Below are 142,224 nucleotides of genomic sequence, written 5' to 3' on the forward strand. Positions count from 1 at the left end.
AACTTCATAGCTTTGGAGGTATGATGTGTAGAACACTGACATAGTTTACAGTTGAAATCCATTGATTATGTTAAGGTAAACAACTGCAGGGCTGCTGTGTTCACAGGCGCTCGCAGTCAATAACAACAGGAGGAAGAATGTACCATCTGCGGTTGCATGAAGCTCTGGGAGAAAGCAAAAGCTAGAGCAAATGCCACAGCTGGAAGTCACTTATTCAAGTTTCTTCATATCACTATGGCAAAATTCTAAAACACTTTTTCTGGAAATTAAAAAGAACTTGGTGTAAAGATGCTGATATTTGTGATCAGAGACAGGCAGTCAAATTCTTTCACCAAGCAGCCGCCTTCTCGTCTCTCTCCCCAATAACCCTTCCTTTCTCGCTTCTTCCCCAGGCCTACAATGATGGTCTTGTTTGGTGTCAGCAAAGCTGATAATGTGTATAGCCCTGAACAGGTAAAGGTTCTGTGCTGTCACTTCTAGCACTGCCAGCCACAGTACTATATGTTGGCATTTCAACAGTGGTGGAAGACTTAAAGTGCTCTGGAAACAGAACATCAAAAGCGTATGTCTACTTAAAACTGCTTTTTACTCTAGTCTAGCAGGGAGAGATGGGCGATAAAAAAAAAAGAGACATTAATTTTGTGATTAATATGCTGGTCTGGAGACATGGAGTCCAAAGTCCCTGCTTTGCCACATGCTTCCTTTGTGAATTTAATTTCGATTTCTCTGTCTCTGTTTCCTCACTTGTCTGCTGGGGATAATGGCACTTCTCCTCCTGATGCCAAGTACATTAGCAGTTGAATGTTTAGCTTCGTGATGGGTTTGTAAGCAGAAATAAGTAGGCAGATTACCATATTTTTTAAAAACTGCATAGGAAGAAAATGGTCATGGCTTTTCACTATACTGGACTGGAAGGAGTGACCTTTTTTTTCTTTTTGAGTTTGCGGTGTGTGTTTGTGAATCCTACTAAATGATTTGCCTAAGTATTCTGGACTGAATTTTACAAGTTAATTAGAATGCCAGCATGCTCTAATACTATGTAATGGAGAATTAATAACAATCAAGAATTGTTATTTCTGTTGTACAGCAAGACACAACAAAAATTTAAACCAGACCCCAAAGCCAAGGCACAAACTTGCTGCAAAGCGCACGGAGCCTAGGGAGGCAATCTGTGAAACTGAATTCCTGGCTTTTCTGGGTACTGCACTTCGAAAAGCTGCTAGTACTTAGCGTTTGGCATTCGTACACATTTGGGGGAGGCTCTCCCGTTCCCTACAAATGCCTTTGCTACTTTGAGATTATATTGCTAGCTAGGGTCTAGGGATGTCATCTTTAAAAGCACTGGAAAACTGCACATGGTGCAAGTCACTTGCTGTTAAATCTATTAATGTGCTCTCTAAAGGAAGGACCGTAACGGCTGCGCTCACTGGCAGGCCCTGCTTGTTAATTATTTCCAGAGTTTACTGGTTTGGAGTTTGCTGCCCTGGTAGACGCATGTCTGCCCAGCCACCTCCCCCCATTTCAGGCTGTGCTGGCCAGAGGTGCTGCTCTTTGGCTGGGCTCAGCAGCCAGAGGCAACCAGGGGGATGGGCAATGCAAGAGACCCCAAAATCCTTGCAGACGAACTGAGGTTAATTAAAGACATTCATGAAGCTGCCTACAAGTAATGGCAGACTGCCCAAAGTTGATAAGAAAAAAACCCAAAAGGGTACTATTACCTTCAACTGGTGCAGAATTTCATTTTTTAACAGAATCACAGACTGGTTGAGGTTGGCAGGCACCTCTGGAGGTAATTTTGTCGAGCCCCCTGCTCAAGCAGGGCCTCCTTGAGCCAGTTGCCCAGGACCATGTCCAGATGGCTTTTGAATACCTCCAAGGCTGGAAACTCCAGAACCTCCCTGGGCAACCTGTGCCAGTGCTGGGTCACGCTCACAGTAAAACAGTATTTCCTGATGTTCAGAGGGAACCTCCTGTGTTTCAGTTTGTGCCCACTGCCTCTGGTCCTGTCACGGGGCACCACTGAAAAGAGCCTGGCTCTGTCCTCTTGTAACCTCCCTTTTCAGGTATTTATATTAATTGATAAGATTCCTCTGAGCCTTCTCTTCTCCAGGCTGAACAGTCCCAGTTCTCTCAGCCTGTCTCATAGGAGATATGCTCCAGTTTCTCAGTCATCTTAGTGGCCATTCGTTGGACTCTCTCCAGTATGGCCATGTGTCTCATACTGGGAAACCCAGACCTGGACCCAGCCCTCCAGGTGTGGCCTCACCAGTGCTGAGTAGAAGGGAAGGATCACTTCCCCCTCTTCTGGCGTACCATCCTTTCACTTTTCCAGCCATAGACTTTATTCCCTTCTTTGTACAGAAATGTATTCCCCGTGATGCTAAGATTTTGCTATGTTTGGATTCCCCAGCTTGGCAAGCAAAACGAAACTGTGCAAGGAGCAAACAAACACAAAGTCAACAGCCTGATGTCTCTGTGTTATTACAGCTGCAGTTCTGTTCAGAATCATGCTTGGGGCATATCGATCAAATATCTTTTGTGGATTATACTCCTGAAAGTTTACACTCTTTTCTTGGTCCTAATGGATACTGAAGTAGATGTACTCCATGTAAAGGTAGTTTGAATTACTTTCTGATGTGTGCTCACTTGTACCTTCCTGCGCTGATTTTCACTGGCTTAACATATTCCCTGAATGTATTGTCTTCTTGGAGCCAAACAGAGACCTCAAATATTTGCCTTTTTCATTTCACCACGCCACTTCCTGTTCTGGTGTTAAGAATGGCCATGGGTGGTGATACAGATTGCTTAATAATCCTGCATTTTCTATAGTGCTCTTTTCATTCATCCATAAGTCTCTGAAACTTGCACGGTTTGGAATGAGATCGCTTCTCTCCAAGTAAAGCAGGGCCTCTGCCTTCAGGTTTGGCAGCTCTGATGTTGAAAGTTATTTAATTGTATTTACTTTCTAAAGAAGGTACCTGAACCTGAACGAGGTGCTGGCCTTTTCCCACTCGATTCCTTATCAGTACTGTTAAATTTTTCAATGTGTTGATTAAAAATGGAATCTTGCTCCAGTAAATACTCACCTAAAAGTATTTGGAGAAGAGAAGGCTCCTGGGAGACCTTCTAACAGCCTTCCAGTACCTGAAGGGGCCTACAGGAAAGCGGGAGAGGGACTTTTTACAAGGACAAGTAGTGATAGGACGAGGGGGAATGGTTTTAAACTGAAAGAGGGTAGATTTAGATTAGATATTAGGAAGAAATTCTTGACTGTGAGGGTGGTGAGACACTGGAACAGGTTGCCCAGAGAAGTTGTGGATGTCCCCTCCCCAGAAGTGTTTAAGACCAGGTTGGATGAGGCTTTGAGCAACCTGGTCTAGTGGAAAGGTGTCCCTGCCTGTGGTAGGGGTGTTGGAACTAGATGATCTTTAAGGTCCCTTCCAACCCAAACCATTCTGTGATTCTATGATTTAAGGTAAGGCGATAGCTCTCTTGCTAGAAATAACACCGTGTTACGCAACCACATGTAAGAAATAGTAAAAATACTTGTGATTGTTTCGACAGCAATTTTCTGTTCTGGAAAAAAAAGCAGCAACAGCCGCCCTCCAGCACCTCCTTCACGTAACTCCGCAGGGCCTTTCTGACCGTGCCCGCCGCGCCAGCCGTGTGCGCGTCCGGAAGGGCCGACAAAAGGTGCGAATAACCCGATGTCACGGACTCGCGCGGATTTAACCTCCCCCGGGGCCGCTGGTAGGTAACCGGGGTGGGCAGCGGGACCCGGGTGCCCAGCGTGTGCCGGGGACCTCCCTGCTTTTACCGCGCGGGGGTGGCGGGGCCGCGGAAGGAGCCGAGCAGCGCCCAGGCACAGCCCGGGGGGACCCGGTGAGGCGCGGCGGGGGGCGGGGGGGGACACGGGGCTGCCCGCGCTGACCGGGGCGGGGCGGGGCCTGCGGCGCGCGGCGCCGGGCCCGGCGGAGGCAGCGGCGGCTCGGGCGGAGCGCGCCCCCCGGCGGCGGCGGCGAGCGGGTGCGGGCGGTGCGGCCGCCCAGCGCCATTAGCGGCGCCCGGCGTGGCTCCTCCCGGCGGCGGCGGCGGGCAGTCCGCGGGAGCGGCGGGCAGCGGGACGGCGGCCGCCGGCGGGATGCTGGGGGTGGCGGCGGCAGCGGCAGGGGTGACCTGTAACAGGTAGGAGAGGCGCGGGGGCTGCCCGCCCCGTCCCGCCTCCCGCGGCGGGCGGCTGCCGAGGGCGGCGCTTTGTCTCGGCGCGGCGCGGCCGGGCCGGTGTCACCGGCTGCTGCCCGCTTGGTTGAACCCCCCCCTCCCTGCGGTGCTCCCCGCAGGCGCTCCCCGCTGCTCCGCCGTGCGGCAGGCGGGCGGCGGCGGGGCCGCGCCGTGCGGGGCGGAGCGCGGTGGCGGCGCCCTCGGGCTCCGGCGGGTGGGAAACGCGCGGGGATGGTCCCTTGGGGAGACTGGGGAAGGGGCTGGGGTCCCGGCGAGGCGGCCGGGGGATCGCAGCCGCAAAGGTGTGCCTTCTCCTCGCCCCGTGAAGTTTCCGCTTCACGGGGGGAACTTTCCCGTTCCCTCCGGCAGCACCGTGGCCGTGCAGAGCCTTGGCCGGCAGCAGCGGGCACGGCAGAAATCCCTTCTCCCTTGTGCCATCCCTTCGGGGCTGCGTCCACGCAAGGAGCAGCGCGGTGGCCTGTGTGTCCTTGGGGCTGCAAACTGGAAGTGACACCCGAAACTCCAGTGCAGCGCGTTCTGAAGGGAGCGTGAGCGCGGTGTGAAGCCCTTTGCGTTAAAAGGCGTTCTTTCCCGAGGGAGGTTAGCGTTCTAACAGAGTGGTACTAAATAACCTCGGGTATTTACCTGGTGAGATTCGTGTAGTTTTATGCAAATCCCACAATTACTGAGTAGTCATATCTTAGGGAAAGGCTAATGGGGATGGGTTACGGAAAGCAAAGGCTGTTCTACTAACCGTCCGGCATTACAAAGCCTCACCCGTTGTAGTAGTTTCTTGGGAAGAAATTTCCCAAATTAAAGTACTTAGCAAGTGCTGCACTAATGTTTTGTAGCTGGCTGGGGCTGCGGGCTCAGGACAGCTGCTGGCACGCACAGACTTTAGCCTGGCTAAAGACCGCCTTATCTTCCCCGCACCCGATTTCTACGCGCACTCCTGCAGCTCTGCACCACGCCTTTGGAGAAAAGCTGTGGCAGTGGCAAAGTCAAGCCAAGTTGGGGCTACCACGGTGGCACCCTGTGCCGGCGTGTGGCGGGGTGGGCTGCTGAGCCAGCTCCGCTCCTGGGGTCAGTGCCCCGATGCCCCCGGGGCAAGGGCGGGGAGGCGGCAGGATCTCACCAGCCTTGACCAGCTTTAGCTCTAGCTGCTGTGCAGCCATGTGCTGAGAAAAAGGTGACAACGTGATTCAGGTGTCCGTGTGCATTAAGGTAACTGTTTTTTCTTCAGTTTTTCCAAAAGCCACTTGCCTTCTTAGCAGGTGATGGGTGCTTCCCAGCCAGGTTTCTTTCTGCATTCCCGAAAGCTGCCGAGTTGTCAGTATTCGTGCTGCGAGCATCAGTCTCTTTGCGACTGCAAGGATCTGCGTGTTGTTTGGTGCTGCGCAGGTGCTTCGTCCCTGGTGCGCAGCCTGCCTCTCCGGGTAAATAGACCAATTACATATTTGGCATCTGTTCTGCTGAAGTTGTCAGGGAGCGGGCCAGCTGCCCTGCTGGTACACGCTTCCCAGGATATGAACTGGGCTACACCCCTGGCACAGCAAGAAATTTTGGGACAAAATCAGGCTTAGAGCCTACGCTTGCAGAAACTTGCTGAGATGAAGTAGGCAGAGCGCTCTGGTGGGAGCCCACGTCGCTCAGAGCTGTCTTGGGGGAAGCTTCTTCAGTGCCAAACGCACCTGGTGCATCCCACAGCGGGCAAGCGGGTGGCCGGCACATCCAGGGAAGCGTCAGCGGTGGCAGAGCACCCATCCTGGGGTACGGCCAGCGGCTCGGGCATCCTTCCCCGGCAGCGGGGACGAGCCCTGCTGCCTCCCAGCTGAGCAAATCCTCCCACAGCTGAGTCAACCTGACATCCCGCTGCTGCTGGCAGGCTCTGAATATGAACTGCTTGCCCAGCAACAACTTGATGTGGGGCCCCTTGCCTAAATTGGCCAGTCACCTCTGTGCCTATCTTCTCCCCATTTTTGGGGGTGGATTGTTGTATCGAGGACAGGGGGCTGTGCTGTGGTGAAGGAGGTGAAGCTGCTGTGCAGTTGATCCTCACAGAAGCGTGGCTGGAGGGAGCGGAGGGAGCTGGCGGCCGGGATGGGGAGCGCTGCTCGCCTGGCAGGGTCGCACGGCGGGGACACGCTGCGGGGTCAGCTCCTTCGGGGGAGCCGGTTGCAGGACTTGTGGCCGAGGAGTTTTTCTTTAGATGATTCCAGTCCATTGAGGTCAAAATAAATCGAAGGGGCAAGGTTTGTGTGAGATACATTTCCATTTGGTGAAATGCGAGGGGAGGAGAATAAAAATTGGTGCATTTTATTGTTTTGATTCTTTGGGGGAAAAAACACTGAAAATGCAAATGTTTCATTCAAAACCACTTTTTAACAAAATACGAGGCGGTCTCAAAAGCATCTGCAGGCTGAAACTCCTAAGGGATTTAGGATCTTGATTTTTTACTCTGATTTAGAAAGTTTAATCTGAGTTTTGGGGAAGAAGAGAAAAAAGGAAAGAATGACTTGAGGTCTCTCTTCAGATTTGGTACACAGAAGAGCAGCAGACATCTGGTCAGCACGTACGCCCATGGGGTTTGTTTTTGTCCTAGGAAATACTCTTCTTTTTAACTTTTTTTTTCCCCCCTTCCACTTTATGGAGGCTTTTTGAACTCTTCTGTGGCTTTTGTTTTGCAATGAAAGGAACGTGCAGGCTGGTGCTGTAACCTGAACTCCCCTTACCCAGGGCACAGCCACCTCACTCTGCAGCACTGCCCCGATCTCTGCCCCGCTGGGAGATCAGTCTCTGCCCCAGAGGAGAGGGGTTTGGGCAAGGAGGGATGTGCAGTGTGCCCTGTGGCTGGGTCGGTGCTGGGCAGTGGTCTGTCATGCAGGATCACTGGGTGTGCTGCTTGGGGCTGATAGCTAGTCGTCGCAACGCCCGCTTGCTTTGTAAATGTCCTCCGAGTTTTGTGGGCAGCTTTTCCAGCTTATTGTGCTGAACTCATCTTGATGTGTTATCGTTGGAATAAGTTTCTTGTGCAGTTCAGAGAAAAACATTAGCTTGCAGTTCAGAACCATTATCTTCAGCTTTTGTAGTTTCTTAGGGCAGACTAAGTTTTCTCTTTGTAGCAATAAATACAGGCTAGGATGCAGTAAAATACTGAACAAGGCAAGCTCCTCTTTCTTCAAAGCATAACTAAATTTGAAAAACTAGCATAGACTCACTGGATTTACAGCTCTTGGTCCACTGTAGACTGTGAAGCTCAAAACTGGGCACTTAGTGTTACTGGCTTTGATAGGGGACTCCATAAATAAGAAGGTAAATGTGATGCTGCAGTTAAATCTCAGTTGTAACCCGCAGGTCTTTTTCTTAGAACTGGCTCCATACAGTTGCTGCAGGGGAACCATTAATGGCCCACAGTATACGGAGGATGGTTTGCATAGTTAACAAATTATTTTTCAAGTCACAATAAAATATTTATTATTGAAGCACTTAAGGCAGGCTTTTCGGCTCCTGCAATTGTGGCTTTGTGCTAAGTGTGTTACATTAGACATCCTAATTCATCTGTGTTTTGTTCTCCTCCAAAGACAGGTTTAAAGGTTTTTTACTCTGTAGCATAATGCAGTCTCTTATTACTTTTCAGTACAGGGAGGCTTTAACTATTCAGCTGTGCTAAAAGCAGCGTGATAGTTTGTGGGGAAGTTACTTATGTCAGGTCTTTCTATGATGGCAGGTGCTGATGCCAAGGAAAATCAAACTGTCAGTCGCGTTTTGATAGCCAAAGCCTTCCCTTGTATAAGCTGTCCATAGCATGAATCAAGCAGTCACCTATGTGGTCTGCTGTCCTTGTTGTTTTAGCGATGTGTTACAGCACACGTCACCCTTACAGCTTGTGCAGAAGGGCTAGTGTTGAGGCAGAAGGGGTGGAAGAAGGATGGGAAGGTCCTAATTCAGTTTGACAATTAGAGAAAATGTAGCAGGGGACTGTGCCCTGGGGTTAATACTTTTCTTCAAATTAGGACACTCCTTTGCAATTACTTCAAGCATTTCCCTTCCTCAGATGTCTAAATCTTTATGAAAATGGGTTTGTGTGTTTTTTTAAACAGATATAAGAAAAAAAAAAGTCAAGATACTGTAATTTCCTTGGTTGGTTTTGTGTACCTCGATGACCCTTTATGCGAAACAGTTTGATAAATTTGTATCAGTGCCTGGAGACAATCAGTGAGGTCCAGGGGGCAGAAGCTGATGGTGTGCCCAGAGAAGAACTATTTATCCTCAAAGTGGACCTCTTGTCTGCAGTCTGAAACCACGTTCCTGTGCAAAAATGTCATGGTCTGGAGTATCCTAGGATGTGTGAAAAATAGTGTTACAACAAGGCCAGCACTCAGGATGAGGTGTTATGCTCTGTATTTTTCATGTTAATTGCTTTTCCTTATATTTTGAATCACAAGTCCTTGAATTCCAGCTCTGATCGTCCTTTTTTTCATCATTTTTTGACTCATTAAAAAAACCCACCGGCCACTTCTACAAAATTTGATAAGGAGGTGAATCCTAAGTCACCTGGTGCATTTAGGGTTGTTTCAATCACTGCTTGCATTAAATAGTTTGAAGAACTGAGAGCACACTGGTGGATGGTCTTTTGATTGAGTGAAACCTAAACTGGTGGGAACAGTAGAGTTAAAACCTTGGGGTTTATTGCTCACATCATGGATGGGGAGTTGGTGTGGATAATCTCAGAAACTAAGGCAACATAATGATTTTATGAATGCTTCCTGGATGGCCTAAGCAGTATCGGGAAGGTGCCGTGCTCAGAGTTATAAGGGTTTTCTGTATTAATATATTGCTTTAGTGTAGTTGGGGACACTGGGAAAGACCACAGCAAAGCAATGCAGTAACACCAGCAAATATTTGGGAGGCAACAACATGGCAGAGTGGCTCCCGTCCAGACCCCACGCTTATGTGCAACAGCTGCGGGATTGATGTGGGGAGAGAAAACCGCACCGAGAAATAGTTTCAAACCTGCTCTGGAGGGGGGAAAAGGGGCATTGATGCTTTGCAAGGACTCTTTGCAGGGGCTTGGCCATCCCCGCTGGGGCTGGGTGACTGGGGGCAAGGGACCGGCTGTCAGCAGCATCCCCGAGTTCTCCCTCGATGTCTCCTGCCAGGTTCCACCTCCGATTTGGGAATGAAAAATACAGCTTGGCAGGCGGGGCGGCACGGGCTGCCAGCCAGCGCTGTCCGGGGAAGGCGGCCCCTGCAGATTCAGGGCTGAATCAGCACAGCAGCCTCTGCTTGCAAAACCCTCTGGTTTTGGTGAATCCTCCGTCGTGAGGAAACACTTGCAAATAGGCACGTATTTTGGTGTGTAGCTTTGCAGATGAACACTGTGCACTTCCAAACTGCACTGGTAGCAGGCCAGACTTGTGTTTTGTGGCAGAGAGACCAACATTTGTGCTGGATTAAGTAATTTATTTTTTGCCAGGCTCTGCTGGTAAGTGGGCTGAGATTCACCCAGCAGCGATCATCTCCCAGACCCAGCTCTGGCCGGTGTGACGAAGAAGGACAGACCGTCTCCAGGCCATGCCAAGGCAGCTGCTCTTCCTGCAGGCAGCAGCTACAGAGACATTTTAATTAAGCGTGCTGTTGCACTGCAGCTGGCTGGGGTGACCTGCACACTCCCGGCTCCCAACATCTCTTGTGCCAGCGCCGGGGAACTGAGCCAGCTGAAAACCCATAGCAACAGAGAGGTTGATAGATATACAGATGTAAAATCATGTTTGTCTCAATCTGAATTGATCCCTTGATCTTGTGAGTGGTGGGGAAGGGATGTGGGAAAGGTGGAAATACCCATTTCGGCAGAAGCATGGATTTGTGCCTGGGTTGTGTAGCCGTGGCCTTGGAGAGCGGTATTAAAGGTGGGCTCCTGTGAGGAGGTGTTTGGGTCTAAAGGAGGAGGGAACAGTGTTTGCTGGTGGTCTGGATTGGGGCTGAGGACTGTCTGCGGCCGTCCTGGGTGCGGTGTTGGGAAGGGGCACATCCATGCTCTATTGCACTGGAAGAGGGATCACAGAATCACAGAATCAGCCAGGTTGGAAGAGACCTCTGTGATCATCGAGTCCAGCTGTTGCCCTGACACCACCCTGTCAACTAGACCATGGCACTAAGTGCCATGTCCAGTCTTTTTTTAAACACATGCAGAGATGGTGACTCCACCACCTCCCTGGGTAGCCCATTCCAGTGTCTAATAACCCTTTCTGAAAAGAAATTCTTCCTAATGTCCAACCTGAACCTCCCCTGGCAAAGCTTGAGGCTATGTCCACTTGTCCTATCGCTAGTTGCCCAGGAGAAGAGGCTGACTCCCACTTCACTACAACCTCCCTTCAGGTAGTTGTAGATTGCAATAAGGTCACCTCTGAGCCTCCTCTTCTCCAGGCTAAACAACCCCAGCTCCCTCCCTTGATCGCCTGCCTGCAGGTTGTTCAAGGAGGATTGCCTGGGTAATTTTGCTTGCTGCTGTTGAAAGCACGCTTGAGTGTGTTCTTTCTGCAGCTTGTTGCCTCCTCCTGCAGCCCTGCCTGAAGGGAAACCACCCCAGCTGCGGTTTTGTCATGGTTGTCACAGAACTAGTTTTCAGGAATTCACCTTCAGAGGATTTGGAGGAAGGAGACCCCATGTGCCATCCCTGTGACACATAGGTTATGGCTGGAAAGGGCATGGAGAACAGCAACACATCAATGCCTGTTTAAATCTACCTAACATTTGTTGGCATGACATGATCTCATGATCTGAAGGTGCCCAGGGGCTTGCTTCACCCATTGCTTTAAGGTCCCAGAGGAACTGGATGCTGTTTATACCCGCTTATACTGTCAAGGAGAAAGATGGAGCAAGAGTTGTACCCATGAGGTCTTGCGGGCGAAGTCCCACTGTATAGAGACACGACTGCGGGCCAGCCCCTGCGCACATGGCTGCTTGCTTGTTTTCCTCAAGCGCTGTACCAGGAGACAAGGCAGCTGCTGTGGAAAGCGGGGTTTGATGGGAGCTGTCGGTGAGCTTCACCGGGGCTGAAAGGGGAAGGGCAGGAACCTGTCAAGTGCTGCATTTCTGTAGTTCTTTAAACATCCCACAAAACACATTTTTTTTTCCTTTTGTAAGTACAGGCAGTTGCAAGAGAGAGGCAATATTCTGACTATATGAGAAGGGAATCGAAGTGGATCATTTTAAAGCTGCTGCTGTTAAGAAAAAGCTGACTTCCAAAATCTTTGTTCCTTCATTCACATTTTTTCCTTTTTGTTAGCCAGCCTCAGGAAATGAGAACATTCTTTTGGCTTTCCATGCCTGAGTCACATCTTCTATATATATCTCTCTCTATATATATGTATATAAAAATATGTTAAAACATCTGGAGATTGTTTGCTTCAGAGAGGTGCTTGTTTTGTATCAGAACTGATACAAAATACTGAACTTCAAATGTTTGTGCACAGTTAGATGTTTCCAGAGTTTCCCATACGTCTCTGGTTACAAGGATATATACACTGCTGTCAGAAAAGCCTAGGGAAATGTGCTGATAACCTAGGGAATATACAAACAAGGAAAAGTAAAGCCTTTAAAGAAAGTGAGAATTTGCTATTTCTTTCAAAAATGAAACTATCAAAGCGGTTGTTTAATGTGAGTTGCATCCAAATATGTAGCTCTTTAATGTTTACCAAGTATGGTTTTTTTTAAAAAAAAAGGTGTGAGGGGGAAAATCAGAAAATCCCAGTAGCTCTTCTCTTGTTTTTTTTTTTTTTTTTAAAAAAAAGGAAAAGGAAGTAATTAAAAGCTCATTATACTCATCTCTGCCATTCAGCGAGCTGACACTCAGTGGGCTCTGGCAGCACTCTGGGTGCGCAGCGAGGTCTCCCTGCCCCTCTCTGTCCTCCCACTGGGGTCACACGGGGATCGTGAGAGTTCGTTTTAACAGGAAAAAGAAAATCCATTTAGTTTAACCAAAGGCCAAATATTTAATTTCAGCGGGGGAGGTGGTGGGATTTAGGAGAACGAATAAGATTTCCACCCTTGGTTGTTTAACGTAGCTGCACCGAAAATGATGGGAGATGGGGAGCGGCGGCAGTGCCCCATGCAGGGAGGGATGGTGGGATGGCAGCGGGGCACAAGGGGAAGGTTCCCCCAAGGGGCTCCATCCACCTCCGGGTGTTCACAGCGGCTTCTGCTCCCGCAGCTCCCACTGAAATGCCCTCGAGTTTGTGGCTCTGATAAGAAACCTCTCACTGATCAAATATTTTGATTGCATCCTGGCCTTCCTGTTAGTTTCTTTGATCTTTTCTCGTCAGTGGATTATAGTGGACTTTTGAAAGTCTTGCTTGTTGAAATAGTTGTATAAATATAGTCCTCAGGGTAGGTGTTGTTTAGAAAAGTACTTATCTGCCGGAAAAAAATCTACCTCCTTCTGCCCCTTCAGTGTGCTCGTTTGCCGTCATGTGTCAAAGAAGTGTGATTTCTATAATTATATCAAAGAATAGCAGCTTATTGTTAATTGTTTGAAATAATCTAAAGGCCGGTGGGGCTTGTTCTTTTGGCTGATTTCCTGCTCATTCAAACACTGAAGAACTGTTTCAGGTTCACATTTAAAAAAAAAAAAAAAAGAAACCTGTAGAGCCAGGACAGTCTCTGGGGGAAACCGATGGGCTCTCCGCCCTGGGATGAATCCCTCCCTGTTGAAATCTCCTGCAGTTACAATTTCTCTGTTTTCAAAGAGAAAAGGCTCCCCTTCTCCTGGGGCATCCTGCTCATGTGACATCCCCTGTGAAATGGCATTGCTCAACTCTCCTTGATGCCACGCTGGGAGCTGGATGTCTTCAGGCAGTGGCACGAAGCTGTCCAGTCGCCAGGCTGAGTTTAGCTTTGGAGTGTGGCTGGGGCAATGAGGGGGTGAGTTGTGCCATGGCTTTGCAGTCAGATGAAGCAAGGGAGGAGGGATAAGATGTTGCTGGTGGCTACGTACAGTGTAAGCCCAAAGGTCAGAGTATCCAGTCTTTGCCTAAGACTGAAAGCCGCATTTTCCTTATTGTTGCATGCAGGATGGGAACAATGTCCCTGACTTCTCCAGTGGGACGCGGAGAGGGTCTGAGGGTTTTCAGCGGTGGGGCGTGTTCAATGGTCCCAGCACTGTTCCCAAGAGAAGGCAGGATGCTCCTCAGTGTTGGCTCACATCTGAGGCAAACCTCACCCAGCAGACGCTGCTCTTCAGACCCAGCCTGCATGAAATCTACTGCGGGACCAGGGCTTCATTTTGAAAAGTACAGAGAAGATGAAGTGCTATTTTAAGCGTCACATATTAACGACGCTGCTTCATTTTGATGCAGGTGAAGCTCTTTGTGCTTGTGATTGCTTAGCTGATAGAAAGGGGGAAATAATTTGGATTTCTTGTGTCGAATTGAATCTGAGTCACAAATGTGAAAATCAATATTTTTATTATTACCATGCAGAGATGGGTGAACAGTACAGTTAAGAGAATCCTTGATGTTGCCCTTGGGAAAATTACTGGAACATGGTAAAGTGGCAGAGGATCCAGGAACAGTAATATTGCGTTATTGCTCAGGTTTCATGAGAAAGCTTTCTGCTCGCCTTGGGCTATTTATTAATTTATTAATAGCTTTTTGAACCTGTATTTAAGAGAAACAGTCAAGGGGTTTAATGCTGTTGCATGATATTGATGTCTTTTCAGAGCAGTTTCAGCATGGACAGATTCTCCACGTAGGCAGAATTACGAAATGAGCATTTTGTGTCATTTGTGGTAAAATTGGTTTAGTCGTTTTTACCTGATGGATTTTGATAACATGCGGCTGAGTAGCTGTGTAGTGGTTTGACTGACATATGGATTTTCTGTTAAGTCCATAAACGCACAGTTTAAAATGTGCAGCAGTGTTACTTCTATGCACGTACAAAAATAAGCGCCAGAGTCCACAGAAGGCAAGTGATGGAGAAGATGATGGGTTGTATATCACTGCATGCCCAGCAGAGCCGCCACGGCCGTGACAGCCATTACTTGGACGAGTTGGGTGGTGGCAACATGGCATTGGGAGGTCGTCTCGGGGGAGAAGAGCTCCATCCTGCTGGAGGAGGATCCATGCCACTGAAAGCTATCTTGTGGCGTCCCACCCATGTAGGCATGAAGGATGTTCTACGTATGTAGTAGATAGTACCATCTATGTTGATGGTACTAGTGTTAAGCGGAGGATTTTTCTCTCCTGTGTTGAGTAATGCTCCTTTGGTTTGCATTAGAGATGTTTACCAGTTCTCCCTGCCACAGTGGCGGGTGAATGTAATGAAAAACTGCTGAGTCCAGATTTTCTAACACATCATTAATCCCTTTTCATGAAAGTGTGTGCAGAATGTGCAGGGCCTTAGTTCCAGAAAAAAGGTTTTCCATCAAACTTGGAAAAACTAAGTTATCCACTCTGTGTTCGTGGTTTGAATAACAATGTTCTTGTAGCTGGTCTTGGGGATGCAGAAGAGAGGCAGGGTCTAGTTCATCACACTAAAAATGCATTGTTCTGCATTCTGTAGAAATGTCCAAAGTTCATCTAAAGTTTATGTTGATATAAAGTTCAAAAAGCCCCAAAAAGTGTCTGTGCCATCAATACCTGGTATTTCAGATTGTAGTGTGAATTTTCATTAGTGCTTGAGTGGAAATGTTGCAAGGATGTTAACAGAACTGCATTTACTGAAAACTTTGTTTCATTTGCTTTTTTTCCTTATGATATTAACAGAAATCAGGGAGGACAAGGAGCTCCTAATATTTGTCTCAAATATTCTTATCTTAAAGCGAACATCAAAAATTTACAGAAAGGACATACTTGTTTTTCGTAAATTCGTAAACAGCGAAATGTATCTAAGTAAAAATAATTGGATTAATTTATTTAGTCTGAAGACAATATAGTCCTGATCACCGAGAGCACTTGAGTTAAATTCCTGAGCTCACTCACGTCAAGTTACAAACTTAAATTTTCATTTCCTTGGAGCCAAGAGCTTAAGCGCATGGAGCTGGCACGTCACGCGTCCCCAGTAACAGGGCCTGGGTTTCCCCTCGTTGTCTGTGGCTCACGCAGGTATTAAACTGCATCTGTGCTACTGTATTCTCTTTATAAAGCTTTCTTAAGAGATACCTATGTCACAGCACATAAAGCATTTAAACCAACCAAACAGGTAAAGAGTGGCAGGAGAAAATGGAGATTTTTTTTTTTTAAGTGATTCTGCCATAAATTATCCCATAACTCAGTTCTTTGTGTAGAAGCAGGTGTTGCAATAGGATGTTGTCTCCAAAATATTACTAGCAATTGCCTGGTCAGGTATATAAACAAACACAGGATGCTTCTACTGAAGGCTTCCTTCCGAAGCAAGAAATGCATCAACAAGAATTGCTAACACTTTAAAACCTCAGTGGGTGATGGTACGGCTTCAAAAGCAGTGTGGCAAGGGGGTGCTTCGCTTCTGCCTGTTGCCTTCACAAACTGTCATTGCTGGCATTTTTCTCCCTGGATGCTGCAAAGTTGCAGCTGCCCCTCGGCAGGATGATACAGTGTTTATGGCCAGACTGGATGAGGCTTTGAGCAACCTGGTCTAGTGGAAATGTGTCCCTGCCCATGGCAGGGGGGGTGGAACTAGATGATCTTTAAGGTCCCTTCCAACCCAAACCATTCCATGATTCTATTCTATGCTGCCCGTACCCGAAGAGAAGTTGGTGGGGTGGCATGGAGCAGCTGGGGCAGGCGTGCAAAACGGCTGCTTGGTGAGCGATAAAAGTTAGAGCCAGGATCTCCAGACCCTCCTGCCAGGCCTATCCCGATGGGCTTCACACACTGAAATACAAAATTTGCTCCGTATATGTAACAAAGGAGTTGGGAGAAACAGTGGCAGCGTCTGGGGACGTTCAAACCCAGGGCAGGGGTCAGCAGCTCGCGCGGTGGCGTGGGTGTGGGTACCCTCCTGGCAACCTCACCAGTTGGTGATGCCACCTCTCCTGTCTGTTTCAACACCAGAAGAATTTTTTTTTTTTATATACCTTATCATCTTACATTACCTTATTGTGGCATGCTAGGATGTTTAATTTTCTAACAGCTCTGGTGTATCCTGTTGCTTTGCTTCTGTAAATAAGCATTTTCTGTGCTAACAAATGTGTGCTTTTACAGAGGGCATCTTCAATGCTTCATCAACCTGAAACACAGCAGTGGCTTTCTCTTCCTCTTCAGCACACAGGCACGAGGCCACGCCATGAACCGATCGCACTAATAAGTTGTGTACAGGGGAGAGAAGAGAGGAAACTGCAGCTGGAGTCAGGAATTGTTTGCTTATTCACGAGTTATGAAGAGCCAAACTGAGGTCATTTCTAGCTAGCTGGCCAACATGCTACTGCTTGCTTCTCTTGAGCTCTCCTCTGCACAGAGCCGCTGTCTGCATCACCCCTCTGGCTGTATCTTTTGGGAGGTGAGGCCAGCAACCCAGGGAGGATGAAGATTAAATTGCCCCACATTTTTTTCCAGGAATACAGGAGTGTTTTCTAAGAATACAGAAGTGCCTTCTGAGGGAAAGAAATGTGTCCACCTCTCAAAATTGGAGGAGTGTGATTCAAAAAGGGCTTTTCTGCATTTCCATGTCAAGAGGGAAATAAGATGGACCACCAGCTGCATTTAGCATTTTTTTAAATAGAGCAGTTTTCGCAGAGGTATTTTAAAATGTGGGGGTTACTTCCTTTTTTGCTGCTTGACAGTGATATGAAAATATCTGAGAAACAGGTTTTAAGAATATTGCCCCCACACTCCTTTTTATTTCATTTTTATTCTTAACTCTAAAAATGTCAGGTTTGTCTTCCCTGACTCCTATATCTGGAAGATTTGGGGCATGCTTGTTGGGAACGGATATCAATTTGTCCTGGTACAAAACCATCTGTGAACAAACCCGAAGGTTTTCCTGTGACATCCCACGTGCTGTTGCTGTTGTCATGTTAATAAGCTTTTCAGTCAAATGAGAGTTTTGTAGCTTACACAGGAACTGAATTTCTAATGGAGAAAATAAACTCCTCAAAAAGAAAAAGAAGTTTTGATTAAAAAATGGTTGTCCTGATTTATCTCTTTGCCAGCTTCTATAATAAATGTTGAAATGATTAGCTGTCAGAAATACAGGTGACTTTCCCTTACTCAGAACCAAGTTCCTTTCAAATCTGCAGGAGGTGTATCATTAACTTCAATAAAAACACGTTACTGGAGCTCTGTGACAATTCCACAAGACTGCATGCGTATAAATAGAGAATTCTGCACCAGTTTAAGGTAATATTTGATTATCTTCTGCATGTCATTAGGAACACAGAAATACCTCAAGCCGTATCTTTGATCACTCGTTGTTTAATGTTTCCGATAACATGCGCAAATGCTAGAGGTTAGCGTGATTAACTGATTCAGTGCTGATGGATTACAGCAAGTCTTTCCCAATTCTCCTTGAAGCCAATTGAAATTCCATTGTTCTGTTTAATGGGGCTTGGTTTAGACTGAAGGGTCTGTAAGTGGAACATCAATGGCCAAATAAGACAAAATACCTGCTAATACTTGGGAAAATTCTGTCATTTTTGAAAGCTTCCTTCTGTGTCTCAGATATAGAGATGAAACTATTGCTGTTTTGAGTTAGTTTTGTCCGGATGGTACAGTAAGGTTGGTCTTGTAACAGTTACAGCTCAGGAGGATATTTTCCTAATCTATTGTTTCTCATATTTAAAGAAGAGCAGCTGCTTGTTAGATAAATGGGTACAGCATGCCTGCCCAGTGTCACATCCCTGTGCCACAGGTAAATGCCTTCAGTTGAAGATATCATACGTTGGATTTTACACCTGGTAAAGGTTGTTATGTATAATCCATGTCTTGCTTATAACTAGTAACTAAGGCTGTTTCAGCTTTTTTTTTCCATACAAAATATCTGAATTTAATTAAAAAGTGATTGTTGTACTATGTGACCCTATAGTTTTATTTACAGCATTTCTCAACAGATCTTGGCAACGCCCTTTTGTTGCCATAATTGGGTTCGCATAGTTTGGCAAACCATCATGCAAATGTAAATGTGAGAAAGAAAACGAAAGTCCGGACCTGCAGGCTACTACGAAAAGCGAGTCAGCGCAGGTCTGCTTGCTCAGGAGGTCGGCACCCAAATGACAGTTTGGTTTCAGTCTTACGCAACGGAGTATTAAAAAGTTGTGTATTAACCCAGTGTAGTGCTAACTGATATCACTTAATTTACATTTTTAGCCCAGTAGCCACTTGGCTGATGACCTGCACATCGTTCTTTCAGCTTTGGTGCAAACGAAACGGTTATGGATGGGTAAGCAAGAAGGAGGTGCCTGTTCATAGGAGCCTTCATGGATCCTCGGATGAGCTTTAGGGAGTGAGTTTTACAGCAAGTGTGTTGCAGTTGTGAAAGGGAGCCGAGGCTTGGGTTTGCAGTGGAGTTGCTACTGCAAGTGAGTGGGATTGGTGTGGGGTTGGAGCCCATGGGACTGTGGGCTTTGGGGCTCCTGGTGCACTGCTTGTGAGCTGGGAGGGCCTGTCACTGCTTCTCATGGCTGAGGTAAGGTCCAGGTGATCTCCACGGACTGGCGACATTTTGCAATAGTTAAATTTTGACAAAGCTAGAACTTTGAGAAAGGGAAGGCAGGGGAGAGGTGCTGCGCCTTGTAGCACTGCTTAGTGGATGATACGTGTGAATAAAACAGCAGCAGGGAAGACAGCATTTATACGTCAGCTTGACCAAGGGGATTTTAATCACTTATGGTGCATCTCACAAGCAGCAGGGCTCTGAAACACCTGTGGCAGGGCACTTCAGTACTGAAGAGGGGAAGGAAGGAAGGAAGGAAGGAAGGAAGGAAGGAAGGAAGGAAGGAAGAAAGGAAAGGAAGGAATATGAAGGTAACACTTATAATGTCTAAGTCACTGTGGTTCTACAGTGTCTGTTTTATTTGGACTGCTTGCTCAACATTTCTTGTGTTACTTTGCATTATACCAGTGACATTAAGAGCAGCACACTGGGATTTAATGGTAAAAACAGGATTTCTGTTCATTTGGTATCATCCTCCACTCCCTCGTGAACCAGATTTGATTCTGGACAGCTGTAATGATTTATCCATTAACTTGCTGAAACCATAATCTGTGTGTGTGTGTTGCATTGCTTTTGTGTTCCTAATTAATTTGTATCGGTGATTTCTGCAGAATGCTGAGCACCAGGTCAAGCTGCTCAGAGCTACCCGTTGTTATTGCCTTTCTAAATACCTGTGGAAAAGCCAGCTTCTGAAGGGGATAGTTGCAAGGCAAAGTCAGAACAGAAGATTTGCCACCCTGGCAGCAACAGTGGCAACCAAATGTGGTATTAAACAGATGCTTGGACTACATTTGCTTCCTCTCTGCGGTATTCCTACCATAGCATCCCCAAAGGCGAGGGGGTGGGATACGGAGTGCTTTGAATAAAAGGATTGCCAAAAGCCAATAAAAAGAGGAGGCAGTCTCTGCTGAAAGGGATTTTTAGAAAGGTCTTCTTCCCCCAGGCTTGTTTTGTGGCCATGCAGTCTTCAGCAGGAGCAGGGCAGTGAAGTGCCTCTGTCTGTCCTGGTCTCTGCTGTCACCTCGGGGTCCTCCTCCCTCGAAAGGGGCACCGGTGGGTCCAGCCTCTGTGGGGGGCTGCTCTCATGGTCCAGCCTCGCAGGTGTGATGGCAGCAGCAAGGTTTAGCTGTGGGAGTAGAGGAGGAAAGGGTCTTCTGAAAAGTGACTTGACCAGCTTAGAGTCCGTATGCTGGTTTGTGTTCCACCTGCATTGCTGGTCAGAGGGTTGGGTGGAAATCCAGGAACTCCTCGCTGCTCTTCTGCAGGGATGCCCCATGTCTTGCTTCGCCTCTCCCCAAGCACTCCTTAAGAGTGAAAGACGGCTGACTGCAAAAAAGTAGTGTCTACTTGAGAGATTTAAAAACTTGGGGTTTTGCCAAGTAATTGGAAAAAATGCCTAGGTTCATATATATTACAAGTTATCTGTCCTCTAAAACTTTTTCTGAGGGAGGGTTATAATGGTGATGCTCTCCGATGGGTCATCCAGGTGGGAATCCAGACTTTTAAATTTCTAGAGCATGTTGTGCGTGGCCTTGACATTTGAAGTGTTGCCATAAGAGTCCAGGCTAGCATTTTAGATATGTTTTATTACAGTTAACAGTACTGGCAGATTGCATTTATGCTATAAGTGACTCTGATTCCTATCCCAGTTTCTGAAAGAAAGAAATGACTGGTGATGTTAAGCACAAATACAGCCTGGGCAGAGAATGGCCTGAGGGCAGCCCTGAGGAGAAAGACTTGGGGGTGATGGTTGATGAGAAGCTCAACATGAGCCGGCAGTGCACGCTTGCAGCCCAGAAGGCCAACCGTATCCTGGGCTCCATCAAAAGCAGCGTGGCCACCAGGTCGAGGGAGGTGATTCTGCCCCTTTGCTCTCATGAGACCCCACCTGGAGTACTGCATCCAGCTCTGGGGCCCCCAAGAGAAGAAGGACATGGAGCTGTTGGAACGAGTCCAGAGGAGGGCCACAAAGATCATCAGAGGGCTGGAGCCCCTCTCCTATGAAGACAGGCTGAGAGAGTTGGGGTTGTTCAGCCTGGAGAAGAGAAGGCTCTGGGGAGACCTTCTAGCAGCCTTCCAGTACCTGAAGGGGGCCTACAGGAAAGCTGGAGAGGGACTTTTTACAAGGGGATGTAGTGATAGGGTGAGGGGGAATGGTTTTAAACTGAAAGAGGGTAGATTTAGATTAGATATTAGGAAGAAATTCTTGACTGTGAGGGTGATGAGACCCTGGAACAGGTTGCCCAGAGAAGCTGTGGATGCCCCCTCCCTGGCAGTGTTTAAGGCCAGGCTGGATGGGGCTTTGGGCAACCTGGTCTAGTGGAAAGGTGTCCCTGCCTGTGGCAGAGGGGTTGGAACTGGATGATCTTTAAGGTCCTTTCCAACAGAAACCATTCTATGATTCTATGTTCAAGGACACACATTATGTGTAAGATAAGTGTAGGGAGTGCTGGGCTTACACCCATGTATGATGCTGCTCAGCGGGACAAACGTGGTCAGGCACAGGTGCTAACAGTATCTGTGTAGAACTGGGCAGAGCACACAGCACAGAGTTACTGGAGTTTACTGAAGACTGGCAATAACTTCATGTGAGTAGGTTTTATACCAGGAGAGGTCACCTGCCAATATTTTTTTAAAAATATCTGCTCTGGGTAGGAGAGTTTTTAGTGGACTGGTACTCAGCACCACACTGCTGCAGCATGTCTGAAGCTGTGAGAAGCTGTGAAACAGGCTGTGCATAAACTGTGTCTCTGGGCTGCGATTTCAAGGAGATTGCAGCTTGCTGAAGGTCAGAGAGCAGGTCGGGAATGGTATACAGATTTTTTTGTTGTTGTTTGTTTGGGAAAAAGAGAGCTTAAAAGCAAACAAACACAAGGAGCAAACAAAGGAAGCCTTTGCTTTGCCAGATGTCTTGCTGGTAAGAACATCGGTGATGAGATGCTCTTGAACTGGCATCCATCTCCTGCCGTAGGGGAGAAAAAACAGAGTCTGTTGTTCCTTAGTGGTGTCTGTTTTACAAACCCTTTGTTTTTATACCCTCAGTTACAGGTTGATTGGACCGATTATTCTGTGTTTGGGAAGGTGCCTTTGAGCAATCTAAGCAGACATTAATGTTGGCCTGAGGATAAAGCAACCTCCTCCCCCTTGAGTAGAGGATGTTGCTCTGAACCCAAAAGCGGGGTCGTTCTCCGGCTCCTGTTCGGAGGATGATGGTAGCGTAGCATAGTCCCCGCAGTGACATCCCTCCCTCCCTTTGGGTAGCTATGTGCGATTTGGCATGGTTGGCCTATGTACATTTCTTAAGGTTTTATTAAAAATATGCATTTCTCTTGTACTTTATGCTAGTACAAATAACGTGTTAATGAATGTCTCCATAGCTGAAAGGAATTCAAGGGGAAATCCTGTGGCTGATCTGACCACAAGGAAAGTTTTATTTTCATTTGTCTTTCCTCCCTTTTGCTTCTTACTTCCAGTATCTTATTGCTGGTCCATGATTCCTCGCACTGGTGGTTGAAGCTGAGGGCTGGTTTCTTTTTTATTTTTTTTTTAATATCTTTTGGCATCTATAGGCTGAAAGTCAGGACATGGAGAGACCAGAATTTAAAGGAACTTTGGGCCACTTTAAGTATGTTCTTTGTGGAAATCAGATTTACTTTCAAGTTTTAGGTACAGGATAGTTTAAGATAATTCAAATCTGGATAATTTCAAAGCTGCTTTTCTCTAATGATTCCAGGAAGAGAAGGCACTGGGTTACAAGTCCCATTCTTGGAACCGCTGAACATCTGAAGCCGTTCTCATTCATTTCAGTGGAATTTCAGATATATTGCCCTAACTATTGTTTTGAAGGTGCTCTTAGTCTCACCCCCATTTCACATAATATATTTCATATAATACCGGTGTATATCATCTCCTCTGGCTGCATTACTGTCTTGAATCCATTTACTGGAATTCTTGTGCTTTCTTTTCAAGCATTTACTGCTAACCACTAATAAATCTGGAACATATTGGGACTTGGTGGGATGCTGGGCTTTCCAGGATGAAACTTCATTGTTTCCCGTTACAGGCTGTGGCTGGCAATTGCCTTTCCCTCCTTCCCGCCCTCGGTCCTCTGAAGTTCTCTCTTACTGCACCAGCATTTTCTACCCGAGCTGTCCCTCTTCACTGCTGCCGTTGTCTCCTACCTACTTCCTACCGGTGTCTCTTCCCAGGGTGGTCCTGATGGAAAACATGCCTGCAGTTGCTCCTGTGTGGGGGGCAGAAGGCTCCTGGCACAGGCTCACCCAAATCCCATCTGAACTGCTTCATCTGCAGTGACTGCAAGAAGTTTAAGTAGCTTGAAGTGACTCAGAAGAGCAGCCAGGTGCCCAGCCTGAAAGATAAGATTTGAAATAAATCGAGTACATGCCCAAAATCACATTTTTTACTGAATTCTCTTTTTTACTCATCTTTGTTTTCATTTTAAGCATTTAGGATGGGAAGTGTCTTTTCACATTTCTGTAACTGCTCGGTATATTCTGAAGCTCTTACATAAATAAAAAGTAGTCCAAAATGTGTCTCTTAAATCTCTAGTTGACACAGACGCCAGCATTAAGTAGCGGGTTTCGCCGGCCGCAGTCTGGCCAACTGCCTCTTCCCAGGTTTTATATTCACAGTCACGTGGGAACGAAAGATGACAAAAAGCCTCCTCTTTTCCCTCAATTGCCCCTGCTCACAGGTCGCAGCGTGGCAGAGCTGTAACACCCTGCTGTAGTAATGGGGTGGTACCCCGGGGCGAGGCGGGGAGTGGGGCACATGGGAGATGCTGCAGGGAGATGGACTCCCAGGACCGAGCTCCCAGCTGCTCAGCACGGTTTTGTCTTGGGCTGTTTTTTTTAAAATAAAAACTTCCTCTGTGGTTTCTTTTTCCCTTAAGTTGAGTGAACCCAAATTGTTTTTCCATGTGTGGTTTCAGACGAAAATGCTTTTCTTCCTCTTTTTTCTTTCTGTCAAAAGAACTAGTGGAAAATTTTTTGAGTATTATTCAAAGACCTTTATTTTTTTTTGCCTAGGCTTACTCTTTACTTTGGACTGATGCCTCGTTTTTCAGTAGTAGATCAGAGCTACCAAAAAAGGTGTCTGCTAGACAAGCAAAGTAACTTTTAAAAAATCAATTTGGTAATCTTTTCATACATCAAGATTGATAATTGCATATTGTTGGCATTGCCATGATCTAAAACTGGTAGTAAAATAAAGATCCTTTGGGCTCGCACTTTTTTGCTGTCCTGAATGAATTCTATTATGGGCTGTATTCAAAATAACTTGGCATCCTTGCAGCTCTGTATTACTTAGAAAGCAAGAAAGTAAATTTTGGAAGTAACTTCTTTTTATTATTGGAATATCTAGCACAGAAAATTAGTGTTTACTTTTTGTTAGGCACAACATCTGGGGATTTCGGTTTCTTCTGCTAAATCTTATGTTCAAATTAGGATGGTGATGGTTATTCTGAAAGAAGTGCATCAGGTTTTTTGGAGCTATATGGCAGCAGTATTTTCAAATGAGTTCTTCATAAGTTTTGAGTGTTTATGGAAGTCCCAGGTTAAAGCACATTTCCTTCTAGGCCTTATGTTTTCCTCGTCTATTCCTATCATTATTATAAACGTGTAACTTACTGTAAGGGAATGAATTAAGAGAAAAAAATAAGCATATAATTCTAATAAGAGTTCTGGTATTGCCCATACTCTTCTACATTTGCCCTATTTTCCACACAAATAAAACTGACCTGTAACTTACCTCACACCTGATGTTAAGTTAGAATTTATATTTATTTATATGCTGAATACTTGATGTGCTACGGAACTTCATGACTTGCTATTTTTATAGCAGTTGGAAGTAAATGGAAGTAGAAATGGGAATGCCTGTTGTCAGAGGAAGCACGAAAGACGTGTCAAAAAACAACTGCAGATCAGTACTGACTTTAGACCTCAGTTTTTAACTGCACGTTAAGGATACGCTGTGACAGTATTTCTTTATCTGAATATGGTCATTTATATGCATAACACACTTAATATGCAACCCATATTTAGATCGCCTCTAGGATCCCTGTGAATGCTTGTTCTTCACATTCTTTCTTGAAGGGTGTGTGTCCAGAGAGGCTTTGAAAATTACTTTTAAGGGAAAAAAATTCTGAGAAATACCACACCCTCTTACTCCAAAGAAGCCTTGTGCTGTTTTTCTTTTGGTTATGTTTCTTTTTGTTTTCTTTTTCCTTCCTGAGAGGCATGTTACCTGAAAGTTGCCCTGGAATATTTGATGCTAGTACTGGCATAAGAGCCTGCATGATGGGCCAGTACCAGGGGGCAGATCATAGAATCATGGAATGATTTGGGTTGGAAGGGACCTTAAAGATCATGTAGTTCCAACCCCCCTGCCACAGGCAGGGACACCTTTCCACTAGACCAGGTTGCTCAAAGCCCCATCCAGCCTGGCCTTAAACACGGCCAGGGAGGGGGCATCCACAGCTTCTCTGGGCAACCTGTTCTGGTGTCTCACCACCCTCACAGTCAAGAATTTCTTCCTAATATCTAATCTAAATCTACCCTCTTTCAGTTTAAAACCATTCCCCCTCGTCCTGTCACTACTTGCCCTTGTAAAAAGTCCCTCTCCCGCTTTCCTGTAGGCCCCCTTCAGGTACTGGAAGGCTGCTAGAAGGTCTCCCCAGAGCCTTTTCTTCTCCAGGCTGAAGAGCCCCAACTCTCTCAGCCTGTCTTCATAGGAGAGGTGCTCCAGCCCTCTGATAGTCTTCATGGCCCTCCTCTGGACTCGTTCCAACAGCTCCATATCCTTCTTCTGTTGGGGGCCCCAGAGCTGGACACAGTACTCCAGGTGGGGTCTCACAAGAGCGGAGTAGAGGGGCAGAATCACCTCCCTTGACCTGGTGGCCACGCTGCTTTTGATGCAGCCCAGGATACGGTTGGCCTTCTGGGCTGCAAGCGCACATTGCCGGCTCATGTTGAGCTTCTTATCAACCATCACCCCCAAGTCCTTACTCCTCAGGGCTGCTCTCAATCCATTCTCTGCCCAGCCTGTATTTGTGCTTGGGATTGCCAATGACAGTCGATGTCTCCATATCCCTCTTGAATCAGTGGTGAGTTGTGCATGGGATCATCCTTAAAGTTAAACCTAACAAACCATCTCATTTAAGTCCAAACAAGGATGGTTATCCCACTTTATCCAAGTCAAATTGAAACAGCTCTTCAACGACGGCAGTCTTGATGTGTGAACAAATGCACTTGCTCTCTGGCTGTTCGCGTGCCCTTCGTTTTTACCATCAGCCTTGCCCCAGCAGTGCCTACAAGCAGCGTTTTTGCTTGGGGTGGCTTCCTGAGCAGGTATAATTGCAGAAGAGTAGAATTTGATGTGGTCCTTATTTGGAGGGGCTGCCTGGGGACAGCGTTCCTTGGACGAGCATTTCCGAGAAGACTAGGTGAAACACAAAGGGAATAGGGGGCATGCAAAGATATAAGCTTCTGCTATCCCGCTCTATTCTTCATGTCCTATCTGCTTCACAATTTGTCTGTAAATCTCTTCAGCTGGTATCACACTGAGCACTTGGGTTTCAGCAGTTGTCTGCTAGTTGTCCATATGCGTCCTGCATCTGGCACCAAGTGGCCACTGTCACGGTGTTATCTGGCACAGCGGTCTCCAAAGGAGGCCACGTGCACAAGGCGATGTATTGGGGTGCGGGAAGAAAATATTAGGACTTCAGTAGTATGTGTACATAAATTATAAATAAATAAATATACATATATTGGGGATATGCGCTCAAAAGTTTTTACTGATAGGGGCACATGATCAAAATAGTTTAGAGACCACTGCTCTAGCAGATGGAAAATCAGTTCTTTATTTTTTTCCCTTTATTTGCCCCCTGATTATGGCTTTGCTAAATTCAGCCCTCTGCAAATACAGCCTCCTCCCAGCTTGTAGATGCTGTGTAATGAAATGAATCCCGCAGGTAATTCAGCTGAATACCACCCCTTCTCCCACAGAAGGTGTAAATGAAGGGGTCCAGCTGAAGGGGAAGCACGCTTGCAGCCTGCCTCTCCAGTGCAATTAACTGAAATGCATCCACGTGATCTCTTCCTTTGGATTTGAATGGGAGCTGGTTGGTTTCCCAGTGCAGGCAAAAGAGCTGTTTTCTTCTCCTAAAGTGAAAAGCCTGGTATCTGCTGCTCTATTTATCAAGGCTGGTTAAATGAAGGAAAGGCGAAGGGGCGCAGCCAGGCAACGGGGTGACTGAGGCGGGGGGGAGTGAGCGTGGTGCCGAAATTTGCAGGGCTGGTGGGGAGCAGCAAACGCGGAGGCGAGATGACTTGAGTGGCATCCCTACCGGTCCGCCCCACTGTGCCTCCGGGTCTGGATTCCTCCCATCCTGCTGCTGCTTTTCTCTTGGAGCAGTGCTTCCCCGCCCTCTCCGAAAATGAAAAAGCGGGAGCCTGCCAAAGCGCTGTGGAGGATAGCCTTCAGTGGGGTGCGGCAGCGGGGTCCTGCTCCTGGCCGCAGCTGGACGAGCTTTGGGTGAACCTGCAACTTCACCCCGTCTGGAGTTATGAACGTGGGTTCGTGCTAATGGCCCCCGCATGGGCGCCCAAGTGGGCGGCCGGCACAGGGGAAGCAGTTCACTCCTCTTTGCACCACCTGGTGTAAATGCTCAGGCAGAGGAGCAGGGAAAAGGAGTGGGATGGACGGACAGGTGGACATTCCCTGTCTAGCTGTGTCCCCAGCCAGCACTTTCAGAGCCAGGTCTTAAATGCCAGAGCCCCCCAGCCTCGCTGGCAGACAGGCTGTAAATCCATCTGAGGTGGGACTGCACCACCCATGAGTGCTTTGCTCACGAGCTTGAGAGCCCTGAAGTCCTTCCCTTTTGCACGAGTTAAACTGTTCTGTTTTTTCTTCCTTTCTTTTTAACTAAACAGCCTTTCTGCTAGAGCGTAGGTCCAGGCTCCGAGTGGTCTGAGGTGAGGATGCAAGCCCAGAGCAGGGTTTGGTCCCCGGCACTACACCATCTCCCACTCCTGGACCTTTGATAAGTGATGTTGCCACTGTCCCAGCTCCGCTGCTGCCAGCTGAGCCCCGCACCACCTCCCTGCCGTACAGGAGTGCTTAAGGGCAAATAGTTTATGGTCAAACACTACAGAGTCAGATCTGTACCCAGCAGAGGGAAGCAGCCAGTGGAGGACTGTGATACGTAAAGAGCTTAGACATCGGGGGAATGGGTCCCTGCCTTGACACCCCCTTCTTCCTACGTAAAATAAGCAAAATCAGGTAAAACTGCAAGAGGAATACAATGCTGGGGTTACAGTGTGTTTAATATTCCACAGGTGGAATTGCAAAAAAAAAAAGTGTTGATACTAAGTTACTAAAGTCATTCATTTTATTGTTCAGTACGAAGCAGTAGGGTGGCTGAAAGTATTTTTGTTTCCCCTTAACGATTGCTTTTGTTACAGCCAGCAGAATGGAGTAGTACCTTAGGTTATCCTGCAGATATGACTTTCCTGCTTTGCTTTAAGGTGTCCCCATTTGTCAGAGGGGAAAAAAAAGAATCAAATGATAGTGCCAGCTTGGAAAGTTATTGCATAGCTACTGTCACATAAAAGAGAATTAATTGCAAGAGCTTTAAAATATGTGCAATATGTGTACTGACTTTCTACAAACTGGCACTCCTAGTGATTGCTGGTAGCAATTACACCAAAGCTTTATGCTTGTAAGGTTAAACACAAGACTTTAATGGTGAATGATTACGGATAAGTTTTTTTGGGTTTACCTTCTGAAGGGTATCCTTGTGCTCCCTACTGGCTTAAACATGCAGCGCACACTCCTGCCTCTCTGTTGCTGCATGTGATGCTGCATCTTCCTGCTGTGCTACTGTAAAAGCACTGATATGGAAAGTAAGTCCCTGGATAAGCCAGTGAGTGAGAGGAGGAGGGTGCTGAGGAAGGAGGGGAGGGTGGGCAGGGACCGGCAATCTGCCTGGGTGACGGAAGGGGAGCTGGATGAGATGCTGGGACGATTTCTGCAGATGTATGGCCCCAGTGCTGTTGGCCTGAAGGGGTGGAGTAGTTCTTGAGGGTTACTGCACTGACATGCCAGACAGACATGTGGACTAGAAAGGGCTATCCGGTGAATAAAAGTACTTCAGGCTGTTACGGCCTTCAGAAAGCAATGTTGCATGAATTTCCAGCTGGTTAGAAAGTCCCTCTGCTTGGAGAAGATGAATTCTTAGATAAGTCTTTGCGCTCTTCATTGGGTGGGAGAAGGGCAGGAGAGGAAAGCAGCATGGTGGGTGAGGTGGGAAGGCAAATGGTGAGCACAGAAGTCATCAGTGCTACACATATGTGGTAATAATTTCTGTTGCTTCTAGAGTATGCCAATATGCCAACCAGTATGTAATAAAAAACTTCAAGGCAGTTTCATGTTGAAACACAGATTTATTCAAACTGGGGACCCAGCTGATAATGTGAATGAAGTCCAATAATCAGAACAGTTATTCGTAGGTGGGATATTTGAATCAGAGATCCTGCATTCTCTTTCTGATTCTTTAAAGTACTTTGCAGTCTTGTGAGAGATTGTATTGAGAAGACTTGAAATTTCAAAGGGTGACTCACTGTATTTTCCCCTCCAAATAATTAAGCTGTTTCACTGAGCTCATCTTCACTGGTCTGATATGTAATAACTTGTTTTTCCCTCTGCTGCTGCCTAGATTTATTCCTTTAGTAGTGTTGTTAAATGTGAACCTTTTTAATGACGTTTTTTTGAACGCTACAGTCGATCAGTAACCCAGAAGTTCATAGCTGCGTGGAGGATTGCCACAAATAACGTAATTCTGTGCAGCTTCTTAATCTGGACATCGAGCAAATAGCTCTTGAAAAAAATCCAGTCTTTGCAGCAAGTAGATTTTTCAGAGTTTTCACTCAGGTTGGGGCAGGTGTTTACACCGCAACTCTCAGTTCTGCTCCGTGGTCCAGCCCTGACTGTGTGGGCAAGTCTGGACAGGCGTTACCTCAGCTGACCCTTCAGCAAGAGAACCGTGGGGTGGCTGCGAGATTCAAAGACAAAAGTGAATGTCCCCTGCTGCCGTGGGTGCACTGGCTTTCGTCACAAGCCGAGCCGCCACCGTCGTCTTGCAAAGGCTGGGGAGCAGGGCAAGCCCTTGCAGTGCCCTGCTGAGACACTGGCGAGCAATCCGAAGTTATCTGGTATCCTGGGAGGAGAAAGGGAAAGGAATCCTTTATATCCCTGACTCCTGCTGGGTGAGACAGTGGGGAGCAAAAAGGGTCCTATTGGAAGTGGAAGCGTTTCTTGAATTGGAGGAGCGAGCACTGGCTTGCAGCAGGGGTCAGAGGGAGGCAGAGCGGCCAGTGGCAGCCAGCTGGCCCTGGGTCTGAGGCGGCGTGCCTGGGAGGGAGATCTCTGGTCCGCTGCCAGCGAGTTTGGGAGGAAAGCGGCTACCGATGGTGTTAGTCAGAGCGCGACTGCTGAGTGCTGTTCAAAGGGCTGGCGCGCTTCAAGAATGACAGGTTGGGTGTTATCTCATTTCCCCTTTCACATAACCCCAGGGACAGGGGAGACCATTAATGAAACCCTGGCAGTGAACGGAGTCAGAACTAGTCTGAAATGTGTAAATAATTTCTCATAGTAGATTTGTCTTTTGGCCCTTTTGTACCATTCCACAGCCATAACCTTCCAGTTTGCATTTTGTTTATTTTCCCTGGCTGTCACTGTTCCTGTTTAATCCTTAAAGATAATAATCTGTAGTGATAATGGTGAGGAAGAATGCTTTTCTTAACATTAATGTCAAACATAGTGTGACACAATTTCTGTAATATTTTGGCTTAATACTATGCACGTGGTGCCAGCAGTAGCACTGAATGGTTCAGAGACTGCTGTAATGCTCATTAGGGATGCTTTTTCAGACCTCACGTAAGAGGCCCCAGAAGACATGCAGAAGACTGAACACAGTATTTATATTTGAAAATGGTGGCAAAAATAGGCTGCTGGAGAATTAAAGCTCAGTCAGCCTAACTGTGATCCCTAGCAAGGCCCGAATGCAACTAACATTCAATATATAAGCACTTACTGAGTAGTATAGCATTAAAAAAGCAATGTGGATTTCTAAGAACAGATTGTTTCAAAGCAGCCAATTTCCCAGCTCTGACAGATGAGCATGCCTTGCAAACAGAAGGGAGGGAGTAAACGAAGTGTATCTGCTGATGCTGTCTTGCACAAAATTTCATAAGCAAACAAGAGTAAGAGGTTCTAGAATTAGAGCCATGGTGATTAACTTTGCTGGAGCACAAGCCTTGTGGCTTCTCTTGCTCTGTGTATCCACCCATCTGCTCTTGCCACTGGTTTGTTGCTGTCCTAGACCATTCACAGAAGTGCTGCTGCTACCGCCTCCTGTTCCCTCATCATACCCTTGCAAGATGTGTTTGTTTGGAATTGGTGCTAGGTGTCAGTGCTGTTGGCCTTGGTCAGCAGAGAAGCACATGGCAGTTTGGAAATAATAGTCTAGGTGAAATTGCCAGAAGGGAGGTGTGCAGCTGCTTGAAAAGAAACATTTGGGCAGGAATCCTTGTTCTGATACCGAGCCACCAACAGGACCTCCCCTACCAGGACCTTCCTGACAGCACCTTGCAGGAGTTCCTCCTTTCCCACTTGCATTCAGTAACTTGATCAGTGACCTGGATGCTGGAGGTGAAAGTTGGCTTATGAAGTTTGTGGGTGTCCTTTACTTGGAGAAACCTTGGGGGGCAGAGGAGATGAGTTCAAAATGACCTTGGAAGGCTAGAGAGAGAGGGTCCAAGATGAAGAAGTTGAAATTTCACAAAAAGAAGAGCTAAGAGTTGTACTTATGAAGGAGAATTTAAATGGCCGTGGGCTGGGCCATTTGGAGGATGTACTGAAAAGGCTCAGCATGTCTTATCATGTGCTTGCACAGAAAAACAAATCTTGTTTTGGAAACGTTATACGTAAAATATAAAAAAATCTAGGTTGACCCTCCTTTAATAGATTGTGTATTCATTATTGAAAAAGCCTGAGGGCCATTGTCCTGCCAAAGGAGGATAACAGAGAGGCCTTGTTAAAGCCAAAGTACTGGAAGAAGATTGGAAGGAGTGCAGCAGTGGCAAGCTGGTGCGAGCTGCTTCACTGAAATCTAGGAACAGGGTTGCATCCATGGATGGCAAATCTAGTTTGGTTGTGAGTTAATGCGTCTGTAGTCTGTGTCAGTGAAATAGGAGGAATACGATAGCCCTACCCAGGAATTAGGATCACTTTTTTCTCTGAAACAGCCTTTCCCTCCTTCTGTGTGCTCTTCTGCCAGAAGGGAGATGGGTACAGCAGGGTAGGTTGGTGAAGTCACAGGTCCCCAAATGGGACCTGTGCCGACATATCCTTGATGAGTCTGTGTTATTTTGGGATGAGAAGTGCCCACGGCTGTGCTGTCTGCATGCAACAGGGTACATGCGTCTTCCCGCATGTCAGGATGCAGCCTGCAAGGAACCATTCAGCCACGCTGGGCATTATGTAGCCCTGGTGTTGGTCTTCCCCCATCACGGGAACTGCAGAGGAGGAGGCTGAGGAGAACATCAGGGGTGATGTCTTCCCTTGCTGGCCATGAGGATCCTGGGGTTAGGGTCTAGTCAATGCAGCTTTGGACTCTGCAGATGAAATTATAACAGTAACCAAGACCACGGGCAAACTGAAAGTAGATGAACATTAATGTCTTTGGGGTTCAAAAAGTAACTGGTGAGTAGTGTTTATTGTTTTTGGAGCAAATTCCATTGTTTAACTGCTAAACAGGAGAAATGCCACTTTCACTTCTTCCAGCAGTATGCTAGCAGAAAGGTCAAGCCTTTCTGCTGTTATTCCTAAGCATGTTTGTCACGGTTTAAAGCTGGGCCGGTGTCACAGTTTAAAGCTGGGCCAGCTATTAACCCAGTGGCAGACGCTCTCTGTTAACCCTCTCCTCCCCCCCCCCCCCCACCAAGGGAAAGGGAAAAGGGAGAGAGACTTACGGGTTGGAAAGTTAAAACAGTTTTAATAAACTATAGTAATGAGAAAGAGTATAATAACAATAATAATAGAAATAATCAAATATATACAAATATATATATAAAACCAAGATCAAGAGCTTGGAAAACCTCCTCAGGCAGAGTTGCTCCCCCCAGCACGGGCAGAGGGGAAAATGCAGTAGCTCCCCCTGCCATCACACCTGCAGGCTTTTAACTGGAGAACTGGCAAAGCTGGTACCAATCAGTGGGAGACAGGAGGGCCCCTCCCTCCTGGGCCCCACCTCCAGGAGGCAGTGGGTTAGTGATAAATAGGAAAGTGAGAATGACGTGTATGGGATGGAATACCTCGTTGGTCAATCTTGGGTCACCTGCCCTGTCTGCTCCTCCCTGCAGGTGCGACCCCCCTTCAGCTCTTCACTCATAAGCAGTGAGGAATTTAGCAGTGACCTTGGTTTCTTTAAGACTAATTGGCCTGGTTTGGGCCAAACCAGGACATTCCACCCCTTATTCCATACCATTCATGTCATACTCAGATCACCACTACCTTTTCATTTTCAAATATATATACACATATCACTAGTTTATGATTCATCTTTATGCAAAAAGTTCATCAGGTTCATTTGGTTCAGGATTGTGGGTTTCCATCTGGCTAGCAGTCTCTCTTTTGTCATGGTTCGTGCCCACGGGTTGCAGGTTAAAGATGTTAGACTCGAGGAGGTTACTGGACGCCACTTGATGAAGCTAGCTCCGGTCTCATCACCACTGTCTTAACCTGAAAGACACTTATGCAGCAACAACATACAGTTCAGACTTAAGTAGTCTCACCCAGAATCAGATCACCTTCAGGGACACATCGGACTTCACCATCTTGCAACATCACCCACCAAGTACATCCAGGTCCCTGAGCAAAAGCAATCCCACAAATGGGTTTACCTTTGCCCGTTACAGGAAGAACCCAGACAGTTTTTCCCAATAGATTCCTTTCATGCACCACAGGGACTTTATCTACTTCTACTGTATGTAGAAGGTCTGACTGAGCAGGGCCAGCTCAATTGATAGATCCCCTGGTGTTAACTAACCAGGTAGCTTGTGCCAGGCCAGATGCTTATCCCAGTTTTTAAAGGTTCCACCCCCCATTGCTTTCAGGGTAGTTTTTAACAGCCCATTATACCGTTCAATTTTCCCAGAGGCTGGTGCATGATAGGGGATGTGATATACCCATTCGATGCCATGCTCTTTGGCCCAGTTGTCTATGAGACTGTTTTTGAAATGAGTCCCATTGTCTGACTCAATTCTCTGTGGCGTGCCGTGTCGCCACAAGATTTGCTTTTTGAGGCCCAGAATAGTGTTCCGGGCAGTGGCATGGGGCACAGAGTATGTTTCCAACCATCCGGTGGTCGCCTCCACCATGGTAAGCACATAGCGTTTACCCTGGCGGGTTTGAGGGAGTGTGATATAGTCAATTTGCCAGGCCTCCCCATATTTATATTTCAACCACCGCCCCCCATACCACAGAGGTTTTAACTGTTTGGCTTGCTTAATTGCGGCACATGTTTCACAATCATGGATAACCTGTGCAATAGAGTCCATGGTTAAGTCCACCCCTCAGTCACGAGCCCATCTGTATGTTGCATTTCTTCCTTGATGACCTGAAGTGTCATGAGCCCACTGAGCTAAACTGCATGTAAACATTCATAAGAAGCAAGCAATAACACAGTGCCCATGGCAGGTAAGGCATCATTATAATACTCAACTGTGAAAGAAACTCTATAAAAAGACAAGATAACACAGCATTCAAAAATGACATCACCATTTTCACTATCTGTTTTAATTTCCAACCCCTCATAAATCTCAAAGGAAGAAATCTGATACTCTCTCAGCTGAGCTTTCCGGGTCTCCTCCCACCAGAGCCAGGATTCAACTTATCAGAGCAACCTGTTGGAGCTTCTCTCGAGCCCCACATTGGGCACCAATAAATCTGTCACGGTTTAAAGCTGGGCCAGTGTCACAGTTTAAAGCTGGGCCAGCTATTAACCTGGTGGCAGATGCTCTCTGTTAACCCTCTCCTCCCCCCCCCCCCCCCCCCCCCCCCCCCCTAAGGGAAAGGGAGAGAGACTTATGGGTTGGAAAGTTAAAACAGTTTTAATAAACTATAGTAATGAAAAAAAGAGTATAATAAGAATAATAGAAATAATCAAATATATACAAATATATACAAAACCAAGATCGAGAGCTTGGAAAACCTCCTCAGGCAGAGTTGCTCCCCCCAGCACAGGCAGAGGGGAAAATGCAATAGCTCCCCCCAGCACGGGCAGAGGGGAAAATGCAGTAGCTCTCCTGCCATCACACCTGCAGGCTTTTAACTGGAGAATTGGCAAAGCTGGTACCAATCAGTGGGAGACAGGAGGGCCCCTCCCTCCTGGGCCCCACCTCCAGGAGGCAGTGGGTTAGTGATAAATAGGAAAGTGAGAATGACATGTATGGGATGGAATACCTCGTTGGTCAATCCTGGGTCATCTGCCCTGTCTACTCCTCCCTGCAGGTGCGACCCCCCTTCAGCTCTTCACTCGTAAGCAGTGAGGAATTTAGCAGTAACCTTGGTTTCTCTAGCTGAGCAGCAATATCTTGCCACAATTCAGCAGCCCAAATAGGTTTACCTTTGTGCTGCCAGTTGCTTCGCTTCCACTGCTTTAACCACCCCCACAAGGCATTTGCTACCATCCATGAGTCAGTATAAAGATACAGCCTTGGCCACTTTTCTCGTTCAGCAATGTCTAAAGCCAGCTGGATGGCTTTTACTTCTGCAAATTGATTTGATTCACCTTGTCCTTCTGTGGCTTCTGTGACTCGTCGTATGGGACTCCATACAGCAGCTTTCCACTTCCGATGCTTTCCTACAAGACGGCAGGATCCATCGGTGAACAGGGCATACTGCTTCTCATCCTCTGGTAGTTCATTATATGGTGGGGCTTCTTCAGCACGTGTCACCTCCTTTTCTGGTGGCATTCCGAAGTCTTTGCCTTCTGGCCAGTCCATGATCACTTCTAAGATTCCTGGGCGATTAGGGTTTCCTATTCGAGCCCTCTGTGTAATTAATGCAATCCATTTACTCCATGTAGCATCAGTTGCATGATGGGTAGTGGGAACCTTACCCTTGAGAGGAAGCTTTTGGCAGCTCCCGACATCAAATACTTCCTCTGATCAGCTGCTGTGACTCCAGTCCCACAGTGCAGTAGGAGTCCCACCTGCTTGTGCCTGGCACTCGAGTCCCTGCGGTCTGCTCCTGCTCTGCTCAGTCTGCCGATGCCGCTGGGCCTGGGAGAGGACACTCGGTGAGAGCTGGTCTAGCCGTGGAGCTGGTGTTTCCCATCACTTCTTGGTGAGGGACCCTCAGACAAGCAGCACAGCTCATCCCAGAGCATCACTCCAGGCCTGCATCAGGTGTAGCACCAGGACTTTTTCAAAAGTTGTATTTAAATATTGCAGTGAGTTCAAGAGGAGAGAAATGACTGTCTGTCCTCTTGTCAGCTGAGAGCAGGAGATTTTTTTTTATTGGTGCTATTTCATAGAATCATAGAATGGTTTGGGTTGGAAGGGACCTTTAAAGGTCATCTAGTCCAACCCCCCTGCAATGAGCAGGGACATCTTCAACCAGATCAAGTTGCTCAGAGCCCCGTCCAACCTGACTGTGAGTGTTTCCAGGGATGGGGCATCTACCACCTCTCTGGGCAACCTGTGCCAGTGTTTCACCACCCTCATTGTAAAAAATTTCTTCCTTATTTGAACGGCTGCGATTTTGACTTCTTGCCTGAACATGAGTCAGGCTGGTTCGGAGGTCCAGCTTTGATTTAAGTGAATTTGCTGTTAGCCTTTGGTGACCTAGAGTTGGCTGCTTTGAATGGCAGCTTTGATGGCACCGTGAGGAAGGACTGCAAGGGAAACCCCAGGGACTTTTTTATTTTTAATCCCCTTTCTTTCTTTTGAACAAGCTGCGCCTTTCCAGCTTGTGGGGCCTTGTGGGGAGAGCGGCGGGCGGTGCGGGCTCGGGCAGGAGGGCGGTGCGGGCCGGCGGCAGCAACGCTTTTCGAGCGGGGGGTGCGCAGGGGCGGCTGCTGGAGGGGGTGGTGGCTCGGCGGCTCCGCCTGCCGATAGGAGCGCGGCGAGGCCGGGCCGGGGCGGCGGGGCGGGGCGAGGCCGGCTCCCCGGTGTGGGTCACGGGCACGGCCCGTGGGTCCGCGGGCCGCTCAGGCGGGGGCTGCTCCTGCAGGCCGGTGCCCTCAGGCTGTCGGGTGGGGATCGCTTTGAGGGCGGCAGCTGCAAAAGCTGTTGGGGGCGTTTGGTGTGAAGAAGGAATCATAGAATCATAGAATGTCCTGAGTTGGAAGGGACCCACAAGGATCATGGAGTCCAGCTCCTGTCCCGGCATAGGACAACCACAAAATTCACACCACGTGTCTGAGGGCATTGTCCAAGTGCTTCTTGAATGCTGTCAGGCTTGGCGCCATGACTGCTTCCCTGGGGAGCCAGTTCCACTGCTCCACCACGTTCTGGGTGAAGAACCTTTTCCTCATATCCAACCTAAACCTCCCCTGGCACATCTTTCTGCCATTCCCTCGAAGAAAAATGAGGGAGGTGGGAAGTGCTGGTTCAGGTCTGTGGCCGGTGTCTTTGCGCCGCAGCATCAGTCAGGGGGTTTCATTAGCTTGGTGTTTGCAGGAGGAAGGATGCAGTTCACACGCAGATGGCTGCTGAAATGTATGAAAGCCATCTTCTAATTACAAGTGCTTTACTGATTCCCATTAATTGGGAGAGATGATTGCAAGCCTGGAGAGGGCTGCGATCACAACGTCCGGAAAAGACAATAAAATCAGTTTTCACAAAGTTTCCCTCCGTTCCAGTGTACCCGTGGCCATGTCCTGCTGCCCCCCTGCTCCCTCCCTCCTCCCCACCTGAGGGCTTCCCCCTGCTGCAGACCTGGCGTGAGGGGACATGTCTGCCAGTCCCGACGCCCACGCTGAGGGAACATCTCACTTTTGCCGAAGCGGAGAGATGCTTCTTGCCTCTTGCTCCCTTTTGCTGAGTATGGTGCTCGCTGGTCCTTTGCCCTGCACCAGCCGAGTTCACTAACCCAGCTCCCAACAAGCAGTCTTCTGCTGTTTTGGCAGGCTGTGTTGGCTGGGAGAGGTCTCTTGTGAGAGCGAGAGATGGTGTAAAGGAGGGTGCTGCGCCTTGTGGCTGGGGTGGAGGTGAGGGGAGGAAGGAGTGTGGTGGGGGGGAAGGAAGAGCAGTGGAAGGAGAGAAAAGGAACTAGACTTTGCCCTTTCGGTGTTAGTGAGGTCTTAGATCAGCTCAGTCATCTCGCGTATACACCCTCAGCAAACTGGAACAGCTGAGGCATGAGTACGTGTTTCCTTCTGCTTATTTTGCTCTGTGAATGGTGATCTCAAGGGGTGGTGGGGCAGACAGCTTCAGGGTGTGACTGTCTGACTTCTCCGCCAGCTCCTGGCAATGTGGGCACCTCAAACATCTCCTCATGGAGGGTTACCCAAGCTGCCTGACGCAGGGAGGACACAGACCTGGCCAGGAGCTGCAGAGCACTGAGCATCCTGGAGCAGCCCTGAGGATCTGTCTCCATCTGCGTGCTGCTGTCTGGTTCATGGTGGTCTTCTAGAGGAGCAAAGAAAAATACTATGGGAAATGTGGGTCTGAAGCAATGGTTCCCTCCCGTAATCAACCTTTGCTTGACAACACTGGTCTAATTTCATGCCTAGCCCAGGTCCAACCCCTCTCTTGTACCTCGGGAGCTTCATCATCACTCCAGAGCCACAGCTGCCGATCCCATCTGCTGCTGCTGCTGCTGGAAGCCCTGACGCCAGGACCAAGCTGATGGGCTCAGCTGGCCCGTGTGACTTTGTCTTGAGCTGTTCATGTGGCTCTGCACTGCACTTCCCCTAATGCCTGGTCCGGGCGACCGCAGACCGCAGCGATCTGGCAGTGCTTATAGGCATGGTCTCTGTGGGGCTGGCCTGGTGCTGCTCTCCTCGGCCATAATTTTGTTCACAAGTTTTCTTCTAGCAGAGCTCTTTTAGAAGATGGGTTAGTGATACAATAGGGCCAACTACTGCAAAGTGAACAAAACTGGAAAACATAGTTTAGCCAGGCGAAACTGGTTAATAAATGACTCCAACATGCTTTAAAAAGTGTTAATTGAAGAGTTAATGCTTGTTTTCCTAGTTCCCTTTTCACAGATGTTTATTGGCATTCTCCTTGAAGTCTTGCAGCTTTGACAGTCATCGTGAATCAACAAACTGTCTGTTGCCTTTCTATAAAAGTGGAACTGCTGGCGTATGAGCAATATATGAAACAACATGCATTGCAATACCAAGCGAGGCCTCTCTTCGTTTTGTACCACAGCTGGTTTATTGTGATTTTCTTCATCCTCGAGAACAAACTGCTCTTACCTTGACATTTGCCACATTATTTTAAGAGACAAAGCAGTAGTGCATTCTTTGTCCTAGGTTAGTAACCGTCCAGTGATAAGTTTAATACAACTTTGCTGCTGTTTTTGTGCTTGAAGGGCCTTTGCAGGAAGAGATAAGAAGTTCAAATGAGGAAGCACTATGCGGCAGTATGGGAAACAGCAGCTTGGAAAGATAACTTACATTGTTAATTTGTCCACAGAAAAGGGTTAGCAATAATGTTAAGTGGCCTGGAGACAGAAATAGAAGGAGCAAGAAGCAGGATGTAGAGAGATGTGGTGGAGAGGGGAAAGCAAAATGAGGCTCTGTTGGTATGTAGTGGCATTATGTGGTGCATATGGTGAGAGCAGGTAAGAAGGATTAACGAGATGCATGTGCATTGTCTGCCAAAAATCTTGTAAGGCAGCAAGGTATTGTGCACCAGACTTCACCAAGATGCACTGAATATCACAGATAAATACACTACAGTGCACTAAGTACAGTTTTAAATATCTGAATAGAGATTATTTCTGGATTGCCTTTAGGGTCACTGTCAAATGCCAGCACAAATGCCATCTCTTAGAGGAGCGTATCAGTTTCTCCGTTAAATGCTGCTGTAGATGTGGGGCTGGCCCTGCTCTCTTTCCTAGCTTTGGGGCATGGAGGGCAAGTAATCATGTTTTCACATGATGTATTTGCTTTTAAGTTATATCTGTCCATAAACAGACAAATTAATAAATACTCTTCTGAGTGACCACGAAAAAAATAACCATTTTCTTGAATTCCTTTATAAACTTTACAAGCATAGTTTGTAACCATGATTGTCAATGAGTGGTAAAATAGTGTTATGAGGATTAGATATTTGTGATTAAAAATATTAAACCTTTAAAAATTGTTTAGCTTGCTCTGTCCAAGCCAATTCTTACATGCAAAAAAGCTGCCTTTAAATGGATTACATGATATATGAAAACTGTATCTTTGTAATTTTTTCTCTGTAACCAATAGCAGGCCAGAAGGCATGTGCAGTGGAAAATGCTGGTGGTAGATTTGCACTTGCAGGTGCCCTGGAGCCGTACTACTGTATGAGCAGAGCTGGGGATAAGTTCTGCCTGGAGGCATGTCCTGCGTGTCCCCTGTGGAGGTGAGGTTGTGGCCTCGTTTCTGTGTCCCCATCACTGGCGGTGAGCAAGGTTTTAGGCTTCAAGTGATACAGCTGATTGTGTAGCAAGTGACGGGGAATGTTGTCAATCTTGAGAATATTGCTGCTTTAACCCCAGGATTGCCTGGGGGCTTTGAAGAGGCATGCAAGGGATTCAGATTGCTTTAGGAAGACTGAGTTTCAGCCTCTGGCCACACAAGAGAGACGCAGCTCAACTCTTGTTCGGTCGTGCAGGTTGATCACCCTGACCTGCTCTAGGAGGTGGTGGTTATTTTCTGTTCCCAGTTAGTCCTTGCCCTGTGCTGAGGTTGTCAGAGATGGCAGTGGTCTTCCAGGAGATGGAGAGTGAAACTGGCTGCCTTTGTCTCGGAAAAGAAGAAAACCAGAGGGTATTCCTCCTTTCTCAGGAGGTGGGAGGGTGGGGAGAGAGGGTCTTCCCCCTCCTTTGGCATCGACAGAGGTGTTTGCGGTGGGGTAGGGTAGCCCTGTGCGGCTGTTCACTGCTCACTGTTGACTTCAGGGGTTGCTCTTCTCAGGTAGGGACCTGGGAACCTGTCACACTCATTGAGATGTCTGGGGTTATGCACACAGAGTCGTTGCCTGTTCCTCTTCTCTTTGTCCCCAGAGTAACAGTGTAAAAAGCCACAAGTTAAGGTATACCTCCAGAGGGACTGAAGTTGTCGCAATCATCTTCAGTCCCTGGAATATCAGGAAATTTGTAAGATGAAAACACCTCAATGATCTCAAGAAGTGGACATACAGCTGTTGGCTGTTCCCTCTCCAGGTTTTGTACTTTTGTAATATAAAAAATACCGATGGTATTACTAAAGCTATACCCTTTCCTGCAGGGTGGAGGATTTGCTTCCTTCTCTCTCCTTGGTCGTTTTGAAATGGAGAATTGGCATGACACAATTTGTGGAGCTGAACTGTGACTTTGATGGGTTTGTCCTCTTTTACAGTGTCCAATTTTTACAGGGTGAAAGAAGGAAGTGGTTTGCTAAGTCACCTTTTTTTTTTAAAAAAAATTTTATCACAACTACCAGTAATAACCACAGGGAAGACATGCAGACAGTGAGTATTTGATGTAAAGCTATATATGGGAAAGGCTGCTCATTGCGAACCTGCTGCCAGCGAGGCGACACCCTGCCAGTAAGTGTCCACCCAGCCGCTTGGGCGGAGGGTCCGGCTCTCGCATCTGCCTGAGTGCACGTTGTGCTGCTTTCCAAGCCGACAGCCTGGCAACAAATTGTATGGTCTTATAGTTGTTCGCGGGGAAATTCTTCCAAGCAGGAGCCACGTATGGGAACGGGGATAAATGGAGTTAGGAAGAGGATAAATAATAATTTTGCTTGCTGGGTTTTATTACTACTAAAAGCGAGTGGCACCAGTAATAGAGCTTTGAGCAAAGCCCTTTGTCGTTCTTGAAGTGTGTAGAGGTGTCCTGGTATTCTCAATAGTTTTTCATCCGTTGCTCATGTGGAGTGTTTTTAGGGACGCTATTTTGTCCCCACCCAGAGCAGAGAATTCGTGGTTGAAGGTACCCAGTCACTCAAAAACAAGTGTTTTTGAGCAATGGGATAACTGGCAGTGCTGATTTGGCTGAGGAAGAGGACACTGCGATGGAGTAATTGAACCCGAAAGTGTAATTTCAGTGGAAGGAATAGTTTTGTCCCAGCTGTTACAGACATTGTGTCACTTCTGGTACAATTTGAGGGAGTTTTTATGTTCAGAAGTAGTCACCTTTCCAGCAAAGCAAACCTTTTACGGTAGGGCAGCTGTGCTTCTTTGGTTTAAGGCTTTTGCTCTAATTTAAGAATCTTAAGTGTGTTTTTAATGTGCTTTAAAATGTTATCAAAAATCCGTATGAGATTGTATTTTTATTTTTTTCTGCTGAATCCAAAAGTAATTCCTGCAGTGTTAAGGGGGAGGGGGATGGTGTTTCTGTTTTACATTATTCTGAATTTTCAGGATGAATTAGTTTCATTTCTTTCACACTGTGAATTTATTTCTCAGTATGGATTTTTCTGCATGGATACGGATTAAAAGTTTTAATAACTTTGAAACCAAAATGTGTATACTTAAAAATTAAGATTTTTTTGAGTGGCTTAAAATTGCACCTTGCCTGTGTTTCTTAAGTGTTTACATGTATTCAGCTTTATTTTTCTAGACACATGAGCTACTTTGTATATTCTGCTGTAGAGAATACATTAGTTCTTACACCAGAAACCATCATACTACTAGTCTGTGACCTTTTAAAGGTGATAATCCCTAGGGAACCACTGCTTTCTACCTTTCTTGGAAATGCTGGTCAGAGTATAGGACCACTTTTCAGTATATCTGGTCTCCTGTGCTATCTATCTCAAGTGTTTTCTCTGTGCCCCCACTGCCTCCCCCCCTTTCCTTTGTAATGTGTTTCCTCTGCCTTGTTTTTTCTGGGCTGCTGAAGTGACCATCCCTCGCCATCCAGCTCATCATTCTTCTTAAAACCAGCAGCATTTAAAGGCTCAGGTACCCTCTCTGGACCTCAGGGGTGGGTTGTCCTTCTAAAACCCCAGGACTTCCAGCTGTAAAGTAGCGTCACCTCCTGCTTTGGCGGTCACATTTGGTTGCGTGCCATGAGTTGGTGGTGCCTTCAAGCATGTGCACACTGTCAAGCTCACCGGCACCTCTTCCATCCTTCACAAGGGGACCGTGCCATCTTCTGTCCTTAGCAGTTTAATTTCATTTCAGTGTAAAGAACGCAAAACCTTGATGAGAGGCTTTTTTTTCTCTACTTGTAATGAAGCGTTAGTCATTTGAAAATTATTTGTGAGGTGGAAAACAAAGGGGCCAGGAGAATAATTACTGGGCAGTCAACAGAGGAAGCAGTTTATAGGCTGCTATGGTTTTGTTCGCATTTATTTAACCCTGATGAGTGGTGTTTTGGAGAAAAAATAAGACTTCCTAATACTGTCATTCCTTCAGTGAAAGGGCAAAGTCAGCCTGGGGCCTGTTTTGAGATCTCCCACTAGCTCTCCAGCAAAACCAGGTCTCACTGGTTGCCCATCTGGAATAGCTCGGGTGGCCTTTCTGCAGCCCTGGAAGGGCTTGCTGGCTTTTGGGGCACAAACCTGGCCGTCAGAGCAGGTAATTCCCCAGAGTATCTGGGGCAGCAGATCTCAGGGCAGTTTCCTTCATTTGCCACCCATTTTCAGGTTCTGCTTCTGTCTTTGTTTTTTTCTTGGAGGCTTCCTCAGTCTTTTGTGGCGTCTACTGGGGAACTTTTAATACCCAGTAAGCCAGCTGGCACCAGGGGCTTTTTACCCCCATTTCCAAGGCATTTTATCCCATTACAGTAAAGTAAACATTCTGGATATATCTACAGTACCAGGATGCAAGTAGAAGCCCATTTGTTGAAGACTTTTCAGTCTTCTTTTTCAGACTTAGGATCTTCATGCATCATAAACAAAGTGATTAAATGTACAAAGTGTATTTCTGACTGGGTTTGAAAATCTGTTTTGGGAAGAGGCTTTTAATTCCAAGACAGTGAAAATTATTCTGAAGGAAGGTCCCATATCTAGAAATGCAGATTGGGAATTGCTTGTGTTTTTCCACATGTTCTAGGCTGTGAAGATTAATCTAAACTCTGAATTTGCTGGCTTTAAACCCTCCCTTCCCCCATCTTTTTGTTGTGTGTTTTTTTTTTTCCATTTCTCTTTTTTAAGATGTTTATCCCATGGAGTTCAGGGTCTATATGAGTAATTGTACCCATCTTAAAGCTTCAACTGCTTGCCAGCTTGTTTATCACTCTTTTTTTAAAGAGGCTTATGTACAAACAGCAGGACAAAACTGATTCATGCTGTGTCACATGGTTTCTTCTTTGCACACCTACTCATGCATTGATCATCCGCTGATTAACAGCATACATTTCTAGCTATAATGCTAACCTGCATCTTCAGCCGCTGGTCTGTCATTCCTCTCTGCTCTCAGCTTGGCCCTGGTCTGATAAAGCGTGTATGGGTTAATCCGTACCTCCCTCTGGCTGTAGAGAGAAATACTGGCACTGAGAACTAAGGCAGCATTTTCCCAGTAGAGGGGGGTATTGTAAAGCTCAGCCTAAGCACGAGTCCGCTTGCTGGAGAAAAACACGCCTTCTGTAGGGTTTTTTTTCTGAGTTGTGGGAATTTATGGGGCAGCACGTGCAGAGAGCTTGGAGGAGGCAGCCAAAAGACCTTGCTCTGCCTTTGGGTAGACAGAAGATTTTCCTATGCTTGCTTTTATATTTTTTTATTATTATTGGAATAGAATAATTGGAATTATAGAAGGGAACTCTGCTTTGCCCCACCGAAACCTCATGGGCCACCTGCAGTGGAGGTGGAGAGGCCTTTGGCACTGGCAGGGCGAGGAGGGACCCCCATGCTCACCGCAGCAGCCCCTCTGCCTTCCCTCTGCCCCCTTAAATCCCAAAGGACTTTAGTGGGTTGAGCACGTCGCTGCTCCGAAGGGTGTTGAGCACACCGTAATGTAGTTTTTTTACTTTTCGTTGTATGCATCTGTAGAAGAGGTTTAAAAAAACCCAGCAACTACTGTTAAATTGCAGCAAACATGCTTCGTCAGCTGGAGCATGGACACAAATCTGTAGCACTGCTTTGCAGCTTCAGGTAGATAGTGCAAGTGCCTCAGTACTTAGTCTTAATCCGCGGATTAAATACGCATGCTTCGGGATTGATTGATCGCTAAGTGGAACAGGGAAAGAAACATCAGAACAGATGCTGGAATCACATTAGACAAGGAAGGAAACATGTAATTAGTTAATTATTTAACTCCTTGAATCAACAGTTTAGGCTCCGGTGAAGCTTTGAAATTTTTTTTTTCCAAGGTTTGCGTCCTTAGATTTGTGGCTTGATTTCTCTCTGCTCATTTACTTTTATCACCGCCTGCCCTAGCAGGGACCCAAGGCGCAGCACACTGTTCCTTCACACGCAGATCCATCCGTGGGGACTGGCCACAGCAGCCTAATTCAGAGAGGTGTAAAGCTTCATTTGCGGTCGGCACATCAGTTGGGCGCTTCTGGGGTTCTTGCAAAACTGCTGGAAGGGTTATTTCCACCTTCTTTCACTTGCTCCAGTGAGTCCTGTGCATTCCTGCCGCTGTACAAACCTTTTCCTTGGCTGTAAAGAGTGTTTTTCTTCCAGACCTTGCAAGAAATAGTAGAAAACAAACGCTCTTGGACACCTTCCTCTGGAGACTCATCCCAGTGATAAGCTGGGTGAGCGATGGGGGATGGAGAAATGTGCTCCCCCACCGCAGCCACCTTTTAACTGTTTGCATGCTACAGGCGCCCCTACACTGTTCTTATAACTCTTTTCCGATTATATTTTTTTTGACTGTTTGTGCTGCCCTGAAAACAGCTTTTTCTATTGCTTTGAAAATCTTCTATTTAATTGAAATTTGGTGTTTCTTCGAAGTTTCAAAAAAAAAACAAAACAAGAATGTGCCACTGGAGGAGAAGAAAGGTTAATCACATTGATAAAGGCTTCTCTGTGTGGAATGAGAGAGCTAAAACTGTCTTTTTTAGCTTCTATAGTTAACATGCATTCTCTGTAAATACGGACTCATGAAGAAATGTACTGAATTTGAAGTACTTGGCCTTTTTTTGTTATTCCTAAATTCAACAACATGGTTTCCAGCATCATGGATTACTGTTCACATCCCTTTGAACATAGTGAAAAGTAACCAGACGTAACCTGTCTGTCTTAAAAGATTTTTAAATTGCAAAATTCTGCTGAATACCGACAGTCACCAGAACAACAGTACTTTCACAGAAATTTAAGAGAGAGCACTTCAGGCCTGGTATATGAAGATAAATGCTTTGTAGAACTGCAATGAAAACTCAAGCACGAGCCTTGTCCCACATAATAAAATGTTATTTATTGCCTGGAATGAATGGACTGCGTAATTTCTGTCTAGGTCCCACCTTTTGCTGCTTCAACATAGGTGAATATTTTCCTCTAATAAAATACTGATAATACCATGCTTATCCATCAGATTGCAGTAGCAATGTTAGCCTTTTCTGGGGGCAGGAGGAAGGTCGGTTGCATGAGTTAAGAGGCATGCAGTGGAAAATGAAGAGTGAACCTTCAAAGTGCGGGACATAAAAGGAGGCTGCGAGTTACCAGTAACAAGAAAAGCCGTGGTAACTTGGCCAGACCTCAAAAATTCTGACGGAATGTGAAAAGTCCAAGTGGCCCCGTCCCACGCGAGAAGAATGTAATCTCTTAAAAAAAGGAATTATAAACAGCAGATAGGGGCTGGAAGGTAAAAGGGGGTGTGGGGAGCAGGAGGCACTCGCTGGGGAAGTTCTTCTTCCTGCAGAGCGAGGTCCATCCGAGTTGCTTTCTGGCAACCTTTAGGCAAGTTGGTGGAGAAATGTCATTTGCATTCTCCAACATCTCTCTATAAAACGCACATACAGCATGTATTTGATACTGAGAACTTAAGGTTCGGCTGTTTAATTTAAGATTTGAGCCTTCATCTCTTGTGAGGATTGCTGGGGAGAAAGGGCAGAAAAGGAGTCCAGTTTGGATTTCTTTGTGTAGAAAGCTTTTAGCTTGTCCTCAAGTCCTCCAAGAAAGTCTTTTCTAAATCAACTTAGACCCCTCTTGGAGTTTACTGAAGAAGCCTGTGAAATAATGATGCTTTGGAGCTGACTCTCAAGTCTATTTAAAAAAAACCTAACCATCTTGCCCTCCTTTATATTGAGGTGGATTTATTCTCTATAACGAATAACTCTTTTTTGTGTCTGGACTTCTTGTATTCCTTCCATTTATGTGCTCTGTCTGGTGGCGTCGATTTTTAAATTTTAATAATACCACTTTGGTGCAGCTGCAATTTCTAAATACATTTGAGTAAAAGACGTCCCAAAGGCTGTCCAAGCACAGCGGCTGTTTGTGCGGATAAACATGGATTTTAATGCTATGGGCTTCACACTAACGCAACTTGCAGCAAAGTGGGTGAAGAGCTGTCCTTTAGTTTTTGATAGACTTGTGTCATGATTAATAAAAAAGTATTCAGTATACACTGAAGAGACTGCTACTGTAGTGAATGAAATCTCATGAACAAATTTGTAGGTAATAGTTTAGTTTCATTGGTTGCAAAGAGCTTTTTCACAGCAAAAAAGCTACTCTGTCTTCACCTTTTAGATTATTATTATTATCTAAAAATGATTGTTTGGACCAAGATAAATCATTGGTACACTGATATTTAAAGCACATTAAAAACTGTTGGTAATGTATAAAAGCTGCTGTGCCATGAACATCTGTTGTCTGCTGTCCTTAACCTCCGCTTGTAACAGCATTAACTTTTCATTGAATCGCTGATTGACGGACTGCAGGGAATTGGCATTTAATTATGTTTAAGCTTATCCTGCTGCGTATTGAGAAACAATTTTAAATACTTTGTTTGAAACTGGAATGCAGCGTGTTTAGGCAAATATCGTGCCCATTTTCTTTTCTGAGGACAGGAGCTCAGATGTATAGCTCTTGTTGACATTTCAGTGTGTGCATCCTTCTGACATCATATAAATCACTTTGAATTTCTCCAACCATTATCTATTTGGCATGTTTTGTGATTTCTTTTCCAAAATAATTTCTGTTATTCTTCCATTGTGTGATGTTTTATATTATATGTTGATGACATTCCAGACTGAAGCACGTTGATAGTATTACATAAAATTACTGTGCTTGTGTTCAGTCTGGTAATCCTGACAAAACTGGTGTCAAGTGACATAGCCAGTATTACATATATTACGCTTTTCTCTGTTACAGGCATTCACAAATGCTCTCTTGTATGTATTCCTCTACAAAATAAACACTTTCATAATGAACTATGAATACCACATAGAACTTGTTTTCTATCGTAGTCAAAACAGTCCTTGCAAATTGTTGGATTTCTTGTCTTTTATTAAATGCAAGTTCATTTGAAAAACACACATCCCCGCAAACTCTCAACATAGAAGTAAAAACTCTGAATTAAAGTTTTTGTTTATAGTGGCCAAGGATAATGTAAAAGAAGTTGTAAAAATATTTTAAAAAGTAGTAAGCTTTTTTGAAGCCTCTTTTTAAGTTGAAATGAAGGGGTTTATTACTAAAAAGTTACTAAGTGAGACGAGACGCAGAGCTTGCAAATCCCTGCTAGTCACCTTCCTGTCTTACAGGAAACCGTAAGCACTTTCATTCCTGTTTTACGATTACACAGGACACTCCATCGCTGCGACATGTGACAAATAGTTACGGCGGTTATGTTTTGATAGCTGAGAGTAGGAAGAAAAATACATTGTGGTTTTCTTATGATTTTCAAGCTGTGTGGAAAAGAGCAACATCTGATAAGCCCGGTGCTATTGTGTTTCCAAACGAGCGTTTTAATGCTGGTTCCTGAAGTCACTTTGCTGCGCGCTTTGCTGCGTTAATCTCCCTGTCAGAGTTTGCTCACGTGCAGGAGTCACTCTGAATTTTCACAGCGCTAATGACTTTCTGTTTGTCATCAGTTATAGCGGGAAAGAGTTAATAGCTCGTTGCAGCCCCGGAGTTTTTTAGCTAATTGCAGCGGGCTCTGGGAGAGCCGCTCGCTCCTCTCGGGGCAGCGAGAGTCTGAAGAAAGCTGGAGGGGAGCCGGTGAGCTCGTCATCGCAGACATCCCTTAGGTGTGATGAAGGAAACGGGGTGCCCTTCGGGAGGGTGTGTACCTATGAGAAACAGGAAGCTGAGCAGCGGCCGCCTGCCTGCCCTGCCTGCCCTGCCTGCCTGCAGAGGTTGGTCGCTCGCTCGGGCGGGCGCAGGTGTGCCGACACGCCGCCCAGCCTCTTCTTCTCTCCAGGCATCTTGGCAGTCGCGCTCCTCGGCAGCAACATCTGGAAGAGGCCGGCGGGGTGGTGGTGGTGGAGGAGAAACACAACCCAAAGCCAAAACACCCCCCCCACCCCCCCCACCCCTTAAAAAAAACAACACTCCAGGTAGAGAAATATGACGGCCTTGCAGCTGAAAGAGTTGTCACAGTCAGGTCTGTACAGGAGGAGACGGGATCGCCCTGATAGCGTGGGACTGCCCGGGTCACACGAAGAGAAGCTGAGGTGAGTGCGAATTGATGGGTACCGCCGGGGTGCCGAGTCCTTCTCGGCACCCTGCTTGCTTCGGTGGTTTCAGCAGACAAAATGCAAACACGGCTCTGGAAAGTCACTGTAAAACACATGCATCGAGAAGCAGTCCTGAAGCACTACGGAAAAAACCCCAAAGGAAGGATAACAGGAGCCATACAGTGACCTTGCGGGTTTTGGCGATGCTGCGACTCCCTTCCCTGGCTCTGGGAAGGGCAGATGTTACCCGGTGGTTGCTTCTGGATCCCTTCTGATAGCCAGCGCTTGCAAGTAAATAACTTTCCACAGCCTGACAACTTTGCTCGGTCTGGTTTGAAGTCAGTTTTGGGTCACCCGGGTGCTGTGGGTTGTGCTGCTTCTCAGGGGTCCTAGCGCAGCCCCTCCGCTGGGCTGGTTTTGTTTCAGAGGGGCTGGGGCTGCTCCTGGGCTCTGGCTTTCCTCATGGGGGGTTCTTTGTTGTGGAAAGGGCTTTAGACAAAAGAATGCAGCAGGACCACTTAGCCTGACCTTACCCAGGAAGGGTGACCAAAAATCGGAAAGCCATTTAATGTCCGGGGTTATCTTCCTGATGCTACGTGCCTTCTGAAAGAGTAACAGCGAATTTTCAAAAAAGCCTCTGTTTGGAGCAGGGAGATTAAAGAATTGTTTGTAACCTCAGTAAGTGCAGACACCAGGAAAAAAAAAAGTAAAAATGCAAAGGGTTTTTTCTAAATGTGCTCGGTGTGAAAGCAATCTGTTCCCGCTTCAGGCTCCTCAGAAAAGGATCCGTGTGTAAATGCTAACAAAAGCCTTGGTGGAGAGGAAGCGCTTCCTATCTCCTAATGCCTGTTTTTGGTTGTATTTTTAGATTCTTTTTCATTGTTGGTGGTTGTGCATGGGATTGGAGTGCTGTGTAATTAAAGGGTTTTTGTTACTGACCTTTCATTACCTGAGTTAGCAATTTTAGAAGGATGGGTATTCAGATTTGGGGGATTTACCTTTTTGTTATAACTAAGCACCTTAATTAAATCTTATTGTGGCAAAATGTGTGATTGTAACCCACTGAGATTGTTTACTATGAGATACCAGAAATATCGGATCAGTTCTAGGAATGTGTTAACTCACAGGTCTGATATATGTGCTTGGTATCTATTTATAGTATTAATTCTGAATTGATTTCCTAGATGGATTTCTAATAGCACTAGCAGTATATGTTATACTCATATGGCTATAGATGGAAGAATAACCAGATTTAGTAGAGATGTGCAGAGGTTCTTGACTTTTTTAATGTTTAATTTCTTTTATACAAAACTAGCAATGAGGAAGAATGCTTCTTGTTAGGGAAGAGGAAGCTGCTTTTTAAAGGATATACATAAAAAGGAGTGCTACCTCTCTACAGTTGTGGTGTTGTTTCTCTTATTTACAAGCACATGGGAATGAGGCCCTTTGTGGGCTGGGTGGGGGGAAGGCGGTTGTCTGTCCCGGTATAAATCCAGGTGTTTTGATCCTTTCCTGAGCCTCTTTCGGTTAAAGACGAGAAATATGTGAAACAGGGATCAGTCTTAAGGAATAAAATCCAAGCGGAGGAAATAGCAAATCAGAGGACTTATGAATCAGCTTACAGCAGGGTAGTAGAGATACAAGAAGGTGAATAGAGCGAGGTCAGATGATGCTCCTAGAGCAGGGGGACAACCTGTGCCTAAAGACAGAGCTTCTCTTACATTTGCTAATAGCTTAAGCTCATTCTTATTCAAACCAAACCTTGCTCCTTCCTAACCCATTTTGTGATATTTCAGTGTGTTGCCAGGCAGCCTTATTTGTCATTTTTACTGCATTGTCCATGACAAAAGGCTACGGCATTGTAAATACAAAATAATGACATAACAACAGGGCAAAGAGCAATTGGGAATGAAGAGAAAAAGTTCTTTCATTTTCTAAAACGGGAAACCTTTAGCTTTTTTCACATGCTCTCCCCGGTGACACTTAGATGCCTGTCCTTCGCAAATATTTTCAGAGTATCTGGAGTCCACAAGAAAGACAAGAGGTTTCTTTCATGTCTGCTAAATATAGTTTGCCATCCTCCATGGCTTTGCAATGCCCTCCCGTAGTTTCTCTCTCCAGTTCTTTGTTCCAGTGCCTTTGTATTTCATTTTACATACATATTAATCCACACGTGTTAAATAATATCAGCCCTCGAGGAGCAGTTCACTGAGGGCTGCTTTCTCCGTTCAAGTATTGTGTTTTTCTAATCCTGGGCCAAAATGTATTCGAGATGCCAATGTCCTCAGGGTATCCTGTGAGAATTTCTGTATTTAAAAAAAAAAAAAGGAAATCACCCTTTGCTGAAGTCGTACATGGTATCTGCCAGTTTTCCTTTTACAGCCTTTTACACCTTACCCTGGTATGAGATTTCTCTCTCCTGCCCTTTTTGAGGTCTGTGTCACCTTTGGTAGCAGTTCCCTGGGATCCAGGCTGGGACATTCCTCTGGTAAGGCACAAAACAGCACTAAGTAACCCTTCAGACAGCCATTCACACCCCTTCACCCTGGGTGTGGGGTGCCTTGGGCTGCCTCTGCGCCGCTGCAGCAACAAGCCCCACTGAGATTGCGGCTCCTGGTCCGGCCATCGCGGCAGGAGCTGGATGCTGCTCGGTAGGATGGGGGCTTGTGTCCCCACAAACTGCGGTGGAGGTCTAGCCAAGTGCTGGCAGTGTCAGCACTGCAAAGCAGCTGGAGGGGGATTGGTGCTGAAATTCTGCCTTTGCTCTTTCCTGGGAACGTCAGTGTGATTTGTACGTGAAACACCTGAGATTACTAACAGTTAGGGCACTGTGAAGCAGCGTACTGGAACTCCTAAAGTGTACAGAGCGTATGTTTATCATATAGTGTATCGCATACATTTCATTTTCCAGGAATCAAAATTTCTTGAAACAATTATCTTTACAGTATAAAATTAATTTCCTATGTTGACATAACTTCATGATAGGTCGTGTGCTGTGGGACTCTGAGCTCCACAACAGGAAGGCGAGCTTTAGCTTCTGCATCTGTGTCCACTGATGTCACTTCAGCCAGAGGTTTGACCCCCATCATTGTCTTCCAGACCTGCTATTCAGTTTATGATGAGTCAGTCTCTACGCACATCTCCCTCAGTATTTTGCAGGAAAGACCACAGGAATATAGTTTGTCTCTTTCCATTAAGTTTCGTAGCCTGACAGATTTCCATTTACAGTAGAAGCTCCTAAATAAATGTTTAAATTTAACAGCATCTCTTCAAACGCCTCTTGCTCTAGCAAGTAGGTGCCAGGTCGTCTTGAGGGGAACTCATTTCACACAGCTGTGGTTATCTGCAGGGCCTGATTCACAAGCAGCAGAGCTTACTTTAGTGCATGGTTTTGCTCATTTTGCCCACCTGGTCGCTGTGATTCCTCATTGTGCTGCGGAAGGGGTTTGATGCCTTGCATCACAGCAGCTGCTCTGCTGCAGTTTACAGCCTGGTGCTCATCGCTAGCTCAAAATGTGCCCCAGCTGCCTCGATGTTGCAGGTGGTACAGTGTGGTGGTGGAGCAGATGAGCTGTCCCACTGGCAGTGGTGAGGACGTGAGAGGGCTGGGGAGGACCACCACAGTCTATCCATTTGAGGAGAGCAAGGCCATTTCAAGGGAAGCCACCCACAGCCATAAATGACAAGCCCTAAGCTCAACTGAGATTGGGACAGGGATGGGAGAGTAGGATTCACCCCCTTGTTTTAGAAACCTATCCTAGGATGGAGTGAGTTGCCCTCCCAGAGAGCCTCTCTCGTCTATTCCACCCCACCTCCTCCAGGCATAACCCATGCCCAGGTTATCCCCTCAGCTGTGGTGAGGTGGAAGGAGTCCCAGCCCTTGTCCTGACAGCACAGCACATTGATGGAAATGGGAAATTCAGCTTCTGTTTCTACCTCTCCCACTCCATGTATCACTTAACAAACCTCATAACCTCTCTGGGAACCTTTTAATCTGCTAGTATAGATGTTACTGGTGCTTTACTGACCTTATAGGGAGCTGGAGCCTGCCCATCCCATGTAAAAGGTGGTCTGGATAGCTCATCCGTTTCTTGAGCTTGCACAGTACAAGTATGTGCTTGGTTTAGACCTCAGCTGGGGTAGAGATGCTGAATGCAGTTTTCCCTTCCCCTGCTTGAGCTAGGCTCCCCAATCCGTAGACCTTAAGTACACAGGATGCTCCCGAGGTGCAGAGTTCAAAGTGCGGGGGCCTGCCCGGCACCTTCATCTCCCCCTTCTGCCACAGATGCAACAGTCATTGAACTAAATGCAGCCTGAGAAACCTGCTTTTCGGAATGGAGGGGAAGACTTGTTCTTTTCCAGCTGTATTGATTTGGTGGAAAAACATGACATCTCTGATAAATCTTGTCTTGCCTTGTCTTTAGAAATGGCATGTAAAAAATTCTGACTGTATGCTGAGCTATTCTTTCTTGCTTTTCTCAGCAAACAGGATGCAAAGGAAATTGTACGCATACATTTATGATTAATCATTAGGAGTCACTTAACAGTAGCAGTGTGCTTGCTATTTTCTCTCTTTCCCCTTCTCATCCCATGGCCTTTGTAAAAATAGAATGATTCTTCTAAAAAATTTGATACTACTGATTTCCGAAGCTCAATACAAGGTACTGGGAAAAGGAGGGGCAATTCTCTTTTTTTTTTTTTTTGACAATTACACTTAAAGTGAATTGATCAAAGTGTTGTCCATAGCTCTCTTTTTAAGTTCATGTGGGATCAAATGCAATTAAAAATGTAAACAACTTTTGAAGAGCTTCATCTCAAGTTTTTACCAAACAGTAAATTTCAGCATTTGCCACAAATAATCATTGGCAAGCTTCAGTGGCTGGCTGTCAGTTACTCAGGTAGTTCACTGCTCTTTTCTCCTGTGCAGAAAGCACCATAGATGTTTTCCACATTAATAGCTTTAAAGTATCTGCCTTCCCTTTGCATTCTGCTGCTGAAGCTGATGGGTACATCTGTGTGAGTAGGTGCAGGCAATCTTCTCGGTCCATTCAGGCTCCCACCTGCCCCTGCACACTGACTTCAGGCTGGAAGGCATGTGGATGTGCCCCAAAATTTCATGCACAAAGACTCCCTCACAGATGAAATAGGAGGCATAAGCACATTCTTACGTCCCACTGAGCCTTGGGGGGATAGGTTCTGCACTGCAAAGCTTGTAGGCGGGTATAAAAAGAAACAAATTAATAAAATCCCCAAAGCATCGGCAGTGTGGTAGGGCTGAGTGCCTCCCTGTCGTTATGAGATACGGCATTTGGGAGTTGTGCAAGGTCACAAATCTCCTCAGCCTGCCATCAAAAACCCATGTGTAGCAGCCAGCCAAGGTATACAGCTGTTTCCAGCCGCACGTCCTCCCTCAAGACCTCCTGCTCTTCCTAGGAGGGCGAGAAGAAGACGCTGGTTGGAGACTGGGGAAGCAGGGACCTTGTTGGGCTTTCAGATGCCTCGGGATACTGAAGGCAGGGGAAGGCAGAAAGAAAAGATCTGTCTGCACCTGGAAGCATTCCTAAATTTGATTTCCACTGGTAACATTCCGTAATAGTATCATAAATGTTAATATTTATATAGATGCTTTCTGTATGTAGATGTTTCACTTGCTCCCAATGCCAGTGTCAGCAGGTAAAGCAGTAATTATTCAATACATTGGTAAAAAAAGAGGCTAATTTATTAAACCAGGAAGACCTTGAAAATAAATGTTAAGCCACAAAAAAAATTACACTTCTTCATCTGTTGTGGTTAGAAACTCTGCTGGAATAGTAGAGAGTTGGGACCTAGAAATACTCATTTGAATCAGATGCTTGGGAACTCTTCATTAAAAAACACTTTGGCTCATCTGCTAGGTGCTCTAATTGAAGAGAGGATTTGTCCATGTAAACGTAACACTGAATTACTATTATTAGTTATAGTAACTTCAAGCCAGCAAAAATGTGCTTCATGGTTATATTTTAATATTGCAGTACTTAGGATTTGCGTTGAGCCTTGGTTAGAGGTATCCAAATGACTAGAGGCTTTACTTTTCATTTGTGCTTTACTTTTCATTGCTCTAGGGATTAAAATAACATGAGGAACACACCCTTTCTTCTTGCCTTTTCTCTCACCCCTTGTCTCCTGCATTGCATAACAACTCCTGAGCAATTTTGTTTGACTTGCTCACCCTGACTGTCACCTCCCGTGACTCCAAATGACCGGAGGTAGCTGCTTGCATAACACTGTTCCTGTTACGCTTGCCTCATTGTAATAATCTATGATTTCAGTAAATTGTTAAGCTTCAATGATTACAGCAATTAGGATTTTCGTTGCTCTTTCTTACAGGACTAGCTGGCTAAAGATACGTTGTAGGTTTCTCTTTTTTTGCTTTTGCTTTCATGTGTTTTGATAGCCCCTCATCAAAGGTGTTCTCTACAGAAAATGTACTGTGACTGCTCATTATTCTTCACTGTAATTAAGCTCTCCTTTGAATGCAGTCTGTCACACTGAAGTGAATTTGCACACAGAAGTATTCTGCAGAGGAGACATAAATTGTGTCAATGTCACCACTTAATAAAAACTACCAACTTGCAGGCATCAGGGAGAACAAGCTTAAAGGCTGTTAAGTTTGGGTTCCCGTTCTGCTTATTTTGTTTTCCTGTGGTCTCTGAGCTGTTCTAGGAAATGCAAAGCTAACAGACACGATGTCCTCAAGAGGACCATGGGCTTTTTACATGATGCTCTCCAGACATGGGAACGGCCCTGGCTTGCCAAGTATGTTACCTCTGATGGTGGCCAAAAGCTGGTGCCTGTGGAGAGAGGTATAAGGAAAGAGCGGGCCTTTTATGGGATTTCCCTTGGTAGTGATCCCAATTTGCCACCAGCTGTGGCTCAGGGACTCCCTACAGAGTTTGTGACATTCAGTGTTTTTCCCTTTGGTTAACTCTTCCGGTCTCCCCTCGCACCCAGGAATCTTGGGCCATTTCCCACACATGAGTGGTGCTCTTGAGTTTTCGTGTGTATGATCTGGTGCCGTTGTGCATGTGTTGTGTGTTCATTTTTTCTGTGCTTGATTTGTCATAGCAGCTTTAGGTATTGCTCAGTTTTCATCTTTGTATCTGCAGCTTTGTAGAAACTTCTGGTTTTAGGTAGCTCCTGGTAGCATTCTGAAATGGTGGTTTCATATGTAACACTCTGTGAGCAGTGTTTTTGGATGATACTTCTCAACTTTGTCAGCAGATTGTAAATCATCCTGTGATGCATCTTTATATAAACAAGATGAAGCTTCATGATCTTTTGGAGCCTTTTTCCAACAAGAGAGGTTTGGTTTATGACTTTTGTGACACATTTACCTGTAGCTTTTCTGCTTTTTCTATCTGCTCTAATGGCCATGATAGAGCTAGAATAAAATTAATTTAAAACTATTAGCTATTAGCCTCAAAGGAAGTAAAATATTGGCAGACACAGGTAGCAATACCTGGCAGCATTTCTCAGCTGTACCTTTTTAAATGAAAGATTCAAAAGATTCAAGCTGTTCCAGCAAGGAGTGAACGGACGAAGGTGAAGGGGATGTGAAATGGCATTTGTCTTTTCCAGAATGTTAAATCCATGCATGCCACACTCTTCATAGATCATAAAGTTCTTGATCCCGAGTTGAGTCTACCTTTTGAACTCTGTTTCTATGCAGCTATTGGAAAAATGTTATCCACTCAGAGTCATGACTCAAAACTGCCCTGGCTAGTCCCCGTCTTATTCTGGTATGGAAAGTTTGCGTTGAAAGCTGTTTGTCTTGCTTGATGTTTGGCTTTTCAGTTATTGTTTTGTACGTTTCTCCCCACTGACTTCAGAAACTGAAGCAGCCGCTGTATTTCTGATCTATTAAAAAGCTGATTCTTATATATATATTCTTTTTTTTTTTTTTTAAAGGACATGGTAGCAGTGCAGCCTCAGGATAGCTCCATGAGTTACCAGGTTCCAGGTCATGAATTTTGCCCAAAGTGTACAAGTAATTGCTTAGTTTTAAACTACATTCCTTTCTAAAGCTCATCCTCAAATTATACCCATTTCTCCGTGGTACGTAGCAAAGGGGAAGGAGGTTTGCAGGGCTTGAACCCCTCTGATCCAAAGCATAAAACGCTGTTGTCTTCCCTTTTCCCTTTGCTTCTGTTCTGTCAAGCAAATAGCCTGCGCCGCTCCTTCAGATAATCCCAGCAATAAGCTGTTGTGAGGCGTAACTTCTACATCTTCCCACACAAGTCTTGTAATAGGTAATATAACCATCCACTCCTGCTTTACTCACTCAGGACTAGTCAGTTGTTGGGGTGGAAACTGTTACTTTAAAAAAAACCCCCTTGCAATAGTTACCGAAGCCTTTGGTTTGGAAAATGCGTGGAAGTCTTGCTTTGCACTAACTGCTACTGAAATTCATTTGTGTTTACTCGACAGGTCTGCTACTAGTATTGAATAGCTAATAAAGTACAAGATGAAGACCTTCAGTTTGTATTACCCAAAACGCTAAGACCATAATAATGAAGCAATGCTATTTTGTATTAACTTTATTTGTCGATACATTACTCATGCTTGACTCTTAGGAACATAAATTGCTTCTGGTTATTCTCTTTCAGCTGTTGAATATTAGGACCATTATTTAAGTCTGCGGTGTTAACTGCAGCTGTCTGCCATCCTCTGCTGGTTTTAAAGGTTGGTGATGCTGCAGTGAACGTGGGAAGAGAAAAATGTGAAACCAAAACCTAGAGTGACTAATAATTACGATTTAATATGTGTGTGAGAGAAGAGCAACAGCTGAGGAGATGTTTTCTTTACCACATTCTACTTCTGCCCAAAACAAATTAATTTAGGCAATGAAAAACTTTGCACTTCCTCATATGGAATAGAAAAACAAACTTAATGAAGGTGAAAAATGGTTCAAGAGGTTATGTTGCTGGAGGTGTAGATTAATAGTAATACTGAAGAGGAGATGTGTGTGGAAGTGACACGCTGGTTAGTAAAGCTGAAGGTCAAGTCCTCAGCGTGGTGTCTCCGGTGGAGACGTTACTATAATAAGGATGTCGCTGCGAGCTGGGAAGCCTGGTGTTGCAGTTATCTCTGCCCTACAAGGAGCTGTGTGGACATACTAGAAGTCTCTCCTGGTAGCCAGGGTGTTATGTTGAGTCATGGTATTAATTATAACTCCTGGATGAGCCGCTCAGGTCATAGTGTTTGGCTTGTGAAAACATCAGTTCCAGCTAGCAGGGCCAGATGCAAAGGCTGGCATTTGCCTTTACACTAAGTTTTTGGTGAAGGATTTTTGTTGGTTTTCAGTGACAGATAACATGAACTGAATATTGGTGCTAGGAAAATGTTACTCTGATAAGAAATATGGTAGTGCAGTATTTTAGTATCATAGAATCATTTAGGCTGGAAAAGACCTTTAAGATCATACAGTCCAACTGTAAACCTAACTCCACCAAGTCCACCACTAAACCATGTCCCTAAGCACCACATCTACACGTCTTTTAAATACCTCCAGGGATGCTGACTCCACCACTTCCCTGGGCAGCCTGTTCCAGTGCTTGACAACCCTTTTGATGAAGAAATTTTTCCTAATATCCAATTTAAACCTCCCCTGGCACAACTTGAGGCCATTTCCTCTTGTCCTATCATTTGTTACTTGGGAGAAGAGACCAACACCTGCCTCACTACAACCTCCTTTCAGGTAGTTGTAGACAGCGATAAGGTCTCCCCTGAGCCTCCTTTTCTCCGGACAACAACACCAGTTCCCTCAGCCTCTCCTCAAAAGACTTGTTCTCCAGATCCTTCACCAACTTTGTTGCCGTTCTTTGGACTCTCTCCAGCACCTCAATGTCTTTCTTGTAGTGAGGGGCCCAAAACTGAACACAGTATTCGAGATGCAGCCTCACCAGTGCCGAGTACAGGGGGATCACAGAATCACAGAATCACAGAATCACAGAATGTTAGGGATTGGAAGGGACCTCGAAAGATCATCTAGTCCAATCCCCCTGCCGGGGCAGGATTGCCTAGACCATATCACACAGGAACGCGTCCAGGCGGGTTTTGAATGTCTCCAGAGAAGGAGACTCCACAACCTCTCTGGGCAGCCTGTTCCAGTGTTCAGTCACCCTCACCGTAAAGAAGTTTTTCCTCAAATTTAAGTGGAACCTCCTGTGCTCCAGCTTGCACCCGTTGCCCCTTGTCCTGTCAAGGGATGTCACTGAGAAGAGCCTGGCTCCATCCTCTTGACACTTGCCCTTTACATATTTATAAACATTAATGAGGTCATCCCTCAGTCTCCTCTTCTCTAAGCTAAAGAGACCCAGCTCCCTCAGCCTCTCCTCATAAGGGAGATGTTCCACTCCCTTAATCATCTTCGTGGCTCTGCGCTGGACTCTCTCTAGCAGTTCCCTGTCCTTCTTGAACTGAGGGGCCCAGAACTGGACACAATACTCCAGATGCGGCCTCACCAGGGCAGAGTAGAGGGGGAGGAGAACCTCTCTCGACCTGCTGACCACACCCCTTCTAATACACCCCAGGATGCCATTGGCCTTCTTGGCCACAAGGGCACACTGCTGGCTCATGGTCATCCTGTTGTCCACTAGGACCCCCAGGTCCCTTTCCCCTACGCTGCTCTCCAACAGGTCTGTCCCCAACTTGTACTCATCCATGGGGTTGTTCTTGCCCAGATGCAGGACTCTACACTTGCCCTTGTTATATTTCATTAAATTTCTCCCCGCCCAACTCTCCAGCCTGTCCAGGTCTCTCTGAATGGCTGCGCAGCCTTCCGGCATCTCAGCCACTCCTCCCAGTTTTGTGTCATCAGCGAACTTGCTGACAGCACACTCTAATCCCTCATCCAAGTCATTAATGAATATATTGAATAGAACTGGTCCCAGAACCGACCCTTGCGGAACTCCGCTAGACACAGACCTCCAACTGGACTCTGTCCCGCTGACCACTATTCTCTGGCTTCTTTCCTTCAGCCAGTTTACAATCCACCTCACTACCTGATCATCCAGACCACACTTCCCCAGTTTAGCTGTGAGGATGCTGTGGGAGACCGTGTCAAACGCTTTACTGAAATCGAGATAGACCACATCCACAGCTTTACCATCATCTATCCACCGGGTAACATCCTCATAAAAGGCTATCAAGTTGGTTGAGCAAGACTTCCCGTTGGTGAAGCCATGCTGAGTGCCCCTAATGATCCCCCTATCCTTGATGTGCCTAGAGACAGCACCAAGAACAAGTTGCTCCATCACCTTTCCAGGGATGGAGGTGAGGCTGACTGTTCTATAGTTACCCGGGTCCTCCTTCCTGCCCTTTTTGAAGACTGGAGTGACATTCGCTTTCCTCCAGTCCTCAGGCACCTCTCCCGTTGCCCACGACTTAGCAAAGATGATGGAGAGTGGCCTAGCAATGACTTCCACTAGCTCCCTCAGCACCCGCGGGTGCATCCCATCAGGGGCTATGGATTTATGGACGTCCAGGTTGCTTAATTGGTCCCTGACCCAGCCCTCATCAACCAAGACAGATTCCTCCTCTATCCTGACTTCTTCTGAGGCCGCAGGGGTCCAGGGCTCCTCAGGACAGCCTCCAACAGTATAGACAGAGGCAAAGAAGGCATTCAGTAACTCCGCCTTCTTTTTATCCTCTGTCTCCAGGACCCCCACCTCATTCATCAGTGGGCCTACATTGCCTCTAGTGTTGGCTTTACCTGCAATGTATTTGAAGAAGCCCTTTCTGTTGTCCTTGACCTCTCTTGCAAGGTTTAATTCCAAGGAGGCCTTAGCTTTCCTAGTTGCCTCCCTACATCCTCTGACAACAGACTTATATTCCTCCCAAGTGGCCAGCCCCTCCTTCCACGATCTGTACACCTTCTTCTTCCACTTGAGTTTGCCCAGCAGTTCCCTGTTCAACCATGCAGGTCTCCTGGTACCCTTCCTTGACTTCCTACCTGTTGGGATGCTCTGATCTTGAGCTCGGAAGAAGCAGTCCTTGAACGCTAACCAACTATCTTGGGCCCCCTTACCTTCTAGTACCCTGTCCCATGGGATTTCCCCTAGCAATTGCTTGAAAAGGCCAAAGTTGGCCCTCCTGAAGTTCAGGGTTGTGATTCTGCTAGCTATTCTGTTCCTGCCACATGAGATCCTGAACTCTACCATCTCATGGTCACTACAACCAAGGCTGCCCTCAACCTTCACCTCTTCAACCAGACCCTCCTTGTTAGTGAGGATCAGATCCAGCAGCGCTCCTCTCCTAGTTGGCTCATCCACCATTTGCATCAGAAAGTTATCATCAATGCACTGGAGGAACCTCCTGGACTGGGGATGGCTGGCTGAGTAGGCCTCCCAGCAAATATCAGGGTAGTTGAAATCCCCCACAACAACCAGGCCCTGTAATTGAGAGACTGCTCTCAGCTGCCTGTAGAAGGCCTCATCACCCTCCTCATCCTGATCTGGTGGCCTGTAATAGACACCCACAACAGTATCACCCCTGCCAGCCTGCCCCTTAATTCGCACCCACAAACTCTCAACTCGCTCCTGATCTGCCTCTGGACAGAACTCAATACATTCTAGCTGCTCACTCACATAAAGAGCAACTCCACCACCTCTCCTTAGCGGCCTGTCTTTCCTGAACAGGACATAGCCATCCATGACCACATTCCAGTCATACGAGGCGTCCCACCAAGTCTCTGTAATTGCCACTAGATCATAGCCCCCCGACCGAACACGGATTTCTAACTCCTCCTGCTTATTCCCCATGCTGCGTGCATTGGTGTACAGGCATTTCAGGGAGCGAGCTGGGCACACCGATTTCATCCCAGATTCACCCCCTGATTTCACCCCAGGGGGATGGGGGGCCTCCTGGTCTACCTCAACACTAGAGCATTGCCCCAGTGGTGCAAGCCCAGCTACCACCCCATCCCCCTTCGAATCTAGTTTAAAGCTCTCCGAATGAGCCCTGCTAATTCCTGATGATCACTTCCCTCGTCCTGCTGGCCACACTATTTCTGATACAAGCCAGGATGCTGTTTTCCTGAAATGTCAGAAAATGAAAAGATCAACCTCGGACATTTTTACATATTTGAACTTTAAATCTGTTTCTTAAGCAATGGAGGAGGAGCACACATACACTGAGTTGTAATTTCCTTGCAATTGCCTGACCACACTCTATTGTGCATCCCTTGACTTTCCAGTGGTTTGATTTTGACCAGTATAAATATTACTCTGACCAAACACTTTCAAATTTTAGAACTGAATGACCTTGGTGTTGTGAAGTTCACTGTGTGTATGTCCAAACAGAAGGATGGTTTTGAGCTTGGTGGGCCTGATCTTGTCTCATCGGTCTTGAAAAGATGGCTCTTTTCAGAGCAAGTGTCTCAGAGACATTTGATGTGCAGCCCCTAATATTGAGTAGCTGACCTTTTTTATTATTTTTAAATTAGAAATGAGGATATAAATGTTGTTATATGAAATGCATTAGTGCAAATGCATCTTTAAAATGTATTGAGTTGGAAGAGTTTGGATACAGTATATACACTAGGGGAACCTAGTGAAGTATACATGCAGTCAACTACACAGGGTGCAGATTTTAAGAATAACCGATACTATGCTGTATGTCGTGCAGTACAAACTTATTAGAGCTCTCATGAGCTTCTCATATGTGATAGTGCGTCTTTTTGTTGTTTTGTTTTTCCTGTCTGCATAGGATTAAAAAAATAGTAGTGAGGGAGCAAGAGATGCCTGTATCAAGTATCTGTATACAGAATAAGTCATTTCTTGTTTTACACGAACCATGGCTTTGTTTGGTAGTGTTTGTAACCAGCAGGAAGAAAATAAAACAGTTTTTTGAAATATTATTTACAACAGGAAAGTGCTATAGTTAAAGATTGCTCTCCCTTTCTACAAATTCTGTCAGAGACTGATTTTTCACTGTGCTTGTATGGCTGATAAAACATTGTGTGGGAAGGTGCTGCTTACCTGTTTATTCCAGTTATATTCATTTCCTTATGGAGAGATGGAATGTGAACCTTCTCTGTTTGCGGAGACCAAAGCATTTTTTGGGCATGTTTGTACTAGAATAAATTTATACTGAAGTATAGAAAACAGCTAGAGTTGCCTTTTTGTTTGCCTTGTTTAAACTCCCACCACATGAGCTTAATAATGCTTTTTGTGGCAAAGACTAAAGGATGAAACTTGTAGGAGCACTCAGAATTCACCTGTTTTTTTATTGCAGTGGTTTCAAGATGGTTTTCCATCCTTTTTAATAGAAACAGAGCAGTGCTGGGCACATGTGAAAATCCTACCCATAATGTGCATCTTTATTATAGAAAAGATTTATACCTTCTTTCAAAGTGCCTTTAGGAGACCAGCTTAACACGGAAAGTATTTTATTGCTTAAGAGGTAAACAATTGCAGCAACCAGAACCCAAGAGTGTTTTTAATTTCAATAAAAAAGGATGCAAAAGGTCAATTAGTGCTTTAAAAGGTTGGTGAAGAAATCAGCACAGGGCACTGCAAGTCTACACATATTTTGCAGCAGATCTTCTGTTCTAGTTGTTCTGTATTTTGCATGTGAGGACTGTTGCATAGCATCTGTGTTAAATATAATTAAAATGAAATCACCCTTACCTATGTGGGAAGGGGAGGGATGCACTGTGAGTACTTATCTCCCCCTGCCCCACATAACCCGATGGGGCACGTGGCCTCCCGACTGCGCCGGTGACGCAGTGATATTTCACGGCGGCATGAGTAGGTTGCTGAGCAGCAGCTGCTTTTGCCAAGCACCTTGTTTGGAGCCGTGACTGCTCAGCACATCTATTTGTGGCATGGAGCGAAACGCTCAGCAGGGCTGGCCGGCCACCGAGCCTCCTCTGTAAGAGTCCCTGTCTGCCTCTGGCAGCCACCAGCATGGGCAGCTGGATTTGGAAGCTCTCCAGAGAAAGCAGCGTGTGAGCGGGGCGGCAGTCGTCCATCAGCGATGATAAAGCAGTGCGGCTATTTTTGCTGTTGTTTTCTGAAGCCCTTCTCCGTAGCCACAGCGGGACACTTCCCCTCCCCTCTTCTGCTGTTTCCTTTAGCACCTTTCCTACCATCAGCTTTGGCTTCTGATAAGATCCTCAGTGTGCCAGAGGAGCCTCTCTCTCTCTTCTTCCTTCTTACATACCTTTTCCAGTTAAATACTCAACTTCTCCCTTTTTTCTTCTCCTTATCACTGCTTCCGTAACAGCCGGTTGGTAGGTTTTGTCCCAGATCCCAGGGAATGCCCTTGGGAAGCTGCTGCTGCAAATCAACAACGCCGTACATGCTTCTCGCTCCCCATGGACGGCTTCACCTCGGAGTAACCTAGAATTCCCTAATGAAAATGCCATGTATTTTTAACAGCATATTTCAGATCTTGGCAGCACGCCTCCAGCAAAATGACAGAAAAGAGAAACATGGCCAGCTGCTCTGGATTTGTGGATTATGAAACCTTCACAGTAGAAACTGTGCTTTGCTTCAGTAGCAGAAAGGCCCCTTTTAAGCTCATGGCAAGCTCCTTTCTTGCTTAATGGAAAACAAATTGGGAGTAATTCCACCAGCAGCAATGGCAATAGACCTTGAGAACCAGGCAGCTTCTACTTATTGCACAAATGGAGTCATATATTACCTTGTAGGACTGCTTCTTGAAAAAAGCTAGGAAGATTAAACCAGGCTTTTTGGATGGACATCTTATTGCACTGACTTGCTATACTACTTGCTTTGCTACAGCCATGCAGAAGACTGCACAGTAGCAAGCCAAAGGCGCAAGCAAATATTTTCCTGTTGACCACAGAAGACATAAGGCAGCAGAAGTGGCTTCCAGCCACCTTGGTAGCCTGTGGATTTCAGGTTCCTGCAAGGACTGTAGTAGTCCGCCGGGAGAAAGAAACTCTCCAGGGCTCTCTGATTTGCAGCAGCAGCCTCCCAGGAGAATTGCCTTCATTCTGGGACAAAATACAAGAAAACAATTGAGGAGATGGTCAGTGATAAGGGGAAGAGACAGACTGACTTGCTGGTTCTTGTCTTAATGGCTTGGTGCACCTGCACTAATCGTGGATGAATCAGCATGGCTAGTCCATTGCAGTCAGTCTCCCTGAAGTTCTTCATACCCACAGAAGCTCAGCATTGACTTATGCAGGAGATGTTGGGAAGCAGGATGCAGAAGAAGAGCCAGCATCACTATGTCTGCATCTCTGTTGGCAGACAGTGCTCATTTTCATCACTGGTGCTCCAGCAGACGCAGAAACCTTTTCTTCCAGTGCTGTTTCCTGCAGCGGTGCTCTGGCAAGTTCATCATGGCCTAGGGCTACAACCTGAGCAGTGCTTGATCTGGAGCTTGCTCCATGACAGATAAAAATAGGGCTTGAGCTCCAGCCAAGCCGTTTAAGTGGTAAGGGTGCAGCCTCCTTAGCCTGTTACAACTTGTGCCTCCTGGTAGCTCCGGTGCAAGATTGATAATCACACCTACGGACAGGTAAATTAACAGGGTCATGCTGCCTGGGTCCCACCTACCGTGATGTCCTGTGGTGCAGGGGAATAGCTTAGCCAGAGGTTGCTTCCTGCTGAGGGGAGGTGAAGAAAAGAGACCTGACCAAACCCATCCCACAAATTTGGCAGCAGCAGAAACGTAGTGCTATGTTGGCCAGGCTGCAGGAAGATGGCTACGTGCAAGCCCAGGCCTGCACGGAGAGCAGTGTGTGTGCTGCTGTACGCTTACTGAGCGAGCTATCCCAACTCGTGGGGAGAGATTTGGCCCAAAACGGTCATAAACCAGACCCTCTGCAGTAGGTCCTAGGAAGGTGAAGGCATATTAAGAAGTAGTAGCCTTGACTGGGCTTTCTGTCATATCTGGTGTCATCTTCTAGTCCTCATTTCTCTCCTTGTTCCCTCTGTTCGTCTCCTTCCTGTCCTCTGCTTTCTCATGCCCCCTCGCAGACTAGCAGATGCTTCGGATACCAAGACGCCGTGTGTCATGAGCACGAAGTGCATGTGGTTTTGCAGTTCAATCGATTCCTAACAAGGCTGAGTCAGTTCAACGGAAGAGATAGATAGATAGTTACTCAGGACAGCTTCCCAAAACCCTGCTTTGCCTGCAGTTACGAGCTGCTGGAAGCCGAGTATCCTATGTCTGTCTCAAGCGCTGCGCTTCAATCAGGGAGAGCTTGCAGGAGTGTAACTAGTAGCTGCAGATCTGCAGCTAGTTGACCTTGCCTTCCCTAGTAAGTGGTGCACAACAGGTTTTTACATAGAATATAGCCATGAAATCATTGCAACATTAGGAGGGCATTCTGTGGTGAAGGAATGATCAATTTTATTCTTTCCTCCTGGTCTTGCTCTCTCAGTGTTCCCTAATACCCATGGTAAATTACTTCAGTAGGTGTTCTTACATTGGATAATTGTTCTAAATGCAGCACATCACTGGAAATCAAGCTTCATTTTTCCTCCTTCGTATATTGCCCACTATAGCATACTTGGCAGTTCGGTTAATGGCCTCTCTGTACCTACACCTTCTGTGAAGTGCTGACAAGAAGAAAGATGGCCAATAGATAAATTCAGCACATATAACTTAGAAGACACAAGTGGAACATTAAAGGCCGTTTTTACAATGTAATTAGTATACTGTAGCATTAAAGCAATATTTACCTAATGACAGAAGTCTTCTCTTTGTGCTTTCCACTGCTGGTTTGCCCATGATAAAATATTATTCGAATCTGCCTCTACCCCGCCTCAGCAGAAAGTAGCTGCTGAGACAAGTTTGTAGACAAGTTTGGTGCTGACAGGTTTGCTCACATAGGCTCCCCGTAACGCAGCTCTCCTGGCCGGCCCAGCTTTAAACCGTGACAAGCCGGCAGCAAAGCCCCTTTCCAGCATCTGAGTTTGCATGAGGGCCTGGCAGGGGAATGTGCTCCTCCGCTCGCAGCCAGGGTCAGTAAATCACAGCGTGACGGGCTCACCGCCCCGCCGCTGAACTTTTAACTTGAAGCTCTAGCAGGGTGCTGAGTAGCTCCGGCTACATGACACGGAGCTGTGAAAGTAAATCACTTCGCTGGGAACAAGGGGAACTCCAGCATATTGTTTTGCAGACTTTGCCTATAGCCTCTTTGCAGTATAAGTGCAGAATATATAGACCCAGGAAAGCAATTAGAGAGAGATGGACTTCCAGCGCAGAGCTCACCCTTACCCCATCCCGGAGGATGAAGAGGTTGTACACAAGGTCGCCCCTGATGCTCACAATTCTGCAGGAAACGAAGGCGAGAAACCGGTGTCAAAACTGCAACGTAGGCACAGTGACATAAAACTCTACAAAGAGTTTTGTGACTTTTATGCAAGATTGTAAGTTCATTCTGTTCGGCTTCGAGGTGTAACTGTGGTGACATTATTGGTGTATTGTACATATGTATTTTATTATCTGAGCTCCAGGCAGGCTGTGCAAGCCGTTCTCTAATGCAACCTTTGTCACTCTTCTGCTTGATATATTGCCAGTTGTAATCATCAACTAAAATTTCAGCTGTTGCTTTAAACTTCATCATTAATTGCATCAGAAATTTTTGTTGGGGTTGGAATTTGTCAAGTAGTCTCTCTGACTTTAGGTTGTTTTCCTATTATTTTGGGCAAACGGATAAACCGCTTCACTAATGCAGAAGTATTACGTACATCTCTGTTTTTACATATATGATGTGTTTCAAATGGAAGTGAAGTACCTTTGCATACTGAGGAGGAAAGCTTTATGCTTTCATTTGGTTTTGAACTTTGTTTCATGTTTTTGCTTGGATTGTACTTTGTGTCTGACAGCACTTAACATTAAATAATTTTTTAAGTTTAACATCCTTAGGGCTTGAGAACTGTTAAGGTGATGATGAACATCCTGGTTTCTGTTGTGATTATTCTTCATTTAGATTGATAAGGAGAACAGGTGAAGTGATTGAGTTTTTCTCCCACAGAAAGCATACACAATCCATGGAGACCATCGGCGAGCTTTATAGTTAACCACAGTTTATATGTATAATCACTGCAGTTTGTAGGCTTGTCTGTTATGTATGGTATAGTATGGGACAGACTGTTCTCCATCTGATCTCCTTGTGAAATTTGCCCACTCGACGTTTCACTGAGAGGGCAGTGAATATTTGGAGAGCAGTTACTGTTTTCCTCTTCCACAAAGATCTCTAGAGAGAGGAAAAAAAACCCGAGCCAATAATAACTGGTCAGATGTGACCTTGCGTAGGGCTCCTTTATGAAACAGTGTAAGAAATAGATAAAGTACATTCCTTTTTGACCACGTGCTAGGTGTTTGCTGGCTCCCTCGGATGCTGTGCAAGGAATGAATTCAGTTCCTGTTGAACCTGGTGGGAGCCAAGAGGTCTTATCCCCTCAGAGGAAAAGGCTTGGCATCTTGCAGAGGACTAAGGGCTCTGCACTTACAGGTGCAGCACATTATCTGTATCAAAATGTGTGCATGCACATGTGTTTCAAATAACGTCAGTTGTTTAATAAGCTTCCAGATAGATGTTTGAGTCAATGGTTTTGTCACCTGTGGTCAGACTGTAATGAAACTAGACCATTGCCCCGTGTTTGCTCTCTGCTATCAAATGCTATTAGGGCAGAGAGGTGATCCTGAAAGGCATAGCTTTGAGAGTCCAGATACATTTAAGAAAATGCTTGTGAAGGAAAAATCAAGTGAGCCTTTTTCTGGCACAGGAGCCTAAATTAGCTGAAACACAGCTGTACTGTCTTCTGCAGATGTGGACATGATCCTAGTGAAGTAGCTAATGCCTCTGATATTTTGCAGCTACTGTGCTGTCGTTTTATGGTCATGTGCCTTTGAGAAGCAACCAAGGTTGCAAGTTGAGTAATTTTTGCATTCCTGGCATGGAATGCAAACACAGCTTGTGTTGGCCTCCGTGTGGGTCGCAGTGGGGCAGCTAGAGCATTCCCACTCTCCCCCTTGGCCCTGGACCGACACCAACAGGCTGTGAGCTGACCTCCCTGAGACGAACGCTAACAAACCAACCAAAAATTCCATGGCTTCAAACTAAATTTGTAAAACTACTTCAAGCTATGCGAAGCTTATATAAGCAATAATTGTTTGCTTGCTCTGGTTTTCAGTAATATCTGCCAGACTAGATACCGTGCACTCTTTCACATTGCTTATTTAGAACTTTTGAACCAATGCTGTTATATGTTTTTAGAATTAGGAATTATTTTTGAATTATCATTTATGTTTTCCTGAGTGATGCCAGTCCTCAATTATTGTTAGTATTTGCCCTTGTTTTCTGTAATTCTAATTTTTATAATACTACTTTGAATTGCCTGCCTTTTCTCATCATAAAAAGCCTGTAAATGTATCTGTAGTAACAACGTTTGTATTTGGTTTTTTGAATCGATAGTTATTAGAGTGCGTTGTGGGGTTTTTGTTTCTAAAGAGTTTGGGAGCAGTGGGAAATGGCAGTTTTATTTCTGAGGGAATGCCACAAGTCATTAAGTCCATGGAACAACGTTCATGGAGCAGCCTAATGTTAGGCTGATGCAGTTGGCTTTGGGGAGGAAAAAAGAGACCCACAACCAGTGGTGTTGCCTATGTGGGCTAATTTTCTTTCTTTTTTTTTTTTTTTAATGACAGCAATATGGCGAACGCGCTTGCAAATGCCATCTGCGAGCGCTGCAGAGGTGGCTTTGCCCCTGCCGAGAAAATCGTCAACAGCAATGGTGAGCTGTACCACGAGCAGTGCTTCGTCTGCGCCCAATGCTTTCAGCAGTTCCCCGAAGGGCTTTTCTACGAGGTAAGTGGGGCAGAGTGCCCCTCTCACCCCCAGCCTTTGCTTTGTGCCTTTGTTCCCATACCAGAAGTAGCTACAGGCAGATCAATAGCTTAGAAAGTTCCGTGGCAAGAATGGAGCTCCAAAAGGATATGCCCAATAGAGGGACAAAAAAGAAGAAATGTTTCTGTGCCTGTTTGGAGGACATCAGTGTGTATAACCTTATTTAAATGTGTAGCCTCATGTTATCAGAGATGAGAAAAGAACTGCTGGAGATTTCTCTCTCAGTGCAGACTTTTTCCCCCCAAATCTGCGAAGACAATCTATATGTCATACCAGAAATATACAGAGAAAGCATACTTCTTAGAGGAGAACAGTCATATAGAAGGAAACCCCAGCATCCTGCAGTCCATAGGAGGTTTACTGCTGAGTTGAGAGAGGCCAGCACGTCATGTGAAAAGTTGCTTATAGAGGTGACATAGTCAGCGTGCTGAGATCAGGGTGTGCGGTGACCCCAAACCAGACGGGGCCTATATAGGGTCAACTATAGGTTGAACAAACTGGAGCATTCAAAATTAGCAGTTCTTAAATGCTTTCAAGGGTTAAAACCAGCTCTCACTCGTATTTCTCAGCCCCAGGTGGATTGCCCTCAGCTCAGATGGGTAGTTTGGCATCAGTGTCATTTTTTTTTGCCTTCCTTTGTCGTGGGGATTCAGGATGTGGCTCAGCTATCTTGAGTACAAAGCGGTTTTAGTGAAAGCTTTAGACTAGTTCATAAAATACGAAGTCACAGAATCACAGAATCAACCAGGTTGGAAGAGACCTCGGGGATCATCGAGTCCAACCGTTGCCCTGACACCACCCTGTCAACTAGACCATGGCACTAAGTGCCATGTCCAGTCTTTTCTTAAGTCACTGGCATAAGGAAGGGTAGATGATGTGAGACAGGGAATTATTGACTGGGAGATAAGGTCCTGCTCAAATAGCTTGTAGTCCAACTTACAGTAGCAGTTACAGGATTTATGTCATATTGTGATCTGGAAAGGAAGGTGAGCCGTGTGTTAAAAGCACAGTGCTGTGCTCTCACATACAGTGTGCCATCCTTGTGGCAAGAGCACAACAGTTTATCTTCCACAGTAGTATTTTTAATTTTACAGAGCCGCATTACATGGTGATGAGGAGAGGCTGAGGGAGGAGTGTGGACTGGAAAAGAGACTGGCAGAGGGGGTTCCTGGGATTTGCTTTCTCTCGCCTTGTTTGAGGATCAAAAGATTTTTCAGCGCTATAGGGATAGCGTTGCACAAATTGTGGTAAATGAGCCACTAGTGTTGCATAAGACATCAAAAGGTGAGCTGCAAGGCAGTAGCAATTAAAAAAAACAAAACAAAACACCCTCTAAATACTTCCACGTTGCATTACAATTGTTAATATCTACTAAGCTGCTGCCTGCTTGGAAGCATGGTAAGGAGTCCTGACGTGTTAAGACCTGAGGCAAACATAAAGTGATACCAATGTTTTAAAACTAAAATATTTGTAACTGTGTTAATAAAATTGTCTTAAAACAATAACATGTATTTTCTCTAAATAATGAGTACTTTATTCATCCTTTTTCTGACTCAAACAGTGGGACAGTCCAGGGACCTCTTTCAGAAAGTTGAATGGTCCTTTGAGATAAAAGTTTGAGATTTGAGAAATCCTGCTCTAGGCAGAGCAGCGTGTATCTCCTAGAGGATGGAGGAGGACCACAATGGAAAGAAAGTCTTACGTTTGCACCTAATCCAGGAATATTACACCATCTCTGTTGCTCACAATGGCCATATCTGAATCTGCTTGGCAGGGGCAAGTATCCTAGTGGTGTTTAGATATATTGGATGTAGGCATTTTGTTTCCTACTGTTACCTTGTTAACATTCGTATTTATTATGGTTGGTGTTTGAGCATTGTCTTACAGCAAAATAATGCTCCCTGTTAAAGGCAGTAAGTCACAAGTGAGTGTCGATAGATTGTCTTGGGAATAAATCTTACCCAGCCTTCCTCCCCCATCTATACTGGCCTGTCCTAGGCATCTTCTAGAGAGTGGAGAGGTCAGTAGATATTCGTGCTGTCACAGGCGTCATGCCTTTGGGGCTGTTTCTGCTGGGAAATCTTCAGCAGGGCCTTCTCCTCAGTTTGCAGCCTTTAGGGTGTCCATGTGTGTCCCATGCTACCAGAATGGCTCTTGCTTACCACTGAAGTGGTCAGTGAGATATTTGCAGTGAAAACCCTGGCACGTCTTCTGGTGGTGCTGCTCAGGGAGAGAGGGGAAAAGGGCACAGTTTGCTCTTCTTTCATTCAGCACCTTGACATGAACATTGGGGAGAGGGAGGGACAGCCCTAAGTGGATAAAGGATGGGCTCAGGTTGGCCAGTGCTCAGGAGATGGCTGACAGTGCTCTGAGGGCTTGAGATGATCTCTGTCACTGTCAAGAAAAAGTGACTGGAGAAGATGGGCAGGAAGGATATCTTCCTCTAACTGGCTTAATGCACTCTGAGGAGATGGATGTGTTTGGAGGTGTGGCCAGGTAATGTGTTTTTGAGCAGGTTCCCCATGGGTAAGCACAGGCGTTGTTGGTCGCCCAGCATGACTTTGTGTTTATTCTGTGCCTGGTTTAGCTAAGCTAGTGTTTCTTGGAAATTATTTCCAGCTCTTAGCAATCAGGAAGTCAAATATTCTTCCCCTGCCTATCACAAGCTTTGCCGAGTTCCCCCAGTTAGTGATTAAGCTGCTTATCACATTTGCTGTCACACGCTTCCGTGATAAGCTTTCATGCTCTGTTTCATGAGCAAGGGCTGAACTGGTCAGGCTACGCGGGAAGAAATGCCGATGCAGGTCTCCTGCGCCACGCCATGTGCCTCCAGGCTGCTTGCAGGGACCCTCATCAGCACAGCTCGCTCTGGTCTGGCATTGGAGCCGAGCCGCTTGCAGGCACAAGGGGTGCCACGCCGGAGCAGCGCCCACCCGCAGCTGGGAGTTTGCACAGGACAACAGGAATTTTGTCGGTGTCCTCATGAGCCTACGTTAGAAATGACGACGTGGATTTGAAACCAGCCAGTGTTGGCCTTGTTGCATAAGGGTGTAAGCAAGAGCTGTGTGCCTAATGTTGCATGGGACCTGCTGGGGTGTACTTGCGTTCCAGCCTGCTCCGTATCATCAGTTTAGAATGTTTTCTTATGCACTCAACCTAAACAGAAATTAGCACAAGCACATGCCAGCAGAGTTTCCGAACTCACCGTACTTTGCCGTCAGAGGCGAAGTGATAGCAATTCTGGTCTGCTTTTACTCCATCACCTGGAAGTTGTGTATTCCCTAGAGTTGCTGTTGCAGAGTTTTACAACAGGTAGCAGCACATAGTCCTGTACTAAGAGCAGCAGAACAGCCAGCTTAAATGGAGAGCTTTGGCAGCAGCGTGCCCAGAAGGACAGGTTGGCCCCACTGTAATCAGTCAGTGGAAATTTCCTCCAACCCACATTACTCTCAGGTCCAAGAATGGCTGCTCCCTACTAGAGGTTGCCTGTCTCTCCCCCTTCAGACAGGGGAAGTTAGAAGAGATAGGTCCTACCCCTGGTCCAGCCGTTCATTAAGATCCTCTTGCTGGGTGCTTTCAGAAGAAGCCCAACCTGCTCTGCCTGTGCTGTGCTGGGGGTTGAACAGGACAGAAGGGCTTAGAGAGGTGTCTCCCATAACAGAAGAAATACAGCAAAATCCTTATAAAATACTCACAAGAGCTATAATGGGGGAATCTGTATCACTATTATTATAATAATAATTATCATTATTATTATTAAAATGGAATGGCATATGACTTTTGTCTCCTAAATGAGAGGGAGTTCCTTTCAGTTTGAGTTTTTTTCTAAGGTGTTTGAAATAACCTATAGAGAGATTAAAAGAAGGCACAGCTGCCAGGACCTTGTCAGATTTGTTTCAATTCCAGTTGTACCTGGAGTGTTTTAAAATGGGCTTTACCAAAAACAGAGTCTTAGAAGAAGTGTCTTTAAAGACTCAGTTTTTGTGCATTCTTTCCACTAGGTCAGCTAAAAACGTGGAGATCAGCTGGAGGTTATGTCGTGGTGAAATGTTCTATGCAGAGCCATTTAACGTATGGACATCCAGCATACAACAGTCAAATGACCTTGCTTTTAAAATATGTGCTGTGGGATTTGTTATAGAAGCTCAAGGCTTTCTCTGACAGATGAACTGCTGGGTGGGTCATCCACAAAAGGCAGCACAAATGAGCTGAGAAGGTTGAAAATGTAAACAAGACTGAATGGTAACCAACTTGCCTGACACAAACCAGAGGGGAAGAAAACCTGTTTGGTCTGCCCAGATCAACATGTGATGGCTCTGAAATCTAAGCAAACCTATGCATCTCCCATTGGACCACCTGTTTACACAAAACAGGAAGCTTTTGGATTTTTTTCAGTTTAAAAAGGATTTTATCTAGCAGGAAGCAAGCACAATTCTCAATGAACCAATAATTTCCATTACTCTCTGAGACAGTAATAGTCCTCTGTATCTCAATTTACAAAAAAAAAAAATCTCCAATTAAAAAAGTCATCTGTTTTAGAACATCACACTGAAAAACACTTGATAAATTGCTAGCAGAGACTTTTGGAAGAGTCTGTATAGAGCACATGTGTGTCTGTTCCTAGTAGGTGCAATTGAGGTTGGGCACAGGAATTAGCTTCTAATCTCAGCTGTCTTCTAGAGTGTTTCATTAGATCCCCATCCAGTCAGTGGCTCTGTATTTTGCACAAGTAATTACTATATTTACATTGTATTTGATCCTTGGAATTTCATAGTATGAAACAGGTAATCTTGAAGCACATCGCTGTATTTTCTGTCCGTGTACCAAAACTTAATTTGTGGATAGTATTTTATGCTATTCCCTTTGTTTTGTCTTAAACCCAGTAAAAAGAAAGGAGTGGGGTTTCCTGCTATCTCCCTTTTCCCCGTGTTTTAAACTGAGACATTCAAATTCAAACATTTCATAGCATACCTGATATTGTCTGTCTGGTTTTGACATGCTAGTTGGCATGTGTGTCTAGTAGTGATGTGCCTGAAGGTATCTAAACATTACCCTTCATTTCAGGACATATTTGCCTACATGTTTTTACGTATCCTCCAGCCGTAGAACTTTTTTTTTCCCATATGTTTTTTTTTTCTATGCGAGCTTGAACTGCAGCTGAACTTCTCTAAGCTGTGAGAAAATTCAGGTCCAAATCCAAATCCCTTAAGATCAGTTCCCTATTTCATCTGGTCGATGTAGTGAACTTTGTTCCTTAACGTTTAGACTCAATGATCTTAAAGGTCTTTTTCCAACCTAAATGATTCTATGATTCTATGAAATAAGCATCACGAAGGAAAGGCTTATTTTCCTTCATGTTTTAGCTGTACTGCTCCATAACTTGCAAAGATTTCTGTCCCTGGGTGTTCTTCCTGCTGCCGTACTTACTTCCTCCAATATCCTGGGTCATTCTTGCAGAAAATGTAGAGTGGAGAAGAGATCAAGTGGGTTCAGGGAAAATGCTTCCCCCCAGGAAAGGTTTTTGTTAACTAACTTCCTGCCCATGATTCGCTTAGTTGCATCAGAGTTTCTGCAGTCTGTCAAAATTCAGACGTCTCTTGTGATGTAAATGAGTGACAGAAAATGCCTTACGCTCTCAGCAGCATTAGAGGAATGGTGTGCTATTAACGCTACATGCTAACTAGTAGCTGACTTCAGGTGGGTGGATTTAATACCTAGGACATGGTCTGGGTTTTTGAGCAGCTCCTCCTGTTTTACTACCTAATTGCATCTGGAAACAAACTGGTGTGTTACAGCATTTATGTTAAGGCCATGCTCCTCATCCCTCTAATGCTCAGATTTTTTTCCATTTGCAGTTTGAAGGGAGGAAGTACTGCGAGCATGATTTTCAAATGCTTTTTGCCCCTTGTTGCCATCAATGTGGTAAGTTTTACATCGGGGTGAAACACTTCACACTGATCAGAAATGGGAACATCACTGGGGGAAGATGTGCAACCCTCATGTATCTTTTGGGGGAGGTGGCCCTGTGCTCCTGAGCATCTGAACTTCCAGAATGAACTAGACTTCAGAGAATGTAGGGAGCTGCTTTTCCTAAAGGTCATCAAACAATGGGGTTTAAAAAATAAAAGGTTGCATTATTTGAGTGACTAGCTGTTGATCCAGTGATCCAATGAACAGATCATTCATGACTCCTGGTTATATACATCTACACACATGTGCTCATGCAGCTGAAACCCTGCAACAAGTCTTTGCCATGTGCTTTGGCTATCGTAACCCACCCATGCTGTCCTACGCCACAGAAGTGGGGACAGTCTTTACCATCTAATGTTATAATTAACTGATGGGCCAGCTGGTCCCCCTTTGTATTTTTGAAACAAATACCTTTAAGGCTTCAGTGTTTGATGTCAATGCTATGTAAGACCGAGGGCTACATTTTATTTGCCACTGTTGATGTAAATGCTTGCATGTCTGCTGCGCTGTAATCATTTGCACAGTTCTTTTTCCTCCTGTGTGTGACACCTTGTGCTTGGGCAGGGCTGGGAAGTCATTACTTGACTATTGCTTAAACTGGTCTGAAAGCTCTTGTGTTTCTGTGTCACATTGGCAAAGCACTACGGCTTTCACTTATCTCAGTGAGGCCTTTCCCCATGTGGAGGGAGGGGTTGAACACCAAGGGAGAGGGAAGCAGATGTTGTGGACCTTTGAATTTAAAGCTGCAGACATGAACAAGCTGGGGAAGAGGAAGAAAGGGGTCGGTGGTGATTTCTGCGGGGCTACGCTGCCTGTCTCCAGGATTTCTCCTGCCCAGCCAGCACAGCTCCCACTGCTCCTGCCCTGGCTTCTTATAGTGCCAGCTCCCTTAAAACCTCATCAAGGTCCTGTGCAGAGCTGGGCTTTGCCACTGCTTGGATTGAGTAAGCACAGGCAAAATCGACGGGGCTGTTGTCAGCGATGAGGCCTTCAGCATTCCTGACATTTCTGGAGTCCATCGGGTTTTGTTATTGAAAAGCTATGACTTCACGGGAACGCCAGAGTCTCGCATGCTGAATGTTATCGTCCACATCGGTTACCTGCCTGATCACTTCCCTTTGGCAGCTGTTTGAGTTGTACATTCTCCAAAGCCAGGACTCAGCCTCCCGCGGCACTGGGAAGCTGAGCTCCCAACACATTTTAGGCAGAGCCTTTGCACTGCTCAGGGGCCTTGGCCTCAACATCTGCATAGATAACAACTAAATCATGTGTGTGGTGGACTTGGCTCCGCTGCCTGTGCAGTCACACCGTGCATGCAAAAATGTAATTCTCACACTATTTTTGAATGCCTCACAGGACAGGACTCCTTGTGGTAGGTCAGAAGTTGTGTTGGACTGACTGTTCTGCAGCTTCACTGCAGCTTTGCGTTTTGACTCCATGGGGTTTTTTTGCAAGAGGTCCACAGCCACCCAAGCTCAGTTCTGTTGTGCTTTGAGTATAGAGCTTCTTCAAGGCTTGGTACCAGTGGAGTAGAAACCACTATTATGTACGTGACTAGTTAAAATTGTTGTCTTCTAAAAGAAAAGAAGGAAAAGATTATTAGGACACAAGAAAGCTGTTTTATATAAAGAACTCCATATATTTTGTAACAGCTTGAGAACAGATAAGTAAAAACAGGGAAGGGACTAAAAAAGGATGATTGCAGAGAGAAGGTGGAGTGTGCATGTAGAAGGGGCTAGTATGTAAAGAACAGAAGGTCCTCCATAAGCAAGGACATTTTCTTCTGAACCATAGCAAAAAAAAACAAACCCAAATTCCAGAGTTCAGAACCAGAACTGTGATACTGGAAGCAATGTATCCTACCAGATTTGGATGGGAGGAAGAGGATGATGGCATTGTAGCAATTCAGTTGTGGGTAAAATTTCGGTTGTGGGTAAAATTTAACTTTGTCTAGCATGGTATTTTACATCCTGGTGTTGTGTTTCTTACAGGTGAGTTCATTATTGGTCGTGTTATTAAAGCTATGAACAATAGCTGGCATCCAGAGTGCTTCTGCTGTGATATCTGCCAACAAGTACTGGCTGATATTGGATTTGTCAAGAATGCCGGCAGGTAGATCTTCACCTTTCCTTCTGTTACTGATCACGAATAAAATGAACTGAGAGAGGGGACAGAGAGGTTTTGGTTCCAGAAGCTTTCCAGCTGGGGTGGAGCAACTGAAGCATCTTTTGTGGGGAAAAGGTCTAGGAGTGCATCACAAAACTAACAATGGGTACCTTAAAATATACACTTAAAATATTAACAGTTTACCTACTTCAACACCAGGTTTCTTGGCAAACATGTTCTTTACCCGGTGACATTTCGAGGCCATTGTTATACAGCAGTGGTGAGGCCGCAGCTTGAATGCTGTGTTCAGTTTTGGGCCCCTCACTACAAGAAAGACATTGAGGTGCTGGAGCGAGTCCAAAGAAGGGCAACGAAGCTGGTGAAGGATCTGGAGAACAAGTCTTTTGAGGAGAGGCTGAGGGAACTGGTGTTGTTGTCCGGAGAAAAGGAGGCTCAGGGGAGACCTTATCGCTGTCTACAACTACCTGAAAGGAGGTTGTAGCAAGGCAGGTGTCAGTCTCTTCTCCCAGGTAACAAGTGATAGGATGAGAGGAAACGGCCTCAAGTTGCACCAGGGAAGGTTTAGATTGGATATCAAGAAAAATTTCTTCACCGAAAGGGTTGTCAAGCACTGGAACAGGCTGCCCAGGGAAGTGGTGGAGTCACCATCCCTGGGGGTATTTAAAAGACGTGTAGATGTGGTGCTTAGGGACATGGTTTAGTGGTGGACTTGGCAGTGTTAGGTTTAGTGGTTGGACTTGATGATCTTAAAGGTCCTTTCCAACCAAGATGATGCTATGATTCTATAATAAGAGAGAAAACATTCAGATACAGAAGCATTGTCTTTATTTTTTTAATAGAAATTTTTACTTTCTTTTTCCAACTTGGGTTCCCAGTTTTGGTCTAGTTTAGCACCTTATTTATTAATAATGGTTTTAAGTTCAGTGGGCTCCTTCACAGAGTAGGATATTTTTACCAGCTGTGATGAGAAGTATGTTTTACAAGTGGATTATATGGCCATCGGCTTCATATGTATAATATGATATACAGAGCTGGATGACGTATGTGCTCATCCAGCTTCCAATCTGAATTTTTAAGAGTTTGAGACTAAAATATTCAGCAATGAGAATCTATAGCAAACTTTGTTTTCTGTGTTTCAATACAGCTTAAACTCAAATGAGCTGAGGAAACGATACTCCTGTGGTGACAAAAAATAAAATGATCACCCTGCATCTTCTGAACTTGGTTTGCCTAACAAGGAAATTGTTTTAAAGACTATTTTCCCTCCAAAAAGGGCTGATTGAAATGAGATTCTAACAGATTATTTGTTTATATTTTGCACTGTAGTACCTGGTACCAGTACTTACCTCTCTTTTTTTATGCTGTTTCAGACATCTCTGCCGTCCTTGCCATAACAGGGAAAAAGCCAGAGGCCTGGGAAAGTACATTTGCCAGAAGTGTCATGCCATTATTGACGAACAGCCTCTCATATTCAAAAATGATCCTTATCACCCTGATCATTTCAACTGTGCAAACTGCGGGTAACTGGAGTTCTGCAAAGGAATCTGCTTCATTGATTTACATCTTAAAGTGAAAACCTGTCCTGTACAACTGGCAAGAGGGATGGGGTTTGGGTGCCTTGCGGCCAGATGTGTGGTACTGCTTTTGGGATGGTGGAGTTGGGCCTTTAGTTCAAACAACAGCTGACCTGTCAGGGAGTAAAGAAAGGTTGGACTCTGCAGGACAAGGTGGTACCTTAGGAAATATGGACACAGATAACGGTTTCTGTAGCTGCAAAATGATAGCCTGTTATTCTGCTACAAAAGGGAAAAAAGTGATCCTCTTTGGCTGCTTGAATTATTATCTTGCCTATGTTATTTCTTTTTAGTTGAGTTCCATACAAACTTTCTTCTTTCCTTTTAAAGCCTATCTTAGGAGCTTTCTCCCATCTCATTTTATCAGCTTCTGCAACAGCAGAATATGAAGCAGCACATTTCTGCACTGATCACGGGGCACTGTAGGATATAGCACGGATTAGTAGTTGTTTATTTCTGGTGCAAATGAAGCTATCACTTCAGTGCCATAGCAAAGGCTGATTTGAATAACAACAGGTAGTGTTGTGTCAGTGGCAACCAGTTGAGAGCATTCGTGAGTACGGTCACATTTAACATTTAAAAAGTAGAGTATATGAGATTCTGCAACTGGCAATGAAAAACATAGCTAGCTCATGTGGGTTCGTAGTTTTCTTTCTCTGGGAAAATGTGCCTAGATGTAGAGGACTACATTTTACTTTCAGTTACAGTTATGCAAATCTAAAATAAACTGGTGATAAGAGTGCCAGAATATAAACCAAATATGTCTACAGCTGGCATACACACATTTGTGCTACATAACCAGAATGCAGAATGACAACAGCTCAGTAGCTGTTTTCAGAGAGACTTATTGCATCTCGCTGAGCAGCCCGTTCTCAGTTTACTGTGGATTTGATCGGTCTCAAACTGTGTTGAACTATGTCGTATTTGATGCTGCTGCATTACTGTAGTACAAATACAATTTCTAAAACAAATGCTAAAAATTATTTTTTTCCTCTCAACTCTCAAGAGTTGACATTGTTCAGTGCCTTTATTCATGCGCTTAATTCATTAACTTTTGAACAGGAAGGAACTTACTGCTGATGCACGTGAGTTGAAGGGAGAATTATACTGCTTACCCTGCCACGACAAAATGGGTGTCCCCATCTGTGGGGCATGTAGAAGACCAATTGAAGGCCGTGTGGTGAATGCTATGGGCAAACAATGGCATGTGGAGGTAAACATCAGATGATACATTACAAACATAAACATTAGCATACATCTCTGGGATATTGCTGATCAGTGTCAAGGAAAGGATTAGCAAAGTATGCAGCAATGATTAGTAAATGCCTTCTCCTAATCCCATCTTCAACCTCCTTGTGGCTGGTCTTCCACTGTGAAATAGGAGTTCTCTGCTACCTTAGAGAGCTTTGACTGTGAAACTAAAATCAGTAATCAAAGGAAGGACGGTGAGGTCCTTATAGAAGAAAATTTCAGAGTGCAAAACAGTACATGTGGAAAGGCAGTAAAATTCTGTGGCAACCATAATATTACTGAGCATCATAATACCCTTGTGTCTTCCATAGTCACCTGCTGTGTAAATATCTCTAAAGCACTTTATGTGAGGGTTCATATTTCAGGGCCATGTACAAGACTTAGAAAGGTAAACAATCTGTTCCTTTTGTTGTTTTGAAAATCTCCTCCAGCAAACGCTTTCTTCACAAGAGTGTAAAGTTGGTGCAGGTTATTTAAAATCTTTTCATTCTGTTCATTGATAAAGTATCAGAATCCCTTTGCTTGATTTTATTTTTTTTTTGTAACTTTTGGATTGCAATGTTGAAGACATTAAAAGGAGCATTATTTCAGTAGTCTAAATGTAGAAGCAAAAAAGTTTTAACTCTCCTTTCAAGATGGCACAGCTAGCTCAGTAGACTCCAGTCATGTTCAGTACTGGGCTTGGTTGGTTTGGTTTCCAGAAAAAATGCCATTACTTCCAAGTAATCAAAAAAAATGCATGTAATTTTTTTTGTAGCATTTTGTTTGTGCAAAATGTGAAAAGCCATTCCTGGGTCATCGTCATTATGAGAGAAAAGGCTTGGCATATTGTGAAACCCACTACAATCAGGTAAGATTGCATATTTTTTAAAATGGTGTTAATTGGTAAACTCATTAATTAGTTTTATTAGATAGAGATGGAAACCCATGGACATTCTTCTGTTTTCTTATAGGCATGTATGAGTGTAATGCCAATTAGCAGATGTTCTGTTGCAGTTGATTTATATGGGTTTCTCTATATATGGGTCTCGTATTGAGAAAGAAATCTGCAAGTATTTCACAGAGGCTAGCCAGGACAGTCAGTATTGAGTTGTTCTTCAAGCTTAGTGGTACTTAAGTAGAGCTGTTACGAGCTTTTATATGGCTGTGAGATCAGAGCAGCTAATGACAGTCTTTCCCAAGAAGCTAAAGAAGATTTGCCTCTCAGTAGCCGCAGTTTAAGATGAGGCCCTAGTAAGTAGCGTGGTTTTCCCTACAGCTGCTACTCTTCGGATGACTGTGTTAACGTATGCTGCATCACCCAGCTCATTCATTAGGTTGCTGAAGACTGCGAAGACTACATTTGTCAGAGGACACCACCTAGTGACTTGCATTTATATAGGAGTTAATATACCATGGTACCATCTCTCTCCAGGCTCCCTTGATTGTGTAGTCCAGCACAACATAGAGACCTTTTTTATTTGGAAGCCATCTGCGTTGTGTCACATCCACCTCTTTGCTTGTATAAAGACTAGGGTTTACATTTGGGAGTTGTAAGGCATCTGCTAATTACAGATGGATTCTTAATTTGTCAGTGATGAAGGGTCAATGATTGAAACGTTGTTAGCATACTTGTAGACAATAAATGCCATGACATTAGTAGTAATAGTGTTGCAGCCATGATGGGGCAAGTACATACACCAGACAAGAGTTGTATGTAGAGTGGATGTCTTTTACTAGGTTAACTACTAACAGTTAGAAAAAATAAATGAAATTTTGGGAACTTCTTAATTGTTACATTGTGGACAAATGTTAAGCCTGGAAACAGAATGAATAATTTGTGGCCTAAATTTTCTCTTTTTTTTTTTAATAAAAGTAACATTTCCTTACAGTTTTTGCCAGAAACAGCAATATGTTGTTCTAGTCATGCATGTAAGTCCAAATGTTAAATTGGCTGATTAGTAATGATGTGTATGTGACACCGACTACTGTATTTCAAATGTTCAGGTTTAGAGAAATGTTAAAACGAAACAAAATTGTATTTACAGAGGATCAAACAGATGTAAACAAATGTTTTCATCTTTAGTATTGTAAAGATTTTTTGTGATGAGATGATGCAAAACGTATTTGGAAAACCAAACCAGACTTGTCAGCATTCTCTTTATTTTACTGAAATAAATGGGAAAGCTGTTGTGCTCATCAGCTGAAATATAGTTATTTTGTTAATTTGAGAAGCTACCCTCGATAAAATCATTACATTAAAAATTCATTACTTCTCTTTTGTCTTCAGCTATTCGGTGATGTTTGTTTCCATTGCAACCGTGTGATTGAAGGAGATGGTAAGCACTTTTCCAACTATTTCCTTAAAGTTCCTTTCTGATTAATGTTCTCTTTAAAAGTCTAAGGGGAGAGCAGGTCCCTGTTGAATCCTTGATTGTTCTCATTAAAACAAAAACGGCCATTCTCTTGACCAGAAATTAGGTTAGAGCTGATTAGTTAGAGACCAAATGGTGTTTCAAGATAGTATGGAAGACCACCCAGTGACTGAAGAGAACTGTGGTCAACTGGAAACCCTTTAATGACACACAAAGGCCAGGGATGCTGGGAGATGCACAGACGTGGCTTCCTGCCCCACTGACTTCAAAAAAAGAACACAGGCAAGGGTGAGGATGACCATACAGGCATCTCCTCAACAAATGCAGAGATCATGAACCAAATTTGAAAAAGTATTTAGATATTGAAAGACATTGGTGGGCACTCTAAGGGATTTCTAAGAAGTCCCTAGTTGCCATTATGTCAGTCTTGTTCCTAGAGATATTTACCTATCTACCAAAGGCACCTGCCTTTTAAAAATCTAGGCTGATGGTAATATCACAAAACCAGGAAAGATCATACTTGGAAAGATGTGTCCTGTAAAGGAAGAACTGGAAGCAAGTGGTTTAAGTTTGTTTGAGTTTTTTTTGCTTGGTGGTTGTTGTTTTTTTTTTCAGGGGCGGGGATGGTGGTTTTGAGGGTTTTTTTGGACAACCAGCCATGATAAAATGCCAAAAGCAAATTATTCTACCTGAAATAATGCAACATTATGTGCCTATTTACCCCTGCCCAAAGTCAATACTATAATATCAATGTTAGCCTCACCTAAGCCAAAGCCATTAGCAAAGTGGGAGGAAGCCTCTAGCATGTAAAAAGAGACATAAAATAGTTTATATTCATGTAACTATAGGGTGAGACCTACATTCCAGAGATGTGCTTTCCTCACATTTTCTGGACTGGACTATACCTGCAGAACGACAATCCAAAATGCTTTGGAGGAGAGAGTGTCTTCCTCTTCAGTAAAATACTACTAGAATGAGCAGAACTAGAACTTGAGGTGAATGAATACATTCAGTGTTGCCTGATAACTGCATGTCTATAAGTTTCTAACCTTTCCCCATATAACCTGACACCTATATTATATGTTTTGGTCTCTGAACTGAACAGAATATAGTGTAATGCAGTAATTATATTTCTTCTTTCATTTCTGCACACAAATTTGACACTGCTGTCACAAGTTGTGACTATCTAATATTGTTCTTTCTCTCTCTCTCTCTGGTGAAACAAACATCTGTGGCAGCTCTTTTTCAAGAGAGCATCTGTGACTATTCCAGAGGTTGCTTGGGAGCAAAGACTTTCATCTGGCTAGTATTATTTTGGCAAGCAGTGGAATAACTATGCGTCTGTGGATGTGCTTGCCCCATAGTGCAGGAAAAAGAGCTCTGCATGACAATGCTCTGGTTCTGTTTGTTGTTGGCAAAATGCTGGATTTTATGAGAAAACCATTGTTCTCCATCTTCTAACATAAAGAAGAGAGGCAATTTTTGGCAGGGAAAAGTGGAAAGGTACACTGAAAGAGAGGAACAGAAAACAGACTGAGATACAGAACAAGGAGAAAACAGTTACTTTCTCCCCAAAGCAAAGAATAAAAATATATCCAAGTTTCTCTTGATCAAATAGTTTATCCCACAAGTCCATACTTTTTTTCACCTTGGTATTGCTGATTTACCAGCAGCGTCCTGACAGCTGGCTTCATGTTATTGTCTTCGGCCGGGAAAGTGCCACTGTTGATGGCACTGCAATCTGAACTGGAGCTGAGAAATGAAACCAAATGAAAACATAAACACCCTCTTGCTGGATTGCTTTTCAGGTGAAAAAGTCTCCTGATTAAGCTGAAAACACAGCCTCATAAAACAGTTGCCTGAGCTCAGCACGCTATGAGATGAGGTGGAAGCAGGCAACAGGAGGCAGAAATAGATTAAACTGGTCTTGCTGGTGAATACAGAGTTGTGTGTACCCTCAGAGACAGCTTTATCAATGCTTCACAGTCCTGCTACGCTACACTCACATGGGCCTTCCTAGTTTTGCCGCGTTACTCTTACGGTCCTTGATACAAGAATCAAATTGACTGTTCTTCATGCCTCATGAACACGTGAGCATAAAATTTTTGTAATACCTTTTTTTCTTTCCTGTAATGCTAATGATTTCTTTTTTTTTCCCATCACCCTAGTTGTGTCTGCACTGAATAAGGCATGGTGTGTGAACTGTTTCGCTTGTTCAACTTGCAACACTAAGTTAACACTCAAGTAAGTTTATCAATAAGTGTGATGCCTTCAAAACATATCAGTGGTTACCTTCAAAGTGTAGATGTTGCTGTAGCGTTACTGTTACGGTATGAAAAACATATAAGCAGCATTGAGAAAATATGTGCTGCTTTCTTCCTCTTGCTCCACTTACTAATTTACATCTCTTTCAGCTGTCTGTTCAGGTCTTCCTTCAGTTAGTCTCCTTAACTCTTCTCCTTTTCTGTCCTTTATTTTTTCTGTGTTTAACTCTAAAGGGAAAAGTTTGTTGAAATTGACCTAAAACCTGTCTGCAAACACTGTTACGAGAAAATGCCAGATGAATTTAAGCGACGACTTGCCAAACGGGAACGTGAAGCAAAGGATAAAGAGAAGCAGAAAAAGAAAAAGCCAATCTGTTTGTAAACTTTTTTTCCTTCTCACCACCACTTCTGCTCCTTTCTTCTTTGGTCAGTGCTAAGGATGCTTTTCTTTTAAGTTTTTGCATGAATTTATGCTAATCAAAACTAAAATATTTTTCACACAACTGCAACTTGAAATATTAACTTGTTACTCCGTTGTCTTACGTTTAGTCTGTTTAGCTCCACAGTTAGGTTTGAAAGGCTTTTTAAGTGACACAGTTAATAAATATGGACATTTGGGTAAAAACTGCATAACTTAACTTAACAGGGTACTGTAATTACTGTCTACAGTGTATAACCTTGTGAAAGTAACTTCATATATATGTATAAATTGCAGTTGTAATTTTTTGCCTGTGCACATTTAATAGGATACTTTTAATTTTTTTTTTCACTATCCCTGCTGCTAAAGCTTTTGTCTGGTTTTTGCTTTGTCATTTTAGGAATAAATTTGTTGAGTTTGATATGAAGCCTGTCTGCAAAAAGTGTTATGAGAAGTTTCCTCTAGAGCTGAAAAAAAGACTGAAGAAACTAGCTGAAACTTTGGGAAGGAAGTAATGACTTCACCTGCTCTCCCTTTCCTTTGTGAAAACCTTCTATGTGTTACTTGGGCGGGGGCCTACTTTGAGGCTGCAGACAACAAACGATGATGTATGCCTTCTATCAAATGGAAATATCTTAATATTCTCTGTTCTCTATGCATGTATGCTTATTTGTTGATAAACAGACCATACTTCCAAACTAAATTAAATACCAGCTCACCTGAAAGGTTTCTGACCCTGATAATGCAGTTGAACTGATGCAGGTGGCCCATTCTGCACAGTAATCTCTGCGGCATTTTACAGAGACAGAAAATTTGCTTGTGAATACCTGCGAAAACAAACTGTGCAAATGTGTCCAACTTTAGGAGCATGTATTGTCCTTGATATTAATGAAAGTATGAACCTTCGTATTAAGCATGCACGTAAGTGACTTGGGCAAGAAACCAACATACTTCACCTCATGGAAAAATTCACACTTGGATTTCAGGCCGAGTCGTCTCCTTACGGAGCCTTGTTTCAGATGGTTTGAAAAGTATTCGATTTCTAAATACAGTTACTGTACAAATGACCTACTTCTGATAGATTATGCTTACATGATGAATCTTTGTACATCAAGCTTAGCATGAAATACCTATATAAAATATATATTCCTATTGCAAGAAATGAGCATACTCAGAACTACTTGAATTTTGCTATATTCCACTCAGAATAACACATTAACTTTTATATATGCTTTTGCATTCTATTTACTTTTTGTGCCTTATTCTGCTGGACCATACATAACAGCGTTCCATTAAATATATATATAGTTTTATTTTTTATTCCATATTTTTATGCAGAAACTATATACAAGGTATTTTCAGAAGATAACGTACTTTGCCTTAATTATACAGGATGCAAGAAATATTTTATTTCAAATGTGAACACCTGAGCTTAAAATTTAGCTTCTCGACTTCATTAATTTTTAGAACAATACTGAAAGTGCGTATTTCAATTAACTGGCAATATTACTTTTACACCTACGAGTGTAAATATACAAGGTTTGATCCTGCTAGGATCTATTTCTTTAGCCATCCTCAAGAACGAGCTCACAAATCATCAGAATTCCTTATAACATACATTTAATTGTTTTATACTATTGACTTCTGTCCATGCAAATCTGTTTTATTTTTCCCTTTCTTATGGAAAATACAGTTACTTAGGACTTCTTGATGGTACTACATGACGAAGTCTGCAAACATTTTTTTATTTCTTTTATATTAGTGACTTAAACAGATTTTATGTAATTACATCATAGGAAGTAAAATTCTTTCCTGTTTATGAAAAATTATTTGCTTTAAAACATCTGCTTTCCAGTGTCATCAATAAAGGCTGTTATTAAACCTTGTATCACCTCTCTTAAATGAGTGCTTGAGAAGGGTGGGAAAGCAACTGGGCTCTCTTGGTTCCCTATGCTTTTACCTGTGACTGTATGTAAAGACTTCCTTATTATCCTGATTTAAAGGGGACTTATGCCTTTCCTAAATATCCCACTGTAGTTAGTTCTTAGGTTCATGAAAGAAACTGCAGTTTGTTTCATGAAGAACAGCTTGATTCTTCTGGATGTTTTCTGAATTGGCACGGTTGCTAGATTTTCCTAAAGAAAATATCTTGTCCATGTTTAAAACATACACCTCCCTATCAATTTGTTCTCTCCTCCTTTCACTGTAATGAAACTGTCACCCCAAACTTCCAGTTTAGTGCTGAGTAGGGTATTTTTTACTGTGTTATCCTACGTAGTTATTGAATGCCATAACAGTTCAGTAACTGAATGCAGTCCTGACTGTGTTAAAGAGCAGAAAAGCTTAAAATGTCCCCCAAAAATGTTTACATAACTAGCATGATAGCACTGTTGGGATTTTGGACCGTGTCATGGATTCAGTAGACGGTACTCAGCAGTGCTTCCTTTAAATTGTAATTCACTTCTTGTTCTAGGTTTTTCACATTACACTGACTGTACATCTTTTCCTTCAGCCTACGTATGCATAGCCTTGCTGCCCAAAGAGTCGGGAAGAGTCCTTAACCCTGAGGCTAAACGGCAAGACCTGGCTCATGTCCACGTTGCTTGGGGTTACATCCATCTACAACACAGTGGCCTTGTTTGCACTGTGCAGCCATGGTGCACTCCGTGGTAGCCCTGTGGCCCTAACATGGGATGTTTTTTTTTCTGTTTCCAAGCTTCTGATGGTGAATGCTGTGCTACAGTTCACCAAGGCAGCGGTTTCTATTTCATGAAGATGAGCGTGTGTATCTCAGACCCTGTGATGTAGCGCTGAGGGCATCTGAGGGTACTTGAGGATCCAAAGCCTGATGAATCATGGAAAAATGTTGGTTGGAAGGGACTGCTAGAGGTCAGCTAGCACAACCATCTGCTCAAAGCAGGTCTAACTTCAAAGTTGGATCAGTTCTGAAGGTCTTGCTCAGCCAAGCAATCTCTGCTGAAGGAGATTTCAGAGACCTTTGTGGGCAATGTGTTCCAGTGCTTAATCACCCTCATGGTGAATTTTTTTAATTATTATTGAAGTCCTGTCTTGAGTGGCGGGTTCTGCAAATCCACGCTGCTCTCTTGGGAGCTGTCTTTGGAGTGAACTGTCATTGAAATAATATTCCTGGACATTGTCATGAAGAGGATTAATTAAAAGCAGTTGTAAAACAGAGCCAGGGAGCAAGCTAGCAATCAGGCAGCCTGGACAATTACAGATCTGGTGTTGAAGCTCACTTCCTGACCTGTCAGTATTACAAATATTTTGCATAGCTGGACATACTTTCCTGAAAGAGGCAAAGTTTATTATTGTTTTTCTACCCATGACCCCTACTAGGTCTCTCAAAGAAGGCTGTGAGCCTGGGATGTGAATTGTGGAATTGTGTGGATGTCAACGGGTTGCTTGAGATTTGAGAATAGCACAAATTTTTAGTGATGCTTCTTCAGATACAGAGCCCAGTGGCCTCATTTTGACCAAAGTGCCTGAACTGGCAGAGGAGTGACGAGACGGGTAATTCCAGCAAGCAGAATCTGAGGCTGCCAGCTGGGAATTGCACCGTGGGGCCACCACTGGTGCTCAGAAACACCAAACTCTTACAGCTGCAACTTGCAAATTTCTCCTGTCTTGAGGGCTGCTGATCTCATCATCTTCTGATCCATGTTCCCAGCTGTGCTTTAGGATGATAACAGTGTAATTGTTATTCACAGTACCTGTAAAATAAAGTTCCTCACCATAGCTGCTACGATATGTGGAAACTCATTTTCTAGAGCACTGGGTCCCAGCGATAAGGCCCATTCTTACGGATTAGATTCACAGCTGTGGTAAGCTACAAGATAAAAGTTTTAGATGAGAAAACACTGAAGCGCGGCTCCACACACGTGAAGATTTGCTCTGACCGCGTAAGTTCTATAACACAACACAAGCTGTAACAAGCTTCCCTTGTTACCTAAGAACAACGTGTTCCCTAGGAACATGGGAACAAGGATCAGTTACAGAATCACAGAATCAGTCAGGTTGGAAGAGACCTCCGGGATCATCGAGTCCAACCATTGCCCTGACACCATCATATCAACTAGACCATGGCACTAAGTGCCATGTCCAGTCTTTTCTTAAACACGTCCAGAGATGGTGACTCCACCACCTCCCTGGGCAGCCCGTTCCAATGTCTAATGACCCTTTCTGAGAAGATTTGCCCCGAAACAGCAGGATACAACCCCAAGGCAGCCCAGCTCCCAAGGAGGCCGGCAGCCATTAAGCCGCGCCCCTACCCCGGCCGTGCCAGGCCGATCGGGAGCCCTGAGCCCCTCAGCTGGGGTTGGGCAGTGGCCTCACGGCGGGGCAAGGGGACGATCTACCATCACCTCACCGTCCCGGCCCCCTCAGCCGCGGGAGGAGAAGGGCCCGCGCGCCGCCTCCCCCAGCGCTGCGGCGGCTCCACACTCGCGTCCCGCCTCTCCTGGGGCGCATGCGCAGCGCCGGCGCACGCGCAGGGGCCCCGCCCTCCCCTGCGGCTGCGCATGGGGAGGCTCTTGCGCACTCGCGGCAGCCCGGCGCTCTGTACGATTGCGCGGGAACTTGCGTAAGGCGGCCACCGCTGCGTCCCTCTGTCGCTTCCTCCTTCCGTTCCTCCTTCCCTTCCGAAGGCGCCGCGCGAAGGCCGGCGGGGAAGGCGTTCCGCCGGCAGAGAGCCCGGGCGCGGCCCTCGCCGCGGCGCCATGATGAGGCGCACGAAGCCCGAAGTGGAGCGCTACGTCGCCTCCGTGCAGGCCGCCGCCTCATCCCCTAGACAGGTGAGCGCTGCCGGCGGCGGGCCCCGACGCGGGGGGGACCTTGCGCGGCCTTGCCCTTCCCGTCTGCGCCGGTCCCGGGGGGAGTTGCGGCTGCTGGCGGCCGCCTGGCCCGTCCTGGTTCGGTGCGGCCCGTGGTGGGGTTCTTTCCCGCCCCCGCCTGGCGTGGCACCGGGCCTGAGGGGCGCCTGGCGAGGGGCGGCAGCGGCGTGCCCTCCCTCGCTTTCTGAGGGGCGGCCGCCCCCCGCGCAGCCGGGAGACCGTGCTGCTGCTGCCCGCACAGAAAAGGCCCGGGGGGGCGGCTGCTTTCTGCGTGTGCTGCGGCTCCACGCGCCGTGTTGGGCGCTGCGGTGCTGGGGCTTGGTCCGCTCTGCCCTTCCTCATCCCTGGCGGTAGGAGGGAAAGGGGCTTACTGTGCCTGGGAGTATTTCTGAGTCTGTATTTCCTCAGGGTTTCTGTAAGTCCAGTGAGGTAGGGGAAGCTGCTGGTAGGAAGGGTATGGGGTTTCACGTCCTGGAGGTGCTTTCCCTAACCAGGAGCAGTGGTTTACCAGAGCTGTACACCTGCCTTTTACACCTGGTAAGCCCTAGTGTAGCTTTGAAGAGCCCGTCAGCACTCTAAGTATAAGTACAGAATTATTCAGTTTCCTAAGTTTTCCTAGTTTCTCTTTTTTTTTTGAAAAGTGAAGAACCCAGATAAGGAACATGTGAGACACTTTCAGTTTTCTTTTATGTGTCGTGTTATTAATATATTCTTGTCTGTATGACTGCTTTGCGAAAAAACAGCATTAAGAGAGGGAGAACTGGGAGAAAATAATTTTCCTGCTGTATTTTAGTAACTGGACAGAAGGATGAGGAACTCAGCATGATTGGTTACCTTCCCATGATATCAGGAAAGTGGTATACAGGTCACAGTGAGCAGTGATGCAATTCGTGAGAGCTGTTTAATCCTGAAAGATCCTATTCTCCTGCTCTGAATTGATTTTATTGCGGAGGTAGAATATTCAGCAGTGTGTTGTATAGCGTGAATGCATCCATGTTCACCATTATGCAGTAGGGTGTTTATGCAGGGCCTGTGTATGTTGTCATCATTTTTACCTTTCCCAACAGCGACAAAGTTGTACTGTGATTTTGTTTAATTGACTTGGGTGCTGTTTAGACCAGACAATGTCAAGTATGTCACTGCCAGAATCAGAGATGCTCTTTAGTTGTTTTGATATTCCTATTGAATTCAACAAAAAAAAAATTCCTCTTCTTCCGTTGTGCTTAAGGCCAACTGGTGCATGTTTAGTTTGTTTTTTTTTTAAGTAATGCTTACAAGTAATTGTATAGCACAGTCAATGGTGGAAATAGTTACTGGTTTTCTTGTTGTCTTGATTTTAGGGGGGGTGCTTATAAGGCTGCAAAGCATTTATTTTGAGGTTTCTTTTCATCCATGTTTAAAAGGAGATGCCAAGCGTGACTCCACTCTGACATACTTCAGTGTTTCCTTTTTATAACATACTTCAAGTTTTCAGTCTGTATTTTTGAAGTATCTTAGGAGGCCTGGTTTCTTTATAAACCACTTCTTAAAATTTTGCATTAATAGCGGGGGTGGGAGAGGGAGGGAGACTAGTAATTCAAGTGTAGTCGGAATGTTCACACTTGTTAGGAATTGTAGATGTAACTAATTCCACTATTTTTTGGTTCCCAAGCAACATCTGCTTTTGAACTGATACTGGGAGCTCAAGCTTTAAATTTCTGTCTGGTTTACTTCTACCTTGGGGTTTTTGCTTGTGGCTTAGTTCTTTAGCTCATTCCTTTTACTATTTTCCTCCTGTCCGTACTTCCGCCATCTTGCCCTCTGCCTGCTCTCTGTGTGTTTCTTTTTGTTTTGCCTTTGTTACTTCCTTGTTCTACCGCCCAAAAAGTACCTTTGGAGACATTTCACCTTTCGCCTATAGAGTGTGTATGTTCAAGTTATCTTAGGCTGACAGTATCAGAAATAAGCTACTGCATAAATACATTTCTTACCTAAACTGAGAATGACTTCGGTAGAAATTGCTTTTTCCTCTAGTATATTTAAACAATAGTGTCTGATGACAGTATACTACAGCAGGGCTAAATGACAGGTCTGCCTTGGTTTGTAGGATTTTTTTTTTTTCTTGCCGCGCTGCAACCAAAGAGATTAAATGTAGCTGACCCCATTCTTCCACTCTCTTTAATCAGAAGTGTTTATGAAATGCCACATGTATAAGGGCTTGTTGCTTTCTTCACTTGTAATCTCTATTCTGCCTAGTAGCCTTTGCCAATTATAGGAAAAACTCTTACTCTCCTCATTCTTAATCCTACATCTTCCAAAAACAAACACTTAAATGTGAGGAGTGGATTTGAGCTGATAACTAGTTGTCAAATTCACTCATTTAAAAGTATTATGCCTTGCTGAAAAGAAGGGTCATCCTATTGAATTATTTTTAAAGTACCGTATGTCTAAAGTATGTTTATCATGTTTTTTTCTCCTTCAGAAATCGATTAAAGGATTCCTGTTTGCTAAGCTGTATTTTGAAATAAAAGAATATGAACTTGCTAAAAGGTAACATGTGTTGATGTATGTTCGTTTTTCTGTTCTCTATAAAGTGTGTGAGAAAAGCTAAATGAATGTGAAGTAGACCAAGAAACCAAGATCAATATCATGCTATTTTAAAGTATCGGTAAATGTGGGTATTGAGTGCCATTTAAATTTTTATAAAACAACATAAAAGAAGATAAGTTTTTCAGTACCACATGAGTAATCTGGTTGAAATGGCTTTTTTTTCTTTTCTTATTTTATTATGTAGTTCTTATGGTTTCGGCTAACTACTGCTTTTTTTTAATAAACAGAAATACTTGCTGGCAAGTAAGTAGCATCTGTGCATGTAAAACAATGTTGCTTCTTAACTTTAAGGTCCAGACAAGGTATCTAGAACAAAATGCGTCTATACTTCCTGTATGGCAGATTGTTAGCATTGTAGGTGGTGGAGGGGAGTATTATTGAAAAATACTGGTCAAGTAACTGACTTTTTTCCCCTCCATAGGTATATATCTACATACCTCAGTGTACAAGAGAGAGATCCCAAAGCACACAGATTTCTTGGACAAATTTATGAAGCTGAGGATAACATAGAAAAAGCTTTTGAGTGTTACAAGGTAATCACTACACTGACCCCTAAGGTCCTGCTTTATTTCTTTTGAATGGACTTTTAAAGTCCTTCTGTGCTGGACATTCTCAAACCCCCAGAAGAAAATGTGTTCCTGGAAAAACTGTATTTATTATACACATTTGACAACGGAAAGCATACAAAGCACTGCAGAAGAGATTCTTCACTTGATATCACTTGCTTCAGTAGTATATTTTTAAGCTGATTTTTTATTTTTTGTTCTGGATTTGATCTTTATGCTACCTGCTGTTAAATTCTTCATATCATACATTGCCTTTTGGACTAAGGATCTGTGACTGTTGTAGACTTCCTTAATGTGGACTGTGATGACAACAGGAATCTAGTTGCTACTAAAGACTGTAGGCCTAGTGGTTTTTTTATTTGGTTGGTTTTGGAGGGGATGGGGGCAGAAGGGAGAAGCAAATATTAATTTTGATTAGGCAAGCGTATAAATGTCAGATTCCCAATCGGAATGTCTTTGTTCTGGTTTTGGGGAGGGAGATGATGTGCTCAGAAGTCTGGTTGCCAACACAACTCCATGAAGTGCTATCACCCTTCTTAAACTGTGTATCTTAATTAATTTTTTTTAAAAAGCATCCACATCTGGCTGCTTTAGAGGTCCTTATAGTCCTACTGCATGTGTATAGCAATAGCTAGTGGTAGATGCAGAGGAGCTGGCTTTTGCATTATTTCTCTTATGCTTTTCTGAATTCCAGCAGTTGTATCTGGGTATTGTAAACTAGTGGTGGCATTTAGAAAGGCTTTTAAAATATATTTTATATCAATAGATCTAACTAATTTGAATAGTTGTGTCTGTTTGTGGGGGGATAACTTTCTTACCTATTCTATATGGATTGCAAGATCAAGCTACTGTTTTGGTGTTTGGTTTTTTTTTCCTCCCATGCGTGCATGGGGAAAACTAGCGTTCTGTGGAGTTGAACCCAACACAGAAAGATCTTGTATTGAAGATTGCAGAGTTACTATGCAATAACAACACTACTGATGGAAGAGCGAAATACTGGGTTGAGAGAGCTGCTAAGCTCTTCCCTGGGAGTCCTGCTGTTTACAGGTTGAAGGTAAATTCCAAATTACCTCTGTTCTGTGGCTTCAAGGAACTTTCAGCATCTGACTGGAGTGCTTTTTGCATGTCACCTCATGCAGAACTCTTCTTGGCTACATTATTGTAGAATCTTTAATACTAAAACTTAGATGTAACTTTTTTTGAAGTCTGACATTTTTGTCTAGCTTTCAAGAAAGCTGCAGCTACAGGCTTTCATACCCTTTTTAATGTTTCAAGGTTAAGCCTCTTAAGAAATGCCAAGAAACTGTGTTAGTTATCACATCTGAGAAGTTAAGACCAGATAGGCACTACTTGATCTTTCTATTGTGCGGCTGGCAGGAAGGTGGCAGGCTGGTGAACTCAGGCTTTCTTGCTCTACGCTGCTTTTTTGTTTTTAAATCTGTATTATGATCAACGCTGCAGAGAAATGCTGTAATTCTCAAATACTGTGTAAATGCTTTAAGTCATGCAATCTTACTTTTGCACGGGTATATTAATTTTGGGCAGTTAGGCAGCAACCACAATGAAGTCTTAAGATGTCTGTTTTTTTTAAGCAAGGTAGTCTGTGACAGGATATGCTGTCATTGAATGAAATGGTTTGACAAGCATTACTTACCATTAGTAAGAGGCAAATTCTTCTGAGGATTTTCTTCCGTGATAGTTATCTCCATTTTTAAATCTTTGAGTATGTCATCGAACTTTATGTAATACCTGAAATCTACTAAGAATAGTGTAGTTTGAGTAATGTAGTCTATGTAGTGGAGGAAAGCAAGCTGTCTGGTACTGTAGTTGCTGAAAAGACTCGTGGCAAATGAAATACTAACATGTTGCCTTCATGTTTAACAGGAGCAGTTATTGGATTGTAAAAGTGAAGATGGATGGAATCAGCTTTTTGACTTGATTCAAGAAGAACTTTATGCAAGACCTGATGACGTCTACATAAACATCAGACTAGTTGCACTCTACCGTTCAAATAATAAATTAAGAGATGCTGTGCTCCATTGTCAGGAGGCAGGGAAGAAAATACCTTTGCAGTCAAGCTTGGAATGGTGTTCCTGTGTTGTAGAGACATTTGAGGTGTTTAATCCTAATTTGATCCTGTGATAGTCTTCCCTATCTTTTTAACTGATCTATTTCTCTTCGCGTCATTACTCTGACAGCTATTTCTCAAGTGATTTAACTCCTTCAAATGCAAGTCTACTGAAACCAGTGGAATTACAAAATGCTGCTTTTTTTTTTTTTTAATTGGAATGTTCTCCCTAAAATTAAGCCTTATAGAGCTATTGAGTTTCTAACTTCAAAAGCTGAGTTAGATACAGCAGTTCCATTAGGGATAAAATTGCTCAGGCGAATAGTTCCCTGGAACTTTGCTGCTGAAGAATATGTTAAGGTCTCACCTGTGAAACTGGATTATGCAGTAAATGCTGCTAATATGTTTTGGAGAAGTACTGCCCTTGCCTTCATGGAAGGATGACTGTTCCTTATCCTGTGATGAACTTTCTTCTTTAGGAATATCTGGAATCTTTAGAAGACTTGGAGTCTGATAAAAGTAACTGGAGAGCTGTCAAGAAAGATCATCTGCTGGCCTATTCCAGCTTTGTCAAAATGACGTTTTCTTCTAGAGATGTTCAGGAATGCAGAGAGGCACTTGAAAGGTACTGTTCTAACTTCCCTGTAGTTAAAAAAAAAAAACCCAAAACTCTAAGAATTGGTTTTGGTTTTTTTTTGTTTGTTTGTTGGGTTTTTTTTTGGTTTTGTTTGGTTTGTTGTTTTTTTTTTTTTTTTTTACCCCTGGGTCACGGAACATCTACCAAGCTTCTGTTTCACTGCTTAACTTCTTTGTGGATGGGAGAGAAGATTCTCTGTACTAGCCACTAAGAACAGTTCTTACTGGGTTTGAGCCCCAAGCTATCTTTTGGCAGAGATGCAAGCCTTGTTTGAATAGTCAGCACGCAGCCATGGAGAAGGCTCGTTGATATCCTGGATCAATTAACTTTGTACCATCTTTCCCTTCAGTAAGAGAATGTTGTTCTGTACTTCAGCAATTGACTAATCCAGATTTCCCAGACAATAAAAAAAACACCCAACAGCAAAAAAACAAAACCACCTCTTGTGTATCAGCTTTGTCCTGGTCCTTTTGTTCTAAATTAACACAACACATACTGGAATAATTAGGGTATATAATATAATTGGGAGGGAGGAAGCCATTTGCGGTAAGAGCACTCCCCTTCAGGGAAAACTGATGATGTTACAGGGCCAGCTAAGCCTGCTGACTTCAAAGCATATAATCTGTGGCACACCTAGAATAGTACAAAACAATGTTTGTAGTCAATATATTAAGATCTGCATTTCTTTCTTTCAGTTATCTTCCCTTTCTTACTGGTTTGTATTGACTTAACCTTTGTTCCTCAATTGTGCGATGGCTGTTATATTGTCTTTGGTAAAATAATATTCTTCCGTCTGTTAATCTTGAATGAGTATTTGAAGGAATACAGACAACGGATGAGGAATACTTAATGCCCAAGTATGTTTGGGTTTTTTCCTCCTCTAACGACCAAAATCATCTTGGGTTTTCTGTTGCTATTTTATTTGAGCCTTTCAAGGTGATTACATCTGCAGCACTTCCAGATCATGGCAATGCTAACAGCCATTATAGTTTTGACAGGTAATTTGAAAGTGTGTTTTAACTGTTTTCTGGAAAGCCTCTCCTGAGTGGGCATTATGTACTAGCCTACAGCTACTCATATTTCTACAGTACCTTCTATTTTTGAAGAGTCTGTCTAGCTGTATTTTGGGCCTTTCTGATAAATGATGGAAAGGGAAGAGCAGAGTGACTAGTGCCTCCTGCACGTCTCTAAATCTGCAGTAGTGAACAAGTTTATCTGTATAGTTTGGGAGAATAGTTTTGCAAGCAGCGGTGCAAAGATGTGCTGAAAATGACTGTAAATATTTAAGTAATATTTAATATGTTTTCCTTCAATAAACTAAGTTGAGAGCTTTGGGAGTTTGAGACCATTATTGTACTTTCTAGTGCAACCCAGGTTTAAGCAACAGAGACAGTACTAACCATTGGCTCATGAAGTTACTTGATTCATAGTTAAATAGCATCAACCAAAACCATCTGCTATAGCTTTTACCAGGACTCTGTTTAGAATGAGTCTTCTCTACGTTTTAGTTTTGATCGTGCGCTTCTGGCAGTGAAACCGTATGTGAATGGGGCTGATGAGTTGTCTCGTACCTTTGTGGAAATGAAAGGACAGCTATACATGCATGCTGGAACTTTGCTACTGAAAATGGCCCAACACAATGAGGCACAGTGGAGAGTTGTGTGTGAACTAGCAGCATTGTGTTATCTGATAAGTTTCCAGGTAAGTCCTTTTTCAGTTTATGCTGTTAGTTGATGCAGTTCTTGAAATGTTCTTGCTGTACATGTGTTGAACTCCTGTATTCCTGAGAAGAACCAGGAATGTGTTCATGTGCATGAGGAAAGACTCGCTCCTCAATCACCAAACCCTGCTCTTTCACAATTCTTTAAAATGTTTCAAATGACATGAATAGGATAAAAGTGTATCTTCGGCTGTTTCGCTTGTCGCAGTAACCTGATGCTTAAAGGCTAGTGAGTTTATTTCCTACAGTATGTTCCCTTTTCTGTAATACAGCTGAACGTGTATGTTTAAATATTAGGCTTATTGCTGTAAGGAGGGAAGGGGATGAACTGAATAGTTCCCATATACTTCCAGTGTAGACAGCGGAACTGAAAAAATCAAGCTTAATTCTTTGCCTTATGAAATAAAATTGTCCTTTTTATGCCACTGCTTATATTCTAGGTATTACTTGCTCTTAGGCGCACTTAATGTTACTTACAATAGCTATAATTGCCCACCTTGGGGTTTTGGAAGGGTTCCCTGCCCCTTCCCCCACTCCCCACCCTGGGTTATGTGACATAGTACCTTCAGAATCAATTATGTATCTTTTGTGTAGTTTTTAATGCTAAAAAGAAACTTGTTTCGTAAGTCTTAAGGCTAATTTAAATGATCTGCCCTTATTGTGAAAAAGCTGTAATAATTCTCTCCTTACTTTACCAGGTTCCTAAAGCAAAATCAAAAGTAATAAAGGGGGATCAGACTGGACAAGATGTGCTAGAAATGTTGGCCTGTGATCGAAAAAGCCAGTCTGGTAATAAAAATAGCTACATAGTTCCATTTTAGTGTTATGGATAGTTACTTTAAGAGCTAAGTGATTTGTTAAAGAACACATTTGTGTTAACACTTCAATATGCAATAAAACCTTCTAGATTCTGTCTACATATGTAAAACAAAACAGTAGTTTGATCCTGACACCTAAAGCTTTTTTTTTCTCCTCTTTAGCATACTAGTAGAGTGCGTTCTCTTTTTTTTTTTTTAAGTGTGTTTTTTTCCTTCCTTTTTGCCTCTCCAGCACGCTAAGATAGAATTTAACTTTTATGGTCTCTTAATCTACTGGAAACGGCTTCTGCCTGCTGATACTATTTGCAAGTATTGTTAGCCCCAAGAGGAAAAGAAAATATTACTGTTTCCCTGTTCTTTCTATCCTCTTACTTATTCATCATCTTTGCTCTTTTTGCTGCTAAGTATAGATAGTGTTTTCATCTAGGCCCTGCAAGAGTTTGTAGACTGAAAAAAACAAACCCGCTAGACATCAGGTTCAATTGTTTCAGAATGGATTTTGATAAGAGAGACTTCTACTCGTATTACAGCTACTTATTTTAAGGATAGTTGCAATGCCCCTAGAATAGATAAGATGGCGGCTTTCTTTTCCTGAAAAACTGAATTTGCTAATGCCTTAGGGTTGTTGTCACTAAAAGCTTGGAAAGCCTGTGTGCTGAAACACTGACCTAATTACAGGGAAAATATAATTTAACAATCTGTAGGTTTCATAAGGGGAAGTCCTGATTCCCACCTAGCCTTCGGTAGCAAGAACAGTCCAATGTATCGAATATTGCTTTCCTTATGTTCACTGCTTTATTTATGTGAAGTGATATCTTTGTTTTCTAGGTCATATGCTGCTGAACTTAAGCCATGGCAAGCAAGACTTCTTTAAAGAGATTGTGGAATCTTTTGCAAACAAGTGTGGTTCATTTACATTGTTTGATAGCCTGTTTGAGAGTGGAGCTTCTAGAGAGAGATCTTTTATTGGCACGGATGATATTGCACATGTCAGTCCACAAGCACCAGTGCAAGTGGAACTTAATAAATACGATATTGGTAAGAGGTGTTACTTTCTGAAACTCAACACAACTTTCTGTACCAGAAGCTATTCTACCAATACTTCATACTGCAACAAAAGGCAAATACCTGGAATAGCTACCCAAAATTGCCATAATGTCCTAGGCAATGCTTAGACTTCATTGTAAAGTAAAAAACTGCTTCTTGAATAATTCCTTAAAGATTTTGGAGAAGTAAATAGGTTTGCTAAAAACAGTCGCATATTGGACTGAATATGGTGAGGCTGGAAGTGAAAGGAAATCCAAGAGTCACCCCCTCAGAAACTTAAGGGGTTGGTGGCTTGAGCACTCAGATGAGTTGTCTATTTGATATGTTTGGCTAATTTGAAGTTGGTAATCTTTCATAAGTGAAAGTTGGAATTTTGATGCTCATTGGTCTGCAGAGTATCTTTGGCTGCTCTGACAGAGCAAAGTGTGAAACCCAGCTTCGATCAGATACAAGTCTTGCTGACTTGTAGGAAGTTGACATCTGCATCCAACTTTGTTTTTGCATAGGTGCTGTTCGAATTCACAATGGCAGTCTCCAGCACCTTGTGTGGCTTGGCTTGCAGTGGAACTCTATGTCAGTCTTACCCCCAATGTGCAAATGGTTAAAACAGCTTTTTCAATTGCCCCAAGAAACATCAAGACTTGAGACAGATGCTCCTGAATCCATTTGCCTGTTGGACCTTGAAGTAAGTAAACTTTTGAAGTTCTTAAATGCACAATACAATTTAAGTGTTTTGGTATTTAATACCATTTATTTATTTATTTATTTATTTTTACAATAACAGGTATTTCTACTTGCGGTGGTATTCACTAGCAACTTACAATTGCAAGAGAAGTTTAATTCTCACTACGGCGCACATCAGCCTCAATTCTTACCATTGCCAGTGTGCAAACAGCTCTATACCGAAAAGCAAAGATCCTGGTGGGATGCCGTTCGTACTCTTGTTCAGAGAAAAGCAATGTAAGGCTTTTTCAGTTTGGAAATGTTTGACCAAGCTTTTAGGCAGCTTCTGCTACAGCAGCTTGTATTGGTCTCAATAGATTCTTGTAAAATTAAATCTCTCTTTTGACATATTTTGGACATTGAAGCTTTGTTGTAGTAGGGACTTGATACACTTGAAAGAATTCTAAAAATGGAATTTTCATTTCTAACAGTGCATTTCTAAACTAGAGGCAGGTTAGGACTAAAACTGTGGGCTGTATTCATCAAGCAAATGACATGTGAACAGATGAAAAATAGATAATACTAATCAAGGAATGTTTCTTCTGATATTCAGACCAGGAACAGCAGCAAAACTGAGGCTTATCGTACAGCATGGAATAAGTACTTTGCGAGCGCTGGAGAAGCATGGCCTTCAACCTGCCTTAATTATACACTGGGCAAAAAGCCTGCAAAAAACAGTAAGCTGAGATTATTTTTAAATCTGTAGAAGCTGAGGTGTTTTTCTCTCTTATTTTCCAAACTATAAACAGACAGAGAGCGGAAAAAAAAATCAGATGAGAATGTATTATTGAGAACTGTTGTCTGTCTTAAACTGTAGTGTTATTTTCGACATGTATGTTACTTTACGTAGCTCTTGAGGTAAAGCCTCCACGGTTTATCCAAGTGTCGGAGGAGCACTCTTGGAATTTTTCAAGAAAACAGGAGAAGGATATGTATGAATAGCATTTTGACTTGAATTTGTTGAAATAACATGCGATTCTGTTCCCTTTTCTTCACCAGGGCGTTAGCCTTAACTCCTTCTATGACCAGAAGGAATACATTGGACGGAGTGTCTACTACTGGAAGAAAGTTTTGCCTATGCTGGAAACTATCAAAAAGAGGAGGAGTATTCCTGAACCTATTGATCCTCTCTTCAAACACTTCCATGGTGTAGACATTCAGGTACAGATTGATTAAGCCAAGGCTGAAGTAAGAGAGGGTCTATGTCAGAAACTTATGTAATTGTGGGATTTTTCTCTGCTTTGTACAATTCATGTTGTTATTACTATAAAACTGTTAATGATGAGATTTGGTAGTATCAGTGTCTGATAAAGGGGGAAAGAAAACCTCTCCTTACAGCTTTATTCTTACCTTTAAAACTCTGTATATGATTGGAAGGCACTGAACACACCCTTAGTACCAACTTTCTTTTAAAAGTATCTTCCCTGTATTATAGGAAGAAAAATAACAATGGATGTATCATTCCATTGTTAGGTATGAGTTGTCTTTCTTCGTAGGTCTTTCAGGTTGCAGCGTATGAAGAAGAGGCATGTATAGCATTTGCAATGTTGGATGCAGTTGATGGCAAAACTGATGATGCTTTATTAGCATTTGAAGCTATTAAGAATGTGGTTTCATACTGGAATCTTGCTGTGGTAAGTTTATAAATTGCATTACCCCAAAACGCTTTTCTTTATTTGTTTGCCTTCTGACTGATCCTAATCAATCTGCGTCTTGTTCTTTAGATCTTCCAAAGAAAGGCAGAAGAGATTGAAAATGATGCTGTGCTGCCAGAAGAACATGAAGAACCCAAAACCTATCTTCTTAAAAGCAAGCATTATCTAATGAAGATCATTGAGGAAAGCTCCTCAGATATGTCAGTAACTGAGAAAGTAAGTAATTCATGCTTCAAAAACTTTTTTCAAGCGATTTACTGGCTTTGGTTACTGTTTCGAAATGAAACTGCATTTATGTTAGCTTTCTTAGACCAGGCTTTGCATTAAGGCAAGTTAAACTTATTTCTTCGCTCAAGACAAATAACCTGCGTAACACCAGTTGGTTGATAAGCTCTGGGTAACTTCTGTAACCTACTAGATCATGCAATATTCTGACTATGTGGATGAAAGCTTTAATGTAAACAAATAGCTTCTGCCACTATCTTTTTATAGAGGTCGATAGTTTGAAAAAAAAAATGAATTAATGTTTGTGTGAATTGTTTTCTTGCATTAATCTGAACAGACTTAGAGCTTTGCTGAAAAAAACAGTATTTGTGTAATGAAAGCCTTGTGAATTACTCACCCAGAATTCTGAACCCAGTCTGTCTTGCTCTGAGGGAGAATTGCAATAGTGACTCATGTTTCAAATAACTTTCTAGCTGCCGGTGTCTATTGAAACTGTGAGGGAAATGCTAGATACAGTGATCCAGGAACTTGGTGAGAATGGTGAAGAGGGAAGTCCTGCCTTCAGAAATGGTCTGCCACGAGCTGTAGATTTGGAGGTCAAACATTCCACTCCATCACCAACTAAGTTCTCTCTTTCACCAACTAAGAGCTACAAGGTATATTAGCCAGCTATTATTTCAGGGAATTGTTATGTTTGAATAAAAATTCACAAGATTCAATTAACTTTTTTCTCTAGTTTTCTCCTAAAACTCCTCCTCAGTGGGCAGAAGATCACAGATCTTTACTTCAAATGATCTATCAGCAAGTGGAAGCTTTAAAGGTAAACAATTTTGTCACCATATTCAGTGAAGAACAGGTGGCGTTTCACTTATGGCAAGGACTTAGTGATAATAGCATGGGCTAACTTACAGTTCCTAGACTACTACTTAAATCAGTGGAAATATCTTCTGTAAACATCTGCCTAAAATGAGTGCAAGAGGAAGTCTTTTTGCTTAAGAACTCTTATTTGGGACTTGGGCAAGGCTGCAGAGGCAACCCTTCTGAAGACTGTATGCAGAAAGAGTTCTGCTTTCACCAGCTTGGTTGTCATCCACTTGGCTCTGTTTTTTTCACTTCTGGCTTTAGAACACGATCTTAGTACTTTGTACTGCATGAGGAGATCTTGGATGATTCTGGCAGGTACCTCTTCATTTGTTTATTGTTGCTTTCCGAACTTGAACATGCTTTTAAATAGCAAAAGGGTAGGGACCATTCCTTATGTTTTCTTCTACGCATGCCTGTGTAATACATACTTACACTCTTGATTGGCACACTGTCTTGACAGAATGAAATGCAAGAAATGAAACTTAATAATTCCAACTCAAATGCATCATCTCATCGGTGGCCTGCTGAAAGCTATGGAACAGATACAATGTCAGAGGGTTATCAGAGAGCACAAAATCTTCATGAAGCTCCATTAACAGGTAAGTGCAGCTGAATCTTTATCTAAACGCTTAGCTAAACTAAGTAAGACTTTTGAAAATATTGCAGAAATGTTTTAATGATTCACAATTAAAAACCGATTCCTGGGGAGAGTCCATTCAAAACAACAAAAAAAAATGGAGTATAAACTGTTTTCCTGCTGTTCCTTTTCAGTTGCTACCAGTGGCCCGTCTGTTTACTACAGCCAGTCACCTGCCTATAACACTCAGTATCTTCTCAGAACTGCTGCAACCAATGTAACACCAACCAAGGTGAGAACAAATCTATCCACTTAAGCTACTTCCAATGATCTACTGAAAATGACTGATTCTGTACGTAGTTGGATGTAATTGCAGTTCCTTATATAGTATTTGGTAAACTTGGGCAGCTAGGGATAAACTGATAATTTATCATTCTGCCTAATTTTTGGTATGTGGGATTTGGGAGGAAAAGCCAGCAAAATATGTCTGTAATATGTTAGTACATGTCCCCTGTAGGGTATGTGTAATAGCACTTAATTTTTTTTTTTTTCCCCCCAAAGTAGGTGGCAAACGAGAACTGGGCTTTCAAGGCTTTTTTCATAAAAAACCCACCCACTCATCTTGTGCCCCTTGTTTCAATGCTTGTTTTCAGATGCCTTTCAAGATTTAAACTAATATATTTCAACTAAGTTAAAATTAGTTTCAATTTAAACTCTTATGAAAGCATGCCCTGCTTTTAAGAGTAGGTGTTACATGGGCTTCAGCACAGTAAGACTTTGTCCTCTGATCCCATAATAAGCAAAGCAATTGTTTTCTGCTTTTTGTTTAGGCTCCTGTCTATGGCATGAACCGACTTACACCTCAGCAACATATATATGCTTATCAACAACCGATGCATACACCACCTCTGCAAAACACTTCTGCCTGTATGTTTTCCCAAGAGATATATGGCACACCTGTGCGTTTCGATTCTCCTGCTGCTGGACTAATTTCTCCTCGTGGGGGTGATGATTACTACAATTACAGTGTTCCACAGGCAAGCACAAATCCACCATTGCCTGAACCAGGATATTTCACAAAGCCTTCAGTTGCGCCACCGACTTTAAAGCCTGCAGAATCAAAAGTGATAGAATTTCCAAAATCTAAATTTGGACAGCCAGGAACAGCAGAAGGATCAAAACCATCTCTGCCAACACCAGCACAGCCGGGTCAGCCAACAACTTTCAAATTCAACACTAACTTCAAGTCTAATGATGGAGACTTTACCTTTTCTTCTCTTCAAGTTGCAACGCAGCCTGCTAATGCAACTTTTAATAGCAGCGAAGGCCTCTTAGGTCTTCTGACATCTGATAAACCTTTACAGGACGATAGATACATCGAACAAAAACCAGTTAATGATCACACAAATAGTCAAAGAAATGTCTTTAATTTCGGCAATAAGCATATTCCAGGCATCTCTTTTAGAGAAAGCATTGCACAAAATGCACACAAAAACCTGGGTTTTGAGAAGAGCAATACGTTTAGTGTCCAAGAACCAAGCAAGCCTGTATTTATGACTTCAAATTCGGATTTGGCCAATAGAAGTCATGAAACAGAGGGAGGAAGCACCCATGGTGGAGATGAGGAAGATGATGGTCCTCATTTTGATCCTGTGGTGCCACTACCTGACAAGATTGAAGTAAAGACAGGTGAGGAAGATGAAGAAGAATTCTTCTGCAACAGAGCCAAGCTCTTTCGTTTTGACGCTGAGTCTAAAGAATGGAAAGAAAGGGGTATTGGAAATGTGAAAATACTGAAACATAAAGTATCTGGCAAATTTCGTCTCTTAATGAGACGGGACCAAGTGCTGAAAATCTGTGCAAATCACTACATAAATACTGATATGAAATTAACTCCAAATGCTGGATCAGATAAGTCATTTGTATGGCATGCTTTAGATTATGCAGATGAGTTGCCAAAACCAGAACAGCTTGCCATTAGATTTAAAACACCTGAGGAAGCAATGCTTTTCAAAAGCAAGTTTGAGGAGTCACAGAGTATTTTAAAAACCTTGGGATCAAATGTTGACACGTCCGTGACTCAGAGTAGTGGGACTACAAGAGAAACAACAAATCAGGATATCAAGGAGCCTAGCAGATCCATTTCTGGGACCATGAACTTTGGCTTTCAGTTCCCGAAAGATGGAGTGAGCAGTGAACCTGATAGCAGAGGCAGTCTTACAGCTACATCAACTGTGTCTGGCCCTGCCACTTTTTCGTTTGGAAAGGAAGCCCTGCAGACCTTTTCTGGTGGGTTTGGGCAGCATGTCTTGAAGAAGGATCAATGGGAGTGTAAAGTATGTTTAGTTCCAAATGAAGCAACTGCAAAGAATTGTGTATCATGTCAAAGTCCAAATCCAGATATGTGGGAAACACCTGGCACCCCATTAACTGAATCTGCCACAAGTTTCAAAGCCAGTGGTAATGCTGTTCAGGACAATTTTGGATCTGCTTTTGCTAAAAAGGAAGGTCAATGGGACTGCAGCGTCTGTTTAGTAAGAAACGAATCCACTGCCTCCAAGTGTGCTGCCTGCCAGAATCCAAACAAAACTAACACAGCGGTATCTGGTCAACAAACTTCCTTTAAATTTGGCCAAGCAATTGCTCCAAAGGCTATTCAAAATGACTTGGGAACAACTTTTTCTAAAAAAGAGGGTCAATGGGACTGCTCTATATGCCTAGTCAAAAATGAAGCAAAAGATGTGAACTGTCATTCTTGTCAGAATCCTAACTCACAAAGTCAACCGAATGTACCTATACCTACTGTTCAGGCATCCCCTGCTCCCAGGTTTGGTTCAATTGCTGATGCAAGTAAGCCACAGAAAAATGGATTTGAAGGCCTTTTTACTAAAAAGGAAGGGCAGTGGCATTGTAGTACTTCTCTTGTGAGGAGTGAAGGTTCTTCACTAGCCTGTGCAGCCTGCCAAACACCAAATCCATCTGGTAAGCCTGCTGGTGATTCTTCATCAACTCCTACTTTTGGCTTGAAAAGTAAATTATCTGAACCTGGTGGAGGACAGTTGGGAACAGGCTTTAAGTGTGATTTCTTAGCAAAGGGCTTTAAGTTTGGTCACACTGAGCAAGGCAAGACACCATCATTTACGTTTCAGATTCCTTCTGACACTGAAGCTAAGTCTGCAAAGGAAGGATTTAGCTTTTCAATGCCAGTGCCTGCAGATGGATTTAAATTTGGGATACAGGACTCTAGTAAAAATACTACTACGAAAGATGAGGCATCCAAAGAGTGTACAACTGGCTTCTTAAAAAGCATTGACGAAAAAGACAAAAAGGAACTGCCTTCAGATGGTGGAATTACATTCCAATCTCAAGAAACAACAAACAAGGAGAAAGGTGACTTTGTTTTTGGACAAAATAGCAGCACTTTTACTTTTGCTGAGCTTGCAAAAAGTACTTCTGTGGAAGGCTTTCAGTTTGGCAAAAAAGACCCTAACTTCAAAGGTTTTTCAGGTGCAGGTGAAAAGCTGTTTTCTTCACAGGATTCTAAAATGGATCACAAAGCAAACACATCTTCTGACCTTGGTGAGAAGGATGATGATGTGTATAAGACAGAGGACAGTGATGATATCCACTTTGAACCTATAGTTCAAATGCCTGAAAAAGTAGAACCATTTACAGGAGAGGAAGATGAGAAAGTGTTATACTCCCAAAGAGTAAAGCTGTTCAGGTTTGATCCAGAAACAAGCCAGTGGAAAGAACGTGGGGTAGGCAACCTGAAGATTCTTAAAAATGAAGTTAATGGCAAAGTAAGAATATTAATGCGGCGTGAGCAGGTACTGAAGGTGTGTGCAAATCACTGGATAACAACAACAATGAATTTGAAACAGCTGTCTGGTTCAGACAAAGCATGGATATGGATGGCCAATGACTTCTCTGATGGTGATGCAAAGTTGGAACATCTGGCAGCAAAATTCAAGACACCAGAGCAGGCTGAGGAGTTCAAACAGAAGTTTGAAGAATGTCAGAGGCTACTATTAGATATACCACTGCAGACACCCCATAAACTTGTTGATACAGGTAGGACAGCTCAACTTATACAGAAAGCAGAAGAAATGAAGTGTGGCTTAAAAGATCTCAAAACATTTCTGACAGATGACAAAACTAAACTGTCAGAGGAGGAAAATGTAAATTCTGTTTGTGCCAGCAGTACTTCTGATCTGGTTATAAAGCCGCATGCTGAAAGTACTGGGCCTACTCTGGAATGGGATAATTATGACTTGCGTGAAGAAGCATTGGATGATAGTGTAAGTAGTTCTGTATATGCATCACCTCTTGCAAGCAGTCCTGTAAGGAAAAATCTGTTTAGATTTGGAGAGTCTACCACAGGTTTTAGTTTCAGCTTTAAATCTGCCTTGAGCCCATCCAAATCTCCTGCCAAACAGAACCAGAGTAGAACATCCGTAGGCACAGATGAAGATTCCGATGTTACTCAAGAAGAAGAGAGAGATGGGCAGTACTTTGAACCTGTGGTACCTCTGCCTGACCTCGTGGAAGTGACCAGTGGTGAGGAAAATGAGCAAGTTGTCTTCAGCCACAGAGCTAAGCTCTACAGATATGACAAAGATGCTAATCAGTGGAAAGAGAGAGGTATTGGGGATATCAAGATACTACAGAACTATGACAACAAACAAGTGCGTATAGTAATGAGAAGGGACCAGGTACTAAAACTCTGTGCCAATCATAGAATAACACCAGATATGAATATGCAACAAATGAAAGGATCTGATAGAGCATGGGTATGGACTGCATGTGACTTTGCAGATGGAGAAAGGAAAGTAGAACTTCTAGCTGTTCGATTCAAGCTGCAAGATGTTGCAGACTCATTTAAGCAAATTTTTGATGAAGCAAAGCATGCCCAAGAGAGAGACACGCTGATAACACCTCTTTCTTCTCGTGCCAATACGCCGAAGGAATCTCCGTGTGGTAAAAATGCTGTAGCTGTACTAGAAGAAACTACCAGAGAAAGAACTGACCTCAACCATGGTGATGATACTTCTGATGTAACTGTGGAGGTTGCAGAGGTGTCAAACACTTCTGAAACACCAACAAAAACAGTGGTTTCTCCTCCAAAGTTTGTGTTTGGATCTGAATCCGTCAAGAGCATCTTCAGTAATGAAAAGTCAAAGTCATTCACGTTTGGAAATACTTCAGCCACTGGTTCTCTCTTTGGCTTCAGCTTTAATCCTCCAAGAAAGAGTGAAGACCATATTCCAACATCTCAGAACACAGCGCAGAAAGAACCGGAAGTCTCTGATCCACCAAAAAGCTGTAGTGCTCCTCAGAAGCCTCTAGACAGCAAGGTAGACAATTTGCCTACTTCAACACAAGATGGACCCTCTAACTTCTCATTTAGAATTCTGGAAAAAGGTGAGTGTCAATTGAACTAGTAATTTATTCAACGATGCAACTTATTAAGCAGTCATCTCTATGCTATTCATTACTCTCTGTTGTCTTGATAATATATAGTTTCTTTCAGTTCTAATGCAGGTACCCACGCTTTCACAAGTTCTCGAGAGTTTCAACAAACAGTGAGTTTTAAGTCGTAAGTGTGACGTAGGGTGGAGTTTTGTTGATTAGTGAGAAAGGGGATTTTAGGTAGGAGCTATAACTCTGAAGTGCTGTACCTGAATCTTGGGCTTAAGTGCTTAAAGAAGGAGCTGTGGATTCACTTTTTGAAACTTAAATAGGTAGTTGGATTGGTAGTGTTAGGCCTTTGCTCCGAGCAGTAAAGTGTGAGAACAGCAAATGTATGCTTCAGCTAAAATTTGAATTATCCCCGTGATTGAACGGAAGGGTATTCTAAAACCGCTCTCTCTACATTTGTTTAAACTCTTAATTATTGGCCTCTGCAATTTCAGATGTGTAGCTTAAATAACACCAGATGTTAGCCTCTTTCCTTAGCCTGAAAAGAGATCATGTGATTACATGCTTAGTTATAGTTTCTGACACTGTCTGAAAAAGATGTGCTTGCAGAAGTTGTGGCTGCAACATGGCCATGATAATATGCTGAAGTGTCTTTGAGAAGATTGGGATTTATTAGCATTTTAATGGTAGAGTACTTCTCTTCAAAGGCTTTATGTGCTGCTTCCCATCAGTGCAAGACTGTTTAATGAGTTGATAGTTTTTTAACTTACATACTAGTCTCAGAATTACACAGACATACTGTCTGTTAACTAAAGTACGATAAAGTGATGTAGTGGAAGATGAAAGCTGCAGTCTATTCACATGGGTTGGATAAGGTTGTGTAGGACTAACAGATGAAATTTCCTACTGTGAAATATGACTATGGAATGCTTCGAGAACATAGATAAGTCTGTTTTACCCCTTTAAAATTCCAGGTAAACACTTACATCCAAACAATTTATTTTTTTAGGATTCAATTTTAGCCTTTTTAAATCTAATCCAATGGCCTTTTGGACAAGCACATCTTCTTTGCAACCTGATAGTAAAGGTATTTACATACTGCACTGAATGTGTGATAAAAACACTTTAGCAGGCATGGACAGTAACCCAACTGTGGCAAAGCAGTTGGATCAGTAATCTTTATCATTAACATGCATGCTGAAGAAGAGTACTTAAAACTGTGTGTCTGACTACTGTATTTGTCCTATTGGAGAATGTCTCTAAGCCCTTAGTATGTTAATATGAGCTAGCTCAATAGATTGGCCCTGTTTAAGCATTTGGCTTCTGTTTGCCTTATTTTCTAAGGGTATCTGCCTTGCACTTCTCAGTCAGTTTTACTGAGCATGCACACTGGATCTCTAAAATTCCCCTTTTCTAAAGAAATTAAATTTTCCTGTTATTTTTAGAGAATACATCTCTTAGTACCTGAGGTCGTCCACTTCAGTGAAATGTGCTTGAAGAGCTCAAGACAGGTTATCCAGTAAAACGCTTGAATGTATTTACCCTCTCCGTTGGAAATGTTTAATTCAGTTTCCTAATTATCAATATGTAAACTCCTGCACTTTTAAAAACAATGAGCGCACAGAAATGAGAAAGCCAACTCCTTAGCTACTGCTTAATGTGTATATACTTCACGTATAATATGAAGTCTGCCTTAGTTGGTTAGAAAACTTTTGCTGAGTAACCAATTTGTTTACATTCAGAACCTGTAACCAAAACTGTTACAGCTTATAGTTTGATTATATGCCATTATAAGATGTTACTAACGGTGCTTCTTGCAAGTATGCTTGCTGTAAGCATACTCAACGTACACAGTTCAACAGCATTTTAATTTTAAAAGCAGATTTCTATTCTAGTCTGCACAAGACAGTTTTCTAATGTTAATGTCTTACATTTTTTAAAAATGTTATTCCAAACACCATTTTCCCAAAATTATATTTCCAGAGAAGCTGTTGTTATTTAAACACTGGACTCCTGTTCTGTATATGTAGTCTAAAGTCAACTGTTCTGTGTTTTTAGGCATCCCTGTGCATGGAGTTTATAAACAATTCAGTTTTATTTTCATCATTTGATGTCCATAATGTGAAGTGATTAAGCATTCTGCACCAATGCATACATGCGAGAACTTTTGCTACCTGCAAACTTTTGTCTGTTTTTATATTGGGGGTGTGCGAGGGTGGGTGCGTATGGTAAAAAAAAACAACAAAACCAAATATGCCTTTCTGGTACTTCAGACTGTTCTTCACTTCTGCTTTTCTGATTAAGTATATAATAATATCCTAGTTATTATAAACTGTAAATAAATCACTGTCTTCAGTGTAGCTTTTTGTAGCTTTCCTGTGAGGGTAGTGAGACACTGGAACAGGTTGCCCAGAGAAGCTGTGGATGCCCCCTCCCTGGCAGTGTTCAAGGCCAGGTTGGATGGGGCTTTGATCAACTTTGTCTAGTGGAAAGGTGTCCCTGCCCATGGCAGGGGGGTTGGAACTAGGTGATCTTTAAGGTTCCTTCCAACTAGGTGATCTTTAAGGTTCCTTCCAACTGAAACCATTCTGTGATTCTATTTTTGATGGCTTTGTTTTGAGCTCTGACTTAGTAGCAGATGACTTTGAGAAGTCGTTTCCGAATTAGGTTTTCAAGCCTACCCAATGCAAATATAGTCTGAGGCTTTCTCGCGGGGAACGTCTTTTGGGGAGTGGCTTCTGAATTGTGCTAGAGCAACATTCAGAAGAAATTTAACCTCGTAGTAGTTCTGCCCCTCCAAGCAAAAGTACTTAAGTTTTTCTCAGGTCAAGTAATTTGCTTTTTATAAGTGCTCTACAAATCTGAATCAGTTATGTCAATTGCATGTTACTGTATCAGTCACATGCATTAAGGTTTAAACTCTGGTGCTTTTCTCTCATATCCAGAAGATATTCACTGATATATGCATGAGAAAAAAATGTGTTGTGACTAGCCAGATATTTAGGCCTACCTGGTCTTAGTGTCAGTTGAAACAAAAGCTTTGGTAATACACCAGTGAAAAGAGCTGTTGTGCATGGTATTGTTCTTTATTTTGTTCCCTCCATATACTAACAATGTTTTGTGCGGATTTTTTCCTCTGAGTAGAAAGTTCTATTATCACAAAACCAACAGTCTTTTAAGAATATGTTGTATGTATGCATGGCGCTCTGTTTTCATGGCTGCCTGTGAAGTTACATTTAAGCTGTTTGCAGCATTTTTGAATAAGAAAAGTTAACTTTCTTGTGGAGAAGGTGAGCAGAAACTGACTTAACTGAACCAGTGAACATACTGCTCAGCCTTAGTATTCTGAGGGCAAATGCATGTTGTAATCTTAATGTTTTGTCACTTTGAGTGGCTGCTTGGAACACTAGAATCTTAATCCAGCATTTGATATATCAGCTTCACGGAAAACTTTACCTATGGATTAATCTGAAGTGGCTTTTTAATGTATTTGTATTATTCAGCTACTTTGCACAAAGGCTACTGAAGGACACTGCATGATAATTCTTTGGGAATGCTGTCTGTTGAATATGATGGACTATATCCTCTGCTGCCACAGTTTTCTAGCTAGCTTTCTACAAAGCTCACAGTTTTACCACCTACCTGACTGACTTCGGAATAAATTTTTCTTGTTGCTGAAGATTATTTTGTTTTGTTGTATTAATGAACAAAGGAGGACTAGTTGGGGACATTAAGCTTGAGAACAGCCGTGGCGACAGTGATCATGACATGGTGGGAGTTTAGTATTTTACAAGGTAGAAGTAGGGCAATAAGTAGGATTACGACCCTGGACTTCCGCAGGGCCAACTTTGTACTCTTCAAAGATCTACTTGCAGGAATCCCATGGGCTAAGACTCTGGAGGGCAAAGGAGCCCAAGAAAGCTGGTCAGTTTTTAAATACCACTTCCTCCAAGCCCAAGATAGGTGCGTTCCCTTGGGTAAAAAATCAGGTAGACGTGCTAAGAGACCTGCATGGATGAGCAAGGAGCTTCTGAAGGAAATCTTGCGGAAGAAAGAAATTTACAGTTCGTGGAAGAAGGGTCTTGTCACTTGGGAGAACTATAGGGAAGTTGTCAGGACGTGTAGGAAGGCAACAAGAAAGGCCAAAGCCCTCTTAGAACTAAAACTGGCAAGGGAAGTAAAAGAGAACAAAAAGGGCTTCTTCAAATAAATCAGTAGCAAAGGGAAGAACAGGGGAAGTGTGGGCCTTCTGCTGAATGAGGCGGCAGCCCTGATAACCAAGGATGCAGAGAAGGCAGAGCTGCTGAATACCTTCTTTGCTTCGGTCTTTAATCCTAAGACCAGCCCTTGTGATCTCCAGACCCTGGATGTAGGAGAGGAAGCCTGGCGGAGGGAAGACACTCCACTAGTCAGTGAAGAGTGGGTTAGTGATCAGTTACGGAAATTGAATACACACAAGTCCATGGGCCCTGATGAGATGCACCCAAGAGTGTTGAGAGAACTGGCTGATGTTGTTGCTCTACCACTCTCCGTCATTTTCACAAGATCGTGGCAAACAGGAGAGATGCCTGAGGACTGGAGGAAAGCCAGTGTCACTGTTCCACTTAAATATGAGGAAAAACTTCTTTACAGTGAGGGTGACCGAACACTGGAACAGGCTGCCCAGAGAGGTTGTGGAGTCTCCTTCTCTGGAGACATTCAAAACCCGCCTGGACGCGTTCCTGTGTGATACGGTCTAGGCAATCCTGCCCCGGCAGGGGGATTGGACTAGATGATCTTTTGAGGTCCCTTCCAATCCCTAACATTCTGTGTGATTCTGTGATTCTGTGATCTACTGGAGAGAGTCCAACGGAGGGCTACGAGGATGATTAAGGGACTGGAACACCTGCCTTATGAGGAAAGGTTGAGAGACCTGGGGCTTTTTAGTCTGGAGAAGAGAAGACTGAGAGGGGATCTGATTAATGTGTATAAATATATGAGGGCTGGGTGTCAAGAGAAAGGTGCAACCTCTTTTCACTTGTGCCCTGCGATAGGACAAGGGGCAATGGATGCAAGCTAGAGCACAGGAAGTTCAACCTCAACATGAGGAAGAGCTTCTTTACTGTAAGGGTTACAGAGCACTGGAACAGGCTCCCCAGAGAGCTTGTGGAGTCTCCTTCTCTGGAGACTTACAAGACCCGTCCGGACGTGTTCCTGTGTAACCTGGCCTAGATTGGTCCTGCTCTGTCAGGGGGGTTGGACTCGATGATCTCCAGAGGTCCCTTCCAACCCCTAACGTTCTGTGATTCTATAAAGATATATTTATGAAAATTCTCTAATCCTAAGGAAAGCTATTTTTTGCCTAAACCTCTGTGGTGTACTTGGTGCAAACTTACTCAGTCCAATTGAGACACTTGCTTAACTAACCTGAGTGAATAAACTACATGCTAACATGCAGGATACCTACATATCTTGATAACACAGTACTAGGTGTACTCCTGATCCTTAAATCAGCTAGGGTTAGTGAGTTTTTTGCATAAGATTCTGAGAAAATATATGAAAACATCTATAGCCTGCTGTCAAGATATGAACTTAGAAATTTGCTGTTCAAGAGTTTTGTGCTACATGTACTTTATACAGGCTCAGAAGAGCTATTGAGATCTAAGAAAAGTGAGCAAAAAGGATTACTCTACAAGACTCTATGTGCCAGTAATGGGTTTGAGCTATACTGGTGTATAAATGCCCGAAATGATTAACTTCTAATCAAAGGGAGAGTCAATTGGGGCAAAGGTTGGGGAGGGAACACTTCAAAAAAAGACTTAAATTTGAACTAGTACTTTGGATTTTGCTTTTATTCTACTGTTCTTTATATTGCTCTTAATCTATTGGAAGATACATGTGGGAAAACTACTTTTAAAAAGCAGATTTATTTTAGTGTCTCAGTTGTGTTAGAGGGTGAAGAGGTATGTCTGTAAACCTTACACTTCTCTGTCCTTGTCTCCTCTTGCAATAATGAATATCAAATTGCATGAGCAGGAAAGTCTGTGTTCCTCGGGAACTGAGTAGCAGTCTGGTTCCTAGCTGAAGCTTCAGGTTCCCACTGACTACATTGTGCCACAAACTTAGCAAATAATTTCTAATGAACAGTGAGCTTTTGAGAGCACCCTTCAAATTCTGCTGATTAGTTTAACTCAAACCTGGAGAACATTAGCAAAGAGGTTGACTTACTAAAGCAGTCAAATTGTTCTTAGAAAGAGCTGATGCATAGATATTGATGTGTTTATGGGGTAATTCTTATAAATAGTCAACAAATTTGTTTCTCACACCCTTACCCCCAAATTCCCCCTCTCAAAACAACACTAAAATGCAACCCAAACAAAACCCCATCCAAATAATACATCATGCTTAAACTGGTATATCCTCCCTCTTTGCTTCCATTCTCTCATCATAAATTCAAATCTTTGTTTCCAAGTCTGTCTGCTTGTTCTTATAGCCATATGTTTTTCTGCTGTTTGCTCTAGGCTGTGCTTTCAACTTTAACCTTTGATTATGCACTGTTTTTTCAATACAAGTGGAATGGACAACTTAATGTTGAAGGAGAAAGGAGAAAAAGCTGTATAATAAAATTGATAGTGGTATTTGTCCTTTCTGGGAAAGCTAGTTAAATAGGCTGAAAGCAGTATTTTTTGCTGTTCAAGATTGAACTAAAAATTACTTTACTTCTGTAACAGTGAAAGTTTCAGCAACAGCTATTAGGGTGAATTGAGATTAGCTAATAAAAAGCTCAGATTTCCCATAGGTAAACTGAAATAAGTTCTATTCAGTTACTGTTTAATATTTTCTAGAACTTAAAGCACTTTTAAGTGATTCAACAGGACATGTTGCTGTAGACAACGTTACTTTTTTTTTCCAGGCCTGAAGTTTGCCTTTCTACCTCTAGATGACACCTGTATCCATTCTTCTCCATAGTCGTATTTTGTTTGATGTGAGGACTTAATTGCATGGTCCTTGTAACAATATAAAGATGCAGGCTTGTTTCTGTTCTGAGGCAATAGAACAGGATGTAGTCGGGCATGCAGGTTAGAATTTCTGAAGTTTTAACAGGATGCTCTGTCCTAGCATCCTGTAACTTTTATTTGTTTCGTGGGGATCAATAGAAAATATGTAGGCTCCAAATGTATTTCTAACTGCCTTAGAATTAATTCAGTTCTATAATAATGGCAATGTGGAGTTAGTGTTATTCCCCGTGCTGAAATTATTCAGTTTTAATGGTTTGTGGGAGTCGGCCTCTTCTTCCAGGCAACTAGCAATAGGACAAGAGGACATAGCCTCAGGCTTCGCCAGGGCAGGTTCAGGTTAGACATGAGGAAGCATTTCTTCTCAGAAAGGGTCATTAGACATTGGAACGGGCTGCCCAGGGAGGTGGTGGAGTCACCATCTCTGGATGTGTTTAAGAAAAGACTGGACATGGCACTTAGTGCCATGGTCTAGTTGACGTGGTGGTGTCAGGGCAATGGTTGGACTCGATGATCCCAGAGGTCTCTTCCAACCCGATTGGTTCTGTGACTGATTCTGTGATTCTGTTTGTTAAATTTCTGTAAAAAGCTGAGAAGACAACATCAGAAGATGATCTTCCATCTGATGAGGTTATAATTGTTTACGAGTTAACACCTACCCCTGAACAGAGAGCTCTCGCTGGCTTTCTCAAGCTACCTTCAACATTCTTCTGTTACAAGAATAAGCCTGGATATGTGAGTGACGAGGATGATGGTAAGTAGTGCCAAGTTTGATCTTTGTGTTGCCTTTCTGTGGGGAAAGGGTGTAATATACTGCACTGGTGCAGCCCCACCTTGATCACTGTGTGCAGTTTTGAGTGCCTCAATATAAGGAGGACATCAGACTCTTGGAGCGTGTCCAGAGGAGGGTGACCAATATGGTGAAAGGCCTTGAGGGCCAGACTTGCTAGGAGTGGCTGAGGTCACTTGGTTTGTTCAGCTTGGAGAAGGCTGAGGGGTGACCTCACTGCAGGCTACAACTTCCTCAAGGGGGCAGTGGAGGAGGAGGTGGTGATCTCTCTGGTGACCAGTGATAATAGGACACAAGGAAATAGAATGAAGCTGTCAGGGGAAGTTCAGATTGGACATTAGGAAACAGTTCTTCACAGAGATGGTGGTCAGTCACTGGAACAGGCTCCCCAGGGCAGTGGTCATGGCACCAAGCCTGTCAGAGTTCAAGGAGCGACTGGACGATGTTCTTAGCCATGTGGTTGAGTTTTAGGTACTCCTGCAAGGAGCAGGGGGTTGGACTTGGTGATTCCTATGGGTCCCTTCCAACTAGAGATATTCTGTGATTCTATGAATACTATCAGAACCATTAGACACTCTAATATTTTTATTTGGACTGATGGGAAATAACTCTGTTATCTTCCTTATGGCAAAGATGTACGCTTGGGTCTTCCAAGACAGAATAGTACAATGAAGGCCCAGGAATGACTAAAGGGAATTTGTATTGATGTATTATGGATGTTGACACTCATTACCAGTGCAGTTGATTAGGTAAGACTAAATAATTGGATGTTTGAGCCTAGTCTCATTTGAGCAAGAGGCTTATTTCTGTAACTATTTTTAGAGACAAATACAAGGCAGTCTTTATCAAAAAGGAACATGCTCAGGTTCCCTAAATGCTACACTAATGGCTTATTTGTCTTCTAAAGCAAATTCCTAACACTAAAACTGGAAATATTTTATATCAAATCTTATTGCATGCAACTAAATTACTCTTAATTTATTCAGCAGCAGATATGTTAATGGAAGTTCTGAAGCATTGTATTCAACAGAAAATGGGAGAAGACAAACCCCCTCCCACAGATATCTGAGCTTGCTAGTTTTCTTATAAAAGCTCTTCAGTCTTCCTTCCCAATTCTGTTTAGTGGTACTCTTAATACAGTCACTCAAGAAGAAATATGTTTTCTGAACACAAAACCTGTGCCTCACATCCGTAACAATCTAGGCTGAGAAAAGTGTCAATGGCACACTGAAGCACATGTATGCAAAATAAGAAGTGAAAGCTTACTTGCTGATTTGTGGAACTCTCAAAACATAAGCAAAAATTATGCGTGCTTGCTAGAGGATGCCTGAGAACTTATGCTTGTTTCCTGTACTTAAGATGAAGACTATGAAACAGCTGTTAAGAAACTTAATGGAAGACTGTATCCCAGTGATTCAGAAGGGAAAAAGAAATTGCAAGATCCTGTAAAAGGTATGTCTTAAAATGCAGTACGTAAAATTTCTTACATACTGAAACATAAGCTCTAAATCTGAAGGACACTTGGACACCAAGATTAGTTGTATGTTTCCTGAGATAGTTTTTAGAAGCCCTAATGCTGGTAGTAAGAAAGCTGCATCTCAAAATACAGCTTTAAGTTCAGTATGTCAAACTGTTAGTTAGCAGTAAAGCAATACCTGAATGAAAAATGTACATTGCAGTGGGCCTCTAAACAAGAACACCAAAGTGTCTTCCTATGTTGGGCTCCTTCTGAATATGAAGAATTCAGCTTGGCACGATACTGTACAAGACAAAAGTTGTCTGCATCTGTGAATACTTGCTACTTCTGCAGATAGTCAAATTAAGCTTATGAGTTAATATTGTTCAATTAAAAAAAGGATATTTGGTCTTTATACTAGAAATACAGGTGTAGAAGATTGAATTTGTTGCTTATGTTTATGTCTGCTCTGGCTGTGCCTCAGACTTCAGTGTTGCATAACTGAAAATCTGGGTAGATACTTCTAGAAGTGAAGTTTGGGGTTTTTTTGAAGATACTGGCTAGAAAGAGGTGGTATATATTGAGCCATCTGAAATATGAGCAAATGTTGAAGGAAGCTAGTAGTAGTGGCAGCTGCAAGATTGATCTCTTCATCACTGCATGGAAATTCCCTGGTAGCAATGGAAACCAAGTATGATGAACTTCCAATTGTAGTCACCCCAAGTGGAGTTAAGTTAGTGTTCACTTGTGCTGTTCAAACAATAATGCTGTTTGAAAAACTCCTGAAGTCTTACTTCAAGTTGCTTGGGCTATCATGAGGTTATTTGATAATGTAGGTGCCAAAAAATACTTCAGTATTTAGCTGCTTTCCCAGCTATTTTCCACTAATTTTTATTCTTTGCAGTAGGCATTACAGGAAAAAGTGAATCTGACAATGAAAGAGAATGTGTTACTGCTTGGGAAAAGAAACCAGCTCCTGAGGAGACGGCTAAAGCAGAAACTCTGCATGTTCCTTCTACATCTGTCTGTGGTGTCAGCAGTGATACTGAGGATGACAGTCCAGAAGACTTACAGACAGAAGTTAAAATTCAAGAAACGAAAGTAAGAACTGAATCTTTACTAAACTTTTTGTCATTAAACTTGTACAATTACTTCATATACATGTGAGACTCTACGTAGTTTTCACCTTGTGAGAACTAAAACATCCAGTGGCGAAAAACTATTTGACTCTTCTGTGGCTGTGCCTCAAGTCTTTGTTAACACTGAAGCAGCACCTTAGATGTTAATTTCCTTGGGAAGAGAAAGGAGGTACAGCTGTTTTCATAAAGTATAAACTGCTTTGGCTAGTAAAATCACTCTTAATGTATACATAAAGACTAACTGATTTCAGAAAGTAATAGTATTTTTTTGAAAGCATACTACTTCAGAGATACTTCAGTGTCCTGGTTTGGCCCAAACCAGGCCAATTAGTCTTAAAGAAACCAAAGTCACGGCTAAATTTCTCACTGCTTACGAGTGAAGAGCCAAAGGGGGGTCGCAGCTGCAGGGGGGAGCAGACAGGGCAGGTGACCCAAGATTGACCAACGAGGTATTCCATCCCATACATGTCATTCTCACTTTCCTATTTATCACTAACCCACTGCCTCCTGGAGGTGGGGCCCAGGAGGGAGGGGCCCTCCTGTCTCCCACTGATTGGTACCAGCTTTGCCAATTTTCCAGTTAAAAGCCTGCAGGTGTGATGGCAGGGAGAGCTATTGCATTTTCCCCTCTGCCCGTGCTGGGGGGAGCTACTGCATTTTCCCCTCTGCCTGTGCTGGGGGGAGCAACTCTGCCTGAGGAGGATTTCCAAGCTCTTGATCTTGGTTTTGTACATATTTGTATATATTTGGTTATTTCTATTATTATTGTTATTATATTCTTTTTCATTATTATAGTTTATTAAAACTGTTTTAACTTTCCAACCCATAAGTCTCTCTCCCTTTTCCCTTTCCCTTTCCCTTAGGTGGGGGGGAGAGAGTTAACAGAGAGCATCTGCCACCAGGTTAATAACTGGCCCAGCTTTAAACAATGACAGATTTATTGGTGCCCAACGTGGGGCTCGAGAGAAGCTCCAACAGGTTGCTCTGATAAGTTGAATCCTGGCTCTGGTGGGAGGAGACCCAGAGAGCTCAGCTGAGAGAATATCAGATTTCTTCCTTTGAGATTTACGAGGGGTTGGAAAGTTAAAACAGATAGTGAAGATGGTGATGTCATTTTTGAATGCTGTGTTATCTCATCTTTTTATGGAGTTTCTTTCACAATTGAGTATTGCAATGATGCCTTACCTGCCGTGGGCACTGTGTTATTGCTTGCTTCTTATGAATGTTTACATGCAGTTTAGCAGTGGGCACTGGTCGAAATGTATTGTTTTGGTATGGGGTATGATACTGATTTATGCTGTGATAAACTGGGCAGTTAATATTCCGATCTCTTATCTCTATGACACAATGATGGGCAGCTTTAATCGCGAATCAGTAGCAGCAACTTCATCTGCGCGCTCCAGGCATCCTTTAGCAGATTCTGTTAATGATTACACTTCCAGTTTTACTTTGGGAAATAGTACCTTCTCCTTTTCTGCCAAGCTGATTCCACTAGCTTTTGTGAAATTAGGATGGTGCTGTCTAGGTGGCATGTTTTTATTTTTGGTTGTCCTGAATGTGTTTCTGATGTGGGATAAGATTAAATATCGGTGCAGGGACAGTTGTAGGTGTTATGTAGCCACCTCAGATCCTACAGTGTGTACTGCCGCTACAGCCACTAAACCCACTGACACCTTGGCAGCCTGTACCACAGCTGCTACACCCCCCAAGATGGCCACTGCAGCTACTCAGACTCTCAGCACTCCCACGACAGCCACTGCATCTACTCAGACTCCAGCATCTATCGAATCTGTACCAATTGCTCCTCTAACCAGGAAGAAATACCAGAAGAAATCAGCTCGTGAAGAGAAGGATGATGACTCAGAGCCTTCTAAGGCAGAGCCATCATATGACCCAGGTGAGGGCCCTTCTCAGGCAGAGTTAGGGCCTGACACAGATGGGGGTTTCCTCGATCGTCCTTTTAAAACAGACCCATCACAGAAGAAAGGTCCTTCTAAAGCAGAACTATCACAAGAGGAGGACTCGGACGTAGAGATAACCTACCGCTCCTTATCCCTGAAGGACCTGAGAAATATAAGGAAAGACTTCAGCCGTTATGACAGTGAACCTATTATTACCTGGCTGCTCCGATGCTGGGATAATGGGGCAGATAGCATGCAATTAGATGGCAGAGAAGCCAGACAGTTGGGATCCCTGTCCAGAGATGGTGGTATTGATAAGGCGCTCGCAAGAAAGTCAAACACTGTCAGTCTCTGGAGGCGACTCTTGTCAGCTGTAAAGAGCAGGTATCCCTATAAAGATGATGTTATGAGTCACCTAAGCAAATGGACCACTATAGAAAAAGGTATTAACTACCTTAGAGAACTGGCTGTGCAAGAGATCATTTATAGACACCCACGGGACATTGTAGATCCTGTAGATCCTGATGAAGTGGAATGCAACCGATCCATGTTCCGGAAGGTTGTGAAGAGTGCTCCACCGACATATACCCATACATTGTCAATATTAGTATGGGGAGAAGATGCTATGGCACGATCTAGTGTGGGTGAAATGGCTAACTGTATGCGACAGTATGAAGATAGTATTTCTTCCGCGCTGCAGGCACGCATCTCAGCTGTGGAAAAACTGACTAAGGAGAACAAGGACTCATTTAAACAACTGTCAGACAAACTGTCCATGATCGAGAATAAACTTGACTCTCTACCTACACATGCACGCGTTGCAGCTGTTAAGAGAAAACGTTCTCCTACAGGACCAGCTCAAAGGAAAAGGAACACATCACGAGGTATCCTGTGGTTTGCCCTGCGTGGTTATGGGGAGGACATGAGCAGATGGCATGGACAACCTACCAGTACCCTACAGGCACGAGTACGTGAGTTGCAAGCTAAAAGAAATACCAGAGAGAATTTTTCTAGAAGGATGGCTGCTCCAGTTACCAGTGAGCAGGACCCCAGTCAGGGGAGATGGGCCCCAAATCACTTTTTCCCAAGTGTGAATAGGAGAAATGAAGGTCCAGTCCCTGTGAGCAGCATGAATCCATTTCTTAATTAGGGGGGCCCTGCCTCCAGCCAGGTGGAGGAGACGGACAACCGGATTTATTGGACTGTGTGGATTCGATGGCCTGGCACATTAAAACCACAAAGGTATCGAGCCCTGGTAGACACTGGTGCACAGTGCACCCTAATGCCATCGGATCATAAAGGGGCAGAACCTATCAGTATTTCAGGAGTAACAGGAGGATCTCAAGTGTTATCTGTATTGGAGGCCGAAGTGAGCCTAACTAAAAATGAATGGAAAAAGCACCCCATTGTGACTGGCCCAGATGCTCCGTGCATCCTTGGCATAGACTACCTCAAGAGAGGGTATTTTAAGGACCCAAAAGGGTATAGATGGGCCTTTGGTATAGCAGCTGTAGAGACTGAGGACATTAAACAGCTGTCTACCTTGCCTGGCCTTTCAGAAGATCCTTCTGTTGTGGGGTTGCTGAAGGTTGAAGAACAACAGGTGCCAATTGCTACTACCACGGTGCACCGACGACAATATTGCACCAATCGAGACTCCCTGATCCCCATTCATAAACTGATTAGACAATTAGAAAATCAAGGAGTGATTACCAAGACTCGCTCACCCTTTAATAGTCCTATATGGCCAGTGCGAAAGTCTGATGGAGAATGGAGATTAACTGTGGACTATCGTGGCCTAAATGAAGTTACGCCACCGCTGAGTGCTGCTGTGCCAGACATGCTAGAACTTCAATACGAACTGGAGTCAAAGGCAGCCAAGTGGTACGCCACCATAGACATTGCTAATGCCTTTTTCTCTATTCCTTTGGCACCAAAGTGCAGGCCACAGTTTGCTTTTACCTGGAGAGGTATCCAGTACACCTGGAATCGACTGCCCCAGGGGTGGAAACACAGTCCTACTATTTGCCATGGACTGATCCAGACTGCACTAGAAAAGGGTGGAGCTCCAGAACATTTGCAATATATTGATGACATCATTGTGTGGGGTGATACAGCAGCAGAAGTTTTTGACAAAGGGGAGAAAATAATCCAAATTCTTCTGCAAGCTGGTTTTGCCATAAAAAGAGGCAAGGTCAAGGGACCTGCCCGGGAGATCCAGTTTTTAGGGATTAAATAGCAAGATGGGCGTCGCCAGATCCCGATAGAGGTGATCAACAAAATAACAGCTATGTCCCCACCAACTAACAAAAAGGAAACACAAGCCTTCTTAGGCGTTGTGGGTTTCTGGAGAATGCATATTCCAGATTACAGCCAGATTGTACGCCCTCTTTATCAAGTGACCAGAAAGAAGAATGATTTTCAGTGGGGCCCTGAACAACGACAGGCTTTTGAACAGATTAAACAAGAGATTGTGCATGCAGTAGCCCTTGGGCCAGTCCGTACGGGACAAGATGTTAAAAATGTGCTCTACACCTCAGCTGGGGACAATGGTCCTACCTGGAGCCTCTGGCAGAAAGTGCCAGGGGAGACTCGAGGTCGACCCCTAGGATTTTGGAGTCGAGGATACAAGGGCTCCGAGGCCAATTACACTCCAACTGAAAAAGAGATACTGGCAGCGTATGAACGAGTTAGAGCTGCTTCAGAGGTAATTGGTACTGAAGCACAACTTCTCCTGGCACCTCGATTACCAGTACTAGGCTGGATGTTCAAGGGTAAGGTTCCCACTACCCATCATGCAACTGATGCGACGTGGAGTAAATGGATTGCATTAATTACACAGAGGGCTCGAATAGGAAACCCTAATCGCCCAGGAATCTTAGAAGTGATCATGGACTGGCCAGAAGGCAAAGACTTCGGAATGCCACCAGAAAAGGAGGTGACACGTGCTGAAGAAGCCCCACCATATAATGAACTACCAGAGGATGAGAAGCAGTATGCCCTGTTCACCGATGGATCCTGCCGTCTTGTAGGAAAGCATCGGAAGTGGAAAGCTGCTGTATGGAGTCCTATACGACGAGTCACAGAAGCCACAGAAGGACAAGGTGAATCAAGTCAATTTGCAGAGGTAAAAGCCATCCAGCTGGCTCTAGACATTGCTAAACGAGAAAAGTGGCCAAGGCTGTATCTTTATACTGACTCATGGATGGTGGCAAATGCCTTGTGGGGGTGGTTAAAGCAGTGGAAGCGAAGCAACTGGCAGCGCAAAGGGAAACCTATTTGGGCTGCTGAATTGTGGCAAGATATTGCTGCTCAGCTAGAGGAACTAGTCGTGAAGGTACGTCATGTAGATGCTCACGTACCTAAAAGTCGGGCAACTGAGGAACATCGAAACAACCAACAAGCGGATCAAGCTGCTAAAGTGTTCCAAATAGATTTGGACTGGGAACACAAAGGTGAACTATTTTTAGCTCGGTGGGCTCATGACACTTCAGGTCATCAAGGGAGAGATGCAACATACAGATGGGCTCGTGACCGAGGGGTGGACTTAACCATGGACTCTATTGCACAGGTTATCCATGATTGTGAAACATGTGCCGCAATTAAGCAAGCCAAACAGTTAAAACCTCTGTGGTATGGGGGGCGGTGGTTGAAATATAAATATGGGGAGGCCTGGCAAATTGACTATATCACACTCCCTCAAACCCGCCAGGGTAAACGCTATGTGCTTACCATGGTGGAGGCGACCACCGGATGGTTGGAAACATACTCTGTGCCCCATGCCACTGCCCGGAACACTATTCTGGGCCTCGAAAAGCAAATCTTGTGGCGACACGGCACGCCAGAGAGAATTGAGTCGGACAACGGGACTCATTTCAAAAACAGTCTCATAGATAACTGGGCCAAAGAGCATGGCATCGAATGGGTATATCACATCCCCTATCATGCACCAGCCTCTGGGAAAATTGAACGGTATAATGGGCTGTTAAAAACTACCCTGAAAGCAATGGGGGGTGGAACCTTTAAAAACTGGGATAAGCATCTGGCCTGGCACAAGCTACCTGGTTAGTTAACACCAGGGGATCTATCAATTGAGCTGGCCCTGCTCAGTCAGACCTTCTACATACAGTAGAAGTAGATAAAGTCCCTGTGGTGCATGAAAGGAATCTATTGGGAAAAACTGTCTGGGTTCTTCCTGTAACGGGCAAAGGTAAACCCATTCGTGGGATTGCTTTTGCTCAGGGACCTGGATGTACTTGGTGGGTGATGTTGCAAGATGGTGAAGTCCGATGTGTCCCTGAAGGTGATCTGATTCTGGGTGAGACTACTTAAGTCTGAACTGTATGTTGTTGCTGCATAAGTGTCTTTCAGGTTAAGACAGTGGTGATGAGACCGGAGCTAGCTTCATCAAGTGGCGTCCAGTAACCTCCTCGAGTCTAACATCTTTAACCTGCAACCCGTGGGCACGAACCATGACGAAAGAGAGACTGCTAGCCAGAGAGACTGCTGAGAGACTGCTAGCCAGATGGAAACCCACAATCCTGAACGAAATGAACTTAATGAACTTTTTGTATAGAGATGAATCATAAACTAGTGATATGTGTATATATATTTGAAAATGAAAAGGTAGTGGTGATCTGAGTATGACGTGAATGGTATGGAATAAGGGGTGGAATGTCCTGGTTTGGCCCAAACCAGGCCAATTAGTCTTAAAGAAACCAAAGTCACTGCTAAATTTCTCACTGCTTATGAGTGAAGAGCCGAAGGGGGCTCGCACCTGCAGGGGGGAGCAGACAGGGCAGGTGACCCAAGATTGACCAACGAGGTATTCCATCCCACACACGTCATTCTCACTTTCCTATTTATCACTAACCCACTGCCTCCTGGAGGTGGGGCCCAGGAGGGAGGGGCCCTCCTGTCTCCCACTGATTGGTACCAGCTTTGCCAATTTTCCAGTTAAAAGCCTGCAGGTGTGATGGCAGGAAGAGCTATTGCATTTTCCCCTCTGCCCGTGCTGGGGGGAGCTACTGCATTTTCCCCTCTGCCTGTGCTGGGGGGAGCAACTCTACCTGAGGAGGATTTCCAAGCTCTTGATCTTGGTTTTGTACATATTTGTATATATTTGGTTATTTCTATTATTATTGTTATTATATTCTTTTTCATTATTATAGTTTATTAAAACTGTTTTAACTTTCCAACCCATAAGTCTCTCTCCCTTTTCCCTTTCCCTTTCCCTTAGGTGGGGGGGAGAGAGTTAACAGAGAGCATCTGCCACCTGGTTAATAGCTGGCCCAGCTTTAAACAATTACTCTCTTATCAAGTAAAGGTCCAATGTGTGTTAAGTGTAATGAAAAACTTCAGAAGGCTTACAACAACATTTTTTCCTGGTGTTCTTTTTTTCTAAAATGACTGTTCTGAGTCTCTGAGGAGATGGTTTGAATGCTAGGCTCTTCTAGCTTATTTGCTTATTACTTTACTTTTTATTAATCTCAGGAGAATGAGGTTACAAGCTCAACTGACTTAGTCTGTACCAGTAGTGAAGAAGTACCTGCTCCATCAACCAGTGAGGTGACAGTGGTTGTCCAGTCAGCTACCAACAATGAAGAACCAGATTCCACCACGGAAACTGTGCAAGTATCATGGACTTCATCGGGAGCTGATGACAAACCTGTAGACTTGTCGACTAAAAAAAGTGATTCGGACTGTTCGGAGTCAACACAAGGTAAGGTCAGGGCTATGTTCTGTTTTTTTGTAGCAACTTAAACTGATCTACAGAAAAGCATACTTGCAGAGAAGTAGTATTAGTACTGAATTAGAAGGATGAGTACCAATCTAGTAATAAACGTGACTGGGGATTAAAATCATTATATACATCAAATTCTGGAGTGTTCAAATGGCACTACTACAGAGCAATGCTAGTGTCTGTTGTATAATTTAGATATTATGTACTCTCTTTTATTAGTTTACTCTTAAATACTGCATGAATACATTAGAGCTCTGTGGATCTGCACAGAAGTAGCATGCTCGAACTATCTCATGCAGTCTTGAGCCCTTTTTTTAAACCATAATAAATGACTGTCATGATGACAATTGGCACGCAAACTTTACATTTATTGGAAGAGAAAAATACCATAGAGACTTTTTCAGTTTATTTTTATGACTACATAACATTAAACACTTTTTCGTTAAGAAAGGCAGAGAAAAACCTTTGACTTTCCTCTCTTATTTGTTAGAAAACAGAATCGTCTCATTTGGTTTCGGCAATACTGCAGGCTTGTCATTTGCAGATCTGGCTTCCAAAAACTCTGGAGACTTTGCTTTTGGCTCAAAAGGTGAGTTAAACTAGTCTGAGACAGACTCTCAGCTGGATTTTATACCTTTTGTGCACCCAGTTTCTACTGATTGATCATTTAACAACAGTGTTTTGCAAGTTTTTGTCTGGAAGGAAAAACTACACAAAGTTTAAAATGTTAATATCTTAATCGTAGATAAAAACTTCAAATGGGCGAATACAGGAGCAGCTGTGTTTGGAGAGACAGCCCGTAAAGCAGATGAAGAAGAAGGTGGTAGTGATGATGAGGTGGTGCATAGTGATGATATCCACTTTGAGCCAATTGTGTCCTTACCAGAGGTAAAGGGACTTCTGGGATATACAACAACATAAGCGTGTCGCCTAACACACCAAGTTTTTAAAAAATGCTTTGCTTAACTAACTTTGCCTTCCATGTTGTGTGCTTTGTTCTGTATTTCTTGCACTGCCTATGTAGAAACACTTGCTGGTTTAAATCCTAGTGCAGCTTAGCACAGGGGAAGTGTCTGGTGCATCAGTTAAAATCTTCAAAGTTTATTTCATTATACCTTGACTGAGTGTTGATCAGTATGTAAATTTGTACACATAACTTGTAAAAGCTAAAACTGATTCATTATAGCACAGTTCAAAAGCAAGGGGAGGAACTGAGTAACTGTTAGTGCTAACAACTCAGCTGTGGCTTTGTATCCATGACTTGTAGATTCAGTTCTGTGAAAGCCATGCCAACTTAAAATTTTTACTCTAAGCTGGGCAAGAGATTTCTAGAATCACTAAGGAAAAAAGATGTACAATTAACCTCACCTGAAGGCTAAGGGAACTAACTTTGTTAGTTTGAAAATAAATTGCTTTTCAAGAAGTAGGAGAACCTTCAACTTTGAAGGTAACCTTATAACTTACCGAGTGAGGCTTCACACAGTTGTTAATGTCTTGATTTGGTGTTTAGCCTTAGTGTGCCTCATAACCATTTCAAACTTTTCTGATGTTATAGTCATATTGTCTGGATTTCCTATAAATAGTACAACTTAATTATAGATTAGTATAATTATTAAGCAAGACAAAGAGAGCACAAATAGTATGCAGTGTCCTTTAATTTGAACAGCAAATTTGATGTAGTTTGTAACATGCCTTCAACCACCTTAAAAATTTTGTATGCCTTTGCTCATCTGTGTGTCATATTATGACTTCGGTGGTTTTCTTTCTTCCCTTACTTGCTGCTTCTCTTCTTCAGTCTCCCTTCTCTCTCCACAAATAGTTGTTTGTAACATATTTCCCCAGTTCTCTCAAGTGTTCCTTGTCTTTGGAAGATGTGTTAACTAAAGGAGGTTAGAGGCCAGTAATATGCAGACATAAAGTGAGGAGGAGATATGGCTCAGTTTGTTATACTCAGTTGATGTTTATTCTGTTCAAATGTAAATATCAAGTTCTTTAACAATGTTCAAAAGGTAACACCTGGAATGGTAATAGTACTATGTCTTCACTTCTCAGTGTGCACATCATTCAGCAAACCTGAAACTTCCCTGATAAACTTGCCAGAACACTTGATAGTGTTTGGGTTTTTTTAAAGAAAAAAAACCCGAACAAAGAACTCACCCCCAAAGTAAAACCAACAAACACCCACCAAAAACCATATGCAGTATGGCAAAGTAGTATTGCAGTGCTATAATTAATCTCAAACAGTGGAATTTGTTGGGCTTTTAAATTCTGGAAAGGCTAGACGTTTTACTTATTTTGGTGTGTGATAAATATGGTGTTGGAGAAAGGAACACGTTGAATAATTTTCCATTGTAATGTATCAGAATCATCATAAGTGTATGCAATACTGTTTAATATCGTTGGTGTCAGCAGCTCTCTGCGATATCACAGGTACTCCACTGTGCTGTTTTTTTAGGTGGAGGTAAAATCTGGAGAAGAAGATGAAGAAATTCTCTTCAAAGAGAGGGCAAAACTTTACAGATGGGACAGAGATGCGACTCAGTGGAAGGAGCGTGGTGTTGGAGAGATAAAGATCCTCTTCCATACACAGAAGAAATACTATAGAGTCCTAATGAGAAGGGACCAAGTTCTTAAAGTCTGTGCAAACCACGTCATCACCAAAGAAATGAACTTGGTGCCCTCTGATACATCAAACAATGCTTTAATTTGGACAGCCACAGATTATGCTGGTGAGTTGTTTTTTTTTTTTTGCATGGTGTTTGTCTTTTCTAGGTGGTCTGTAGTTTCTGTGGCTTTGTTTCTCCCTGGAGATTATGTAAGGTGAAAGCTATTCATTTCTGACTATACTGAATAGAACTAAAGAAACCTGTTCTCGGATTTATTTTCAGATGGTGAAGTAAAAGTAGAACAACTTGCAGTCAGATTTAAAACCCAAGAAATGGCTAATTCTTTCAAGAAGAGGTTTAGAGAATGCCAGCTAAGCTTGTCAGAACTGCAGAAGGGACACTTATCTCTGGCAGAAGGACTGTCAAAGGACACCAACCCTGTTGTGTATTTTGAAGTTTCTGCTGATGATGAACCTATAGGACACATAACCATGGAGCTATTTTCAAATATTGTCCCTCGAACTGCTGAAAATTTCAGGGCCCTGTGCACAGGAGAGAAAGGATTTGGATTCAAGAACTCCCGCTTTCACAGAATAGTCACCGACTTTGTGTGTCAGGTAAGTGTAACGGGAAGACTCTTGATTGAGAGAATGAGATGCATCTTGACTAACAATGGCACTTCAAAAAAAATCCATTACACAGGATAGCATGTTCTTGTTGGCAGCATGAATCCAGTGTGCAAGGTACTCTCGTCTACCCTTTCCCTACAAGGAGAGGAAAAATGGTGCATGCAGCACTTGCTGCCCTAAGTCAAATGCTTTTTATGCATGCCTGCCAGCTGCCTGATGCTTTAGTGTTCCCTAGTGCTGCCATGTTAGTGTGGAAGAAAAAAGGGAGATAGACATCTCCTCTTACAATGGACAAGGGGTCTATTGCTAAACAGGAACAACAAGGAAAGTTAAGGGCTCCCAAACCTACCATTCAGCCTTCCCTCTCTGCAGAGAGGAATTTCTGTATGCTCACCTGCTAAGAACATGTACTTCCCAGGCTCCTCTTGCATTTTAAAGTACACTTTGTATTTCAGATAACGTGAACTTTAAAACTGATGTTTTCAATACTCAAGTTTCCATCTAAAAGAAGTCTTCTAGTCGTTATCATGCAGTGGCCTGTTCCTTAAAATACCCCAATTTTTCACCAAGAGTATCAGCCTGCAGTGCATCTGAACCCTTGTGTAGACAGTGTTGGTTTTAAACCTCTGTCCATTTGGTAGCACTAGCAAGTTCTTCACAAATGCTGAAGGCTTGTGAGATTGATCACGGCTCAGATAGACCTTTCCTTCTTTCCTAAAATTCTCATGAATAATTCAATCTGAGTTTTACTGACTTGTAACAGGCAGAATGAACCAACTTCCTCACCAAAATAAAAAATTACCCAGTCTCTTGATTAGGTATCACCTGTATCTGAAGTATACCCTTTCTGGCTTTTTTGTTAAAACTTTTTGGCTTTCTGATAAGGAAAGCAGCATTGCTTATTTAGGGTTTAAGCTTGTTTTGGGGTATTCCACATCCTATAAGGAGCAGACTTTCTTAAAACAGTTAACTGCACCATGCATACCCTGACAAAAAGTGATATTTTATCACATGAAATCAGTATATTCTAAGTTTGCTCTTCTTTGCCTGAACTTTCTCTGGGTACAGTGAGAAGCAAATGAGAATTAAGGCTTTTCTTCAAAGATATGATAACCTTTACTGTCACCTTTATGCATATAGTCAAATAATCCAAAGCCAGAAGCTTGCTGCCTTGCAGAAAGACAAAAGATACTGCTCACTAGCAGTAGCTGCTCTCCTGAACAAGCAGTAATGTGGCAAAAGCTGCAGCCTGCACAGAGGCACAAAATTACTTATCATTGGTACCTTAACCTTTTTCAGCTGATCAATTCTGTGCCTGCATGGACTAAGCAAGGACAGGCCTTCAATAACAGAGGTCCCAGCTATCAGGGCCAAGTGATGTGGGAAGCAGGCAGTGGGAAAGACAGGCCTACAGCAGTGCTCACCATGTGGAACAGGAAGATAAAATGCTGCGTTTAGAATAAATAAGGGATAAACTTACCACTGCTGCTTCCGTTACCATGAACAAAGCTGCTGAAGCTGGGAAGCCTTAGATATAAGTAAATATGGTATTTGTGAAAACTAAGAATGAGTTCTTCCAAAGCAAAGTCTTTACTGTTGAAAGGGAATTGTGCTGTTGCTTTATATTTTGGGACTTGTAAGTTCATGCTGTGCGCTTTTTTTTTTTTTGAGGGAGGTGATATAACTAACCATGATGGTACAGGTGGACGGTCAATTTATGGAGCAGCATTTGAAGATGAGAATTTTGAAGTGAAACACACTGGTCCTGGATTGTTGTCAATGGCAAATAAGGGCAGGGATACGAATAATTCTCAGTTCTTCATAACACTTAAAAAAGCAGAACACTTGGACTTCAAGCATGTGGTATTTGGGTTTGTGAAAGATGGAATGGATGTTGTGAAAAAGATGGAGTCCTTTGGTTCTCCTAAAGGGCTAGTAAATGGACGAATTGTCATTACAGACTGTGGACAAATATAGAGTTACTGCTTTGAGTATACAGATGTTCTAACAGTATAAATCAGTATTTAGATGTTATTGACTAATTATTTCAACTTCTTAAAATGGACACTTCTGATGTATAAATGTAAAATTACAGCTTATAGTTGGGTTTTCTATGTGTTCTAATTTTTTTTTGCATGTTAAATAAAAAGTTCAGACACTGGCATATTTCAGGTGTATTTGTGTTATCCTGACATATTTGTATTAAATGTCAAATTTTAAAAATTAAATCTTAGTCTTGTTAAAATAAATGTCTTGTCTTCAGTCTGGTTTGTTTAAAAAAATAAAAACTTGCCTAATTTGGCTTCCTGCTCTTATAAATATCTATTTTGAATATGCAAATTGTAGGTGCTAATTGCTGGTCAGTAATAGAAGGCCTTTGAAACTTACTCTTTTGATGTGCAGAAAGCAAGCTGAGGCACCTAGCAGGTAGATGCTGGATTGTGCTTGTCATGGTTTAACCACAGCTGACAACTAAGCCCCACACAGCTGCTCATTCCCTCTGCTCGAGTGGGATGGGGGAAAACAATCAGAAAAGTGAGAAAACTCATGGGCTGAGATAAAGACAGTTTAATGGGTAAAGCAAAAGCTGCGTGCACACAAGCAAAGCAAAGTAAGGAATTCATTCACTGCTTCCCATCGGCTGGCAGGTGTTCAGCCATCTCCAGGAAAGTAGGGCTCCATCATGTGTGATGGTTACTTGGGAAGACAAACACCATCACTCTGAACGTCCCCCGCATTCTTTCTTCTCCTTCCCCCAGCTTTTATTGCTAAGCACAACATCATATAGTGTGGGATATCCCTCTGGTCAGTTGGGGTCAGCTGTCCCACCTGTGTCCTCTCCCAACTTATTGTGTACCCCCAGCCTACTCGTTTGCAGGCCAGTGTGAGAAGCAGAAAAGGTCTTGATAGTGTGAGCCCTGCTCAGCAGTAACAAAAACATCCCTGTGTTATCAACACTGTTTTCAGCACAAATCCAAAACACAGCCCTGTGCTAGCTACTGTGAAGAAAATTAACTCTATCCCAGCCAAAACAATTAAGTGCTGTCTGAAGTCTCTGAATAGCACTTCAGTATTTGAAAGCTAGAGAATAATTCTTAAATGTTTTGATTTTTTTTCTTTTGCTGGAGAAGTGTACCAACTTTTTTTTTTTTTTTTTTTACATACAGTATTTCTAAATGACTTAGGTTAGTGAAAACCATCCAATTGCCATTGGGATGTTACCTGAAATGCTGTAGTCTAACTCCCTGCTTACTGCTGTCTTCTCAATATGTTTATTAGCTTCATTTCCTATGGCAGACTTCTCTGACCTCACTGCACAACCGAACTACTGTAGCTTACAGGTAACAGGATCATTTTATCTTTTAAAGCTTTGTCTCTCAGTAGTGAATATGCATGAATAAATGTGGGGGTTTTTAAACTTCTACTGTACAGTTCAGTGCTGGTATTTCAAGGTTCTTTTTCAAGGTAACCAATTTGGCATTACCATCTGTAAGCTGGAAATATGTAACTTACGTGTTCAGCCTTCAGGTATTTTTGGTATTTTTTTTTTTAAAGGAGGGTAAGAGTGCTTCTCCCCTGAAGCTTCTGAGGGTGATACAAAAATTGGAAATCTCCAAACCTCCTTGCTTTCTAACTTTCCTCACCGCAGTGGGAAGGTAGGTGCGGCTGGGTAAAGAGTCCGAAAGAAAACTCAGTAACACTAGAGTGTTATTAAGCAGGCATTCTTTATTGCAGCGCTGGGCAGCACTGGGGATTATCCACCATGAGTGCTCCGCAGGTTTGGCAAATTTTCAGGGACTATATACCATAAAGTTATACATAGTCATAGGATTTCCGAGAACTCATTTACATAACCATGAGATATGCAAATGGATGCTCTGCATGCGCAGTCATTTTCGCTGGTGGTCATCAGGGGTCTTCAGATGAAGGCTGGTAGTCTTCCTCACTGTGTTTACTGACTGACCCGTTTCTGTGCAAACTCAGGCCAGGGATCATGTAGGCCATGTCCTTCGAAGCAGCTGTTGCAACTCCCTTATCTTTGTTTCCGTGCCTCTGTTTTCCCAAGGCGAAGTTGTCTGAAGTGAAACACAGCCATCTTAGTTAGAAACTATCTCAAGGCCCAGTTGTGTGAAGTGAGATACGGCCATCTTCGTTAAAAAGGCTCCCCTTTATTTATTGATATAACTAGGTTAGTCGACTGTCTAAGGTATTTACAACATCCCTTGTTCTTGGGGCCCCAATCGTTTCAAGGGAATGCTTCTTCCATAAGCATTAGGCTGTAGAACAACACAACAAAACCGGTAAGCTTTGGATTGGATGTGTGTTAACATGCACTTAACCACTTGTGTCTGTCTACTAGTTACTTTTTTTATATTACATCTTCGCAGTTCACCATACGACACGCAGCTGACGGATTCCCCGGGGAAGGTGCCCCTGCAGCAGCCCGACGCTGGCCGGCTTGTGTGAGGCTGGGGCCTACCCACCTCCGCGGGCGGCAGGAGGGGAAGGCCGCAGCCCCGCCGCGGGGAGGGGAAACAGCCGCTGCTGCGGTGTGCCTGCGCCGCGAAGCCGAGCGCGCCAGGAAGCACCGGCGGTGGTGGGACAGGGGGTCTCCACTGCCCGCCTTCCGGCCCAGCCCGAGCGAGGGCTGCCCCCCTCCCCACCCCTCGGTCGGCGCCACGGGGCAACAGACGCGCCTGCGCCTCCCCCGCCGCGAGCGGCGGCCCGAGCGGCGGGAGACTGTGCGCATGCGCTCCGCCGCGCGCCCGCCTGTCCCCTGCCGCCTCCTGCGCCTGCGCCCGCCGCCTGCGGGTAGTGGCGGTTCCTTCGAGCGCGAGCGGCGCGTCATGGCGGGCCCCGGCCCGGGCCGCAGGCGCTTCGCCGGGCCTCTGCAGCGGCGCGACCTGCGGGGGCCGGCGGGGGTGAGACGGGAGGGCCGGGGGATGGAGGTGAGCGGCGAGGGAGGAGGGGAAAAGCCGTTCCTCCTCGCCCGGTCCCTGAGGTGCTGGCGGGGGGGGTCTGTGTCCCCTCCCTTGGGGGTCCTTGTAAACACTGTGGTAATATATACGCGTCCAGTGTGAGAGGCAAAAATGGGATTTAAACAGACTTTAGGAGCTTACGTGTAAAGTGTGTTCTTTCTAGTCCTGCCCCGTCCCTCTGCTCTGATTGCGCTACAGCAGAAGTGCTGAAGAGTCATCCTTGTCTGAACTTGAAATTTCCCTGGAAATGGCAATTCCAAATCCTGTGCATTCCCAAAACACAGCCTGAGCAGCTTGGCAGTTAGTTTTTGCCTAAAACTTTCTGGTGCCTCCCAGCTGGGCAGGATGATATGTGAATCCTCTTAGAAGTAGTCTACTAGGCATGTCTGAAACATGTATAATAGGATAACTCATTTCTTTCCTATCATCTTTTTCCACAGCAATTGCTAGCCTTATTTAGAATGCGTTAGGAGTGTTTGTGGTTTTTCATAAAGCCTAATGATTAGCTCTGTTTTCAGGGAGCAGGAAATTGTTCCATATTTAGTCAGCCAGAGGAGAATCAAACCCAGAGTTCATAAGAGACTGCCACAATGACCAAACAGTATATTATGTTTGGTATCATTCCCTTGCTGAGGTAAAGCAATGTTATTTTACACCAGAGAACGCCAAGTGCTTTGTATCGATATGAATGAAGGAACTGGATTGTGATTCCTCTGTTCCCATCCCTTGTGCTGATGTAAGTATTTATGGGTCTGCATAGTGGATTAGGAAACTGATCTGCCTAAAAATCCAGCAGCAAAGACACCCACCCCCATGCTGGTGTTTCAAAAGTCTTTCACACTTTGTAGAAGGAGTAGTCACTGGCTAGGCGTTTACTTTTATTTTGTCTGAAGTCTGTCTTTCACTGAGACAAATTTTTGCAGTTGATTTCTTGCATCTGTATTCCATGGGTCAAATGCTTCCAGTGTGCCCAGGGGATAACAGACCTTAAGTGTTCAAACTCATGCTGCAAGGGAAGTAATATGTTGTAAAAATACCCAGAAAGCGGCCAAAGATTGGGAGAGATTGAAAGCTGGATTTGGGCTAGATACATAGTTGGATTTGGAGATCAAGCTGATCCTGGGAATCATCAGATGAATACAGAAGCCTACCTTTTTTTTCTGAGGAAGTGTGACTTGCCATTTTAGGATCAGTAACCATCCCAAATAAGAGGTGAATTTTGATTTGAGTGATTTGATTTTGATTTGAGTTCTTTAGCAGCTGAAATCTGGATGTATCTGCCCTTAGCTCTTCCAGAAGGATTTGCAACTGAGGTCGCATTTTGTGGTGCTCCAGATGTGTTTTCCTTTGGGAATATTCTGCTTTGAATTGCAGAACTGTTCTTTAAAGAAAAATAATTTTCAGAAGTTATCTTTAAAAAACTATCGCTGAGACTTTAAAGTGTAATGCTTGCAAGGAAGGAAATGGTAGATCTGCTTGTGTGTTTTGTTATTTCATTAAAAAGCAGTATTTAAGTGCAAGGAAATAACAGCAGTTGATGACTTCATTTAGAGCATACAGAGAGATGCAACGAAACACAACTAAGATCATGAGAGCTGCTTTGAGTCTGGTCTTTTCTAACGTACATTTGATTGATTTTGCTTGTAGCCTAATACTTCTGTCATCCGTTTTGTTAGTACATAGTTACAAGTTAGTTGGAAAAAGTAGAACAGGAAACTGACATAAAAAGCCTAGTTGTAAAGACAGATGTCACTGTTTCTGTGATTATCTAATCCTACTTTTATGCCCGTATGTTACTGTCTTCATAGTGTCTTATAGTCTCTCAAATATTTTGACATATAACACTGAATATTTCATTATTAGGCTATGGGGAATTGTTTGCCTCTTTGTATTAATATGAGGGCCATTTACATTTATATATTGAAAAAAACCCACTTCCCTTTTCAAAGTCAATAGTTTGTAGTAAGTTCTGTCACGAGGCACTTTAACTGTTAAACAAGTAAGTTCTAACATACACTTTCCCTGAAAATTCTGACTATATTACAGTGTTTTTTGTGCTTTCTTGTAGGATTGCCTTTCAGGAGCATTACATACTGAATATAAGAGTGGAAGCTCCCTAGTATACAAAGGTAATACCAAGCAATGGTGCTTTGATGTCTTTTTCAGGGAAAATATATATATATTAAAACTGTATCATTCCTAAATTTATTTTAAGTAGTTTTGTATTTTCTCATTTTAAATAGGTAGACATTCTTGATCAGGGTTTTGTGATATCTGGGAGCCAGCCTGGGAGTGTTAACATTCATGTGAAGAGGACAAAGGATGCTTTAGACCAATGGTTCCCAGCCTGTTTATGTTTAAGTCCTGCTTGAAGTAGGTGGTAGCAGTCCACCTCATAATGCATACATTTGGCTTTAATTTAAGATATGTATGCATTTAATATTTAGAATGTCTTTGGGCTTCTCGAGAAACACATGTTGCTGGTGTATATGGACAGCAGGATAAAACAATGTGTTTATCAAACTTCGTTTATAGAAAAATTAGTATATGAAAGCAAGCTGTAAAACTTCAGAAAGACAAATCTGGTTTGAACACTAAATAATTCATCCTATAGTTTAAACTGTTCTAATTCTTCACTCATTTGTCAGGCTGCGTCAGTGTTTTTTTTTGATTCTTAAACATACATGATTACATGGCAAGCATTTCTGATAAGCCTTTGTCGATTTCTTAATGTCAGCTTCTCAAATGCAAAATAAAATTATTATTATTTTATATATTCCAGGTGTCATGGACAGCTCACTGGAAAATACCACTATTTCTTTATCCAAATGTTCTTTAGAGTCAGAATTTACTGAAGGTGGAATAGAGAACTGCGTCAGATCTTCTGGTGATTTCCTACAAAGTTTTGAAGACTGGGATTGGTAAGAGGTGTTTTCAGCTTTCGTTTATCATTTATTATTTCTCATAATCCAGATAAACCATGAGTAAACAATATGTTCGGATTGCACAGATCCAGAAGTCATTTTAAGATTCTTGTTTTCTTGTTAAGTAAGTAATGGTTTGTGGCCGATGTATGAAATAATGCAAATGCTGATTTTGATGAGGAGTATTGTTTCACTCACTTTCTAATTCGTGTATGTTGGAATTGCTGATGGGATACAGGGATGATATAAACTGAACTGGTGATATAAACTGAACTAGGAGGAAAGCAAATAGCTCAGACTGATGAACAACTTTAAGTTTATTTAGAGATAATTTAATTCCAAAAGCCAAGAAATCTCTTTTCAGGGCTACTTTACACCAAACATGAAAAAATAATGAAAAAAGAGGGTTTGTATTTTTAGCTTTCCTGGAATTAGGTGGTTGGTGGTGAGAGGAGCGTTGATTTTACCTGCTGCATGCACGTGCTTACAGCATGAAAATTCTAGCTTGTTACTACTTCTAAGTCAGCAACATTACTAATTGTTGTGGTTAAAATCTTGTGAGTAATAATGCCTTGCGTCCAAATGATTTAACTCTGCTATTTGTTATCTGTCAAATATCAAAATCTTAGATTGAGCAATGTTTACATTTTTATTAAAACATCTCTCAATGCTCTATATGTCATGTGTTAAAAAGGGACTGAGTAATTGCAAATTATTGCTTTTTTGTAATTTTTAGTTTTGATGATGAGCAAGATTCTTTTTATGATTCAAGTGGCCTAGAAATAGAAGAAAAGACCATTAATAGGTCTGAAACCGATGCAGTTCAAAATGCAGCTATATATGTGGAAACAGGTAATAAATACTGATTTTTTAATATTTTTACAACTCTGGGTGAAGTATAACATGTAATTTAAAAAACTTTCTAAGAAATGTATTTCTGTTCAGTTCAGAAATACAATAATCACCTAAAATGTATTTTAATTTTGGGATTTAACGTTTCATGTAAGTAAGAGTAACTCCTTTAGAATTAGTTTAGGAGGTCCAGGCATACTTGATGCAATACTAACATATGTCTTAAAAAGAAAAACCAACCTTTTATGAAACTGGTTGCCAGGTGACTTTATAATGTAAATGAAGAAACGGAAGGTGGGGTTTGGGTTTTTGTTTGTTTGTTTGGATTTATTTTGTTTTAAGTAGCTAGCTGCATTAACAAATATTACAACCTTGTTAAGTCAGATGTCTTTTGTCCGTTTAAGGGTTGAAAACTGGCAATGTGTAGAGAGAGTGTTGTCTGTTGTTCAGTTAACTCAGGAAATTCTAACTGGAAGATTGTAGCAGGGACCAGCTGGCATTAATTCACTGCAAATGTTTGAAAATGCTGCCCCAATTAGAGGAATTTGTGAATCAGTGCAGCTCTGTCTCTTGTGGAGAGTTTTAGCTTTAGAACATTGCTGAATTCTTTTGAAACTGTATCTGGAAGTCTGGAGACAGCCAGCCAGCCAACCAAAGCAGCTAAAAGGAATCTCAGAAGCCAGGCAGAACAGATCAGTGAAACTGTAATAGACTCTCACCAAGAGTTCTATTAAATGGGTGTGAAGACTATAAGAACAGCTTTCTGAAAACACATTATTTCTGAAAAGGAAAAAGAAAAGAATTTAATTGCACCAGGAAAATGCATGGTTTACAGTGTTTGGGATCAAAGGCAAAATAAATACAAAACTCTTAAATACCACACACATTCCTTTCAGATATGACTACTTTTTTCCTAGTTTCTTTTCCCTTTTTTTCTGTTTCTGTTATGATTTGTGTGGCGTTGTACTAGTTATGCTCTCCTTCCTCACCCCTGAAGCAGTACCACTGTGGCAGAACAACAGGTTTGGTTTATTGTCGTGCTCCAGCTGTGATGGGTGATCAACCACAGGGCAGCCTGATGCATACCACCCTGTCACTTGCTTATCTAGTAACCTTTTTCCTGTTTCTTGATGCTCCTTCTCCTTGTCCTTCTTTTCGCTTCCCCATTTGCTTGCCAAATAAACAACCCACCCCTAATTACTTTTTCCTCATTGGTCTGAGTTTTGCTACATCTGTACATGTGGTGGTTTAACCCCCACAGGCAGCTCTGCCCCACACAGCTGCTTGCTCACTCTCCCCACTCCCTCAGTATGAAGGGAGAGAATCATAAAGGTAAAAGTGAGAAAACTCATGGCTTGAGATAAAGACACTTTAATAGGTGAAGCAAAAGCTGCACTGGAAGCAAAGCAAAATAAGGAATTCATTTACTGGTTCCAGTTGGCAAGCAGATGTTCAGCCATCTCCTGGAAAGCAGCGCTTCATCACACATAATGGTTACTTGAGAAAACCACTCAGCAACAGCTAAAACATCCCTGTGTTATCAACACTATTTTGATCACAAATCCAAAACACAGCACCATGCCAGTTACTATGAAGAAAATCAACTCTATCCCAGGCAAAACCAGCACAGTACCCAAACTTGTATTTCTGATACTGTCACCTAGGTAATCGTGGCCTGATGTCATACCTGGGTGCAGTTGGCCTTGCAAGATGTCTCTCCCCCAAAAGATCACAATACTTCCCTTCAGTTATCTGTGAATTTTGGCCATTTGACTATGAAATCCAGCCATTCCTCACTGTGCTATCTGTAACTTTCATGAGCTTCTTACACAGTAATCTGTCATGTCTGGCAGTTTCTCATGTCATGTCCAGTAGTTGTTCTGTTAGCTTAGGTGTCAGGCCAAGGTCTAGTCAGCAGTGAATCACTTGCCCGAAGCCCTTACAAAAATAATAGGAGATTTTGGCGACATTATGATTCAGTCTGTGCATAGATT

General features: G+C 43.6%; 3 protein-coding genes and 1 long non-coding RNA gene across 10 annotated transcripts in view; 3 read left to right on the forward strand and 1 right to left on the reverse strand.

Annotated features, from left to right (window-relative positions):
• The first annotated feature begins 4,101 nt into the window (after positions 1-4,101).
• On the forward strand, positions 4,102-88,344 carry LIMS1 (LIM zinc finger domain containing 1). 4 transcript variants are annotated; one of them, XM_068418365.1, is made up of 11 exons: positions 4,102-4,185; positions 70,300-70,459; positions 76,354-76,420; positions 78,460-78,580; positions 79,966-80,115; positions 81,232-81,382; positions 82,178-82,270; positions 83,690-83,738; positions 85,943-86,018; positions 86,273-86,464; positions 86,857-86,942. In XM_068418365.1, the coding sequence occupies exons 1-10, from the start codon at positions 4,142-4,144 to the stop codon at positions 86,418-86,420; spliced, it is 1,059 nt and encodes a 352-aa protein (XP_068274466.1). In that variant the 5' UTR covers positions 4,102-4,141; the 3' UTR covers positions 86,421-86,464; positions 86,857-86,942. The 4 variants fall into 4 exon arrangements, with proteins under 4 accessions (XP_068274466.1, XP_068274457.1, XP_068274450.1 ...); XM_068418341.1 differs by lacking the exon at positions 4,102-4,185 and adding an exon at positions 67,668-68,015; XM_068418356.1 differs by lacking the exons at positions 4,102-4,185; positions 86,273-86,464 and adding an exon at positions 67,667-68,015 and having other exon boundaries at positions 86,857-88,344.
• A 2,660-nt stretch (positions 88,345-91,004) lies between these two features.
• Positions 91,005-133,677, forward strand: LOC137677842 (E3 SUMO-protein ligase RanBP2-like). Of its 3 annotated transcripts, none has more exons than XM_068425479.1 (30): positions 91,005-91,267; positions 93,768-93,835; positions 94,317-94,428; positions 95,363-95,515; positions 96,346-96,576; positions 97,009-97,154; positions 98,675-98,867; positions 99,585-99,675; positions 100,533-100,742; positions 101,258-101,436; positions 101,536-101,711; positions 102,028-102,151; positions 102,474-102,635; positions 102,971-103,108; positions 103,199-103,345; positions 103,828-104,010; positions 104,091-104,174; positions 104,679-104,817; positions 104,990-105,087; positions 105,626-110,219; positions 111,226-111,303; positions 117,801-117,965; positions 119,361-119,453; positions 120,362-120,558; positions 127,991-128,219; positions 128,731-128,829; positions 128,986-129,128; positions 130,696-130,969; positions 131,129-131,463; positions 133,147-133,677. In XM_068425479.1, exons 1-30 carry the CDS (start codon positions 91,193-91,195, stop codon positions 133,450-133,452), a joined length of 9,222 nt encoding a protein of 3,073 aa, XP_068281580.1. In that variant the 5' UTR covers positions 91,005-91,192; the 3' UTR covers positions 133,453-133,677. The 3 variants fall into 3 exon arrangements, with proteins under 3 accessions (XP_068281580.1, XP_068281581.1, XP_068281582.1); XM_068425480.1 differs by having other exon boundaries at positions 120,365-120,558; XM_068425481.1 differs by lacking the exon at positions 111,226-111,303.
• Positions 133,678-135,181: 1,504 nt separating this feature from the next.
• LOC137660558 (uncharacterized) lies at positions 135,182-136,156 on the reverse strand. Of its 2 annotated transcripts, none has more exons than XR_011047702.1 (2): positions 135,840-136,156; positions 135,182-135,551 (listed from the first exon to the last, which is right to left on the reverse strand). It is a non-coding gene; the product is annotated as an uncharacterized lncRNA (long non-coding RNA). The 2 variants fall into 2 exon arrangements; XR_011047701.1 differs by having other exon boundaries at positions 135,182-135,752.
• A 228-nt stretch (positions 136,157-136,384) lies between these two features.
• CCDC138 (coiled-coil domain containing 138) overlaps positions 136,385-142,224 on the forward strand; it is a 41,355-nt gene continuing 35,515 nt past the window's right edge. Inside the window, exons 1-4 of the mRNA XM_068425211.1 lie at positions 136,385-136,397; positions 138,523-138,583; positions 139,237-139,375; positions 140,115-140,230. Of these exons, the coding sequence (XP_068281312.1) occupies positions 139,242-139,375; positions 140,115-140,230 (250 nt within the window). The 5' untranslated portion in view covers positions 136,385-136,397; positions 138,523-138,583; positions 139,237-139,241. The remainder of the gene's footprint in view (positions 136,398-138,522; positions 138,584-139,236; positions 139,376-140,114; positions 140,231-142,224) is intronic.

This window comes from Nyctibius grandis, chromosome 2 (genome assembly GCF_013368605.1).
Source record: "Nyctibius grandis isolate bNycGra1 chromosome 2, bNycGra1.pri, whole genome shotgun sequence".
Taxonomy (NCBI): Eukaryota; Metazoa; Chordata; class Aves; order Nyctibiiformes; family Nyctibiidae; genus Nyctibius; species Nyctibius grandis.

What these genes read in the sequence shown, in the direction of transcription:
- LIMS1 (XM_068418349.1), top strand. Translation starts at nt 67,834, where the DNA reads ATGGACTTCCAGCGCAGAGCTCACCCTTACCCCATCCCGGAGGATGAA. An exon ending in TTTGTCAAGAATGCCGGCAG is followed by an intron (nt 78,581 to 79,965) that starts GTAGATCTTCAC and finishes ATGCTGTTTCAG; the next exon opens with ACATCTCTGCCGTCCTTGCC. An exon ending in CCGTGTGATTGAAGGAGATG is followed by an intron (nt 83,739 to 85,942) that starts GTAAGCACTTTT and finishes CCATCACCCTAG; the next exon opens with TTGTGTCTGCACTGAATAAG.
- LOC137677842 (XM_068425479.1), top strand. Translation starts at nt 91,193, where the DNA reads ATGATGAGGCGCACGAAGCCCGAAGTGGAGCGCTACGTCGCCTCCGTG. An exon ending in CACCAACTAAGAGCTACAAG is followed by an intron (nt 104,011 to 104,090) that starts GTATATTAGCCA and finishes TTTTTTCTCTAG; the next exon opens with TTTTCTCCTAAAACTCCTCC. An exon ending in ATTTAGAATTCTGGAAAAAG is followed by an intron (nt 110,220 to 111,225) that starts GTGAGTGTCAAT and finishes TTATTTTTTTAG; the next exon opens with GATTCAATTTTAGCCTTTTT.